At 43.0% G+C, this 144,179-nt stretch overlaps 3 protein-coding genes and 1 long non-coding RNA gene across 5 annotated transcripts; 3 read left to right on the forward strand and 1 right to left on the reverse strand.

The window, feature by feature from the left end:
* Positions 1-18,885: 18,885 nt before the first annotated feature.
* lnx1 (ligand of numb-protein X 1) lies at positions 18,886-53,768 on the reverse strand. Of its 2 annotated transcripts, none has more exons than XM_053431172.1 (11): positions 53,477-53,768; positions 48,662-49,166; positions 31,235-31,482; positions 28,928-29,086; positions 26,601-26,809; positions 26,032-26,454; positions 24,761-24,895; positions 22,568-22,745; positions 21,405-21,651; positions 20,607-20,765; positions 18,886-19,889 (listed from the first exon to the last, which is right to left on the reverse strand). In XM_053431172.1, exons 2-11 carry the CDS (start codon positions 49,069-49,071, stop codon positions 19,754-19,756), a joined length of 2,304 nt encoding a protein of 767 aa, XP_053287147.1. In that variant the 5' UTR covers positions 49,072-49,166; positions 53,477-53,768; the 3' UTR covers positions 18,886-19,753. The 2 variants fall into 2 exon arrangements, with proteins under 2 accessions (XP_053287147.1, XP_053287146.1); XM_053431171.1 differs by having other exon boundaries at positions 31,229-31,482.
* Positions 53,506-71,287, forward strand: LOC128448489 (uncharacterized). The gene is made up of 4 exons (XR_008339751.1): positions 53,506-53,904; positions 54,381-54,514; positions 65,574-65,787; positions 70,489-71,287. It is a non-coding gene; the product is annotated as an uncharacterized LOC128448489 (long non-coding RNA).
* Positions 71,288-85,269: 13,982 nt separating this feature from the next.
* On the forward strand, positions 85,270-88,229 carry LOC128448426 (golgin subfamily A member 6-like protein 22). Its single transcript, XM_053431073.1, has 2 exons — positions 85,270-85,572; positions 86,716-88,229. Exon 2 carries the CDS (start codon positions 86,819-86,821, stop codon positions 88,148-88,150), a length of 1,332 nt encoding a protein of 443 aa, XP_053287048.1. The 5' UTR covers positions 85,270-85,572; positions 86,716-86,818; the 3' UTR covers positions 88,151-88,229.
* A 50,602-nt stretch (positions 88,230-138,831) lies between these two features.
* gsx2 (GS homeobox 2) lies at positions 138,832-139,863 on the forward strand. Its single transcript, XM_053431218.1, has 2 exons — positions 138,832-139,207; positions 139,428-139,863. Exons 1-2 carry the CDS (start codon positions 138,832-138,834, stop codon positions 139,766-139,768), a joined length of 717 nt encoding a protein of 238 aa, XP_053287193.1. The 3' UTR covers positions 139,769-139,863.
* The last annotated feature ends 4,316 nt before the right edge of the window (positions 139,864-144,179 follow it).

Here is a 144,179-nt window from a genome sequence, read left to right on the forward strand (position 1 = left end):
TTAAGTGAAACACAGGTTTCATGGGAAAATAGTCCCCCCCCCCCCGCACACACACACCCCCCTGAGGGCCATATCACTCATTCATGCAGCTGCACAAATGACTAATGGCAATCTGAGTGTGTGTGTATGGAGAAGCTGCCACACGTGTTATAATAAATAATCCTGCAGAGTTGAAGGACTAAGGTGAGCATTGGTGAGCATGTGTGTGTATGTGTGTGTGTGTGTGTGTGTGTGTGTGTGTGTGTGTGTGTGTGTGTGTGTGTGTGTCTGCTTGCATGGGTTTGAATTCAAAGGAGGGATATGGGCCTTCCTGTTGTATAATCCAGGTGCGAGGAGTCCATCGGTGCATCCTGTTGATCTTTGAAGTGAATCAGACAGAAATCCAGGAAGTCTCCCTGGCTCAAGCACACAACTGAGCACATGTCATATCTTCATCTTCAAAGGGTCTAAAATAGAAGTGCAGGGTTAGTCCACCCGTCTTACCACCTCACACCCCCCCTGTGAGCCACACACTGCCCAGAGAACTCATGCCAGATCTGCTAATACAACCAAAATATCCAACGCCATGTTGTGTGCAGCTTTCAACAGAGGAGTCCAGCTTTGAAGTGTATTTGCTTAGCTTTTATCCAGGCCCCTCCCTCTTCTTTAAGTTATGGGGCCTGCCTCCTTTTGTGATGCAAATGTGTAACATGATAAAAATAGTCCGTGGTAAAGAAGAAAAAAAGAGAGAAAGTGCTGGGCCAGCAGATTGGGGCACAAGAAATGTGCTGAACAGACCGACCTCAGGGAATGGAGCAGAGGGAAAGACATGAGCTGCTTCCATTCCCTGGTTTGTTTTTCAGTGAGGTCAGATTAGATGCTAAGTGTGTTTGATTAGTGCCCAATTTGGTGTCCAAGTGCATCATTGCAAGGGTATACTGTCATCTTTTAGCGCAACACAGTGTACAGCCAAGGTGAGGCTGTCTGCGGCTGCAGCTTGGGCCTTCTGCAGCTGGTTAGTAGGTCAGTACGGTCAGTGTAGCAACACGGCTTGTACATGAGTGTCCTTTCATTTGGCATTGATACACTTACTGTAGATCGCGGCTGAGCAGATGTGCAGTCCTTGTTGAAATAACCATATGAACAGATGTCCTCTGATCATGGCTGTTGTTGAGAGCCACTGACCTCGACAGCTCTTATAAGTGTAAGCATCATTTAAATCAAAAGGGGGAAATCAGCACTTTGACATTTTAAAAACACCATTAAGTTAAAAAAAAAAACGGATTGGAAAATTGCTTTTAAGCTTAAGGCTTTTTCATCATTTCTAAAAACAGAATCTTAGAGCAGTAATTCTTATGTTTTGATCGTCAATGTGGAAAGTCGGCACCCTGTAGTGATTCTGCAGATTAGAGTTGAGAAAGCCAGCGTTTTTTCTTTTTCAGGGAGTGCATGACCAGCAGCTAATGACTATCCTTTTTAAGCAAATGAAACTCAGGCCTCTACTGTAGTGCAGAAGGGCAGCATGTGGTCCGATGGGAAATTTTATCAACTCCATCTAAACCCCTCCAGCCTGAAGCTCTGTGAAATATTAGCGCGAATCGAGAGAGAAAGCCACGCAAGCACAATCGGCAGCCATTAGCTCTCGGCCATTAGCTCTCTCATATGCTGCCAAGCATGGAGCTCCAGCCTTCATCAAACACTCACTCGAGATCGCCACAGGTAGAAACAATTATTCACTCACGCTAACATTGATGCGATGCGTGTGGACAAGCCGATGTTTATTGTGCGTGCATGTGTGTGTGCTTGTGTACACACAGTATAGGCCACTACAAAACAAGTCCTGAGCTCTGTCACAATGGGGAGTAGATGCTTGCGTTTTTTCACTCACTTTTCAATACAAATCTTAAATAAATGTCCTCATATTGTTATACATTCTATAAACTCTATGTTATCTTATGCAATGAATTAAAGTATTCCTCGTAATGAATCCTCGTCTTATTGTTTACTCCTCTTTCCTGATGAATCACTCCATTGTCTTTTAGTTTGTTTTCCTCCAAAAGGAATTGCCTGAAGGCCTTCAGCCCCAGGTTTTCCTTTCTCAAACTGTTGGAAGTCAGTGTGTGCATGTGTGTGCACGTGTCTTCCCTTGGGTGTCCAGGTGTCTGAGGTATCAAAGGCCTCTCTGGGTCAGTGCTCGGTGGTGAGCAGTTCAGGGCCTCTCAACTCTGTGGGACTCATATTTGAAAGGGAAGGAAGATGTTCTACATTTCAGTCACAGAGCAGGGGAGCCCGGTGCTCTTTTTTTCTTATTCACGTCTAAACTTCCAGCAGCTCTTATTATTCTTGCTCCAGTTTCAACCATTCTTTGTGTTCTTAATGTTGGTGAAAACTGCTCTGAGCCCATTCGCTTGTTGGGGGTCTTTGGGGAAAAAAGAAGGGGATGTTATCCAGATGTGACCGTGTGTTTGTGTGCTTGATTCCTCAAAGGGATGTGTGTGTGTGTGTGAGAGAGAGAGAGAGAGAGATAGAGAGAGAGAGAGAGAGTGTGTCCATGTGTGTCTGATTTAGAGCTGATTGTGTTGCTCTCTCATGTAAGATGTGAACATTATAACAAGTGGGACGATGAGCTCTACAGCCAAGTGTTTGACTCTTTCTGTTTTACTGATGGAGGAAAATACTGATTCTTCATGTTATTATGCAGAATTTGTGACGAAAGACAACGTTTTGGGGCTGGAAGCCATCTTGTTTGTATTTATTTTTACCAATCACATTTGAGCCAGCTTTTTCGACATATACAGTTTGTAGAGATAAGCCAAAATGTCGGCAATACCTACAAAAGTTATCACTTTTTGTGATTTGTGTGCAGCAACATTTGACTTGTGGTATCAAACAAGTTGGACTGTAAACAGTGAACAATGAACGGAAGATGGCGTCTTGGCCTGAATATCTGCTATCTACACCAGGAGCCACAAAATATTGTCTGTTGCACGAAGAGGCAAATTCCTTTTGGACATCTGATGGGCTCAGAGAATCTCTTGTTGGTAATGGGTGATGTTGTTGAATTTTGGGCTTGTGGCCTTGTTATGTGTTTCCCATATTAATGCTGCACTTTGATCTTCCAACAGTTAAAGTACATCTCTGATATTTCCACACCCATCCATCTCAAACATGAGATCCACCTGTCTAATGTCTAATGTTAGCTAGACTGCCATCCCTAATGCATGTAGCCTGGAATCCTTTAGATCTTCACAAGGTTAAGTTATGACTGAAACCATCTTGTATGAGTTAACTTGATTTCACAATTTTGCATTTAATATGCAACAAATGTTTTAAATGAGTTTGCCATTATGCAACACTAGTAATTTTGCTTGTATTTTCATGCATGAAAGTAGTTGTAACCAATATTGTTTTATTTGCTTTACACAATTTCAGCACACACCACACAACTCTAAGCATCTGGAACAAAATACTCCAATATAAATGATATTGCATATTGACTAAAGGTTATCCTTGAATATTTGTTCTTTAAAATATGGAGCAAACACATCTGGATTTCACAGTGAGTCTGTCTATTGTCACTACAGCAAGTGACCAATTTAAAGAAGTTTAAATTCCCTCCCTAATGGCTAGCTGTTGAGTTGGCAGCAGCGCACAGAGAACAAAGACATGTCAAACTGTGGAGAAAACAATGGACGAAAAAAAAGGAAAATAACGGGTTACAATGAGGCGTTCATTACTTTATTGTAATTTTGTACAAGCACATTTATAACAGGGGTATGCTGAGACCATGTCCTGAGATGTCCGATGATTGTGGGAGCGAGAAGAAGGGATTTGCCATTTTAGTTTCAGGATGAATTACCACAAAACTAGGCAAAGGGTGCAGTACGGGTTGAGAAAGAACCCATTGGAAATTGGTGCAGATGTGGATCATGGGGCAGATCCATATTTTTCTCCCACTTTCTTCAACATTGTCCAATAGGGCGTATATCGTGGATGTAAATGTGATTTCATAGGGGGATTAGTTGCTCATGAAAGGAAGTGATCCTGGTCACTGTCAAGAATGTCAAAAAAGTAACGCTCTATCTTCTCCATGCAGCTTTCCTTCGTGAACGTGAATCCCCTGCAGTCTTCTCCGAGGCTTCTTTGGACAGGTAAGCCTGGGTACTAGTGTGCAGTGTCTGAGGTGTAGGAGCAGGCAAAACTGCAGATGATATGGACATACTGTCTTATGAACAAACACCTGTCTTTTGAGGGAGGCTGTGGCTGAGGGGGTATAGTGGTTGTCCTCTAACCAGTAGGTCGGCAGTTCGATCCCCAGTGTGACCCATCTGCATGCCGAAGTGTCCCTGGGCAAGATGCTGAACCCTGAATGGCCCCTCATAGAATAACAAAGTGCTGCGAATAGATGCACCATATGAATATGTGTGTGAATGGGTGAATGTAAAACTGTACTGTAAAGCGCTTTGAGTGGTCATCAAGACTAGAAAAGCGCTATATAAATACAAAACCATTTACCATTTACCTAAAGACAGAAATTAATTCAGCAAACATTTTGGAAGAAAGGAAGAAACATCAGTTATCATAAAAAAAAATCAATATTAGTGCTGAAATAAAAAAAAATAAAGTATGCCGTTGAAATCAGTTGCCTTTTCTCTGAGGCAGACTCTCATTGGACATCAAAACACACCTGTAATTAGCTTTTTGGACAACTCTGCTTTTATCATGAGCTGGATCGGTTTTTATCCCTGCTCATTTTGCTCTGTGGCTGAGCTTGCAACTGAGACAATGTCCAAATAAGGTAGAAAGTAAGAGAGCAACCATGTTTGTGCCTCCAGTTTCCTGTTTATCAGTATCCAAGTCATCCCCCACCCCCCTCCTCTTATCTATGTCACAACCTGTCAGCAAACTCCCTCTTTTCTGCTCTAATTTACACCACCCAGATAACGAGAGGGCCACGTTGTACTCCAAGCTCTCCCGCATTTTCTGAATTTAGCTGCTCTCCTGTTTTGTTTGCTATGTAGCTTGTTTCCTCTGGATACTGTCTGTATCCAGCTCGTCTCAATCCATCTCTCTGTTTGTCTCTCCAGCTTCCTGCCCCTTCATCTTCTTTTCTCTTTTCTAAATCCCAGTCTTTTCCTTGCTCCTAATTTCTGTCCACGTGTGATTGAATTCACTCTCTGCTCTGTCCTAAAAGATGGGTTTTCTCACATCTCGGTCAATCTGCCAAATCCTCACATCCTTCAGGGACTTACTGTTCCTATGAACTCTGCCAGCCATCTCCCGTTCGCTTTATAAATCATTTCCTTTTTAACTTTTCACACACACACACACACATATGTGCAGTGTCTACAAAGACTGTCCCTGCCTTACTGTAGCTGCTCAGCCTTTGCCTCAGGGTAATTCTGGCATGATCTCAGCACTGGCCTTTCATGCTGTGTGGAGGGCCAAGGGTCCAATTGCGCTCCCAACATCCATATTTAGTATTTAATACAATAGTTGTGTTAATGTCTCAATGAGAGGCCTTTACGGAAGAGAAATAACTACATGTTTCCATGTTTCCATGTTCCACTGTTCAATCAAAACCAATTATTACTTGATTTTCATAGGAAAGACTCTTCCATGTGAAGGACAAAGATTCAGTCGATTGAGTATTATTTGTAGGGTCATATCTGCCTTACAGTTTAAATTGAGGGCGACCTAGATCTGAAATGAACACCCTCCCCGAATCAAAATGTAGGTGTTAACATATAGATAAATATGGATTTTGATCCTGCTAGCGTTGGTACCCAACAAACAGTAGCTGTAGGTTCGGTTCCGACTTGACTGACCTATATAAATATAAATATACATATGTATATATATATAATAATGCTCAGAAAAATCAATACATTTACCATATCACCTACCTCTGATTAAGCATTAATGAACTATGCTTGTTTTAACCTCTGGAGCAGCACTGAGACCGAGTCAACGTGTGAGCCCTGAGTAATACATAATACTTTGATGATGATCACAGTTATTATCCTTCTGTTAAGGCCTTGCCAGCAGCTGCATAATCACTCACCCACACTCACTCTTCAATTCACTAATTTAGTCTCCATTCACAAACAAGCGCCTCTGTGCAGCTCTGTGTCTGTGTTACACCAAAATAAAAATCTAAGGAGAGAGAACTGGCCCGGTTACTTCAGGATTTATGGTGTAGTGTGTTTGGACCCACATCTGGTGGGAAGCAGTTCCATTGGACAAGCTTCACACACAACCAGTGCACCTCCAGCCCACTCGGAAGTTTTCAACTGGAAGCGGGTGGATGAGCCACGTGGATGAGCAGAAGATCCAGATAGGATCAGTAATGTGCCCTCCATCCGTTCCTGGCTCCACCTTGACAATGAGCCAGTCACTTCAAACACTTGGAAAACGCAGATGTGCATTTGGAGAAGTGCTTTGATCATGCTGCAGAGCAGTCCACTTGTTTTTTATTCATTGATTCATCTGTAAATGTATCTGCTCATCAGGTTTTTGTTTCAGTTCCTTGAATGAATCAGAATCGGCACTACAGTTTGCCAGGAATAGATCATTCACAGGAGGGTTTATAAATGCTATGATATGATATTACAATACTTCCATACAAACTAGTTTTCAAATAAACTCTATGCCACAGAGAAAATATACTTAGTATGATCTTGTAATCTAGTTTACCACAAACAGATGCATAACACTGCTGTCCTCACATCATCAATCGTGTATAGATTGTTTTGGTGGTTTCACTTGTAATTAAATGCACTCCGTCTGTCATTTGCCATTATATAAACTCAAATTGAGGCAGGTTTTCAATATTATATATTTGCAGTTTAATTGTATGTATATGTGTAGGAGCTGACTTTGTATTCACACCATATGTTATTTTTATTTTCACATTTCAGAGGAGACTTCGAAGAGATATACAATCCCTCAACTTCACAATACCCGAGTTCATCAGGTAAAATCACTATTTCTATAAACAAACAAAGTTCCGCATTCACAATGTTCAGCGAAACAGCTTTATTGTACAGAATATGATGCCACCTGAATATTCTGGGATAGTTACTGTGTTTTAATGGATGGCCGTGAACCAGTATTTATTTTATTTTCAATAGAAAAACCTTTGTTTTTAACCTCCAGTGTGTGTGTACCTCCTAAATTTAGACATTCAAATGAACATAACAGTTGAAAGTAGAAAGAAAAAGTTCCATTACTCATACATTGGCATGTTTTGAAAGAAAAAACAAAGTCACAAATTGGTGGCAGGTGCTCATCTGAACACTCTGATGTGGTGAATGCTTATTTCATACATTGAATAAGTAGAATCGATGTCAGAACAGCTGCTGCTGTTTGTGGTCTTCTCCAGTCATGTGCCTGGCTTGAATGTTCTTTCTTTGGGGTGTCATCTTCAATCCCAGGGAGGATGGCCTCCAGCTCCAGAAAGATCCGTGTTGCCAACGCTGAGAAATGCTTCATGTGGCAGGAAAAGTGTGACAAAAGCAGAAAGAGATCCAGAGAGCGCGGCCACGATGAAGACTCTACAACAGACAGAGAGAGAGAGAGTGAGAGCTGGTCCTCTGCACACAAGAAGAAGAAGAGGAAGAATAATCATTTATTGTCCAAGTATGTTTTACACACACAGGAAATTGGACCTCCACATTGAGCACATCTGTTACTATTGACCACAAGCACATTGACAAAGCAGTGAGCACACACACCTGGAGAAGCGTGCCTGGGATGTTAGGGGAGGGGAAAGCACTGTTCTTTCACTCCCCCATCCTTCCTTTCTCTTGCCAGTTCTCTCTGCCAATCCAGCGATTCAAACTAGCGAACCTTTGGCCCAGTGCACGGTACTCTAGGCTCGAGCTCACAGCTTCCCTACAGGTGGGTCTCTGAGACTTGAGGTTATAAATACTCCTTATCAGTTCAGAGATCAGTTCATTTATTTAATACATGTAATTCTCAAGTCTGTTCCCCTTTTTCTATATCATGTTAAGGGATGGGTACTGAACTGTGTACTTCTGAAAGTATACAGACAGAGTTATGTCGGTACAGTCTAGCAATGATTGACGTTAAATCAATCTGTAAGAGAGCAAGTTAAATCATCTGGGTGAGAGCAAGTAGAATCTATGGAGAGCCTACGCAAGTGACTAACCCTAATAGGGAGCTAGTGTATCTGCGTAGCATGCAAACTGATGAGACACCTAGTCTAAAACAAAAAATATATCTAAAGGCTGATCAGTATACCATATTTGATAGTCTTAAGGCCAACTCACGAGCAGCAGCCGCAGCTAACGTTAGCAGCCAGCCTGCAGCCTTTGCTGATGAAGTTGAACCCTCCCATTGACGACATAAAAACATTGAATACTTCACCATTTGGACAAGCTATGGCAGGAGAAAATGTTCACTGTTTGTTTACCTGTACTTTGGTTAGCATTATCTCTTTCTTTCAATTTACTGGCGTATTGCAAACAACTTTACAGTGCATATCACCACCCGACGTATCTATTTTACTGCAGGAGGGGAAATAACATTTTCTGGCACTACAGAGAAAGCAAAGGACTGAAAAATAGTACTGTTTGGTTCTGATACTTTATTTAAAGTAGAGGAACTGGCACAAATCGATTCGAATGTGAATGGTACCAAACCATAATCACATATAAAATATCATGGTGCAACCTCTGCAGTCACACTTCCTGGCTGCAGTGGATACATGTAAATATCTGCTGAGCAGCTGTGGCCGCCTGGATTAGGCAACATGCTATGTGTTGGTTCTTTTCCAGATATCCACTTTTGCAATTTCAACTCTATCAATATGTGTGCACTCACAACCTGGCTCTCTCTATCTTTCTCTTTCTTCCTCACATACACATGCCTACATATACTGTATATGATTAAGAGCTTTAGAGGAAAGACAAAAAAAGAAGTGGAGGTTGTCAGGTGAGTTATGAGACGGGTGCTGTATATGGTGTTGGCACCAGTGCCTGGTAATATTTCATGTATGTGTGTGATGGCAGTTTCTGTAGGATCCTCTGAAATACTGGCCGCCTCAAGTGGCAGAGAACCAAAAACCCTGAGGACACGTGTAGAGGGAAATAATTCAGTTGGGAAATGATAGATTTTCAGTCACAGTGCACTTTTAGTTCTAAGAACAGATTAAAAGTGTTTTCGCCATCTAGAAGTTAGTAATTTTGGTGCTGTAAATACAAGTCCCCAACAAATGATATTAATTTGTTTTCATATCACATTGTGCTCTGAGTCTGTTGGTGGTGTCTCTCCCATATCTCCAGCCGATGGGTATAATATAAACTGCTATAACTGTTGTGAGAAAAAAATACAATTGGGAAGAAATGCACACTATTGCAAAAGTAACATTGGGCTATTGTGACAGAAATAAAGACTATTGCAAGGCCAGGAGAAATTATTGCCAGCATATGCAGAACTATTTTAGTTTTTGTGGTGCAGTGAGGGGGGGGGCGAAGGGTGCCGTGCACATGAGGGAACAAATCATTGTATTTGCCAACTACTACTAGGACATAATTGAGTGTCTACGCTTCTCTGCTTGGAGTTTCCTCCTGGTGGCTCACTGACAATAAGTACCACTTCAAATTTCACTTAATGCCCTACTACCCTACAGTCTGACAGAGGGCCGCCGTATGTGTACTGAAACACTCACATGCTTACATTCCTGCACAAGCCAAATCCTGCCCTAAGTTTCCTCCCTGCACACACTCTGTTGACTAGTAGCCAGTTTTCTTTTTAATTATTCAGTCAGGCAATTGCAAGCCATAGCTCCAGCATAGCCTACGTGCAGACGTGTACCCTATGCCGTACCCTGACCTGCACCTCCCCAAATATGTGACCAGGCAACGCAGACCACAAGAGCTATGTTGCGCTTGATAGCATCGAATTTACGGCAGACAGTATTTCCGGGATCTCTTGCTTTGCCTCACTGGGTTTACTGGTCATACAGACCATCTCATCTGAAGTCTTTCTTTTCTTCTTTGCAGCGCTTTAAGAAAATGTAAATGTAAATGCTCTTTACATTAACTCCAACTTGACAACTCTTGAAATTTAAGAAACTTAACATAGTAGCATAGAAACGCTACTACCATTTTGGCTCCAGGCCCACTAGAGTTTCGGAGGTGTAATTGCAGAGTGACCCTCACACACATACGCACAACTATGAATAATCACAAATGCATAGCTCTGTGCGTAGGCTCCGTGCCTAAACTCCGTGAGTAAGCTCTGTGAGTAGGCTCCGTGCATAAGTAACAGAACTATGAATGGCCTTAAGCGTGATATTTCACTTCGACAGAGGACCAGTGATGCCGGTAACGCGTTACTTAGTAACGCATTACTCTAATCTGACCACTTTTTTCAGTAACGAGTAATCTAACGCGTTACTATTTCCAAACCAGTAATCAGATTAAAGTTACTTGTCCAAGTCACTGTGCGTTACTATTTTGGTATTTGTGTTTAAACCGCTGGGTACGTGCCGCGGCTGGGGGAGCAGTCGCCCCGTCGCCCTCCTCTCCAAGCCAAGGCTTGATGTTCTTTGGGGGGGAAGGTCCTCGTCCACGGCGCCTTACTGCGTCACTGGTGCGGGGGCTTTCCTTGTCTTGGGCCGCGGGGCAGTGTCCGTCGGCGGTGCGGAAGGCGGGGACAGGTTGGAGGGGACCGGGTACGGCGGTCGGCGGCGGCGACTCTGGACGCGTGTCGGGCCCTTCTCGCAGATCACCTCAGCTACGGCGCCCGGTGGGGGAACCCTCCGTTCGCGGGGGGGGGGGGGGGGCTCCTCCTGCGGCTTGTAATAAAGTGAGTGTTGGCAAAACCAGTTGACATTTTTATGTTGAGGACGCGGGGGTGTTGTCAGCAGCTGCTGAATGTAACTAATAAAGTAACTTGTAATCTAACTTAGTTACTTTTCAAATCAAGCAATCTGTAAAGTAACTAAGTTACTTTTAAAATCAAGTAATCTTTAAAGTAACTAAGTTACTTTTCAAAGTAACTATGGCAACCCTGCAGAGGACTCACATGTTAGGTATCAGGGATACTCTTGCCCTAGCCTGGATGCCAGACTAACTTAGCCCCGCCCACAACATTTTGGTCGGGCAGTTCGGTCTGGAGTCGCTCCATTGGGAAAAAATTATGGGGCGTGTTTCAACTGACCAGGAAGTAAAATTCCTCTTCGCTCAATTGGATAGACCTACAACCAATCAGAGCAACGTAGTATGTGACGTATGCTAAGCGACTCATTGTGAGTTATTTACTGGGTTCACACCGGACGCTTCAGCGCAGCGCCAAGCCTTAAATAACAGCTGGCTCCCATCCACTCCCATGTTAAAACTTTGTGCCGGTCACACCGGAGGCTGAAGCACCGCGAGGCAGCCTTGGCGCAGCGCGGTGCTTCAGCCTCCGGTGTGACCGGCACAAAGCCGTGCAGCGATCTACTGGATCAACGGGTGATATTATTAGCGCTGCCCGGCGGTTCAGCGTCGCTTCAGTGTCCGTTGTGAACAGCCAAGCGCCGGGGCGATAGGGATTAGCGCGGTGCTTTGGCGTCGCCTCCACGTTCTGTGTTCCTCTTTCAAAATGAATGCGCTGTCGATGTCTTCTAAAACAGACTCACTGGCAGCATCTACACATCTCAGCTCGCCAGCGGCAGGCATGTTTGTTGAAAACGAATTCAACCCAGGGGCACTGTGATGACGTGCTTGATTACGTTACCGTTGATCATCTGTCAATCATCGTATAAAGCCCGCCCTGACAATCTGGTTGGCCCGGTCGGGCCATAATTTTTTCCCAATGGAGCGACTCCAGACCGAACTGCCCGACCAAATTGTTGTGGGCGGGGCTAAGTTCGTCTGGCATCCAGGCTACTCTTGCCCTTGACCAGGGGAACTTTCTTTAGACCAGGAATGGGATACGGACATTAGATATTCACTGCCTATTCACTGAGAGTAGATGCAGTACAACCGAAAGTTGAGCTAGTATAATTTCTCCATCTGCGTCTGTGGTTGCAGAAGCTGTAATACCTTTGATAACAATGAATCCCTCTGTCAGCGAGTGTAGGAGCTTCACTGTTAATTAACTTGCATGGAAATAAGTGCAAAATAGCAAAAACGACAAACTGAAATATCTCTTCCTGTACTCTGCTTGAAATACACTGTTATGCTTCTCAGCACTTCTCCTACTTACTGTGGTGAGCTTTTGCCCAGGAATCTGTACGCATTTAATGCCTGGATCCAGGTTTCTATACGGTGCTCAGAACAGTGTTGTGGGTCAGTGGAGGGAAGTGGGACATGGGGACAGCTGGGAAGCTGTAGGCTGCGGAGGATGGGAGGTATGGGACGCACATGTGCATGACAGACACAGGCAATACACAGGAGGATTGGTGATTCCTGCCATAGATTGGTTCCAATGTCACAGTCACAGCAGCTCACTCCTGTGCTGCTCACTCCTTCTGAGCTCTCATGTGTGTGCCCTGCATTCTGGTCACATGATCAGACTTCATATTGTGCATGTAACACACACACACACACACACACACACACACACACACACACACACACACACACACACACACAAACGCACACACTCACATGTGCAGGTTATATTTTCTCTGTTACATTGATTTATGACTGTGCTTGAGAGTATTTTTAGACTTGAGCTGGAGGAATTCATCTTTAGTGTGTGTGGATGGGGTTTGTGTGTTTGTGTGTGTGTGTGGGTGTGTGAGAGAGAGGGAGAAACAGATGGAGCCTTCCATAGCCACCGTTATTGTTCATCGATGAAGATGTGGGTGTTGCTTCTTGGTGAAGTGTTTCTACGCATTTGTGTAACTGATGTGGGAGCTGTGCTTGGTATAGCCCACATGTCCTGCGCTGAGTCACACACACACAGGCTGTTTATAAAAAGGTCAAACGCAGGCAGATTGTGGCAGGGAAACCCTCTGGGCATCAGCTACTGCTTATGTGGTTGTGACTACAGGCTTCAGATTAACCACCACTACTAATTGATTCCACAAGCTCAACACCAGCATTTCCTGCCTTGCACTTATCCAACGTGAGTGATATACACTGGGTCTGTTTCCGTCTCTTCTCCAAATGGGTGCAGGCTGATTAGCTGACTTGCCATTTGGTCGACACTTGCCCTCAAATTGTAAATCTTTAATGATAAATGTCATTCTTCTATTCTCTGTCATGTGCAAATATGAGCGCACAGACATTAAACAATGGTACTAAGCGATATCAATTTTTTGCCTGGGTCCATTTCTTCCACATGGCCTTGTTCACACGTTCAAAGAGACGTAATCTAATTGAGATATGCTTTGGCAGAAAAGCTTGCACACAGAGCCCAGTGTGTTCAGTGAAGTCTGAGTGTGATGAGGAAACTAAAACGACAATTGTCATCCAGCTTAAAGTTGCATTGAAAGCTTTAATAGAAATTGCTGTGAAGCAGGAGCATTTTGAGGTATTTTAGGAACCTGTGCAAAAGAGACCTTGCAGGACCCTACACCAAATCAAAAAATGTCAGACTGGAAACATAAATAAGAGTAGAGTAGTTACGTTTAAGTGTAAACTCCCTCCCAAAAACAAAGGTACAATGTTTTTCACAGTGAGCTAGAGGCACGATGATGGTGTCGTCGCCAATTATAGAATATACTCAAGGGGCCGCCCTCTCAGACAGGGGCCCCAGGTAAGTGGTTATTTTGTCTCTCCTGTGGTAACACTGCTGCTAAGAAGTTGGTTTCAGTGTTAACAAAGGTTTTGACTAATTCTAAATGTAGAAGAGAAACTGATAAATGAAACAGCTGCAATTCTCTGGAACCAAAATTAGGGCAAAGCTAATTCAGAACAGCACGGCGGTAACCATTTACAGAGTCAAACAAATTTGCACCAGTCAATAACAACAGCCTCTTTCAATTTGAATTAATTCAAACCTTAGTGATTTCCCTCCTTAGAAGAAAAGATTTGGAGAATAACATTTGCATAGGTTTAATATGTGTCTGTTGTTTGATGGCAGCCTTGTGATTTCTAGGAACAACTCTGTCTGTTTCCCAGGTCTGGCTTTAGATTTAGGAGGCAATTTGATCTTCTCCCACTGGCAGACAGGTCTAAAATAAAAGCCCAGATTTTTTCAGCTCCTATTGTGCCTGGTGCCACTTTTATCCTGGCCCCAGGCTCTGTCCTGGAGCCTGTATATTCGTCCTCCTACATCTGTTTTTATTTCCCCTCTGGCTAACTTGTGTTAGTGCTGAATGTGACATACTTTCTGCCTTAACTTCATGCATGGAACTAAGTTCTTTCCAGAGCCAGTGTCTTGGGATTTTTACCAAGTCAATTTTAATGTTCCTTCTAACAGTGCTTGCGTGTCGCTGCATTCAACACCACTTTGGGTCTTTAATGCTAAACATAGGTGGTGGGGATGTGGAAAGCAGCTGTTTCCCTCTGTTTCCAGTCTTTATGCTAAGCTAAGCTAACCAGCTGCTGGCTGCAGCTTTATTTTTTACAGAAGTTTACTGATCTTTTCAGCTTATGCAAATCAATTGATTTTAAAAACAGTGCCTGCTCTTAACTTGAATATTTGTTTTACTCTTACTTAATTAGTGTCATCAGCCTGTGTTTCATTTCCTACTTGTCATCTAATATGTTTTTATTTTAAATCTTTCCTCAGTGTTTTGCATTGTTCAGAGTCTCCGGATCCATCAGGTGACTCTAAAGCTCATCAGTGTTCGTTGTGTCACAACATGTTCAGCTCAGAATCAAGGTAAAATATATGATCAAATGGGATTTTATACACTGGCGCTGCAGAGCCTGCTTGACGGGGAACTTCTTGAACACACTGCTTCAGCCTGCCTTGACTTAACACACATATGTGTAGGAGCTGCCATAGATTCCTTTGCATAGCTTCTTCTTTTCCCTGCTGCAGCAGCATTTGCTCACTAACCTGCTTTGTATGGGTTAAATCAACCATCTCAACATACTGGTCATCCTTCACAAAACATGTTTGCTTCTCATAAATAGCTGCAGTTTCCACCTCTTTTATTTTGTAGGTTTGACCCAAGCCCCCAATTTTGTTCAATTTTACACCCACGCTCCAGCAGGAATAATGTCTGGTAAGTCTAGCTGAAGCAAGCTGATTTGCACCGGTGTCTTTACTTAATAATGGTTCTGTCAACCTAAGTCACTGAGACAAATCTCACCGTTCGGCCAAATCCAACAATGTGTTAAGAAAACAAGGGGAATATAATATTAAATAAAGAAAAATGGCTTATTTCTGACCCCAGAGTACTGCAGTATGTTACAGTTACATGTCGTTTGCCAACCAACGACATTACATTCTGTCCCTCAACCCACAGCTGTTATTTGTTTTTATGGATATTACTTTCAATTTAATTGTGTGAGTTATAAATCCATTTAATTTAGCTGACGCTTTTAACCAAAGCGACTTACAATAAGTGCCTTCAACCATGTAACCATGAAATGTAATAAATATATATCTGTAGTGAGAGTTCCTATCTCCTCTAGGTTTCTGAGTTAAATTACTGTAGGGATGGAGTGGACAGCATTACAACACGTTCGGCTCATGCATCTAATGAAATCTGCACCGCCCGGCCTTACAGGCCTAACCACTGCTAATGAATAGAATTATAAAACGAGAAAACAAAACCTGGGGCTTCCGTGCTATTATTTACTCTAAAACTAAAATGGTCTCCTTGGGAACTGTTTGACTGTCTCCCTGGTACTATGTGAGTTTGCTTTTTCTGTGTTAGAGCTTTGAGCAAGAACAAATGTGGGCCTTGGGTCCTAATCCCTGCTGCTAACAGAAGAGCTGTCTCCAAATATTGAATACATTAAGCTTTGTACTCGCAACAACTCTGCCCCTTGAGGCTCTCTGTCGCTCTCTCTGTCTTTTCTGTGTGGAGTAGTGAATGGTAATAATTACTCCAGCCATGTGTGAGCTGAGAGCATTAATGGGGCAGGATCTGTACTTTTCCAATGGACTTTTCTGAACAAGACGAAACCAGATGCGAAGCCTTTAGTGTGATGATTGTGAAAGGTCAGGTTGATCATTTTAAAACTAAAAGCCGGGATCTGGCATCTTGTGCAGTACAAACGGAGGCAATTTCAGAGAGAGTGAGTACTAATTAATTCGTACACGCTACACACACAAAAATGTATAAAACAAAACAAAAAGAAAACCAATATCTCCCAGTGAAAAAGCGGTGACACACATGTAGAAGACATTGACGAAGGAGTTTGTGGTGATAAGAGCTGACGACGGTGTCGGGGTGCTGATCACGTGATCTATGCAGCAGAGTTAATACGTCACTTCCACCTCTCGCCTGAATAATGCAGAGGATTTGTTGCTGCTGTGTTCGCGTCTGTGCAGAAAACCTCCTGCTGAGTTGTGCATGTGTGAAAGGCAAACTCGGTAAACTTTGGAAACCAATTCTTTTGATTATTCTACCCAGAGGTTGTGTCTGACAATGTCTCATATTTCTACACTGTCCCAGACTGGACAACCCAACTTGTTTCTAGAGAGGGCTTTTTGTGTCTTTATGTCACCTGAGGGCAGGCCATAAATTTCTACTACTCGCTTTGGAAGGGAAGGGGAGGGTGAGGTGAGGGGTACCCAGCTGGTCCCAATCTGCACCCACACTGCACCGTTTTATCTATCGTGTTGTTTTATGACACTTGGACTGAAAACCAGCTATTATCAAAGCAATCTGTGTGCGTGTCTGTGAACTGCAAACACACAGATCAGGGATGAAATCCACCACCTGGAGTCAGATCTCCAAAACAATGGATAAGCTGCTCGACGGCTTTGTCGTCATTGCTGCTGCACATTTCCCCATATACGTCGCCGTTGGTTTCTCAGCTGCAGCCTCGATCAATCCCATTAAAAATGTCACGAGGTGGAGATGTCAGCTGCTCCTGCTCTTTCTCCTGGTTATCCACTCACCATATTCCGTTATTGCTCCACCAGGCCATATCACCCACCTCTGAGATGTCCCAGATGGTGTCAGATTCTGAGGCCACACACACTCCCCTGGCTAGCCCCATCATACATTGACACTGTACTGGTCAGCCTGAAGGGTCTAGCACCCGAGGAGCGTGAGCTGGAGCCAGGGGTCGCAGGCTCCATGACAGTTACCCCAACGCTGTCAGATGATCCAAAGGACCAGCCCTCTAGGTTTCAGTGTGGAGCTCTACCCCAAATCCAGTTTTAAGATTTTTATATGGAATTTGACCATCTGCTCTTCTCATTTCTGCCCTGACTGACCGTCGTCATGTGATTTTCACCAAGCTACAGTTGTCGTAACCTGCGTTTTTTCCTGGCTGTGCATCACTCAGACATCAATCAATCAAAGAGTGTTATAAAGCTATAGAGCTCCAGAGAGAAACATGATCGAAACTTCAAATATAACAAGTGTGAACAATGGACTTGAACTTTTTTTTTTACGTTGCATTTTAACTTTGGTTACATCACCTAAAAAAGGCGATTGACACCCTTCCTGTTGCCTGTTGGCTGTTTAGCCAAATTAGACATGATCGGAGCTGGAGTTGATAAAAACCCTGGTCTACTGCAGAGTCACAATGATATGTATCTATTTCCCATTGCAGACAAAACCCAAATGTTAGTGGGTGTCAGTGAGTTTTTGACAAATGGAAAAGGGGTTAAAGGGATTTCAGTGGTGGTTGCTTATTAATCTTAGGGCACATTATCTTGTTGGCACTTCAGGGTGCTGCAGCACTCATTTTGGGAAGCACTGCAATTTACAGTGGTTATTTTGAACCATCAGTGTTTGGAGACATTCACTCCAACCATCATTACATTATTGGAGGTGTGAAATCTCCATTTCTCCCCCCTCTTTGCATGCATATGTTTTGATTCATGTGTGAATCGTGTGTGCGTCATTTGAGGTGGTAAAGGTGTGAATTAATGTAAAAGGTCAGTCTCACAGGTCAGCAGTGAGGATACAGCAGCATGCCTGTAAGGACATGCTGTGATATTAGTGCTGTATTCTTTGTCACGGCCGGGGGGAGGCTACAAAATCTCAGACACGCATTGGCAGGGACGGTGGTTAAGGTTTTGGTCCCTTTAGTTCTGACTTATCTCTGTCCCAGTGGAGAAGGAGGAAAAAAATCGGCCAGAAGTCTCATTCCTGCGGGCAATGAGCTATTTTTCCTTTTTTGTTATTTCCCGATGAAATGCCTGGAGTTTTATCAATAGCAAATGTAAGAAATTCACTGCATGTGTGTCTGGTATTTTTCGGTAGAGAGAGGCGAGCGAGGCACAGGGACACTACGGAGCGAGGGCACAAATGCCACAGTTTTGAAAGATTCAGTGGCGAAGAAGAAGAAGAGGAAGAAGAAGAAGTAGGCAAAGCACCAGGGAGAAAGCGTTAAAGCCCGAAATAGAAAGAAATCCCCATGCAGGTCTGTAACTAAAACAAACTCATGAGAAAAATAAGGAAAGACAACAGAAGTGATTATGTGATTCTTTGTCATCTATGTCCTCAACAGCAGCAGCAGATGTAGGAGGGATGATGGCGAGGGCCAATAGAAAGAGACCAGCAAAATGTTCTCTATGCACAGAGAGGAAATTAAAATCCGACCGACTTTTAGTCTAGACTTTCAATCTGTGTGACGAGAGAAACTGTCCTGAGGCAATTTTTTAGAATGTAAGAAAATAGCGCTGTCTCTAGCTGAATTACATAATTTCCTTTATCAGAGAAAGTAAAGAGAACTGTACATTGTATAAAATATGAATGTGATGTAATAGCTTTTAATGTATTGAGGTTTTTAAGATTTCTAAATGTTTTATTGCTTGTCGACTAGCTCTGGAGGAGGCTATGTGAACAGTGCTTCAAACTGGTTTTCTTTTACAATGACTTTATTGATCATTTAACCAAATATACCATCAGATATATTACACAGGCCGAAGCGTGACACATAGAACCACAGTAGACGGACCTCAGACCATCCACTGATACACAGAAACCAAGTCAGCTCTTTTTCTTAAAAGTAAGAAAATAAGTAAGGCCTCCACAATGTCAATTATTTTTTTTAACATGTTATGAACACATTGATCTTTTTTTTTTTTTTAATTTTCTTTGCAAGTGGTTTGATAAATTAGCCATAGCTTTTGAAATAAAATAAAAAATAAACTCAACACTGACGACAACTTGGTAACGTGTCCTCAGGTCAACAGATGATGACAACCACTGTCCGGAAAAACAGAATGGAGCCTGTATTTAAAGGCCATACCACAAACAAACAAAAAGAAACGTATTACAAGTGCTTGGATCAGTACTTTTATAGACACCCAACATTTACAGTCAAGAAATGTGAGTCCAACTTAACGCATACCCTAATATATAACTACTGGAATTGGCAATGTGTTGTGTCTTCTCTTGATCCACCCACACTCGCTGGATGATGTGCCAGAGAATGTCAAATGTCCCCTAAACAGATACCACCCCACATCCTTGTTAGAGGCGCCTCCGGCCTGGATTCTCCCGGCCCTGCGTTCTCCGAGGGACAAGTTAACCTCTGGTAACAATCCAGTCTTTTTGTTTTGTCCCCCTGCAAACTCCTGGCAAAGTCTCAGCTGTCCGTTCAGATTGTGAGATATCCGTAGAGCTACAGCACTATTCTAAGCTTCTCCCACACAGCAGGCTTATGGTGGTCGACCAGTCTAAAGCTCTGCCTTCCACGTTCCTTGGTCAGTGCTCGGAGTGCCGCTACAGCAGGCTGCCTGGCCAGGAGACGATGGTCAGGGTGATCCTGCCCCGCAGCTCCTTCAGAAGGCGCACCAACGCTGTGTGGGTCATCCCCCACGTGCTCTTCCCGTTCACCTCGAGTAGGATGTCCCCGCACCTACACAGAGGAAGATCCCCATTGAAACAATGAGCTTAATATAGGGTTATGTAAATGTACACAGGTCCGCTAAATACACAAACTGATTTCAGACATACACTGAGCTCCATATAATTTAATTAAATTATCTGGAGAGGACCTATTCCTGATAGGTCAGTGTCTGATTCCGTTGCAGTGGACATTCTCAGGATCCTTTCCTTTCATCGCCTGGTAAAAACTCTGGATTATGTCCGAATCAGCCTATGTAAGAATACAGCATATAGAGATTTATCGGAGGATTCACGTGAGCAAATGGGGCACATCAATCACGTTTCTAACACACAGAATGTATACACGTAGAAGCCATCGACAAATGTCAACTTGGAAAGACCAGAAGATTAGAGATTTTCTGTCAATAGGAGCCGATGCTGGTGTTGATAGAAACAAAAACAAGTGACCCTGCGTCCTGCATGCTGCACCCCCCCCGCCCCCCCCCCCCGTGTGAAAGCATCTGACCAGAGAATCTCCTGCTGCGTTCTCCATATACATGAAAGATAAACTTCGGAAAGGAAAATGTTTCAAGTATGTGTCTGAAATCAGCTTTAGAGTACAAAGAAATAATCTGATCCATATACACTATATTTTTTTTAATGATACCGTTATTTAGCAATTCAATTTTTTGAAGCTGGTCAATATAATTTTGCTCATGGGCAATAAGAGGTGATATAGGCTGAATACCTTATCCTGCCGTCATTGTAGGCTGGCGTCCCCTCCACGATGGAGCGGATAAAAAAGGATTGATTGCAGTTGACCTCCTCCTGACCTCCAACGATACTAAAGCCCAGGCTGCCCGAAGTGCTCCGCCGCAGGATGATGTCTTTGCAGCAGTAGAGATGCCTGCGTGAGCCAAGAGGGAGCTTTAAAACACTAATCTCTCAACTCCACCTTTAACGTACATGACATATACATATATAAATATATATATACACTGTGTATCCATACTGAGTGTGAACTGTAGCTAGGCTGATGAAACCAGCTCTGCTCAGGAGATAAAGGCCTGGTAGCTCTCATGAGCTGAATGATAAGGCTTTTCCTCTCAGAAGACGTGATCCAATGAGACTGATGGGACTTCTATGTCACCCTCATACAAAGAGCCCAGGGCTGAATGAAAATTTAATTCAAATCCTTTTAGTCGCTCCACTGGTCTAGACCACGTTCCCGTGGTCGTTTTCGTACTTAGTTGTAACTCAGAATCAATTGGAGGATGGAATTCCAGGATGAGCACATTTTTATTTCACTGTGAAGATAAATTCATATGCTAAAATCTGAGTGAAAGTTCTGAAAGAAAGTTGAGCTGATATAAGAGCAGTGAAAGTATAATGAGTATTCTCTCCCAGCTGGCTCTGTCAAAATGTTACCTGGCACCATCTGGCAGAGGTCAGAGGAACCAGTCTGGGGGTGTCAATTATACTGGGCACAAAAGTAGTAGGAGATAAGGTAGAAAAATGAATATGAAGTGGATTCAGGAATGCTCACCTGGGTAGCTGCAGCCATGACACCCACAGTGGGGAGTAGTCGTCATTGGGCAGCATACTCTTGGTGCTATCTGTGGGTGAGGGTGTGAGGCAAGGCGGCAACGTGCACTCCTGCAGGCTTTCCTCAGGGGGACGCATCTCTAAGACCTTGAGCACGACAGGAGAGGTGGTGTTTTTCAAGTTGGCCACGGCCTCGCCTCGCGTCACCCCCGTCAAATCCAGCCCGTTCACGTTTAGCAGGATGTCACCTGTGGGGTGAGAGAGTGGACAGCACAGCTCATCATCCACCCGGGTTGGCTGCCTCGATAATAAGCTTTTTTTTTTAAACTCACAGGACAGGGACTCATCATCTGCCTATTTAATATTCAACAGCTTCCCTGCTGGAACACAAAAGGGATAGAAACCAAGCGCCACCTGTGCATTAAAAAGGCTCCCGGTCATGAAAGTGGTGCACGAAAAACAGACAGCTCGGTCCAACACGCTAGTAAACAACTCGAAGGACACTGCATGGATTTGCAAATGCAAAATAATAGTTTTTAACAAACCACAACCAGATTTCATAACCAGACAAACAGAGACATCCTCTGCAGCTGGGCAGGGAGGGTAATGACAGGCTTAATATGGGGATATTTTAAGATGGATATGTGGGAGTTAGCAAATCTCTCACTCCCCTGCATGGAAAATGCATTATCGGATATAAAGATTGCTGCAATCACATCCAGTTATGTGTGATTTTGCTCCGATCAAGTACTCTACACAAATTCACAGTCGGCCCTGAGCACTGCGATGCTAATGTGTGTTTGTGTTTTTTGTTTAGGCGTGTTAGAGCCAATTTGTGGAGCGCTGAACCGCAGCAGCTCCTCCGAGTTTTCTGCTGGATGAATAACCTTCATAATGAAACACGAGTCAAGAGTGTTCATCAATCAGCATTTCTGTTATATACACAGTATTCATCACCAAATTGAAATCCATGACACCCCTGTGTTATGTGACAATCACACAGAACAAATACTACCTTCCACAGTGAGTAAATGTTTTCACAAAAATAATTTTTCATGGAACAAAACACTTCTTACAGTAAAAAAACGAGTCTGATAATTCCAGGATTAAGTGGAAAGGTTTTTAATAAAATGAAACAAGACATTCATTAGTGATTGACTTTACCTTTTCGAATGGAGCCCTCCTGTCCCACCACTCCATCCGAGTCCACGTTTGTGACGTAGATGGGGAGGTCCCACCCTCGGCTGGACATGCCCCCTGCCACCGTCATCCCCAGGGAGTCGTACGGCTCCTTCGTCAGAGTAACTGTCTTCTCGTAGCACGCGGGCTTCTGGCAAGAGTCCTTCACACAGGAAAGGTGGCAAATTAATAATGGCTGTTATCTCCAGTTTTGTAAGGCCGTGACCTTTCTCTGTAAAGTACATTGAGATAATGGACATTATGATTTGACATTATTTGAATATCACTGAACTGAAATGTCACTGAACTGAAATGTAAACAATTTTAAAGTCACATAGCACTTTTTTCTTTATGTCCCAATCTCTCCCTCTCTCTCTCTCTATATATATATATATATATATATTTATATACTCTATGGTCCAAATGTGTTGGTAAATGTACATATTTTGTCTTTCTATATGTATTCATATTCATATAAACACTACAACGCAAGACCAAAACATGACATGAACTCAACTGTTACACCAAGGGCACCTTCAGACTATATAAACTGATTAGATTTTACAGCAGCACATTTGCATATTAATAAGGACTGTTTTCTCTGGGACCTGCGATAGCCCCTTAATGTTTGGAGAATTCATATGAAAACCACCCGTGATGAGTGCTATAGGGAGTCCAATGACAGAGAGGTGATTGCTAATTAATGATTTACCTCATTAGCATAAGTGGTAATGTATATATATGGTGGTTATTAGAGTGGAACATCAGGCGGCTCAAGAGCCGTTTCATAATGTCTCCGCGTTTTATATAGAGAAACTGATTAATTCAGAGACGTCATGGTTTGGAGAACGAGGCTGTGAGTTAGATATTCCGGGTGAGTGTGTGTTGGATGGGGGAGGGCGAGGGAGCGCAATGAAAACACACGGACACATTGAGGTTGATGGGACGTAGTGTGCGCTGCTTTGTTAATGTGCTGCATTCACACGTTTCTGCAGCGCTCGCAGGGGGAGAGCACTTGTGGTCACGTGGTTCCGAATGTGGTGTCGCTGGGTAAACACCATCCACACGTAACTGCCTTCCAACGCAATATGAAGTAGGTTGTAGTGCAGTGTATTTAACATGTAATGGGGGCTACGATAGTGTCAGAGACTCATCTTATGTAACATTTGCCTCCAGCAATAAGTTTAGAGGTAAACTACCTAAGTAGTGGTGACATTAAACGGAGTCCTCTGACATGTACATATGTGTCAATACAGAAAACATCACCTGGGTGGCTTAGCCCTGCATTGCACTCCCGAGGTACAGAGAAACAGCTCCAGTAAAACTTAGTAATTGCAGTGATTCATTACATCGCATTTGTTTAAACATAAATAAGCCAAAGGTTATACCACAAGGTTTTGTTGGGGTTTATATGCTGGGCACAGTGACCTTTAATTAGGTGTTTTTTAAGCTGTTTTCAGGCATGTACTGAGGGACTGGATGTGCAAATATGCAAATGTCAGAGTAAGTTGCTGCCACCATTTCCCAAATTCCTCTGCAAGACCCCTTGTCGTGTTGTACACAAAAATGGGGCTTTGCAGCAGAAGTAATGTCCTGCCTCCTGCATGCGTTACCCAGACACCTCCACTCGCCTGAATGTTCAGGACATTTTCCTGTTGCTGTGAACATGTCTGACCCAAACAATCTCCTGTTTGGACCCAACGTTTGTAAGTTATTTTTATCTTTGGACGCAGCAACGCTAGCTGTTTCTGGTTCCTTGCTCTGGCATCGTGTTAACCCATCAGTTGTGAGAGCAGTGTCAATCAATCAAAGATATTTTTGTCACAACATTGAACTCTGTGAAGCCCGTAGTGTTTTGACTGGAGATACATTTTCTGGACAGTAATGTACAGAAGCTGACTTCGCCCGAGAAAAGCTGTTGCTGGAGGATGGCAGACGATACCCTTAATCCTGCAGGGTGACGGGATGTTCTTTCTTTGTGGTGAAAGATGGCTGATATGAATGCAACAGCTCTGTGCTAGCAGAAGACAGTCTGCTGTACTGCCTGAATGACATGCTTTGATGGGAGAATAATAGTCTACCTCCATGGATCATTTGCACCTGAAAGGGAATATTTATCAGGAGAAGGGGAGACGGGGGAACAAAGCTTTTCTCTGTGTATCTGTATGCGCTGCTCACCAGTAGTGTTTGCTCGATATCCACGGGGGAATATGGGGGGGGACCATCCATGCCCCACGGAGCTTCTTGTAAGATGTCTGGTGTTGGCAGGCAGATCTGACGAGACACTATGAAGTGGACGCCCTCCTCGCTTGCCTGGAGACCGTTCAGAGACAACAGAGATCAGACATGAGTGCCAAATGATACTGAGACAATAAGCATTCTTTCAAGTTCACCAATCTTATGTCTGCCTGGTATTTTAAGGCTACAGCCTTTCCAGTCTTAATATTAAGCTACACATAACTGGATAATGGATAAAGTCACAGTGAACGGAGTGGCATCAGTCTTCTCATCAAACTCTCTGCCAGAAAGCAAATACAAGCAAGTACGTTTACCAGAAATATTTAATTTAAAGTGGTCATTGCAGCATTACAGATACAAAATTATTCACGTATATCATTAGACATAAAGTCTCAGTATGAAAGTATGATATTTTCAGTTTGGGTGACTCAGCCCTTCAACAAAAATATCAAGGAAAATTTAAATTCACTGCCACCAATTAGTGGCCTATTTTGCAATTCAAAGACCCACCGCTGAACTTGCCAGTCCCACTTTCATTCACACATTTAAATCAAAGTGCTCCAGCAGACCCACAGATGAGTTGGCTGCCCCCCCTCCCCTCCCCTTTCTCATTTCTCTGAGGTTTCCCCTGGTCTCGGCTGCACAGAGCTGACTCCTGAATTAGCCAGCTACAGCCCATTATTGCCCTAGTTGGACTAATTTAATTTCTTCCCTGCCAGTTCTTAATCTCTGACAGAGCGTGCCGTCTCTGAGAGGCCATCTTGGCTCCTCAGAGATTCACAAGAGCCAGTCAGACTGCTCAGACAGGAACTGCGGGCCGAGAGACTCGGCACAGTCGGCCACAAACATTCTGCAATTAACCATGATTAGCAACAAACACACCACCATTGACTGGCATCAACCAGGAACCAGAGGCAGCTGCATGGTCCACTCCATGAGGGAATCGCCACAATTAAATACCATTAACTGCAGTGAGTGCAGACACAACAGCACAGTACAACACAATTAGCCCAAATCATCACAATTATCTGTAATACCTCCGAGACCCCGGGTAAGAACAGAGCCCAGTGTTGTTTGTAGTCTGTAACAACATGCAGACTTATTTGAGTGTCACAACTATGAACTTTCCATAAAATGCTCAGACCTGCTGTCTTAGTTAAATCGATTCATTTAAAGGAGGACCGACTTTCCCTTGACCTCTGCTGACCGACCTGGATAAGCAGAGCAGCGTGTTCTGGTGCTCCATAGCGTAGATCGTGCCCGTTGATGGCCAGCACGCGGTCACCAACACACAACTGTCCGTCACGAGCTGCCAGGCCGCCCTCCAGCAGGTGAAAGATGAAGACTCCGTGCTCCTCTGGCCGCCTCACTAGCTTAATGCCCAGCTGCTCCTCTGGTGTGCTTTTATTCAGGACCACATGGATGCTGTCATCCCTCAAGGGATGCTGGGGTATTCCATGAGATGGGTGACCCCCGGCGCCATCGTGGCCGTGCCCATGCAGGTGGCTGTGTGAGTGCGAGCGGTAGCGGTGGCGCTGCTCTCGGAGCACGGTTAGGCGGAGGAGCTGGCACGGCTGCTTGAGGGTCGCCACGGCGTAGCAGTGGGGTACATTGCTGATGTCGATGCCATTCACCTGAGAGAGGAGGAAATAAATGACCACATTGATTCCTTCTTATTGAAATGGGATACAACTGTAATTACATCTGCCAAGGAGGTTTTGTTGTTATTGGTGTTTGTTTGTTTATTTATTAGCGTGATAACTCATAAATGTATCAATACCTTCAGGATCATGTCCCCGGGCAGCAGACGTCCGTCCCGTGCAATGACACCTTCTCTGTAGATGTCCTGGATGAGGACGCGGACCAAGGGGGTCTCATTGCCGCCGACAGTGCTGATAGCCAGCGGATCTGAGGGATCCATCCGCGTGATCTTAATACTGGTAAGTTCTCCATCAGGGATCAGGTGATGGAGCTGAGGAAGAGCCAGCACTAAACAAGAAGATACGAGAGAAAGGAAAAAGCTGATCATTATCTCACCGCATAATGACAAGAGAAACTACATTTGAAGAACCGCCAAGTAAAACAGGAGAGGAAGTAGGAGATGAAGTGAGTGTTGCAGAGTGAGAGAGGGACACATAGAGGGGGAGAGATTGTGTTGGAGAGGATCAGCGCTGAAACCAGCTGTCCCTACTCCCTCAGGTTAGTTAAACAAACTTGTACAAGCCAAAAGGGAATATTTACTTGGCTGATTATACCGGTTGATGTTTTAGTGATTAGTCATATACATCTGTATCAAGTATGCTTGGGAAAACCCGCAATTTCACATTTCCACAGTTATTACTTGGGTGGGGATGCAACTAAAGCCATAATACACACAAGCTTTTTTTTTTTATAGTTCAACCAGTGCACTACAACAATGTTAAATAGAAATGTGTTTTCTAGTTTTTCTTATTACAATATATCTATCCGAGGTTTTGAACTGCTGTCACAGCATGATATAAACAATTTTAAATGGCATTTGCAGCTAATTCTTTAAACTAAACGCAATCAATAGACCAGATTTTTCTTCTACAATCAATACAGGATTTAATTAGAAGAATATTTCTCTAAGCATACGGCCCTCATGTTTCTGAGAAACGTTTACTTGTCTGCCAGTTCTATCACCTTCTCGTGCACGCGCCCCCGTCACGCTCAGTGGTGAATTCCGCTTACCACTGGAATGACACATCCTGGACTGGCCTATGTGGAAGTGGGTGGGGATCTTTCTGACGGTTTTGGCCAACAGCCTTTGCCAATAAATTATAGAGAAGGTTTTTATTGCATTTCTTTTTCTTTGGTTATGAGAAATCTCTCCCTTTCCCTGATCCTCAGTGGTCTCCCTCCCCCTGAGTCTCTCACTCCGTAGCCTCAGTCGTCGTTTCTACTCACGCTGCACTTTCTCCATTCCAAAGTCAATATTTTGTCTTTATCACAGCAGATTGCTCCAAGGGTGGAGAGCACATTACCACAGAGATCTGCAGCTATTATGTAACCCCTCCATCTCTCCATCCCACAGCCTTTCAACCTCTGTCTCATCCTGTCATTTCTCTTTATTGTCCACCCTCCTTCGTCCACGAGGACATTACTCTGCCTTTATTTTTTTCCTCAATTAATTTTTAATGTATCTGCTAACCCTTCCCTCCATTTTTTCCTGTATGGATCAGTCCACACATTGAAGACCATTTAATATAGCAGCTGATCAGAGTGTACCTCACTCTCCATCCTCTCTGCCTATCTTGGTGTCTTCGGCAGCAGGCAACGCAATGAATATTTAATCTATCCTCTCAGCCTCCACAGTGATGGCCACAGAGAATAATCTAGTCCCTGATCGTTCGTCATCCTTCATTCTTACGCAATACCACATTCCTTCTCCTCTTCTCATCATGCTGCACTTGTACTTCCAACATTAAGCGCTTGGATACTTGGCTGTATTCCCGAATACTTTACCATACCATGAGGGTCCTGCTGTGGATATTACATTAAATATCTCTCAAGCATATTTTCTCTTCCACATAAAATCCTATGGATCTAACATGTCAAGAACACGGCTCCCTCCGTGGACTACTCCATCTACTTGGTGCACACCTGTTGACCCCAACTGGAGGGAGAAGGGGAGGAGATAGAAGGGAGGATGAGGTGGAGAAGAAGAGATTGGAGAGAGAATGGAGAGGATGAAAACGAGGGATGGAGGATGTCATCAGCCATCTCCAGTGACCCGCCCTGTCCAGAGTGCCTGAGGCTACCACTCTCCCTCCTGACCCGTCTGTAGTGATGCACCAGTGGACTTACGCAATCTGCCACTGAATTATTAAAGAAACATATGCTACTGTTACGCTGTGGGCTCCAAGCTGTGTCCCCATCCTTGTACAGCCAAGGTAACATTGCACATACACACATTTAGAAGGACGCACGCATGTTCAGCACTCTCTCTCTCTCTCTGTCTCTCTCTCTTTGTGTCTCTCTCGTATCCTCTTCTAAGACTGTAAAGTGCAGACTCAGCAGTGACATCCCCTAATCAAGAAACATCACAAAAAGTAAGAGAACAGATGTGTAGAGCTCGATCCATACCTTCCTGTGGAATTCCAGTGGAATTCCTGGCATTGTCTCTCTCCTCGGACGTCTCATTGCTCACTGCGTTGCCACTCTTGGTCCTCCGCAGGACACTGAATGCCCGGTTCAACCTCCTGAAGGAGCGGCTCCTCACAGAAGATCGGTCAAAATTTCTGACTGCAATGGAGACATGGGAGAGAGAGAAAGGCACTTTATAGATTACCTCAGCCTCAACATGCCCGGACATGTCTGGATCTGCCTCCTCACAGCCAATGACATGCCTGTTCAGGCTTTAAAGACCATTAGGACTGAAAAACTCCTGAATGGAAAAACCTCATAAGATCTGTTCAGGTAAGGATATTAAATACCTGTATGATCCCGTCTGAATAATATAACCATGAGTTTTAAGGTTTACTTGATGCCAAAACATTGTGTTTTTGAAATATGATTTTGCTACTTTGGTCAATTTTCAGCTGTCTGTTGATGTAATGATATGAAGCACTGTTTTTACAAGTGGGTCTTTTGTCTCTTTATATTCTGTCAGTTTAATGCTCTTCTCCTGATTGGCAGTTGGTAGTGCGATATAATAGCAACGCACCCACATAGGCTGTGAATAATATAACTTGTAGTAAGTAAATATCATGGATGTACTGAGTTGGCTATAACTCAAGTGACATTAATTCCTCATACCTACATACCCAGCATATTTGTCAATAAAAATTATCAATCCATCCATCCATCCATCCATCCAGCCATCCATAAATCCAGTATCTATGATGCTTGTCCTTTAAGGGTCACAGGGTAGCTGTGGCCGATAATAACACGTATAGCTCCACGAGCAACCCTCCTATGCAAAGGAACGTGACTCATTAGCCTGAATAAATATAACTGATAAAAAAGCAGTGATATTTGTCGTAGATGGCAGTAATGCATCTTGACATTGGTTGCCACCTGCCAATACACCGATCAAAGAAGAAGGAGAAGTAAAAGCGATGATATTCGTAAAGACAGAACTAAAGAAATTGGGCTGTATGTAAAGTAACTTTTTTAAAGAAGGCACCACACGGTAAAAGCTGAGCCTGCTTTTTTGGTCAGAAAGTTCTTTTGTGTCTTTTCCTGGAGCACGTCGTAGCAGGATCTGATGTGTCATCGCAATGGTCTCACTGAAACGAAGGAGGAGTTTTTGGCCTCGACTCAGCCTTTTGTTCAGAGGTTTATTTGTTGAGCAGCTTTCAGCTAGACCGAATAGAGCATCCTCTTTGTGGAGAGTGGAGCTGTTTTTAACCAGTGGCTGTTTGATTAATAAATCCAGTCTTTGCTGAGTTTAGTTACATGCTTGCATAACCACAGCAGTGATGTAACAAGCGGTGGACTCTAATGACCATGTCTAAAAAAGACCCTCCTAGAGAGACTCTCGTCTGGTACTTTGCATTTCTCAGAAAAAGACAGACGGGCAACAGGAGGCTGCAGTGGAGAGGCAGCCGCCGTGGCCCTGCTGCACTGAGCACAGGGCAGCGAGCCTCTGCAGCACCCCTCCCTCTCTTTGTGGGCTCGGGGAGATGCAAGGGCTCCTGACAGCCACATTACTCTTTAAAAGCCCCAGCCGCTTCTGGAGCTGACAGCTTGTTCAGCAGTAGTGGTGCTCGTGGTGGTGGTGGTGGGCACTCGGCCGGCCGAGCCTAATGTGCTGGCGCAGCGTCATTTGGTGTCCCCACTTCTCACGTTAGGGCGTGGGGGAAGCGATGGAGGGCCAGCGTAGAACACCCGTGACCGTTTCCTGGTTTCACAGGTGGGAGAGATCGAGGGAAAGCTGCGACCACGTCATCCGGTATTAACATACCTCTCCTTCCTTTTTTTCTTTTCTTGAGTACATAATGTACCTGCCCTCTCCGTGACTTTCTCTCTCTCTGCTTCTCTTCTGTTTTCCACAGAGAGACTTTATGGATTGGTGGAAAAAACAAGGCAGTATAGCTAATTGGCTGATAGGATTTCTATCAGAGATCATTAGGGGAAAACAAAGACTGTGTTCGAGGGTGAACAAGTGGCTGGGCTGTATGTGGAGAGTCTGCGGGCGTTAATGTACGTTTGGACATAGATCACTTGTATCAGGTTTTGACCGGGAGACTATGTAACTGTGACTAGAAAGCTCTCCACTCTCTATTGATTTTCAATCTGTCATTCTGGCTTAACACACACTCCCTCTAGCTGTCTCCCTCTCTCTCTCTCACTCGACAGATAACTTCAGGGTTACATCATGCAAGACCGAACTAACCACACACACAAACACACACAAGTACAAACATCCATTCGCCCACTCACACTCACTCTTCTTGGAGCTGCTGCGGGCGGCCAGGCTGGTCGTGCTGCCTGACTGGCTGTTCTCCTCCATGCTGGGGTCGAAGGCAGGGTTAACCAGACCCGGGTCATCAGACAGGAGGGCCACAGCGGCGGAGGTGGGGCCATCGTTGGGCAGCGTGGCGATGGTGAGCTCCGATGTGCTGTCGGTGCATTCGCCCTCCTGCGAGCGTCGCTTCCTGTCGGCGGAGAGCCCATAGTGAGAGGCCCCTTTACACCTGCGCACAGAGGTCAGAAGGTCACTCTCAAACTCATATTACACAGTTGGCATGGTGCAATTAATACCCGACATGTTGATGAAATGGCGACGTTGACGATGTGACATAGCATGCTGACATCCTGTAATGAACTACATGTCGAAAAGGCCAAAAAACAAAAAGCTGCACCGCTTACCGCAGTAGAGTGACAGTCAACAAATTCATGTTAACATCGAAGGAAAAGGTCGTGTTCTTGAGAAATAATGTGAGCAGATTTCAGCATGTCCTCCAGCCTGAGGCTTCCTGCACGCCGACCTCTGTCTTCTACTGTGAGTCTGCCTCCACACAAAGGCTGCTTCTCTGACCTTAACACTCACACAGAACCTCTGCACCATACCATGCAACCGCAACAGCAAATGTTGGCGTATTATGTTTCCCACACAGCAGCTCGCTGAGAACGTAAGAGGATTGTCATATTTACACTCAAAAAGAAAAAGTGGCAGTTTCTGTTGCTTGAGCACCTTCTTCGTAAAAAAACTATATCTGGATCACGTTTAGGATGGCTGTTCTCTGCGGCATCGCCTGTGAGCGTCTGCGACAGATGATTGAACACCAATGTAAGAAAACACTCATTACTGGGCGGAGAGGGTTGGAAACTGACACAACATTTGAATATAAAACTGAGATCGTCTGAAACAAATTCCCAAGATGTAGGTGTCTTCTTGCTGTCAACATCACCACAACATTGACAAGGTCTCTCTCTCTTTCGTCTTTCTCTCTCTCTCCAGTATTTTGATTCACGCCATAAAAGGCTTTTCACACTGACAATATTAAGTCGGGAATGTTTCTTTGTGAATTAAAGATATCCCTAAAGAGCAGGGTATTGTACTGTTGGAGAATATTTTTCCTCCATCTGTAAGCCATAAAGGCTTTGAGCTGACGCTTCATCCGAGTCAGGAATAACACTGGCTTGTCTCTCCGGCTGTCTCTGCGGGGCCATCAGCACAAACATTAACTGGGTTTTAATGAGCTGGATCAAACCCAGGCTCTGCTTCAACAGTAGCCCAGAAAAAACAAGAGGGAGCAGCATCCTTTCTCCTGTGCTGTGAGATGGGCCGGGTACCACTGACTCTTATATAAGCGGTGGCCATGATTGCTGAGCCACAAAGGAAACAAGACTACAAGCTGGTGAGAGTCAGTGAGCTTCACACATCATCACATCACAAGATGGAGCCTCTTCAAAAACAGAGCTGTCCTGGTGGGTCCTACATTCTGTCCATATATATTTCACAGGGAGAATCTTCTCATCCTGAACTAGGCTTCACATCTCACAAGTCAGGCTCTCCTTTAGGTTCAGCTTTACCCAAAGCTGAAGAACCCGTTGATCCCACTGTGAGCTCTGTAACATAACACTGCCATACAGTGCATGTGTCTCTGCGTGTGTGTACCTGTGTGTGGGCAGTGCCCCTTCTGAGTTATTGTAGTTCATCGATTCAGTTAGCAAATTGAATGCTATCAAGCATGTCCGTGCACCAACACACCACTTAACTGAGTGAAGTGGTTGAATAGAGCAATATTTCAATCATCAGCAGAGGCGAGGGCAGCGCTGCAGCGTGGAAGGGGCAGAATCTTTCCTCGTGTCACTCAGCATCAATTAGAGGAATTGGAGCTGAATGCAGCATGAAGGCTGGTGCCCACACAACTGTCTTCAAGTGGCTGCAGAGATTATTAGCGGGAAAGGACGAGACACCTAGCCTGACGTTGTCAGACTCACAATTCTAGTCAGAATGTGAGTCTGAGACCGCTCCATTGGGCTGTGATTATGGGGCGTGTTTCAACTGACCAGGAAGTAAAATTCTTCTTCGCTCAATTGGATAGACCTACAACCAATCAGAGCAACGTAGTATGTGACGTATGCTAAGCAACGCATTGTGAGTTATTTACTGGGTTCACACCGGACGCTTCAGCGCAGCGCCAAGCCTTAAATAACAGCTGGCTCCCATCCACTCCCATGTTAAAACTTTGTGCCGGTCACACCGGAGGCTGAAGCACCGCGAGGCAGCCTTGGCGCAGCGCGGTGCTTCAGCCTCCGGTGTGACTGGCACAAAGCCGTGCAGCGATCTACTGGATCAACGGGTGATATTATTAGCGCTGCCCGTCGGTTCAGCGTCGCCTCAGTGTCCGTTGTGAACAGCCAAGCGCCGGGGCGATAGGTATTAGCGCGGTGCTTTGGCGTCTCCTCCACGTTCTGTGTTCGTCTTTCAAAATGAATGCGCTGTCGATGTCTTCTAAAACAGACTCAATGGCAGCATCTACACATCTCAGCTCGCCAGCGGCAGGCATGTTTGTTGAAAACGAATTCAACCCAAGGGCACTTTGATGACGTGGTTGATTACGTTACCGTTGATCATCTGTCAATCATCGTATAAAGCCCGCCCTGACAATCTGATTGGCCCGGTCGGGCATAATTTTTTCCCAACGGAGCGACTCCAGACCGAACCGCCCGACCTAAAATGTTGTGGGCGGGGCTAAGTTCGTCTGGCATCCAGGCTACGAGACACCCCAAACAGATGCATGTGCATACACACACGTTTGCTAAGCTGTCTTTATCAGGACTTAACATTCACTTTCATTTATTGTGGTGAGCACAAGCAAAATGTATTCCTAACCTTTACCTTTAATGGTTAACCCTAACCCTACCCTAACCACTATTCACATCTTAGCCCCGACCTTAACCAGGAGCTCCGACATGGTGTTTTACCTCATTAAGACTGAGCTTTGGTCCTATTAAGGTCTACTGGTCCTAAGAAGGTCAGTGTTTATACAGGAAAAGGTCCTTAACATGGAACAAAACTGACTCTTACCTAAAGCTTATCCTAACCAACTTTAAGACCAAGCCTAAACCCTCAGAAGGGCCAAATTGTCCTCACTTTCCCATAAATGTCCTCACTTCATAATGTCAACAAAATGGTCCTCAAAAAGTACACACACAAACACACACACACACACCTTTGATAGGTTCTCAGACGGCACTACTGGTCTACTGACTACATGGAGTTGAAAACTTAAGACAACATTCCCCTGTTTCGTCGAGAGTAGTGGAAAATGAGAAACCACAGTCAGTTAGTGGAGATGGGAAAACACTGTTGAATACAGATTCGTTCAGTTAAATAAATCTTACAGACCACCCAACATTTTTGGTTTCCAGGTATTAATTAATGCACACTGCTCAAATAATTTGAGTCAGAGTTGCTCTCTGACTCTGCAGGGTCTTACAGTCTTTATTTCTCTGAGTGAAAATTATTTAAAAAATGAATTAAATGTATATTTGGAGCTGTCCCACCTATAGGGATAAGTCATAGAAAAGCATAAAGGCCATCGCAGCGCAGAGTCTGTGATGCAGCAGCAGCACAGCCATTGTTTATTGTGGTACTGGTTTATTAGAAGGTTTGTCTCCCTGTAATTAAAATCTCCTTCCTCTGGGGGAATAGGAGATGCCTTAAAGACATATTTCAGCTGCTTAGACTTTTAATGTTTAAGGGCATAGTGTGTGCTGGCTGAGGTTACAGGCAGGCAAGCATGACAGAAAGCCCTTGTCTTCCTCACCAGGGTGGTCTTGGAGCTTTGAGAGCAGAGGTAAGCGAGCCAATTAAGTCTGCACGCAGCGGAGGTGAAGCGCTCGCAAAGACTTCCACTTCTGCTCACTTTCCCTTCTTATTTTCATCCTCCCTCTCTTTCTCTCTCGCAAAACAAACATTATTTTTTGTGTGCAAAGATGGACGTCTGAGTGCTTATGAAAAGCTGTCCTTTGCATAAGCATCGAAGCATCGTTTTTTTCAGGGGATGATCACTGAGCTTAGAGGATGCTCATTAGCGCTGCAGTATCCTTGTCTTGGTCAGCACAGCCTCGGTTATCACATCATCTCTCTAAACCCCGGGATCTGTGGCGCGATAAGGAGCAAAGACACCAAAACATGCTTAGCACTCCTCCATGTCCTCCTCCTCCTCCTCCTCTCCTGCACGTTCTCTCCAGCTCAATAACGATATACCCATGGTGCTCGCAGTGACACGGTGGTCGTGCGGAGGCCACCCTGGCTGTGACACAAACAGCCTTGTTCTTGCGATGTGAAATAAACACCAGCTCACGACTCATCAAAGCCTGTGAGATTCTCCAATCCTCTTTAGGGGTGAGTGGATTATCCTTACTAACCCAAATACCCTCTCCGCTCCCTGACTGCCACCAACATTGTGTTGGGCCACACTCTGCACACAGTCCAAATTACCTCCAATTCCAGGTCAGACAGTCAGATCCAGAACCTGTGCTCTGTCTGGGTGCACATATTCAGGTGCTGCGGACGTGTTGCACACTGTAATCTTCTAACTGGCTTGGAATCTGAAGTGTCTCTGTGGGGTGTAGCTGGCTGACCTCTGCATGATCCGCAGCTTGAGTCGACAGATCTTTTACTCTCCACTGTCAGATAATGAATGTTGTGATTTGGAACTACACAAATAAAATGAAATCTCCTATACTGACTTATTCATTTGAAAGCATCACCACACATTAGATTCAGACTCTGGCAGACAATATTCAGATTTTCTTAAAGAATACACCAGAAACCCCAGACAGTGTCTTCACAGTGTACCTGGTGGTAGCCGGCAGGTTTTCTTTCTCATGGACTAATGTTTAGAAAGTGTGTGTGACATGTGGGAGGTTTCCTCGTGTGAAAAAAGAACGTGGGAAGATCTTAAAAGTGAGAGAATGTGTGTGAAAGTTTATTCTTCGAGGAGCAATGAACATGGGAATTCACAGACACAGTTGCTGCAATATTCAATGACTTATTAGTCATCTGTTAGATTAAGCACAAAATATCCTAACCCCAACTCCGTCTTCATTTGAGAAAACTTTTTTCAATTATTCCCACCTCTAACAAATTTCCCAGGTCTCTCGAATAATGCAAGAAAAACAATCTTGCCCGGCTTTACTCATCATCTAATCCAGCTGATACTGGAATGGAGTTCATGAGAGAAGATTGTCTGTCCAGAATAGCCTTTGGCTAAGTCCCATTAAGGAGTAACTTGCTCTACACCAGTCTGAGCAGGGGAAACAACAACCAAAGGAAGCACCTGTGGCCCCTAAAGGCCAATGTATGCTTCTGCGTTTTGACGGACACGGACAGATAGGACCGCCCTCTCCAACGTGGAACGCCCTCTCCGTGCCTCTCCGAGGCTCCTCGGAGAGCTTTTCGTGCCGCGCTCATTTTTCTAACTATACGTCGAAATGACGGACAGCCCACGGATACCACTTGGCTGTGATTGGTCCGCTAACGCCAGCATTTCGGAATGGAAACTTCCTGTTCCATTCCCTACATCACAATAAACCAAAATCACAACTACGACTCTATGATTAATGTGACAAGTGTGTCCGACTGACGGTGGCTGGTTAGAGCACTTACAGCATGTGTGTACGGTCACATACGGTTATAACGAACTTTGATAACGGGGGTAGCGGGCTAGCCACCATGCTAACTGCGGTGGGAACAGCGCAAAAACCCGCTGACTTTAATCCCACGGCTCTCATGACACTGTTTCTCAAACACCGTCAGGTTAGAAGCAAACACTTGGTAGTAGCTAGTATCGGGTGTCCGTGCTGACTGTGTGTGGAAGCTGAGGGGGGGGAGCTAGCTGCCTCCGTGTAGCTTCAAGCTGTTGCAGCTGTTGAATTAGCAACGCAGTTTGGAAACAAGACCGGGGAACCGCTGCGCTAAGACACGATAACAAAAGCATTTTGACCCGCTGGCTGTCACTTTATTCAGCAAAAACTGTCGCGTCATCAACATCCTTTTTCTGTTACCATCGTTCACTGTGTGTGAGGAGCCGGGAGGACGTAAATAAACCAGCGTGGACTTCTTCTATATACCTCATGAGGTAGGCTTGTCTAAGCTCGACTTCCGTTTCGCCATCTACTGTTCTGGCGGGGAATTGTTTTCACAACAAAAAGGCTCGTAGAACTATAAATCAAAAAGGGTCCGTCCGCTCTGTCCGTCCGTCATTCCGCAACGGACTCGGAGAAGCATACTGAGGCCTTAACATGCACAAACACAATGCAGCCAAACAACTGCCGGTGCTGCGTGCAATCCTTTAATTTACCTTGATTAAGGACTGAATTTACTCCTTGATTAGATTAATGGATCAATTATTACTTTGTCAAACACTTTGCGCTGTGGCTCAGGAGGCAGAGAGGATCATCTAACCACAAGGTGGGCGGTTTGATTCCTCGCTACTCCATTCTGCATTCCAAAACCTCAATTTACCTTCTGACGGCTGTGTCGGCAGGGTATGAATGTAGTGTGTATATAAGCAGTGTATAGGTGAATGTGACTGTAATGTGAAGCTCTCTGAGATATTCATAAGTCTGTATACATGCCATTTTCAATTCCATTTACTTAGGTCACATGTACTGTACATCACATACATAGAGAGGGCGAGACAGAGAGAGGGGAGTGAGCGACATAAAGACAGACAGAGTAATCCAGTTAATGATGAACTAGAGGAGTGTGAATCAAGGGATGTGGTGGTGTGTGGATTGTATGCCCCTGCTGTGCGGTGTAATCCAATGAGGAGCTGGAGGAGACACTCTCTGTCGGTCCTGAGAGGAAATTTCCGCTAAGCTTGTTTGCAAAGACAGATCTGCTAAATTGAAGTAAGAGGCGAGGCTTAGTTGGGTGTGACTTCTTACAGCCTGATGGAAAAAAAAACACGATGCAAACACAAACCAAAAGCGAATGTGTGCTGGAGACTCATAACACACAAATCCTGTCTTTGTGTCTGAACTTTCCTTTGTGCTCCACCAGCAACGGCAGGCTCGGCAGGTTTGGCATGCTTCCTGCGTCAGTGCGTCACGACAAACGAGGCTTCCCAGCCACCACAGTCTCAGCCGAGTCAGCCCGTTAGAAAGAGCCCCAACACTGAGTCATGACTTTTCGGCCAATCAATATGTACAATCATCAGTTGAGTCCTGACCCCATGATCAGGCAGGAAGCTCGTTTATGCAGCATTTATTGTGTCAGTGTCCGGTTTCATCCAAGAGAGGAATCTCACACTACGTCTGTCAACAGAGAAGAGCACAGGAGATACTCCAGCAGATTTAATCACTGCGCTCTGGCTGAGCTGGATCTCAGCTTACTAATGCACCTTACATATGTCCACCTCAACTGTGGCAGCTTTCCATCCTGCTGTGAAGTACTTTGTGTACAGTCCTCTCACTGAAGTGCAGACGACTCTGACTGTAAATCCCTGTACACTACACTACATGATCATAGAGAATCCCCACGAGGCTGCTGTCACACATTGCTCTTGGCACCCTTTAGCCTATATTTCTCACTTTATGCCACACCAGCCCTTGGCACTGTCCCGATTTCTCTACCTCCACGTGCCATGGTACTACAGCCTGAAACGCGGCCCAACCCAAAGCCCTGGCACTCAGCAGGGCATCGCTCACGTGAGAGATTAACTCCACACTGCTCTCCTCTCTGCTGTCAGTTACACCCCACTGGCTCGTTGCTCTGCAGGCCGCTCAAACGGAACCCCTCCTGCAGATTAGCCCGCTGCAGACAGGAGGAGGCAGTAAATATTCCATGTTTAACATGTCATGCCTCAAAAACCCTCAACAGCAGACAGAGTCTGAGGCAGCCAGAGGCAGCAAGGTGACAAAACCCTTTTTTCCCAAAATAAGAATTGTCAAAGAAAAAGGGGCTGATTAACAAATACAATATATCCAAGCTTAGTAAACTGACTGATAAAAAACAACATGCAGTGCTCAGGCCCATCTTTAAAGCCTCTCTGGATGCTGGCACCTGTTCTCCTGGCTTGTGCTGCCGTATCTGGGCTTGAACAGAAACACATCTGAGAGGACGGCTCTGCTCAAGTGAACACATTGACCTGCTGCTCACTTCTCTCATGAATAAATGAATAAATGCATAATTCATCCGCGTTCATGTGAATGTGTATTTACACATGCGTCGTGCACACTGCAATTATGCATGTAAAACATGTTGTACCGTGTCATTTGTTCTATGGAAAGTGTATTGTATTAATTGATTAATACATTGGTTCTGATTGTTTGTAAACACATCGCCGTGTCCTCTACATGTGTCCTTGCCCCATGTTTCCTTTCCCGCTTTATTAAGCGTGCAGTGCTGACTGTTTCACACTGTTGTTTCTTGTTGACTCCGTGTACTGTGCACATAAATACTCCCACGACGGAGCAGCCGAATGTGCTCCGTAGTGTAAATCGCATAATCAAATAATTAAGCTGATTTAAATATTATCTCCTTCCAGAGCTGTGCGGGTTGTTGATGAGGGTAGGAAGTAGCCTGTCGATTTTGATCTCTCAGCCACTTCCAGCCTGGCAGGCCTGTATTTCTGGCCTGCCAGCTACAATAAGACGGGGGGGGGGGGCTGCCTCACCACAGAGCACGGATTAATATTTAATCCAAACAAAAGTCTAATTAGTGAAGCCTTCCCCACACTCAGAGCGGCTACGTGGGCCGAAGAGGTCACGGAGAGGTTCTCTGCCTCAGACTAACAGAGGAAACTGGAATAAACCAATAACTGGTGTTGTTCAGACCCGGCGAATGCGTGGCAGGCGGGTGGCTAATCTTGTTAGGATGCGTCCATGCTGAAGATGTCCGGGGTGCCGGGGCTGCGCTCGGCTCTCTGTGATCAAACACCTCAGAGATGAGGGCTGAAGGGACGGAAGCTAAGCTAATCATAGTGCTTAAGACATGTTAGCTGGGGCCCAGAAATGAACGTGGATTAATCATTAATGCTCTATGGCACTGTGCTTTAATTATCAGGAAGAGGGTGTGTGGGCTGGGGGAGGGAATAGTGTATATGAGTCTCAGGAAGAAACAAATATCACCATCTAGGTGCTGTCCTCTGAGCCGCTGCAACGTTTGTATTGGTTGGTGCTGACAGAGTAAAATGTCAGTAACCATATTAAGCATTTCATCACAGAGCAGTGTTTACTCTCCTCTTTCATTGTTAGTCCCATCTAAACCCTGTGTACAGCCAATATATGGTCTGTGTGAGCCAGCCACACTGCAGCCGCTCTCACTTTTACCACTGTGGTTATCCTGCATTGAAAGGCATCAGAAAAGGGAAGAGCTGAGGGAGAAAGATGAGTGGAAAGAGGGAGCAGGGAAAACCTGGAGGCTTTTCCTGTCAACAGCAGTGTGGATAAAGATGAATGGTGTGCCACGGCTCTCCAGCCAGGCAGAAAAACACCACGTCCGCGTTTGTCTGCTCCTGGCTTCTCTCTGTGTCATGTCATAATCAGCAAAAAAAGAGACAGAAACACACTTCTACACACACACACCGACACACACTGTCTGACCATCAGGCATTTCTCCCACACTGTGTTTAAGTTAATGTCAAATAGAAAGTCCAAGGAACCCCTCGCTGCGAGGGGTGCCGTCAGCATGGCAGCCGTATGTATGGCCAGATGGAAGACAGGCACAGGAAGTGACCTTATACCCTCTTGTCTCTTCTCCGCTATACTTCTCATCCACTTTACTTCCACTCTCACTGCAGCCTTCTCTTCCCTCTCTTCCTCTGTTCTTTCTTGCTTTCAGATGGTAGTATTCCGACTCGTCGAACCTTTTCAGTTGCCAACATTGGCTTTTCTCCGCCATTCTCTTCTCTCGTCTTTGGCATCCATGGCCGTCCAATGTTGGCTCTTGGTGTCCGCTTGGGCCAAAAGCCCCACTCGGAAGAAAGAGCATACAATGAAATGAGGGGATTTGCGGAGGCTCTCCATTGTTCCCTGTATTCATGCGGTATAATGGGACATCTCCGCCAGGGCTGGAGATACAAGCGGCAGCCCAGCTTAGGGATCAGAGAAGCCCGGCTTCACATGGAGCTGCTGGTTATAGTCAATATTAACACCAAAAGAGTCTGGGGGCCAATACAGAGCAGACGTTCAGAGGACAGGGAGTCAGGAGCAAAGATGCATAGATGTAACAACGTTTGTCTATCCTTTCGTTGGTTTCTACTGAAACTATTCATCAAATACTCAAGAAGTCGACATCTATTTTGATAACTGATTATTCATCAAGGTGATTTCCAAGATAAAATGTGAGGCTACTTTTTGTAGCTTACTTTTTCATATCATCGTAACTGTAATACCGACTGTTAGTCAGACAAAACATCACTGGGAGCTCACTGAACATGTTGTGTCAGATTCCATCTGATTCCCTCATATTGTAAAGTACAAGATTAATGCTCATTGTGAACACATTTCACAGAGCAGTCAGTGATGTCATCAATCCTTGGTTGCAGCTCCAATGTTGACACACAGACAAGAGGCTTGTTTCCATGGTGTCAAAACATTTGACACGCTGCCCATCTTTTCGTGTACACTGATTAAATATTCATTGACATTTTCAGCGACCAGCTTCAACTAGAACTGCTTGTTATGTGTTGTTTCATGCTTTATTGATATTACAAATTATACAAATTATGAGTATATGATAATATGAAAAGCAAGTTTGAATATCTAGCGCTGAGGTGAAAGTCTTTTCCAAACACACACACACACTGTACCTACAACTGTCCATATGCTCAGCGAAACACACAGACACACACACACATGCACACACACATGCACACACACAGACACACACAGACACACACACACACACACACACACACACACACACACACACACACACACACACACACACACACACACACACACACACACACACAGATGCCATGCTGCAGCACTGCTCGGTAACATCCCAACTGTCCTGAACAGAATAAAGCTCTATGGACCTGCTGCCTCTACCGCATCTGCATCTCACTGACCACAGCATCGGGACGCAGACCCTGTGGCAATGCTCACAACTAAAGAGGCATATTTTAAGTAAGTGATGGAAATGTAAACAAAGGAAGTTGCACGCTGATTGTGCATGAAGGTCTAGTCCATGAGCACACACACAAACGGCTGATCTCAGTGAAAGACGCGCAACAACAACACATTCAAAAGCTGCATGGACTGTGGATGGAGGGGAGGGATGGAGGGGAGAGGTGGATGTACATGGTGCTGGTGGGAGGATGAAGGTGGAGGCTGAGTGCCGTACTCACAGCTCAGAGTAGAGGATGTGCAGGTTGCCCAAATTGTCTGTGTAGTTGGCCGGGCTGAGCCAGGGCAGGACCAGCAACAACAGAGCCTTCATGGTCACCGCTGGGCTCCTCTCCACCTCCTCTCTCCCCCCCTCTTTATCTGCTCTCTGCACTGAAGCCCTTTCCTCGTCTATTCCCCCCCCCTCCTCCTCCTCCCCCCCTCTTCCTCCAACACCTCCAATTCCCCGAACCTGGCCGTGCTGTTCCCCCCCTTCCTCTTCTCCTCGCCTGCTTTCCTTCTCCAGAAATCAGAAATAATTCTTCACTTCTTACCTTTCCACCCTCTTCCCTGCCTTCCTTCCCCTGTCCTCACCCCCTTTTCTCACCCTTTCTATACCTCAGTCTGTGCGAGTTTCTTCCTGTGCCTCAGGCTGGCCGCCTGGTCATCTCAGCTGCAGAGGCAAGTGGGCCAGTTGCCAGAGGTTGCAGACGGAAGAGGAGCAGGAGGAAGCGGCAGAAGCAGGTGCAGAGGAGAGATGTCCCGTTGGTGCACAGGAGGAAGAGGAGAAAGTGCAAGAAGAAGAGGAAGGAGACCCATGCAAAGGTGGCACATTTGGAATACAATTTGAGATGTGCAGCCCCTTAATCTGCTCTGGGCACTGGCGAGTTGTAAGAGGATTTGCGCTCGTATGCGTGTGTGTGCATGTCTGTTTTCCCTCGGTGTGTGTGCGTGTGTGTGTGCGCGCGTGTATATGTCAGAGAGAACAGCGCAGGCTGTGACTTATACTGCAGCAGAAACCACTGAGGGGGGGTGTGGAGCAGACCAAACAAAGACATGGGGGGAGGTAACTGGTGCTGCTCTGATTGGCTCTGGCCTCTTCACACGCGTGTACTCACACACACACACACACAGGCTCAGACACACACTGTCATACACACACAAACAACCTCTGCATTCACCTCCCACTGCCTACACCCATCACGGGAGGATGAGGGGGGAGGGAGCGAATATGTTGCCTCCAAACCTTCACCCCCTCATCTCCAGCAATGGACTCCTCCCTGTGCTGCAGATTGGTCTGATCGCTCAAAAGAATCTGCCTACATGTGTGGAAAGAAAAAAAACATAAGACCAAAACACACCGGCAAATCAATATTCTCTGCAAAGATGAAGCTTGTTATTCTGAGTCACACGAAAGAGAAGGCCGGGTAAAGAACTAATGGAGATGTGGAAGATGTGTCTGTCATTTACAAATTCATTCTATTTCAGAACATATAAACATAAAGCGAAAGATAAAGGGAGAACGGTTAAACCCTCCTGTCATCACCACCAGGAAGCTGGGAAGTGACTGTGGGAGAGGTGTGTGTTGACGGACTGTGTTAGGTGGCTATAGGTGACTGGTGATTGAAGGTTTGATTTGACTCTGAAGACTGAAGAAATCAGCAATGAGCTTGTGTGAGGTGTGCACAGGATTCTTTCCCGGCCTTTTCTGTCTCTTTACTCTGTCCTCACACTGCCGACCCCTACCTCTGTAGTCGACACGAGGTGGGAGCTGGTCGATAAACACCTTTAAATATGAAACACTGCAGCACCTCGGATCTATTTTAATTCCCTCCTGTCAAATCTCAACCTCGATCCATTATCCTTGTATTATGTATTTTAGTTAATTTTATTTATACCCATGTCACAAATTTGTCTCATCGTTGTACAACATTTTCCTTTTCCGGACCTTTATTTCCATATTTTTTCGCTCACTTTCCTTTTCCTTCTACTGGATTTCCCTCTTCTTACCTTTTTTCACCGCTCTTATCATATTTCATAGCACTGAGCCATCTGAAACCCCCGAGAAAGACATCAAACTGGTGTAAATACCCCATCTGAATGAATATTTCATAGATGGAGTTTGTGTGGTTACAGGCTGAATTTGTCTGTGTGTGTGTGCCTGTGTGTGCACGCGTTTCGATGTGTGTTTGTATTAGCGCTTGCATGTGTGCATACTGAGGCATGAGTTGTCCTGCGGTATTTGAACAGTACGCACAGCAACAAGACCACAGGGCACGCAGGAAATGGAAATGTAATTGGATTGTGACAGGATGCAGTTTGTGAACAGAAACCAGTCTGCCCCACAGGAGCCGCTTCATACACTGGCACATTAACTCACACTCACAGAAAACACCATCATAACTCACTGTGCGCACGTCTACAGATACACTCGACCCCATTGGTCACAACCGATGTGCGGAACATCGGCAGGAGGAGACGAATGGAGAAAGGCAGGTTTGTAGGTGCAGTGAAGACACTCCAATGAAAAACATGAAGAACAACACAAAATACTACAATCAGGTGGATCATGGGAAAACTGGAAACACGAGTGTGACTGGGTAGGGATAGGGAAGTGACTGAGACAGGTAAAGTGGGAATGACGGTTGGGATGGAGGGAGTGGGACTGCGGCTCATTTGGAGAGAGGAGCAGAATTCATGAAAACACTTAAAAGTTTTCCCCATTCACAGAACTGCACTAAATATACCTGTCTCCTTGCACTGTGTACCTTGTACAACACTCCGCTCCATATACTGGAACACTTACTTCACATCATATGTGATATGTGTTAATTCAAACCATATTGATACTATATATCATTTTATACAATAATATTGTCTTTTGCACACTCTGTCTACATATTCTCACACTCATAGTATATTATACTATATATATTGTACAGTCAAATACTTATATTTATACCTCTACTATACATCATATCATATTATATCATACTCTTTGTATATTATTTGTATATATTAGTCTATATACACATATTTATACATGTGTAGATGTTATTATTATTATTATATTTACTATATTTACTATTATTATTATATATACTGTTGCTGCCATTATTACTATATACTGCTATTATATTGGTATAATTACTATCTATAAATATATATTATGTTATATTATATACTATATATACTGTACTATTTTTATATACTGTCTAACAATAACATTACCAGCATATCATCAGTACTATTACCACCATCTTGCCACTGCACCTTATCTACCTATTTATCTTGTGTTTCTGTTTTTATTCTTTCTACCTCAATATTTGTATTTTATTGTATTGTATTGTATTTTATTGTATTCAAATGTACCGGCTGCTATGACGACTTCATTTCCCTTTGGGGATGAATAAAGTAATCTATCCATCTATCTATCTATCTATCTATCTATTGTTTAAACAAGAAGTCCAACCTAAATGATCATATACATTTCTTGTCCCTACAATTAAACTCAACCCATGTGTGTCTACCAGGGGCAAGTGTACCAGAACTCCATTGAGCTCCTCTCAACACAGACCTTGGGGCTCTGCACTCAGATTTCAGTTCATTGGGGAAACCTAGCTAAAACTAGTGGAAGCTAATACAACATCCTGCAGTAAGATTTCCTTTATAGAGCTTATAGAGATAGAGAGATTGTTGAGTGTTTAACTGTGTATAATAGTGCAGTGCAGATATTTAAACTATAATATTGCAGAAAAACAGGTTACCATAACTGCACTGGTTAATGTGGTTTCAACCCTGTCACACTCTCTGTCACAAACATACACACAAAGATTACAGACAAAAGTAACAAGAACAAAATTATGGTAACTGCTAGGAATTGTATTTTTTTGCTTGAAAACATTCATTCTTAACAAAAAATAATGAATAAGAAACAACTTCACGCTCAAGGCAGAGCAAAACCTGTTATAGGGACTAACTGCATTACACGAACATGTAGCGACACAGAAACTAGAGAACACCTGAAGTTTGAGGAGGCTTGATTCTGTGCAAGCCCTTACAGGATGAACGAACAAGGCCAACACAGAAATACCACTGATCAGATTTGATCTTGATCACAGCAGATGTGTCCCGAATAACAATTTCTCCATCCAGAAGCCGATAAAGGTCACGGGTGATTGGATGAGTATGAAATCAGCTCTGACCAGATGGTCAGCTGTCTCAGCCACTACAACTCCAGAGCCAGTGCCAGATTCCGGGGCACAGCAAGAGACACTACTGGCACAACAGACACCCCAAAAAGATATGGTCACAGACGTCAATCTGGGGTTCAGTGTCGACAATATGTCCCTAAATATTTAGCTCTACCACCTGGTCCACAGGCCCCCTTGACATATACTTTACTGAGAGATGTGTAACAAGTAGGACAGGAGCATTCTCCTCTACAGTTGTGTCACAAAATGGTTCAATAAGCCCATCATTAGAGATTTAACGATTCTGAAACAGAGATGAAAAAAACAACACAAATGTCCACGATCTTGTGTCATGACACCGGACAATGGAACTGAGGGCAAGATGTATATTTTCCTGACTACATGTAGCACAAAACTATTCTGGTGAAGTCATGACGAAGTGCCAAGCCTGTGATCAAGAGACTAGGGCAAGTTTAGTGAGCTCTAGATTGATAATAACCCTGAGATGGCAGACGCCCCAGAGCAGTGTGAGAACACATTGGTTTTTCCTCTTCTTCTTCTTCTTCTTCTTCTTCTTCTTCTTCTTCTTCTTCTTCTTCTTCTTCTTCTTCTTCTTCTTCTTCTTCTTCTTCTTCTTCTTCTTCTTCTTCTTCAATAAACGCTAAATAATATATTATATATTATATGTTGTTTAAAGTTAAAAGAAACCAACATTGTCATAGATAATGGTCCCTCATATTAAAGTCTGCTTTCCCATCCAACCATCCTGACCTCCCTCCTCTGCAGACTTTTGTCTTTCCACAGCCACTAGAGAGCTTTGGCCCTTGAAACCACATGAATGTCATTTAGGCCATTTGTTCTTTGGAGAACACCTATGAGAGATTGTTGTTGTTTCACAGCTCTAATTAATTCCATTATTGATAATAGTATTCCATCTATCCTTTATGGTTGGAATTTATATAGACAAATTTAACGTGTATGACTTGTACTTCTATTCCAAAGTGTATTTAGGTGACATGTGGTAGCTCTACCAATACCTTAGCATAAACCTAAGTGTAAGGTATATACTGGTTAAGTGTAGGTATGTTTTCTCTCAAATCTAAAAACTCAACAAGTAGGCCGACAACCATTTCCAGAATTCTCAAACAAAACGATTCAACCACAGATACAGTTACATTATCAATAAACAGCCACAATCACTAGGCCATGGTTAAAAACGTCAAAGGAAAAGACATGTCGAAATGGGTGATTCACTGAAACTTTTTCACATCCTTGCACACAATGTGTAGAGCTGTCTCTTTGGACGTGGCCTCTGACCTTCACTTCTAACCACTTCTAACTATGGGAGAGCAGCTGAATCCTTATGGGAGTCGGCCTCGGAGCTGCACACCTCATTATACCATTCACACTACATGAAGGGACAGACAGGGAAACTGTGGAGCCATGCAGAGAAAAAAGATGGAGGTTGAATAAGTGTCTGTGTGTTAGTGTGTGTGTTAGTGTGTGTGTGTGTGTGTGTGTGTGTGTGTGTGTGTGTGTGTGTGTGTGTGTGTGTGTGTGTGTGTGTGTGTGTAGGTGAGGGGAAATGAGACAGACGAAAGGGGCAGAAAACAACTTCTTATGTTGGAGGAGTTTTATGCACCTTGAGTTTCAGTAAAGTGCAAATTAGAAGGAAACCCTCTGCTGCCTGTGTGGGATGTGTGGCGAGGTGGACTAATTATCCCAGCGGCCTGTGGGCTGGGGGAGTGTTAATGAGCATTAATGAAAATGTACCCAGACTGAGAGAAACCAAAGTACTGTCTTTTGATGATATATAGTGTAAACAGAGGAGCTGTGCCTAGTTTAGATGAAAGCCTGGTTAGAGGAAGACATTTCCCATTTGGGGCTGGAGTTAAATAACAGTGGGGCAGGGCACTAAGAGTGTGTGATTACTGCAGGTCAGGTTTATTTCAGATTGCAACAGTAAATAGGAGAGAAACACTTGAAACAGAGTAGCTTAAGTTATTGCTTACTTACATATAAGAGCAACGATTGTATCTTAGTTTCTTTAAAGGAAAATTATAGAAGTGTTTGGATGAACTAAATCGTGCTTCTACCATCCTACCTGCTCTTGATGTGGGCTTCCAGTTCACATCGGGCCACTACTTCAGTGCAATGCTCAGTGAATGGACAAGCCACCATCAGCTTGTCCAGCAGTTTGTGCACCAGCAGGCTGGGCTTCCTGCAGCTCTGCAGCATGAGCGCCGCGCGGCACACAGGGCAGAAGTCGCTCTCCAGCAGGAAGCTGGTGAGACACTCCTGGCAGTAGGTGTGGCCGCAGGGCGTGTCCAGGGGCCGGATGAGCGGCTGCAGGCAGATGTGACAAACAAGGTCATCGTCCACCTCGTCTTTGTAGAGGTACTCGTGGTTCTCCTCCAGCTGGTGACTGTGGCCACATGCCGCACAGAGGTCAGGGGGCGGGGACAACAGCCCATAGTCAGAGGGAGAAAGAGGCAGCGCCGGGGCTTCGGCCATTGCAGCAGTACCTCCAGGCTGTACGCTCGCCTCCTAGTTACTCACATGGATTCAGGATGTCTTGGAGGATCCAGTGAGGAGGTTATTGGCAGCATCTGTGGGATAGCATGGGAGAAAAATAAATAATGTGCAAGAGAGACAGTTATAGTAGAAATACTCAGATTATCTTTCTGCCAAAAGAGGGAAGCAAATGGTGAAATAATTGTATTTCATGTAGAATCTTCTACAATCTTCTAAAGTGCGTTAAAATCCTTCTGGTGAGTTGTGGTGGTATCACCAACGCCTCAGCATCAGATATTATACACTTAGATGTTATATACTATAAAGGACTCTCTTTGTCATTGAATATGAATAAATAATAATTGGCCAATATTCATTATTCTCAAACAAAAACAGTTCAGCCAAACCCAAACTCACAGCACATCACTGGACCATGGTTAAATAAGTGAAGGGAATAGACATGTCGAAGCAGGTGTTTCACTGAAAGCTTTTCACGTCCTTGCACACAATGTGTAGAGCTGTCTCTCTGGACGTGGCCTCTGATGCATCAAAGTGTGATCAGCACTTTACTGTCTGCTGGAGCTTCCATACTGTAGATGGGATGTGGGGGGTCTGGGGGGGGGGGGGGGGGGGGGGGTCTGATGATGATTTATGGGGAAGGAGAGAAGAAGTTCTGATACATAGTTTTGTAAATGGTCTGTTTATATATCCATTTTCTAAGGTTTTGTAAGGTTTGAGCCAATTTTAATATCTTGATTACAAGTGAATTAAAAAAGTAAGTGAAGCTGTCAGATAATTGTAATGGAGTTAAAAGTGCAATGGGTCTCTCAGTGAAATGCAAGTACCTCAAAACTGTACTCAACAACAGTACTTGAACAAATTGACTATGTTGCTTCCCCTCACAGCAGAAACATGCAGTATTCAGCAGGGTGTGGAAATATTCATAAGATGTTTGGGATTTTCTTGTTCCCTTTTAGACACACGTGAACAACGGCCGCACAGAATTTGTGCAGCTCTACAAAATGTATTTTGTCGCTGAGTTTTTTCCACTTTTTAGATTTTTTTCTCCTCTGGCACTGAGAGGAGATATCGAAGCACTGAGTTTTCTTCTGTGGATGCAGGGACATCAATAGCACCGATCTCAGCAGCAGGTTTGAGACAGATATGCACAGACGAGTCCTCACTCAGCCTGACATAGGACGAACACACATGGGGATGTGACATGATTTCCAACATGCCAAGTGTTCCTTTTGTTCCTGTCACCCAGATTTCACTTTGTGCTCCGAGCTGTGAGCGTGCCAGTGGTCACGTCATATCCAAAACAGGATCCTCGAGCACATGGCCACGAACAGATGGGCTCAGTCACACACGTCACCTTGGCAACAGCCATCTTGTTGGCTCCGCACTGGACCCACCATTGTGTCCTGGCTGCTTAATGAGACACTAGATCTGATTAAAATTATTAAAAAATACCAACGACAACAGAACACAAATGTTCTCGCCACTAATCAACTGGACACGTTCCCATTCTCTAAATACAATCATAGCAAACAATAGAGTGTGATGTGCATTCCAATATGCTAATGCTGACAAATACAGCACGTGTATACAAATCCACAGAGGAACCACCAAGTTGTCAAAACAAACAGGCTCTCTTCCTTTCTGTACACACACAGTGTGTAGACAGCACACAGCGAGTTGTGTCAGTGTCAGTCAGAGCTCAGCGTGTTTGGTGAGTCGGGGAGGGGAAGGCTAATAAGAGGAGGCTGAGCAGTCTTAGCATGGATGAACTTTCCCACTGAGAGCTTGCGGTAACACGGCTGATTCATCGCACACTGTGGCACCTGCTGCATCCTCTGCTCTGATCTGTGGAGCAGGGCGCTTTCATCACCACGCAGGAGGAGATGTGCGCAGAGACATTAAGGGAGAGAGAAAGGAAGAGAAAGTGTCTGCCTGCAGGATCCGAACATTACAAAAATAAATCAATTCAAAGTTAAAGAAAATGACAAATGAGGGTGCTTTGATGTTTTTCTCTCCAGCTCCAGATCTGAGCAGGATAACAGCAGAGCAGTCTCCTGTAGGTTTACCTGTTTATTCTGCTGTGGAGCTTAGAATATATCAGCACAACAAAAACAAAAACAAAAAGGATCAGAATGTGCTCTTGTTTAGTCTGAGACACAAAAATGGATGACACATCCATCACTTGACTGGAACCTACATTACAAATACTGTGTGTTTGGAATGGAAATGGCACATTCCTGCTCACAAATACAGCCAGCTGCATGCTGAGACATGCCCTGAAACAAACACACACTACACACACACACACACACACACAAACACCTACACTTTACAGGCAGGCCACACCCGTGCCTGAGGAACAGCAGTTGCCTCATTCCCAATCCCTGAAGTAACAGGAAGACCCTGCCGCCACAGTCCTGCTGCATTTCAGTGAAAATAACAGAGAACGGATTGGCTGAACTTTAACCACAAATTGCTGATGTTTTATTAATAACTACACTTGCAAATCCAATATCCAAGCAAGCAAGAGAAACACGAGGGGTTCAGTTTTGCTGCAGAATAACGACATCTATTTCAGGTTTGATCAGAAAGCGAAAAATGAAATTGTTTCCTTTGTCTTTGAAGCAAAGTCATGTCCTGCCTCGGCCCAACAGGCGGTCCCCATGCTTCTTCACCTATTAGAAGAAATGCCAGTTGTTTGTTTAGACCCTCTTCCCCACACATAGCGGATGTTATGCAAACATGGAATCACTCTGGGGTTACTCTCCTATGAACTGCGACGACTTGAGTTAATAATGATACAAGGCTGTGCCAACTCAGCCCCTTTTAATGACTGAGGGTGAAAAACAACCCAGTGACAGTTAACTGTGTCTGCGTCAGCACTCCTGCTCTCGGCTAGCATGTCGCTATGTGCTGAACGTAGCCTTACATTCCGCAGGAGAAATCAAATCACATCCGTATCAATCAAACACACACTCACACACACTCAGAGCAAAAGGCACACTCAATCAGACAGTTTGTGTGTTTGTGTGTGAAACGCATGACGGCTGACATGTAACACAGCCTTCTTTTGCTCAACTGCTTTGTTAATGATTGATGATTTTCTTTTATGTGCTGCAAGAAACGTCTCCATAGTCCCAGAGTGGACCTGCTCATTGTGGTTTTAGCAGGTGTGGCCTCAAAAGATTATAACGATTATAAGTCCACGGACTGCTCTGTGATTCACATCAAGAACAAAACTCCTTCACAGACTGACACACAGGGCCAACACTCACGCCTACACAAGTACAGCACAAAGCAAGTCGCTCATGAACGTCACGAGCAACTGTGAGGTCGTCATCCGAACATAAATAAAAGAAGGCTGAAAATACTCCCAGCTAAAGTCTGATTTCAGAACAGCCCCGCTGCTCCGTGCAGCTAAATACAAACCCTGAACACAAACTGAATTAACAGGATGCGTCAAATCCAACACACAGAGAATCCAGGAAAGTCTGTTGTGTTCAGACATGTCCGTAAAACGCAGACAATTCAGGAAAGGAATTCTTTCGTTTCTTCTCTCCTTGAGCTGACAGCGAAGTATCAAAACATAACACATCGTATATATAATATATAATTCATTATAACTCACTATAATTAAGTAATAAGACGTGTGCTATTCCTTATTAGGACCTAAACTATAAGTGATATGCAATACACACCCTGTCGAGAAAGTTGTCATCTCATGTTAAAGCCACACTCATTAAGACCTGGACACTATCATAACTGTAATATTAACACAACATACAGTCATTTGAAGTCCAGCGCTCCTTGTTCCATCTCCAGTGAGTATATGTGACGCAGAGAAACAGGGTAACGTAATTCCTACCCTCTCAATAACCTCCACATAAAGCTTGTGTGTGTGTTTGTGTGTGTGTGTGTGTGTGTGTGTGTGTGTGTGTGTGTGTGTGTGTGTGTGTGTGTGTGTGTGTATTTTTGTATAGCAGTCCCTCTCTGTAGTTCATAGCAAGCTCTACAATGAGTCTGAGCCAGACCTGAAACCCCAGTCTGGGATAGCAGCTGCAGGCAGATGTGAAGCTCTGTGAAGTGTCTCTAATATTAGAATGGCTGACTGGATCAGCACAGATTGTACTGAACACCAACACACACGCACAGGTAACAGAAAATCCACACACACAATGTAATTGTAGTCGTCATCCATCTCTCACTCACATGTAAAGTGACAGTGAAACTCTGCTCATACAGGGAGTCTGTGCAAATGAAAAAGACCAGCAGAACCAGTTCTATGACTTCACATGAAGTCGAGGCTCAACTATTACAAATTTAAGACAATTAAAGATCCCATTTCAGATAACAAAGCCAACTTGGAGTGGGAAAGTGTACTTACATGTGCGACGTTCACTTTCAGCAGTGCAGTTCACCTGGACAGGTAAGACCTGGCAGAGGGTGTAACGTTAAACCATTCAGAGACGAGGTGGAGGGGAGGGAGCGGAGAGGTAAATGACTCAGTAAAGAGGACTTTGTCCCAGTCACCGAGCCCGCCGATTGGCCGCTGGCCTTCAAGTGGAGAAACTGTATCTGGTTGCCGGTCTCGGGGGAATTCTCAAACCAAAAGTGAGGAAGGCTGCTCCGGTGTGAGTTCAGAGCCAGCTCACCTCTAATAGGCCAAGGTGATCAGGAAGTGGCAGAGCAGAGGGGCGGGGGCCGCAGAAAAGGTAAACAAGAGAGCTGCCCAAACCTGCTCCGGGAGTTCAGAAGAAGCTGGAATTCCCTATTAAAAGGAGTGGACATAGAGCTGGAAACAAAGTGTGACAGGTATATGACGAGCAATTGAGACATTTCTATTTTCAAAAGTGCACCAGTAGCACAAGCAGACAAAGGCTTTTTTCCTTCTGAAATATTGAAATGTCTCGCAAAAGGGCACCAACTTCTTGAGACACAAGTTCTGACAGGGCCGCTGCTGTGACACAGTAAAAATGTAATCAACCACAAAACAGTTGAAATACCTACATGATAGATTTCCAGCAGACGATTTGTATAAACACGGGCACTGTGCTCTGCTCTTTGAAGAGGAAGCCCATAATCTGAGTAAATGACAACATGTCTCAGCCTCGGATAATAGTACTATGTACGGCAAGCATTTTAAACCTGTGTACAATACAGACCTGTTGCTTGTGTAGGGCCCTTTTTTGTTGTGCATGGCTTAGCTTCTCTTTGACAATAGCTGCCATTGTAAAGCTGTGCGTGTGACTCTGGCTTTGTACAAAAACAGTTGTTATCCTGTTTTTCAGATGTGGTTTTCCTCTTGACTTTTCCTGCCACACACAGCTCCTTAAACTCCGACGCTGAGCCTCAGGTGCTGCAGGCAAACGCGACTGCAGACACAAAATGACGGCTCTTCACATGAGTCACTCAGAAAGCAGAGGTGAGTCATTGCTCACCACATAAATGAAGAATAGGCTCAAACAACTTGCAGCCACATGCCCACATTTCTAATAATGCAGGATGATACACTTGCTTCTTAACTTTCAGGTGTTATCATCATCGACGTGTTTTGGCAGACGACAGTGTAGGCAGATCGTAGATGGGTTAGTTGGGAAATTAGGGAAACAAGTGATGGTAACAATCCTGTATCAGAAGTCTGGGAATAAACTGTAGCAGGTACCTTTTTTTACCCCCCCCCACCCCCCCTCTCCCCGATCATTATATGACCCCTGTCTCAAAAATGCCTTGAAATGTCCCGACCAATCAGAATGAGCAGGACACTTGTAGGCACTTATCATTCAGGCAAAAGGCCTAGAAATGTCCAACACTTGTAGTTAGGGATGTACAATATGTGGGACACTTGTAGGCTCTTAACATTATAGCAAAAATGCCTAGAAATGTCCCGACCAATTAGAATGAGCCGGACCCTTTTAGGCATTTATCATTGAGGCAAAATGCCTAGAAATGTCCCACTCTTGGTGTGAGGGAAGTACAATACGTGGGACACTTGTAGGCACTTTATATTAAAGCAAAATGCCTAGAAATGTCCCACTCTTGGTGTGAGGGAAGTACAATACGTGGGACACTTGTAGGCACTTTATATTAAAGCAAAATGCCTAGAAATGTCCCACACTAGTGGTTAAGGAAGTGCAATACTTGGGACACTTCTAGGCACACATTGAACATGACTAAGACTACTAGAAGCCATCCTGTTCAAAGCTAAATAACTGAATTAGGGCCCCTTGATCTCATTGCCACGATTAAGGCAGAGTATAACACAAAGTATAACAAAAACTTGTGCTAATAAGTGAACAGGTTCTGGTTATAATTGATGAAGTCGACATAATGCCACATGAATGAATGTGGTAGGCAGTCTTTTTGCCTCATCATTCTCATGAGAGCATCATCATTTGAAAATTACAGCAATGTTATGGTTGTGTAAATGATCAAAATACAGGCACTCTAAAAAGGTGAGGGGACCTGTGAAGTAACTTGACGGATTGAGGCGCTATTTAAAGCTGTTTCTGACGTTCATAATAAAACAGATAAACCCATAAGGCGGTGCTCCGTTTAGAACACTTTTATTTTTCGGTGGATTACACTTCTAGCAGCCAATGTGCTTTCGACACAAATACAAACTATTTGATAGAAGATATATTTTTGGCGTTGGACATTTAAAGGTTTTGTCATGTAACTTCACACTCACTGAACAATCAGGCTGAGTGTAGCCCCTTCACCAGACGAGTGATGGTTGATTCACAAGAGACTGTGGAGTAGTTCACTGTGACCTTTACTGCTGTCGTATCAATACAACATCCTTTTCACATGACTTCTCTTCTCATCTCTTCTCTTCTCTTCTCTTCTCTTCTCTTCTCTTCTCTTCTCTTCCCTTCTCTTCTCTTCTCTTCCCGTCTGCACACCATGGCAGGATATGCTTACTGGTGAGAACTGCCCATGAAACGGGCCGAGTTCTTTCGCTAAATGAAACAGTGTCTATTTCTTCAGTGGTTTAAATAGGTTGAGTTTCTTGAACTCTTGAGTTTTCTTTGAAGTGCTGAGTCGAACCTGCATCCTGTTCCATTTCTGCTGAGTCCTCTGCTCCCTGCTGCTGGAGTTTATCTAAACACTGTGGTGCAGGTGAAACCAATCTCCCCTCGGTTCTCTAGGACACTTTCTCTTTCTCTCTCCCTCTCTCTCACACACACACACACACACGACACACGCACACATGCACACACTCTTCCCTCTATCTCGTCTTGGCTTAGCTGGCTTTACATTCCTCTGACACACTTTCCCCTCAGTCCCAAGCAATGATTTGAATTCAGATGGCAGATGAGAATGTGCTGATACAAAGGGAAGGACTACATCTGTGTTTTCTGAAACACCCTTCGTCTCTTTCTTTTTTTCTATTCTTTCTAATGTGCCAGTGAAAGGTCAGTTGTCCCTCTTCCTTCCATGCCCCGTCTTTATTTCGTGGTTCCAAAGCTAATCCTCTTCATAGCATGAATATTAAAGAGGGAAAACAGAAGCAGAAGGAAGGTCGTCAAATAGACACAGCCACGGCGGCTCCACTGTAACCAGGGAGATGGCCTTCTTCTTTTCCTTCTGATGTGATCATTCAAAACACGGTGTCTGCTTAGGGGGCAGGTGTCGAGTCAAGGGAGACATTTGTGTGTGCTTGTCGAGAAAGTGCATTTGGGGTCGATACAGCAGAAAAGCTACTTTCAGCTTTCTGCTTCCGAAAGGTTAATAATTTTAAGTCAACACACCGTCAACAACTGCATAAAAGAAAATCCTATTTTGAGACCTAGCCCTGTTGTTCTCTTGTTTTTGTTATTGGAAATCATTCTGAATGGAGCATTACCAAGAAATGGCTGCAAGAGTTGCACGAATGCAACATAACACCTTTATCACCAGAGGTTAAAGTGGGTTGGAACAAAGCTGTGTTCTGACACTTTTGATTAATGAGTATATAATTGTGATAGGCAGTTTCATGCATAATAATGTGGAGCAGTAGACCATCAAAAATCCATTACCTTTCTTTTCCATCTCTGTCTGTATCTTGATAAGATGATAATTCCCTCATCACTTCTTCAGTAGAAATCTGAAGAATAAAAACTTTGGCACAAATATTAATCTTGGTGTTTTCAAAAATAAACTATATTTACTTAAACAGAAACCCTCTAAAAAAAGAGAGACTTTGGGTCCCTTTCAGTTTTGCTTTGCCAAAGCAAATAAAACAAATGCTGCAACTTTCAGTACACATACAGTTACATTATCTACAATTTGCAGCCTTAGCCATGAAAGTAGCATTGGACTGGCAACACCAGCCAGTCAACTGGTCCAAACATCTCAACAAATACTGGATTTGAACGGATTTTGTGAAAATTTGCACAGATGTATCCATTATGCCCAGAAAATGAATCCTCACTCTTATCCCCCGCAATTTCCTTTGTGGGATTTGTAGTTAAGAGTGAATGTTGATAATAACACGTAGTCAGCACAAGACCAGTCCAAATCTGTTCAATACTCTGATGTGGGATATTCTCATCACACTTGTCTACTTTGTGTTTACTGCTAATTACATGTTAAACCAACCATGTTAATGAGCATGTTAGCAAGGATGAGAAGGTGCTCGTTAGTTCAACTTCACAGAGCCGTGAACACCTCCCCACTCCCAGGTTAGCGAGCAGCTTATAAGCAACACTCAGGATATAAGCAGCCGGCTCTTCCTCCCTCAACGTATCAGGTGCAAAACAGTGGTGACATGGCACCAAGAGATGACATTTAATGACCCATCACCACTTGCTTTCAGTTTTTGGGTTAAATACTGCATCGGGACTTGTCATGTGGGCTACCTATAGACGGCTGTGACTCAGGAGGTACAGAGGATCATCCACTACCCAGGGGATTGGTGGATCCATCCCAGGCTCCATTCCGAAGTGTCCTTGGGCAAGATACTGAACCCCAAAATGACCCCTGACGGCTGTGACAAAAGCATAGGAATGGTGTTTGACAAGAAAGCATTGCGTGTGGAAGCAATTTATGAACACGTGTGTGAACGGGTGAATGTGACTCATCATGTAAAGAGCCTTCATTGGTCGAAAAGACTGGAAACATTTTATTTAAATACAATCCATTTACTTACATTGTCAACGTGCAAGACCCTCCCTCTGTTTGAATCACTGCTGAATTCCCATAGAAGAAGAACAGGGGTTGAACTTGCGTCACCAGAAACAGTTTTTAGTGGGTTATAAAAATAAGTCTTCTAACTGTATTCGCTGACACAATATGAAAGACAGAGACTCTAGTTGAGGCCTGTTGCTTTACAGCTACTGCAGTTTGCTGGGACAGAATCTTTTTATGTCCTTTTTTTTTGTTTTGGGTTAATGCAAAGGTCAGGACAAGCGTTACAGGATGATTTCTCCTAAGTTTCCGTTTTTTGTAAAGCTCCTGCAGGGCCAAGTTGCTTGACCCGATCAATATCATTTTTCGAGAGTCAGAGTTTCACAAATCTTTATTGTGTGGTGAAATGTTTCATCACAAATATCCACATGAGCAAAATAATACATCTACTCGCAGGTTGACTAGAATCTCCCTTTAATTTCTCATGTTAGACCAGACTCACAGTGACATAACTATACAGGCCAAACATGATTCATTATTAATCATTATGTCGTAGTGGAGAACTGTTGTATCTGTGTGACAACATGAGGCTATTTGGGGATTTACTTTGCTGGAGAGGTTTATCTCAGCTGGTTCGGTACAGTGGGAAAGCACAAGTAATGGTTTTAGACTTGGCCCCTGTGTCATATTCTGTGTAATTATTCAACAACCTGAATGAAAAACATTCTGGGCTGCGGGCGAATGACGCACATTCATACATGGCTGAAAAATGAAACACTCCTCTCTCCTCTCCTTCCCACTTTGGCATCTATCTGGTAGTTTGCCCTCAGACCACTTTCTGAACCCACTTTTAGTTCTGTCTGTTGTGCCGCCTCTCATTTCACTCAACCTCAGAAAAAACTGTCTCTGCTGTGTTCTTTTTCAAACGTATTTATTTTACTGAGTCAAACGCATTCCACTCCTTACCTTAATCTTCAGGTACCTAATATAAGGTGGCATCTGAAATATAAAGGGCCCCTGTCTCATATATTCTTACCATTCCACTCACAGCAGTAACAGAATGTGGCGTCCCATCATTCACCGAGCCGCAAATAAGAATAAATGCGTTACACTTTCACTTAAATACACAGAAAAACAGCACAAGAGATCGTCCATTAGACTCTGCCTTTACACGCCTGGCCCACTGCCACCCAACCATACCCCATCCTCCTCTATCACACCTCTATCTGGAGCCACACACTGACACCAGAAGACAACAGAAAGCAGGGGTTCTGGGGTATTTTTATGAAAGTGTTACTGCCGGTCTCATTCGAACAAAAAAGCACGGTGATAAAGTAGGGCAGTCGATTTTAATTTTCTCAGCTCTGACAAAATAATATGTGGAAATAATGAAGTGTTCAATAAGCCATTAGTCTGGTGTCAAAAGGGGCTCCACATTTGATACAGGGGAAAGTGCCATGTAAGTGTGTGGGTGCAGAACACGCACTCGGGTGTCGGTCTGACAGCTGCTCCATAAGCAGTAATCACTGGCGTGAATGTCATCATTCAAAGTGCAAGGGACGGATAGGGTTATTTGTTTAGCTATTTGTCAAATGTCACAGCGACACCGAGCCAGATTGTAACAAAAGAGGGAGACATTTGTACAAGTGGGACGAGAGGGACGTACGCTGAGCAGAATACAGAATCAGACGGCACCAGGAGACACATGAAAGAGAACGAGGAGGAGAGAGACAGACGGGGAGAGATGAAGCGGGTGGTGTGTCTGGATGTTGAATCGCTGGTCCGAGTCTCAGGGGGAAACAGAGCGTTTCTGTTCCGGCAGGTAACACAGCTAACGCCAGTCAGCAAATGAAGATGAATGGAACCTAATCTCTCTGCTGCCAAAACTACACCTCAGCATTGAGACACACACACACACACACACACACACACACACACACACACACACACACACACACACACACACACACACACACACACACACACACACACACACATTAGCCATCAATCTAATACAGAATGTTTGGATGTTTATATCCTGGCTCATTAAAAAATGTCTGTCTCTAAGTGAATGAAATTTTGTTTGTGACTCCATATAAAAGTCTCGATGTGTGTGTCTGTGTATGTGTGTGTTTGTGTGTGTGTGTCTGTGTGTGTGTACTGAGTTTATTGAAGGAAAACTAGACCGAGGCCACAGATGCTTGACAGCGGGATAGTCTCATTATCCTGCTCCGGTGTGAGAGGCCACCGGCGCCCTTGCCAGCCCCGTATGTCACTCAGAAGTTTCCCTAGGTTGGCAGCAGATTAGCCTGATTGGCTGAGAGTACTGTAGCAGCAGAGGGAAGATTTAAATGTGGTGCTAAAAATAACAGAATAGAACACAAATGGTTTGGATTATATGTAGAAGCAACAAGACACAAATGGCTGAAGTAGAATGGTCTCCAGCGAGGCCCAACAGTTCCCTTAAATTCAGCACCAAATCTGTCATGTTCGTTTGGACTTAGTTATAAAAGTATTAAAGATACAAATGAACTGTTGATTCTTTACTGAATCCGAACTATCACAAATACACTTTGGTGGTAGTTTATGGTTTGAAGCCAGCTGAAAAAATGCTACCCCCTTTTTATTTGGATCTGCTACAAATTGCACGCACTCTTCCTTAAAATGCCATGTTTTCATCAAGATTCATGAATTCTTCACTGGGAAATTGGTTAAAATGTCCTAAAAAAAGGGTTAGGGTTAGGGTTAAGTGATTCATGGATTGTGCAGATCCTTGCCAAAATATGATTCACGGAAATCCATTGAGTAGTGTTTGCGTGATCCTGCTAAAAAAATACAAACAAGCAAGCAAATCAACCAACGAACAAATGGACAAGGGGGAAAACATGACTTCCCCTGGTGGAAATAATGATGTATGGGTGAATAAACCAGCAGGGGAATCTGCAAAGATCAGTCTCCTCTTTTGTTCGATCCTGCATATCCCTGTCCCTGGCGAGCCCTCCGTATCCCAGCAGGACCCTCTTGTCACTTAAGCACTGGAAAAACACTCATCCCACTGAGAATAGACGGCAAACAGAGCGCGTCCACGTCCTAACACACTGTGACATTCACCTCGGTCTCTGTGGAGACAGACTCACTGTATCACCTCAATGTATTCTTGTAACGAAGAGGACTTCGTTCCCTGGAGCTTGAGATGGGGTTGGGGGAATATTGCACCATGCACTTTTACCAGGTACATGCACTTTAATAATTGCACAGGCGTTTGTAAGCAGTTGCACTTTATTGGATTTGCAGAGTTTGCACATGGCATATATGCACACTTAAAGACAGTTCATCTTTATTGATGGGTGATACATGTATTGTCCTTTTTAAATCTGTGCTGGTAGGTTCTGTGATGGCCACATGGTTCCACCTGCAAAAGAGGGACATGAGAGTTAATGTGCATTTGTGGTAACTGAACGCTAAGATGAGATGTGACTAATATCATATGTTGTGCAATAGTGTGTGTTAGTATATTGGGAAGGGTAAAGTGTGTGTTTGTGTGTGTAATGGTACTCACCAGTCTCTTTTGTCTCCAGGGTGTTCGGGCAAAAGGCCTCCCCAGGAAACAAGCACCATATTTATAGTTCCGGGGGCATCCAAGTGGTGATTAGTGTGGGTGTGGGAAGATTAGTGTATGTGATTATTGTAATGTGCTGGAATTGGGGATGAGGGGGTGTTTGTAAATTAATGTGTGTGGGGTTGTGTATATAGGAGAATGGTGGGTATAATGATAAAATAAAAGTGTTGTCAAAAGGAGAGCATGTCAGCATGGGGAATGGTTTCTCCCTCCTTAACTAGGCACCCTATATAAGGGGCCATTTTGTTATCAGTGGGAGAGTTGTTTTCCGTGTGGGTGCTGTATGAGTTGGAGGACGTGTGCCATGTTGCCTGAGAGACCACAATAAACCCATCTGTGACACGCAAACTATCCTGCCTTGGTCTTCTTTTGCTGTACGGTCCAGCCGTAAGTGTGGTCGTCCTAACAATTCTTCTCTCAGGAAAAGCCTCACCTATGAAATGACAGCCCCTCCCCTCTCATTCCCATCCTGCCCATCTCTCATAATGTTGTTAATGGTTATGCAAAAGTCAAGTTAGGTCGCAGCACAAAATAAAAAGCAGGCTGTTCATTTGATAGTATTTTTGAGTGATTAAATTGGGCTTATGATGCAACCGTCCAGATGACCAGGACTTACAAGAAGGTGGACAGACGGAGTCATTCATCACTGCTGTAATCCTCTCGTCCTTTTATTAGACAGTCACTCTGCTCCACTGCTGTGCAACTTTGCATCCTCATGCATGAAATCAACACACACGGCCAGCTACGATTTAAAAAAGAATTCAGAAACGCACAAAAGCAGAAGCGTATTAGAGGAGATCCGAGGCTGTTTCTGTTACTGTTCCTGAAAGCCAACGTCATTCGGGGAAGAGCTGCCGAGCGCTGAATGAATTAAGCTTTTTAAATATTCAAACATCTCTCCTCCTCTCGCTGCCCTACTGCGAGCGCTTAGCTGCACGTCCAGAAAGCTTCAGATCTTTGCAGGCATTCACTTTCAAAGAGGCCCACTAAAAAAACATATTAACATAGTGCAACACAACATGTTTATTTGTTAAGAGAGACATGACACGTTGCCGGGGACTTGCTGCACCCAGACCCATGAATTGATAATCGTAGTTGGTAGACCAGTGTCATTGTTCTAGTCTGTTTGTTCTGACATCAAGTTGTGACGGTCATTATTTCTGTCTGTCTGTTGCCATGGAGACAGTTGTTTCATTTCATTAATTTTTACATGCTTGCTGTTGACACGTTGACACCTTTTGCAGGCTGGTCTCCTGCTCTTTTGTTATCTGACCTGTGCACATTACAACTGCTGGAGTATTTCTGTGTTGTATCGATTTTCAGTGTACACTGCTTGTCTCTCTGTGTTGCTACAGCGGAGTGTGATGTGCTCCTCTGCCCATTATCGGTGCTGCTCCAGTCACAGCAGCTGCTCGGCTCTGTAATGCCGGCCACTGGTCGGGTATCACAGTGTTTGATGTGGAGCATCTTGATGGCTCTCATTCAGCCTCCGGGTTCTCTTTACAGCCTCACTCTGACCCCCACAACAGCCATATCAAAGATATAATACAGACATAATGATATCAACTGTGTGTGAGGCCGCACACTGTGGCATGTGTTCCTGTTTTACTACTGATTTTAATGTACTTAAATGTACGCTGCAATAACATATGTGGTGACATTAGAATTCCTTTTTAACATTACTGAAGGAAACGAGTAACAGAAGGTTTAGCTAGTGTTACGTTTATTGTATTGGTGAGCTTGTGGGGAAGAAGGTAAAGGTGATAAAGATTTTGATTGAGATTCACAACCTACTGGACGACAACATGTAATATGTTTTATTCTCTTTCCCATGGACCTCAACCAGACCGGATCAAACACACCATACAAAGGTCACGGTGGCTACGTTTCCAGTTAACATGAAACTTCAAACTATCCGGAAAACATACACATAAAAAACACAGACTTTCTATTAAGTCAGAAAATTGACATAACATTAGTAAACATTTATTAGTAAACGGATAAAACATCTATATTTATATTGGTATTTTAAAATTTATATTATATATTGTTATATGGATGGATGGATGGAAAAACTGAAAACATTTTTAAACAAGACCCAAAACTCATTCAAAGCACATTTCCTGGTTTTCTAGTGAACACTTAATGCTCACATGAGGACAACACATTGTATGATTGGTTTTAGTATTTGGCTCTTAGCACCACTTGGTTCATCAGCTACTTAGTCACTGTCTATCAAATGTTAAGTGCTGTGCAGGCACGAGGATTTCAAGGGCCTTTGGGGTCCTCAGGCAAAAAGGGACCATGCAGGGAGGCCCTACATTCAACTAAAGTGACCCAGACCCTCTCTCAAAAAAGAAACACATAGAACCAGGTTCCAAACCGATTCTTTAAGTATCACAGTTGCAAACAAAGTGAATATTGTGCACATACATATAAATAAAATAATAAAGTTTAATTGCGGTCCTCCACCACCATCCCAGGTACATCATAGACACACATTTAGACATAGTCTTCAGAAAGCTAGTGGTATTGGGTCTTGTTAGGGGGTTCCTGCCTTGGTGTCGTTGGAGTCTCCTGCACACAGCCAATCATAGACATTAATGGGGTTCTCACAAAAGTCTGCCTGGGGTCCCTCAGTTCACTGCCCCAGGTAATTGCTTGCTTTTCCCAGCCTGATGCAGTGCCCCTGTGTGCCGGCTGCATATGGTCGGTTTGAAGCATTTTCTTTTATGTCACAATCATACGAGTGGCAAGAGTCATCTAAATCTTAGACAGCCATTAGTTTCTCAACTGTCTAACATATCCTCAATGTAGGCTTGGAGGCTGCAAATGACTTTCATCTGAAAAACCTTTACAACTTTCTCTTTAGTGTCTTTGTCTTCCCTTTCAATACAATGTGTGCAGTGTTACCAGCATCTGCAAGACACACTTTGTGTAAGTGGCTGTCTTAACCTAAGGGGGACACAGATGTTCAGGCAGGGCAAGCTTAGCTTCTGAGAAAAAGCTTAGAGGGAATAGTCAGAGTCGAATGAATTACAGTATTTTGAACCTTAAATCACTACAACGTCGGAGAGACTGAAGAACAGAGAAGCTGTGTAAAATTAAAAGAGAGCTTTCACATCATAAAGCAGAGAGAAGCAGAGAGAAGCAGAGAGAAGCACGACGCGGCTAATAAAGACCTGCGGAGGGACAAGGGAGAGCAGAGGGAGACTGAAAGCTTTTAAGTCAAACGACTGGTTGACGGAACAGCAGAAGGAGAAAAGAGATGGCGAGGTGATTGTAAAACGAGAGTCGACCAGCAGGAGAAGGCCAGGAGTGACTCTTAGGTCACACTTGGAGCCGTGCCCCTCTCTCTGTCCCTTCCTCCCTCTTTCTGCCTCCTCCCTCTCCCGTGCTCTCTCCACCATCCTCTCCTCTCATCCCTCCACTGCTCATCCATTCCTCCTGGTCCCCTTTCCCTCCCTCCCTCCATCCCCCGACCTCCCCTACGGCTGTGCTGTGACGTCGAGCCGACGAGGAGGTTAGCATCACGGAAAGGATGGAGGCGAAGGCACAAAGGGGGGGCTGATGGTGGGAGTGGGCTCGGACGTAAATAGAAACTGACCTATCATGAGCACACACACTCACATTTACCAAGCATTAAAGCACAGACGGTTGGCGGTTCACCCACCAACCCAAACGAGCACATTTCTGTATTTAGCAAAGGTTACAGGCTGCATTAACATAATCTCTTTTCTGTGTATTTTTGCAGGAGGATTAAAATTGAAGTGCCAACTACTGTAAGCTTCACAAAGTACGACGTCCCGCATGATTCGGGGAACTGATGCTCTTTCCTCAGACTGTCCCTCTCTCGCCAGCATCTCCCTGACAAGTAGAAGTGTAATCAGACATCTCAGGTCCGTCTGGCACGGCTGGTGCTCCGCCCCATCTGCCGGCAGTGCCGTGCCGCACAGTGACAGGACAAGGTTGGTACAGAACAAAACCATTCAGCCAAACCACAGAATGGAGAGAGGACACACAAGTTGCATGAGAAGGATGAAGAGGGGAAGGGAATTATATTTTCATCTATTTCGTGTGTTTAAAGCAACCCCACACTGAATTGGAATATAAAGTGGTCTATTAATCTCAGAGTGGGTGAAAGAGCGAATAACAAAGGGTCCCTGCACTGGTGGTAATCCCATTTATTTGCTCCCTAATCCTGTGGTATAGATGGCCTGAGCTGGGTGGACTGTACTAGATGCTAATTATGAAGCGTATTGACTGTGGCAGAGGCCTATTTTTAAACTGAAATTGTTACATAATTAAGAAAGGATCGATAAATCAATTGAAGGAGAAAGAAGAAACGGTGACACAGCCCACATATAAACATGTTGACAACCCCCAAGGGAGCCGTGTGCATGTGCTCCCTTTTTATTGCCACGCTCCTCCTCCCTCTCTCTTTCACACGTTCGCACACACATGAAAACAAACATCATCTAGCAACCACCATGTATGATACACTCACAAACCAGAAAATGAAGGATAGCATTTACTGGTTGCTCGTACAACAACACAAGAAGCACCAGTGAAGTGGCCTCGGACCATTAAAAAGGAGAGCGGTGAACCGTTGGCGTAAGAAATTAGGAACAGATGGAATTAATTGAATTCTCTTTTGTCATTTTTATTAGAAGAGAAAGGCATCTGTGTTTACTCATTATGCACATTATGTAAAATTATTCAAATGAAAGCGACAAGCGGCTCCAGTTTTGAGCTCGTGTAGTTTCACGCATTCTCAAAATGAAGTGTTTTTTTCGACAATGTTATTCCAGTCAAACTGTACTGGGGCTGAGGTGGAAAGGGAACACAGTTGTAATACAGTGTGTGGTTAGTTAAGTCGTGTGCAGTCTCCTCTCTTCATATTGATCTGGATTGCTCAGCTGTAAGTAAAGCTTCAGCGAGGTCTCTGCTGCACCGTGCTTTATGCGTGCAGTAAAAATGGATTGGAGTTTATGTGAGTCAAATGATGCAGCCTGGGTGTCGCTGGGGCTGGTTAGCTAATACACTGCATTGGGGTTTACATGTATTTACATTTAGTGCAAAGGAGCTACGCATATTAATGTATTTAGTTCAAAGCTGGCAGTTAGTTTAATGTAGCACAACAACTGGACACAGGATAAGGACTAGCTAAAGGCTAATGCAGACATGACCTTCCAGCGTTATGGTTGTGAGCATGACCTTGGGCTTTGAGTCTCCATGGGTTACTGGGCAACTGCTCAGGCCAAGGACATGGTCCAACACCCGGTCTGAAACGGAGGGATATGCTGTTTACACTCTGTGGTGGATCCAGGATTTTTCTAAACCAGTGACTATAGAGGAGCCTAAATTTACAGAGGAGCCAATTATGCAATCATACACAATTCCGGATTCAGTGAGGTGCACATTCAAGTCATTTCTTGTTTACTGTTACCTCTATAGTGTTGACACATCATTGAATACATTGTGGAAATTGTGCTTTGTCCAAGCACATTCTGTTCTTTAAAAAAAATTATATATAAAGCCTCAATATTATCATATTTTTGTTAGTTTTCCTGGTAAGTGACTTGTTAATTTAAAACAAACAAATACACAAAAAAAGGGAGTGGAGCTCTTCAAGGGACACAAAAAGGATATAACATCTTAATTGGAGGTGCTGATGGGCATATTTATTAGTTTCCTTCTGTTTCCTTTCTTCACACTCTACTGCGGCCTTTTATTTGATGGACAGTCATGAGTATTGTCCCCAAAATTGCCCCCAATCTCAAACTACTCCTTGAAGATACATAAATAAAATGTCGACACAAATAGGAGGATATCATGCACATTGTTACACATTCATTTACTGCTTCCATGGGGTGAACCGTGCAGTACATCTGAGACATCTGTACAATCTGTACAAACTAGCAAAGGCTGCGCACTAAAGGACACCTTATAAGTGGGATCTGAACACGGCAACATTAACAGCTGCATCAGGCACTTAATGGATAGAGCTGGGGTTGGCTTGTAGACAGCATGCTGTGTGTCTGCTGCTGGCTCTACACATTTAGTATCTCAAACTTAGGCACATATAGCACACGTCCAATGAGCCGGCTAGAGAATTTTTCACAACAACTGCAGGAGATATGCAGATAGCTTGATAAATCTCTCTGAAAATGTTATGCCTCTGAAAAGTGCCCGTGTCTGTCAGGCAGTGTTGTCGCTCCAGACTTGTGGAGTTAGGAGGGAGTTGTTGTGCGCTGCTGCCGGAGTCATCAAGATGCAGCCACAGCCACAACACAGTATTTAGCTCTAATGAGCCTCTGACTTTGAGGCACATCAATGAGGCGCCTCATTCATAATAAAGAGTCTCAGTCCCGCGGGCGGCAACTAAATGAACTGGGACCGAATGCAGGCAAACAGTTTAGCCTGCTCCCTCAGCTCGGTGACAATTAAGCACGCAGCTAAAATCCAGAGAGGTCTAATTATACAGATGCCGGAGATACACGTGCGAACATCTAACGCGGGACTATCAGGGGAGGAAACAACAATCTTGTCACATGTCGCAGGATGACAAGCTGATGAGTCACTGCGATCGACAGAGTTACAGACAAACAAATAAACAAATCCCCCATTCCCATAATGTCTGTGAGTAAGAGGCGAGTGATTACATCTCCCCCCCACCCTCAGGATTCAACCCTCAAGACCCAAGAAATAATAATGCAATAGAAGACTTGTACGACGCAAAGGATTAAGGTCAGGAATAATTAAACTTGTAGCAATTACAAAAATTAACTTACACAACAGACAATTAATATACGATGCCCTGTGGATCCCAAAAATAAATTCGGTGTTTTGTCGCACACACGCTCCAAATCCCCCGAGAAATGATCAATGGATCAACTCCGCAATTCTAATACCCAGAACACAGCACACAGGGGATTAGCAGTGTTTATCATCATTATCTTAATAGTCCCTATCCAAATGAAATGAATTTCAGGAAATGGTTCATGCTTCTCGGTGTTTGAGTGTGGGCACACGCAACTGAAGAGGCCACCACGAAGCCCTCCGAAGGAACTGTGTCCGCAAAGGTCAGTGGTGACGGTGATTGAGTCACAGCCAGTGGGACAGAGATGAGGGGAGGAGCCAGAGAGGTGCACAATAGAGCATTCATCTTATGGAACTGCAAGGATTGCAATGTCAGGTTGATTCCTCTATGTGTGCAACATAATCATGATGTAAATGTGGCTCGGACAGTGACTGAAAACTATAAAGGGGGAATTCAAAGAGGGCCAAATAAGATAAAATTGAATAAATGCCTTTTCTAGCACATAGACAAGATGGTGAATATCCCATGTACATTTGAAGGTCAGCATAAGTGAAGATGCCAACTGTCAGAATATGTTAGTGGATGTTATCGACCACCAGCAGATGCTTTGTACACTTTGGTACACATGTAATTTGGTGTTTCACCTTTTTCATCACAAGACACCCTCTTGTTAGTTAGGCCAACCACAGGCTGATCAGACCTGGGTGTTTGTCCTTAACATCTTGGAGCCCAGTTGGGATCTTTCCTCCTGATGCAGAGCCATTGGCTGCAGCGTACTGTTTCTATAATGGTCCATGGACGAACCATTGCCTTCCAACCACTTTGTTCTGCCTCATATCTGCATATACCACAGCCTCTTCCTCTCATTCACTTCATCAGCAGCATCCTCCCAGGGTACTGTCAAATCTACGAAGTAGACAACACACAGGGTGCTGGGTCAGATCTGGTTTTAAGGTGGTGGTAACAATGTGTGATGGGAATATAAGGTGCTGGCCTACATCCACCAGCCTTTCCCAGTCTGTGGCTTGCACCAACTGAACCCTCCCAGTCAGAGGAATAGTTGGGTCCTTGGAACTGTGCTCAATGTTTTGGAGGACAAGGCATTGGCAGCAGTTCTCTGAGTTTCAGTTGTTGCTGTCAGGCATTTCAGTACTTGGTCGTGTTTCCTTGTGAACCTACCAGAGAGATTCACTTTACTACCAGTGAGGATGCGTCTGACGGTAGCTGGAATTGAGAATAATATTAAAAGCATGTTAGATTGCTCTTCTTGTACACAACGTACACAACGTCTCCAATAGTAACGACTTCTATCTTTTAGTATATGAAGTATACTTCAATGCAAAGACATTAGTTACCTCGATTGTACGTTGAGGCATTTGCAGGCTCCATGATTGTCCAGCACATATCGTGTTGCTCCAGGCACTGCTGCTGGTTCAACTGATGCCAAATGTTACCGTGTCAAAGTTACAAAGTTGCAGAAGCAGACACATTCTATGAATGTGGGTCCTTAGTGACGTGTTAACCTTTGACTAGCAGGGAAACAGGGAAACACATTGTCTCGGTCTCTGTTTTCATCAAAGAGAAATTATTCACAGAGACATTATCTTATGGGATTACTCCACATATGTATTCATGCATAATGGACACTTTCTTTAATTATAAGTAAAAATTGTTTATCAAATTAAATCCTGTTTGAAAGCTACATAATGAAAACAAATTCATATTGAATAGCTATTTAATGTTGAAATTGCAATTATTTTTCATCAGTTCTTTTCTTAATGCATTATATGCTTTCATTGACGTCTCTGTGAGCAGATTCTCATGCTGAGCTGTTTTTGTATTTCAGCTGCTAAAGGAACATTTGCTGTTGTCAGAATTCCTGGACCTGTCATATAACACTCCTGGTGATCCGTCAGTACCATGGCACTGTGCCGGGCTTTGCAACTAAACAGACCATGGACTCACAGAGAGGAGGTTCCTGTCAATCATCACAGATAAATACATCACAGAGGATTTTGCTGAATTGACCTCTGCTTGTTACCTTCATTGATGTTTTCATTGCTGTTTGTCTGACTGTAAGCTGGATCACACAAAAACTACTGAACCGATTTTCTTGAAACTTGGTGGGAGGTAGGGGTATGGGCCAAGGAAGAATCTCATAACCTAAGGAGTGGATTCCATCAAGAGGATCCAGGAATCTCTGTGACATTTTAGTGATTTTTTTTGTGTGAAATAATGTATAGATTTTAATGTGGAAAAAGGCAGGTATATGTAAAATACAAATACCCATGAAAAGGTGCAATTTAAATAATAGTGTGTTTTTTCCTGTGTGAACTCTGAACGTCTTTTATGGCCTTTCCTTTGCCAAACCGTCTGGTTTATTTGGAATGCTCCACTTTCCCTTCCTATGTAGCAAACTCTTTTGCTCTAGTTGAAACTTTCTTGAACCCAGGTTTTATGACTGAGTCAGGCTTTGGAGTCTGTGCCTTGTGGTTTTCAGCTGTGTGAACTCACTGATTGACCACTTTGTGTTGTTCATGGAAGTGAGGTAAAATTGCTCCATTAGCAGTTCTGGAAATGGTGACCCTGCTGTGGTTACTTTTATTTCTGCTTTAGAAATGCTTGCAATTCAATAAAAGTAGAGACTTCTAACATTGTGTTTGTGGGAAAGTGTGAGTAATTCATGAATCAGAGTTCAAACAAGTTTTAACTTTGGTACGAGTTGGACCTCACGGTGACACCTTATGATATATTAACAGATGAATATATATGCATGCTCAAATAGTACCTCCTGCCGATGCATGAATGGATAAATAATAATGAGCTGGTTGAGAATTTTAGATGTTGGACTTATTTCTGGTCTACATATACATGAGCACATATAAAACAAAAATATATAACTATAATCTCACTATTCTACCATCTGACAATTCTATAACCATAGAATCAGCAATCAAGTTGAAATTGACACTAGTTCTCGACAATTTGAAAATGCCTCTTCACAGGTAAATTTCACATTTAAAAGATTAATAGGAACTAAAGGACACATATAGATAGGGTGTTCAAAGCTTGGTCTTGGATTGCACTGAACCTCGATGGGGGGGCTGCTGAGTGAATATGTACTTGGCCCCAATTCAAAGTCCATCACCTTCTGACCCAGAATTAGTTTAAGCTTCAATGATAAAGACAATAAAAATGAATTGCAGAATTGGAGCTTTCTATTGGGTCTAAAAACATTTGTTGATGGAGGCCAGGCTGGGCCATAGATTTAGAGAAGGGTGGCACATTTAAATGTACAAAGTAAAAGGTTAAAAATGATCGCCCTTGACTCTAGGTAATAATACACTGTACATCATTAATAACCACTATTTTAACAAAACTAAAAAGAAGGCAAATTAAACAATTAGCATAGACACAGCTTCATCGTATGAATAGCATGTCCTCAAGATTAGGCAATGTTATGTTAATACCTATAACTTAATTTTGGAGGCTAAAACTGTCACACTCACAAAACCAGTTGTTGAGAGTGAATGTTATAACTTTAAGAATAACTATACAAGATTACATTTCATCGTATTTAGTTTTGAGGGAGCAGATTTGTCAGAAAAATAACCTTCACTTTTTTCTGAACATTTGGGCATGAAACATTCATACTATGCATGGTGAAGATAGTCATTTCTGCAGAGTTGGCATTAGTTTATTAACATCAGTGTTCAACCCTCTTACCTCATTAGTTTAATGTGTTAGCAGCACTAATTAAATTTTTCTCTAATTGGCAGAAAGCACAGCGGAGGGTGCAGGGAATATCACTGTACGTGTTATTTAGTCTCGACCAAAGTACTTGACGGCACATTGACAGATCGGCTTAATCCCTGGGAGCATGGTCCCAGTTCAAAATGACTTTCAAACTGAATTTTACAGGTGCTTTAGAGGAACATATTACGAACAAAATTACAATTAATAAAACGCCTCTTAACATAATCACATTTTTACAGGTAATGAAAGTAAATAATAAATAACAGAGTTTAACATATTACTGTGAAAACTCAATGTGCGAATCAGATGAATCTCCTTCACCCTCTCTCTCTCTCTCTCTCTCTCTCCGTCTTCCACACATACACTCGCAGATTTTGATTCACTTGATTAACCCTGAGTGGAGGACGCTGTGCCTTCATGGGGGAGTGGATCAAATAAATATAGACCCGTAGAAAGAGAAACACACAATTAGGGTCTCTCTCTGTGGCCACTTAGGCCGGAAATAGCGTGAACTAGGCAGCGGTGGTAGATTATTGGAGCCTTCCTCCAGGCTGTGAACAAAGATTGAGTCCAAGTCAGAGGGCTCATCCCTGGGATGCTGCTCAGAGCCCAAGGGACCATCAACAGGGATAACAGATGCAGTTTTTATCCAATATATATTTAGAAGTGTATCTAATCTAAAGATCATCCCTGCGTCAGCCAGGAGCTCACATGGAAGCGGAACCAACGGGTGTAGGCCCAGTTGTCGCAAAAGCTGCATTTGCTCAATGTGCATGCTACTGTCTTCTGAAAATAAAGTTTGTGCTACCCCTCTCGACGCCACAGTATGAATAATTCTATTTATATTTATTCATCTTGCTTTTATCTCAGAGAGACATATGAATCACCCTTGGCTCGTGTCCCCGAACAGGTGTGTTTTTATCTGCCTGTTGTTCTTATCCCCTGAACATTTTCTCCGCTCTCCACTGGTCTGTAATCTCTCTCATCGGCGTTTCCTGTGCGCTCTCTCTCTTACTCCCAGTCAGGGCCAGTCCCCCTTAAATCTAAGCACCTCCGGTAGCAATAGGTGTTTCAGGGTCGTCCCTCCCTTCCCTCCCTCCTTAAAACGTCTTCTTCTCATGTTGTCACGTGGCATTTGAAGCAAGTCCTCTTGGGCCGGAGCCGTTTGAAGTATTGATTGAAGTGCCCTCGTCCCCGTGCACAGTTATGTAACAGAGATGCAAAAATCCACAAAGTAACTGGGAGGGAGGGCAGAGAGAGTGGGAAGTGAGACAGAGGAAAGAGGAGTTAAGGATAAAACATAAAAAGGCACAAAAGAGATGGACGGAGGAGAAGGAGACTGGAGGGTTGAGAGGAGGAGGGGGAGAGAAGTGTCAACTGTGGGTGACGGGGAGGCAGTCATGAGTCGGTGGATCATCCATCAGGACACGGTGGAAACCTGGACACCTGCAAATGAGTGTCATAGATCAAGCAGCTGAAAATAGGCCAGAGAAGGAAGAAGCTATCTTTACTCCATCATTATTGTTGTGTCTCATCATGGGATCAGAGAGATTCTTATGTTGCTCAGAGACACAGAGGAAAAGCACATTTCCTTTCAGAAAGAAGATAAGAAAAAAGAAAGTGGGCTAAAGCTCTCGGAGGGAACAGAGAACAACAGAAAGAATCGCTTATTGTTTAAAAAAAATACTTTATGGCCTCGCCAGCTTCAGCATCACAGAGTTACTTTGTTACGGGAAAGTAAAGCAGCTCTGACATGGATAAAGACTGATGCTGTGTAAGATATAAGTGGCATCTTACACAACATGGTCGAGTATTTCACCTCTAGTGTCAGCTGCGTCACAGAACTGGTGGCTACAATGTGATGTTAAGGTGCAATTGTGAAATATCCCCTTAAAGTTATATTTTTGTAAATAAAAGGTTAAAATTGTTAGTCGAGTTTTGAGTCTGGCAACATTACACAAACAAGATGTTTCACTAGGACTTGAGTGTTTAGCAACAGGACACCTGAAAGTCTAAAATTAAATAATGCAATGTCGAGATGGTAATTGCAGATCTGTGAGCAAAAAAAGCAACTTTAAATGAAACAGTTGAACTTTTCTAACCCTAACCCTCACTCCAAAACCCTAAATGGACTAATTGTCAATGCTTTAAAAATCTGTACTTCTTTGCAATTTGTAAATGGCAGTTGCAGTGTGGTTATAGTGTGTGGTCACAGAGGGCACATTTGTATAAAGGCAAATGTTATCAGTAATTTAGTCTTTCTATTTTCTGATAAAGCAATAGAAACTTTTTTCTTTAGTAACGTCTGCGTGGAGCAGCTGAATGGTGCCTCTGGAATCAGGTGGTATAAAGAAGAGTAAGATCTTAGTGGAGGGCCGAAAGATTTCACTCATGGTCTTTAATGATAACAGTTAATCCCAACACATGAATATTCACAGTCAATCTATCTATAGCTTTATACAGAAGGCGAGTGAGTGAATCTTTAAAGTTGAAAAGCTTTGACATTCTGAAATAATCCAGGATGTAGGAAGGACCACAGACTGATGATAGGGACGGCCACCCCTGCATGCCCTCAGTTCACACACACACACACACACACACACACACACACACACACACACACACACACACACACACACACAGATACACACACACACAGGATGGTCCATGTTACACAAGGTCTTTGTTTGACACGCAGGACTCCCCACCTTGATGTACGACCCTCTTCAAAGCTGTCGGAGATGAACGTCGCCGCGAGGACAGACTCAATATGTGACCTTTGATCCAAATCAGACCCTTGAACCGCATGTTATTCTCCTGTTCCTTCAGGAGGGGCATCTATGTGTGTGTGTGTGAGAGAGAGAGTGTGCTGATGCCTGTCTCTGCCTCTGCACCTTTTTTCCCCCCAAAAGACTCTAGTTCCATTGGCCATTTTTGGATTTGTCGAGGAGAATTCTTCAGGATCCTAAAAAAAAGACTAAATCTAGTCAACATTGAACCATAATACCTCTCCGACTTTGTTTCCATCACTACTGAGTTTGGCTTTTGTCTAATGAAAAATTTATTCTAGGAAAGATTTTTGTTTTTTAGAATGTGCTTTCTCTCATGCTGGCTCCCAGCTTGTCCTGCAGACAGTTTTTGAATATAAAATCTGAGCTATAAGTTTCGACTCTTGCAGTAATGATTAGTCATTCTTTCATCAATCCAAGCCCCAGTTTTGAAACTTTAATGGTCTGCTTCTTTCCTCAGCAGCCATCCTGTAAACCAATTTGCATTCAAGTTGATATCGTAGTTTCTATTGGCAGTATAGTGGTTGTGTGCTAGATTCAGATTGCTGGAAGTATGCTCTTTCATGAGTGTAGTTACAAATGCATCTACAAAACAAGATTCTAACAAATTACCTGCGCCATTAATCTCTGCTATTGTCTTAAGGCGTGTGTTTATCTTGCATTAATTTAATAAAAGTGCTGCACCCAGCCCCTTTTTTCAAAACACCATTTCGGTTTGACAACGCAACACATGTACACAACCCCTAAGCTGCTCCATGGCTGTCAGATAGGTTGTCAAAATAGCGTTGTCTTCGAAACAAATCCCACGCGTAGCACCTTTCTGATGAAGCCCTGGGATGAAGAGCCCACCAGCAACCTGTCAGCGCATTTCTGCTGGAAAAAAAAAATACCACATGGACACACACCCTTAAAGTGCACTTTTTGTTACCAGGTAACCATGAGTGTCACCTGACTGCTAGCTGTCCCTCGATCAAAGAACCCCCAGCGAGGTCTTTTCATTGATCTTCAGACGCTCTAATCGGTGAGAAATTAAATTTTCTCCCTCCTGTCTTTTCACTCTGTCCTCACAGCTCTACACTTAAACTACTTCATTTCTTCTTCTTTTGTCTCAGTCCCAGCTCTATCTTTCAATCCTGTCTCCATTTACTGCAGCCTGAAGAGAAGAAACATCTCTCTCTGCTTGTCTCTCGTTTTTTTCCCTTCTGGTCTTTCCCCACGCTTTTATCTTAACAACGTCTTGTTGGCCTGCTGGCTCTCCTCCCCACTGACAACAGAGCTTTCTCATCCTTAACTCAAGTTACTTTCTTCTCTTCAGAGCCACACGCCAGCACAGGAGGACCAGGGCAACTCGTCTTTCCACTTTATGAACCCGAATGCTGGCAGAAAGGCCACTTCATTCTAAGATGAGATAAAACCAGATCCCACCAGCAGTCCACAGCAAACTTAAGATCAGGGGGGTACATATCCTCTGAGTGAGCTGTGTCTGACAGGAAACCATCAATGCAGTTGGTTAAAGGGCCGTGTAAGAGCATGGCCACAGTAAAAAGATCCATCTGCCTCCCTGTGTGACTCTCTGAGGAAGAACAAAAGGACTGCTTCTATTTATAGGGCTTTTAGGCTGCGGTCTAATTTTACCTCTGGAAATATCAGCAATCACCTAGATGCCCTTCATGATGAAAGGTGGACTCTCTGTTTCTGAGTTTTCAGCAAAGTTGCAGTGAAGCCGTCCTGTGACAGCTGCAGCCGCTGGCAGCGGCGGCGTTGGTGACAGATTTGAAAAGGGCAGCTCATATCAATGCCACACATGTCTTCCTTGCCGCCTCTTCAAGACTGTGTTATTTACAAAGATACTGCACACTTTTATGTGTTTTTGAGTTTTTTAGCAAAATCAAATCACTGTTCTTTGATGAAATACATTAATGCTGGGTTTGATGTTACATTTATTGCCAAATTTATTTTAAAAAAGTCTACATATATGAGTCAAACATGACTCATCGCCATCCAGTGTTTCAAAACCACCTTAGACCTTGCAGGGCCAATGTTTACATCCTTCCCCTGGGATGTCTCTACGTCACGCCATAAATGTGAGTGTGAATCTGGAAAACTGCACTCATTTTAAATTCTATGCTGAAGCTTATCCCTAAACATCCACATCGCCTACCATTCAGAGACATCGTCCATCCTCTCCTGTCCCTCGTCTGTCTCACACACACCGCGGTTACAACCTGGTAGATGGGGGCATCTTGGCCTTTCCTCCTTGAAATTTCCAGATTCACTTCAGCCAATACGTAAGGTACACTTCATTGATCCATGTCTGTAAGTATCACACCTCTATCAAATGAGGACACTTCTGCCCAAGCAGCAGAAATAAGCATACTTCTCCAGGTAGCTGCAGTGTTTGAAACCACAGACTAGATCTGTATTAGGGCAGCAGCTTCCAGAAAATGTAATTTACAAAGTGGTCTGCCCATAATGTAATGTTCACCGGTTATTACCCAGGATTGAGCTTCTCTCTTTGAACCCCTCGTCATTAACGTCTCATATCAACGTGTCTTTAAGCCTCCAGCACCAGATCCCAGAGATTGGACGTGCTAGTCAGCTAACACTCTCATCTATCATGGAACACTTATGTAACATCCCCATCTCCCTTATGTATATATGCATGTGTGTGATGGGGAAGGGTGGATATGGGAGTGTGGGGATGGGAGGGATGAGATGGGAGGGTGGAGATGGGAGGATGTTGGGGCTGACGTTCACGAGTGTCAGGACTCACTTTGAAGATTAAGACGGGAGATATCATCATTGGGCTGTGCACACAGGAGAATGGAGGCACCGCAGTGCGGCGCCGCAGGCAGGACTTACGGCCATCAGCTGAATATTCAGTTCACACTGAGACACACAAGGGAGGAATATTAACAAGTTTTGCCAAAACTTAAAAATTTCAAAATCCACACTGTGATCTCATCAGGAAATGATCCTTCAAACGCATCAATAGATGTGTGCAACCGCTGCTTGTTGCCAAGCAATACCCACCTGACACCTGCGCATGAATCTGGGAGTTTTCAATCGAGTTGTAGACGTGTTTGCTTTGTTAAAAATGTCAGATGTTTAATCATTTTACAGAACACTGTGTTACTTTATTGATGAAGGTTTTCATACAAAAATACGTGATCTTGTCTGGATGATAATGGAGTAATAGTTCCATGATACTGTATTTAAGATTAACTTACCTAAGACAAAAAAAATGCAGCTGTTATGCTTTTGACTATACAATATATATTTATATATACATTCGGTACATTTGGTTTTCCCCTTTGGAGCCCCCTTCGGGAATAGCTCTCGAGATATTTCTTTGTTATCGTCCCCAGTAACAGTAAGATGAAAGATCTGCCCCTGCCGCCAAGGACATTATATTTTCGTCTGCAATTGTTTGCTTTTCTATTTATTATCAGGGTTAAGCCAAAAGTTCTATCACAATTGTGATGAAAATCTGTGGCTTGGTTAGAGGATATTTATGAGTTATTGCAGTTTGGTGAATTTGCAAATAAAAATCAGGAGGTGGTTTCAACAGGAGACCGGTGGCCCTTGATGGAGCTATGTGCTCTGGTGAGTGACATTCTAGGTCCAACTTTCATTTCATGTAACCCAAACAGAGCTCCGGGCAAGAACATGAGGAATTACTGAATGCTTTAGATGCAGATGCACGTCCACATAAACACACGTACGCGAGGTCAGCTGCTTGTCTCTGTGTGGGGCTGACTCGGCTGACCTCACGGCTCACAGGTTACCATCCATCACAGTCTATCATGCCCAAGGTGAGTGTTTGTGATGGGGCGGCCTGCAGAGCCAGAGAGACAGCCAACCATGGAGAAGCTCAGCGCTGAGGTCAGGGGGCAGAGGTTGCGCCTGTTCCCACAGTAGCAGAGGGGGCTTGTCTCTGTTCACTGTCACCTCATCAACACAGTCATGACGTCTGACCCCCCCGGAGTTGTTGAGTAATCCCGGTGTCACTAAAAAACAAATGGAAGAAAACCTTGTAAACACAATTTTCTAAGGACATTAATTCCAGTTGGAGAATTGAGACGGTGCTGTGTGGTTCTGTGAACCCACACGAATTACTGAATTCATCCAAAGTGCAAAGATAATTTTTATTGTGAGGATTGCACTGTTTCAATCTCTGACACCATTCAATTTAATAAGTCAATGTAATGAATCAATGGCTAGTTAGGCCTCTAATTGACTGTTTAAATCACCAAACTTTGTTGTGCTGAGCTGAGAAGATGGCGTCACTCCAGCAAAGCTGCAGGCTGAACTGTCTTTCTACTCAGACTCTACTACAACATGGGAATTGTGATGTGAGCGTGATAGAGTCTGACTGATGTTTGCAGTGAGCTGCTCCAGAGGAAGGTTAGTTGTCTGGGGAGAGCAGCAGCAGTCGTCCTCTCACGGGAGAGTGTGGAGAGCTAAGCTATAGAAAGTGTCACCGTCAATGTTGAAGGAAACCACTGTAAAAGACAGAGGAGGGGACACGCAGAGGTGTTCTTCAGAGAAGTGCTCTGTCTTCTTCACCTCCAGCTCCCCTCCTCTTCCTCGAAACTTCATGATGGAAGATGATGATACGCCACATTATTTTGTGTTGTGCACTTTATGCGTCTACAAAAGGGTGGTGCCTTTTAACGAGACAAATTGGCATCATTGTTTATTCAAGGTTCAAGAACTTATCGTCATTGTGCAGGCACAAGGAATTTACTCAGTGTTGTACTGAAAACAACTTGTGCTTGTTATGAAGATTTACAAGGGAAATGTTGAAATGGAAAAATGAGCAACTATAACAAATATGAATACAAGCAACAGAAGGATAAAATAAAGTATTTGAATAAAATATAAGTCAACAAAAGTCGAGGTAACGAGAGCATAATATAGTGACTGATGTTGTAAAAGCCTGAAAAAGTACTATATCCTATTAATCTTACTGTTGTTCTGTGAAGTAAATTTTGGAGACAGGGGAATGTTTATACAAATGGAAACAGCATGGGCAGCTCAAGTTCACTCAGAGACGCTTCCACGCAAGATAAACATGTGTTCTTCACTTCTCGCCTGATCTCATCTTTAAACTCTGGCAGGTTAAATGTCACAGAGAGGGAGAGTCAAAGGGTCGCGGGGGCTTCAACAATAGGAAAGAGAGGACTGAACGTTGTAGCTAAAGCAGATTCATATGTCTCCTTGAAACATATCAGACAGAATAAAATGTGGGAGCCCAACAGTTATTATCTGATGATGAATTAGCTTCTGGGGGCAATGGCCAATATTTTTTGGCTCCCGGTGCAGACTGTGGATATCTGAGCTCCTATCTCCTCCAGCCGGTCACAAACAATGATACTTCAGGTCCAGGTGACATTAGGCTCTTCTCTATTAACAGCTTTCTCCATATGAATGTATAAACATAAAAAGCCTACAGCAAATGCATTTGGGTTAATGTGTTAATGTTTTCTAAACTCTCCTCAGACACCGTTTACCTGCATGCTCAAAGGTGATTGGTCAAACTAGAAAGCAGCAGACTTCCATCCCCAAAATCAGGTTCCTCATCTACAGATTCAACTTGTTCACATGCACAGTGTCTCTGAGTTCTAATGGATTATTAGTTGTTTAACATTGATAAAAGTCATTGCGTTTCAAACTAATATCAAATAATTAAATAGATGGATACTTTATTAATCCCGAGGGAAATTCAGATCATCCATGGATCTTATATCCCCATTTTTCAGACAGACCAATGCTCAATGAGAGATTGCACTGGGTTGCACAGGCTAGTGAAATGGCTGTTGGCCTGGAAATCACATCAGGACTTTTAATTACTTCAGCATCTTCACTGCAAATCGAAAGTGTGAAACCTGTTTAAATTAACATTACGATTCTGTATTGAGTTGCAGAGAAGTGATAATCCTTTCCTAATTCACCTTAAAGGCTGAAGAGACAGTAGATGTAACAAAGAGTAGAAATCTGTGATAAAGACTTAGCAATGGCTCTACAGAGCAGATAAGAACATTGTGTACAGAGGTGTCAGCTGCCGCACCCACGAGCTCGACTCTGTTTCATTGAGGACAGATCATCAGGATGAGTGACGGGTGTTGGGGCTGCAACCCTGATCCCCACGGTCAGAGGGGGCATGGCTAACAATACACTCCCTGGCTCCGGGAAAATAAAAAGTTTCCTTTTGATCATTTAATTGTTTCTTTGAGGTGCATATTTGTGTTTTTTCTCAGTCCTGGTCTCGCCCTCGCTCGTCCACACACAAACTCTCTCTGGTCGCAGACTCATAGGTGCAGCCGAGGGGAGAGAATATATCATTCCCATCAGTTGAGAGAACTCCAAGAGTGTTATTACTTTGAGCCAAGCCATTAGGCTTTTACCTCGGAGCGATCGATGGCAGATGCTGGAGGGGTTGTTTATCTTTTGTCTTCTTATCAGAGCGGCAAGGAGTGGTGGTGGTGGGGGGGGGGGGGGGGTGGGGGGGCACAGAGGGAAGGAGGGGAGGGAGGGAGAGAGGGGCTAAGGGAGAGATACCAGAGTAAAAGGAGGTAGAGTGACGGAAAGGAAAAGAAAGGGAAGAAGACGTTGTTCCTGTAGAAGCACAAACCTTTACTTGATATTCAGGGCACAGTCCGTATTTGAGGAGCCTGGCACTTGTGATGTGGTGGATGAGACGAGGTTATGTGAAAGGCTGCCAGCCTACAGGGGGATGACTCAGTATGTTAATCAGGTGATCTGAAACTCTTGCTTCATATCATGGAGCTCACCCACGTAACAGGTGTTCTGCATTATGCAACTCTCTGAGTCTACCTGTGTGTTTTGGGGTTAATATTTTTATTTCACCTCTACTTTTGCTGCTTTCAGCTTTGAATCAGTCAACTCAAAGTGAGTGACACACACACTCACACATTTGTAAATTTATGTTAGCGAGAACATTGGCATTATAGATTAACTAGCCCTTAACTCTAACCTAAACCATACCTACCCCTAAACAAAGCCCTCACCTAAACCTCATTCTATCCCTAACCCTACAAGTACAAGTATACAAAAACACACTCACACACACACACTTTAGCCGCTAACCCTAACCATGACATACGAATGCCTAACCCTAACCCTTAACCTAAATCTAACCCTAACCCCCAGGTCTTTATCCCCATATTATGACTGTGTGAACTATTTTAGGTCCCCACAACATGAGTAACACTTGTAGCACATGCACACACACACACACACACACACACACACACACACACACACAAACACACGCACACACACACACACACACATTCTCATGTCCAAACTGTGAGTTGGGTGAGAAATCCTGATGAAAGCCGTGCGAGTCTCCACTAATGAGGAAGATGGACCAAGCATGAAGCAGAACGATGAGAAACAGCTGTCTGGAGGAGACCCCCCCCCCCCCCCCCCCCCGCTTCTCTCTCTATCTCTTTCTGTGTCTCGTCTCTGTCTTGTAAACACACCCAGACACACACACATACACAAACCTTTTCATGCTCTTTACCCCTGTGTTTCAACTTCGAAGCCCTCCCCCCCAAAAAATGTGACACTCTATCCTCAAAAGTCTCTCCTCATAAATAAAGTAAAAACACAGGAGTGACAGAATTAGTCTTCATGATTTTGAGATGTGATTTTCTTTCTTCTTGATTTTCTTAATCCGTTTCTTCACCTACGTTGATCCCGATTAGTCCAGGTCCTCAGTATATTCATTCTTTCTTCCTCTCACACTTATGAGACAAATGAGTCCCTTGCCTCGTTTAATGCAGCACTGACTTCATTCTAATTATCCACTCGATTCTGCCTACAGATGTGAGCGAAAATGACTTTTAAACCAAATATGTCAAGTGAGTGTGTTTTCCTTAGTGTCTGGAAAAGCTCTTTTTTATCCCACACAGTAAATTGTCATGCCTCATTCATGTACCATGCATTCATGTGCTCCTGAGAAGCTCCTCTTCCCCGATCTGTGATTCAACTTTACTCTGTTCAGGGACAAAAGCGAAGTCCCGTCTCTTGGCCCATCTTTATGTGTTCTGTTTACAAGCAGCTCGTTCTCATGTTTTGTCCCCTTGTGCAGAACGTATCTGGAGGGCGGAGTCCTGTTGATAACCCTGGTTGGAAACATCTGGGCCTGGTGCTCCTACCATATGAGAAATGGCCAGGGGCGGACTGGGACAAAAATTCAGCTCTGGCATTGTCTGTCCAGACCAGCCCACTACATTATCAGCGGACACCACATAGAAGTCCACAAATCTCGCGGCGTCTTCTCTCATGCATACTACTGTTACCACCTAGCTCAAAGATGGCAACAAAAAGGGAGGCCACACACAAACCTCTCAAGCCAAAAGTAAATTTATTTAACTCCAAATCAAGATAGCTCTTACTACATAGTGGGATGTGTAAAATAAGTTACGTGTCAGTGGTGTTAACAGTGTTTGGATGTGTGAAAATAAGGTGTGATGTATGTTGTAAGGTGCAGAAGCAAAGAAAAACAAAGGCTGAGGGCCCCATGCCCCTGGAAGCAGCCTTTAGATCTGCAGCTGAAGCCCAGCCCAAAAGGGCAGGCCCAGGGTGACGCCCCTGTTAGCTCTACCTGTGTCTGGAAAACAACTCCTCAGGCTCTCACATGTCCAGTGGTCAACCTGAGAAGGACATGGATACATTATAATGTCTCTAATCATCACAAATTAAGTATGATTTCATAAAACATAAAAAATGATAAACTCACCAGACTAGAGGAGACTCAACAGACATGGTACAGTGAAGGCAGAGAGTGGAGGCAGACAGAGAGCAAGTCATCGAACATGGACAGAGGGGGAACAACTCCTCAGGCTCTCACATGTCAAGTGGTCAACCGGAGAAGGACATGATACATTATAATGTCTGAAAAATTAAGAAAAAAATTTCCTCTGTCCTGAACCTAGAGTTGAGAACTTTTTGGATGTGTGTTTCTTTTAAAACCTTTTGAAAATTATTATAATTATGAAGTATGAATTTATACATTAAAAAATACATGATAAACTTACCAAATTCTAACAGTGGTCCCAAATGTCCACATATAAAACAGAGGGAGAATGACTCCTCAAATATATCACTACAACCTGTAATGGAGAATAATTTATCATTTAGTGTACATGATCACATCATTAAGGATAAACACATAAGCACAATAAAACTTCTGAAAAGAATTAGCTTGATTCTGCATCTCTATTTACAGCTCAGAAAGTTTACTGTTGCTATGGCAACAGTCAACGACGTTAGCAGCTCTTAGCTAGCTTAGCTAAATCATCTGAACAATAATAACCCATAATATCACAAATCGGCATATTAAAACAAAATCAAAAACGTTTTCTACTTTGTTTTGGACATGTCTCAAAAATGTAGCCTAGCCAGCCCCAGGCCACCGTTACTTACCATGTCTGCCTCCACTCGCTCATCATTGTCGAGTCCTCCTCGCTCGTCTCCCGGCGCACCTGCTGCTGCTGGGCTGGTGAACCCGGCACCAAATAGGTCCGTCAGTTTGGCACATGTAGCAGCCTCCACCTCCAGAGACTTCAGCTTTTTTTCCCGATGCTTCTCAGCGCCACCCGGGCGTTTTTAACTCTTTTTATCCATTTTAAGTTTCTGTCTCAGCAGCAGCCCGTCCCGCGACTCCCCCCGCCAATGCCATGAGGTCCCGCCCCACCCTGGTTTGTGTTGTGATTGACAGCACTGTCAGGGCTCTCTGAGCCTGTCATCCCATGATTGATTTACAATGACAAACAATAGACCAATAATATGTGTCGATGCTGGCAACACACTGCTAGCCCTCTGTAGCCAATTGGCCGGCCCAATTGGAGGGAATTTAGAGAGGAAGAAGAGAAGAAAAAAAAAAAAAAAAAGAAACATAGCGGACCAGACCGGCCCACATTGGGTCAACGGCCCACCGGGACGATGCCCGGTATGCCAGATGGCCAGTCCACCCCTGTTTATATATATAAATATATTAATACTAAGACAAGAAGGTGATAAGACAGGAGCCATTACAAAATTAAAGATCAGATGCTGCAAGAATGACGCAATTAAAAATCCACCGAAATGAAACGTCCTGTTTTTATTTATCGAAATAAATGATCGCAAAACTTCATCATCAGTAGGTTGTTTTATCACCATAACAACCAGATGCTAAGATTTGAAATATTATTTTGATTGACAGGGACACTCTCCCAATACCTCCTTTGATGCTTTGATGAACAGCATCAAAGTTGTTATTTGGATTGGAGACCTCTGATTGGCTGTTGATTGCTTTAAATACTGTTCAAGTTTAAGACAGTTGCTGTTGCACTCTGACCTTGACTGAGGTAAGTCATGTCTCACTCTCTCTCTCTGTATTTACCCAGCATGCTAACCAATACAATGCAGGCTCATTATTCAAGTTTGAAATGAAACCACTGTGTAATATGAAGCTGCTGCTGTTACATGTTGATAATGTGCTGTTTGCTGTTGCTTTTATGACAAATGTGAAAATATTGTTGCTGGCTTCTTTTGTGTTTTCTGCTGCTTATCTTAATGGGTGATATGTGTTAACGTGATGCTAAGTAGCGTTAGCTCGCCGAGGCCAGGCAGAGCGAGGCATTGTGGACAAAACACCTGTAGCACCAGGACATTTCCACATTTCACAGTTTATTCTACCAAACGATGTGTTTTTGTAACATTGGGAAGATTAACCTTGGTGTTTAACTTTAGTATTTAAGATAAAGTAAAAAAAACAACAACTGCCATCACTGCCAATCCAATTCAGATTCAAATTCAAATCAAAGGGGCTGGGTGTCATGGTGATTGATTTAAAAAAAAACATTTACTGGTTATTTTTTGGTTAATGTGTAGTTTGAATGTGTTGAAGGTCAAGTTGACGGGAGCGTAAGTTAATGCTAGGAGCACATGACATGAGGTGTGTAGCTCCTTTAAGGAAAAAAACAATCCCTCTCCATTGGGTCTAATGTTATTTCAGAGAAAACTTTTCTGCATCACCTCGCATAACTTGCTCCCACGGTCCCATTTTTTTACTCTCACAAATTTTAAATATATCGGTGTGTCCGGCAAAGTCTTGGAATTCTCCCGATGTCTTTGTTTCACAGATAGGACTTATAGTTTTTGAATTATAGTTGTTTGAGTGGTGCACTCAGAGTTTAGATTTCTCTCTTGTCCCAGTGAGGAGAGAACAGGTGCATTCAGTTGAGTTTCCATGGCAACCAGATACACACACATAGCAGGAGGGGAGTCTCTCTCTCTCTCTCTCTCTCTCTCTCTCTCTCTCTCTCTCTCTCTCTCCCTCTCTCTCTCTCTCTCTCGCTCTCTCTCACGCTTAAACCAGCCAGTCTGTCTCTCTCCCTCTCTCTCCTTCTCTCTGTGTCTCTCTATCTGTGTCATTTGTTTTATATTGAATGTTTGATGGATAAAATTCACCCTAAATCTTACACACTATTTCATCCTGTCACCTGCAGACATAAAGCCTTTTGACTTCAAGTTCCAGACAAGAAAGGAAAATAGTGCATCAACTGTTCAAACAGCTTCTTCAAAAGATCGATCTACTCTCTGTGGTGAACCATGCAGAAACCAGACGTTGTGACGGCCCTCAATGCCGAACTCCTCACAGCCTACAGGAGGATTCTGGCTCTTAAGGAGGAGGTGTGGCAGCTGAAAAACCAGCTTCAAGACAGTGATGTCATAAAGATGGTTTTGGAGAAGGAGAAGGAGGAGGAGAAGGAGAAGGAGAAGGAGCAGGAGAAAGAGAAAGAGAAAGAGAAGGAGAAGGAGCAGGAGAAAGAGAAAGAGAAGGAGCAGGAGAAGGAGAAGGAGAAGGAGAAGGAGAAGGAGACCCAGGCCTTGAAGGAGAAGGTGGAGCAGCAGGAAAACCAGCTGAAAGAAAAAGATTGTGTCATAAAGAAGGAGGTGAAGAAACGGCGCGCTCGCCTCAGGGCCTACCTTGACTGCCTTGCTGAGCTGACTGTCTCTCAGGCCAAGAATAAGATGATGGAAGCAAGTCTGCTCCAGGAGCCACCCCAGGAGGAGAAGGAGAAGGAGAAGGAGAAGGAGAAGGAGAAGGAGAAAGAGAAAGAGAAAGAGAAAGAGAAGGAGAAGGAGAAGGAGAAGGAGAAAGAGAAAGAGAAGGAGAAAGAGAAGGAGAAAGAGAAGGAGAAGGAGCAGGAGAAAGAGAAAGAGAAGGAGCAGGAGAAGGAGAAGGAGAAGGAGAAGGAGAAGGAGACCCAGGCCTTGAAGGAGAAGGTGGAGCAGCAGGAAAACCAGCTGAAAGAAAAAGATTGTGTCATAAAGAAGGAGGTGAAGAAACGGCGCGCTCGCCTCAGGGCCTACCTTGACTGCCTTGCTGAGCTGACTGTCTCTCAGGCCAAGAATAAGATGATGGAAGCAAGTCTGCTCCAGGAGCCACCCCAGGAGGAGAAGGAGAAGGAGAAGGAGAAGGAGAAGGAGAAGGAGAAAGAGAAAGAGAAAGAGAAAGAGAAGGAGAAGGAGAAGGAGAAGGAGAAAGAGAAAGAGAAGGAGAAAGAGAAGGAGAAAGAGAAGGAGAAAGAGAAGGAGAAGGAGAAGGAGAAGGAGATCCAGGCCTTGAAGGAGCAGGTTGATCAACTGCACCTTCAGCTGAAAGACAAAGACTGTGTCATAAAGAAGGAGGTGAAGAAACGGCGTGCTCGCCTCAGGGCATATCTTGACTGCCTTGCTGAGCTGACTGTCTGTCAGGCCAATAATGAGATGATGGAAGCAAGTTGGCACCAGGAGCCTGCGACAACAAGGAGCAGTGAGGTGGAGGTCAAAAAGGAGATGGAGAACGAGAAGGTGCTCGCTTCAAGGCCTAAAGGAGACGAAACTGCAGCAGGAGACAACACCAACTATGGGACTGAGCTGCAGAAAGGAGGAGGCTGAGCTGAGCTGGAGGAGAGAGAAGAGGTGGAGAAGCCCCCGCCCTCACCCTTTTCCTACTCTTAAAACAAACCCCTCCCCTGTCCCCCTTTCTATATATTTGAAATAATCTATTGATGTGTTGTAAATATGTTAAACTTTTTGAATAAATATAACTAGTACAGTAACATCTTCCTCTGTCTTTCTGAATATAGATACAGGATTCATTGATCAATTAACACAGTGTTGGAGTGAAACAAATCAGTGTGATTCATTTAGTTTGCTACTATTCACACAAACACAACACAGCAACAGAAGACAAACAATGTGTCTTAACTTTATTACATTTGGTCAAATCTATATATTAATTATGACAGCAATACAATAATAATACTATCATCTCATCTGAGGGCCCACCCATCACACTGACCACGCCCATCTGACACGCACACACACTCATGCACACACACACTTGCACACGCACACGCACACACACACGCGCACGCACAAACACACACACACACGTCATTATCATTTATATATTTAGTGTATATATATACATTTATTTCAATTAATTTATGGTTGAGGTCAATATCAGATTAGAAGACGTGTTCATGGCACTGAAGTCAATGTAAAATGATTTAATTTATATAATCAATTTGTAAATTAATTATGTAAATTATATTACAGTATGGATGTGGTGGTCTAACTATAAATACATTTTATTTTCATTAAATCATATATATTTGTTGTAATTAGTGATTTTATTTTCAAATTGTTGATTTAACGATTAAGTCGTTTTCCCAATTGCACCTAAAGACTTTTTAGTTTTTCTGGTCATGATGAACCTGTGTATTGATTTTTGTGGAGATGGGTCAATGTGAACACGTTCCGGGGGTCTCGGGGGGGAACCATTGAGACATTTTGCAACGCCCATTATAAAATCCTCCAGAATTCCTAAATTTACACCACTTTCTAACTTTCTGCAAATTTTGGTAAGAATTTGAGCGTGTTAAAGCCCTCAAAAAGCCAATTCATTTGCCTGAATAATAATAATAATAATAATCCTTACAATTTCAATAGGGTCTCACCTGACCTCTGATCAGTGCTCGGGCCCTAACTAGAATGGCCACCAGTAGAGTCCATAAACCCAAACCTAACAGTTAAAGAACATGTTTGGTTTTCCAAAAACATTGAAACCACATTTAGATTCTTTAGACTTTTAATTGGATCTGCACCAAATTCTGAAGTGACATGTTTTTACTGGGATGAAATGTAAAAATCTGAGCTGAAAACAACAACAGTTACAAGTACAGTGTTTCTTCTATTCTGATTGAAGATTGAGGATCAACTCTTTACGTGGGGGGTGATTAATACAGTCTGGTGTTTACACGGGCTGACACATTTAATCAGAACAGCAGCTGCATGTCGCCATCAGAAGTGATGAACATGTCATCCACTCGTCTTCTTTAATGGCGATCTCATCTCTCATCTGTATCTCATCCCTTTGTCACGTGTTTGATCAGCTCCCAGAAGACGGATCTATTTTCTGGCGTTACCATCCAGTACTTCAGTACTCTTCAGTTCCAGTGTGTACTAAAAAACAAACTCTCTGCAGAGAAACCAATTCATCTTTAAATAGGAGGAATGTTGATTAACTTGAATATTTATGGATGCACAAACACTAAATGAGACAAAGATGTAGAGTTAAATCTCAATTACAGTTCAGGAAGGAATTTTCATTGGGGGAACAAATGCCCAAATATAATTTTTTTTGAAACAGATGAATATTTAGGTGTTTAATCAGAAGAAGGACGTTTCCCTCTGCAGCTAATGGATCTGTTTCAATCTTTTATGGCCTGTTTATTGTAACTGAGGTGTTAAAGCATTTAAAATTGTACTTGCTCTTTTATAATCAGAATATTAGGCTCCATTTAAAGATACCTTAAGTCCAGGGGTGGACTGGGACAAAAATTCAGCCCTGGCATTGTCTGTCCAGACCAGCCCACTACATTATCAGCGGACACCACATAGAAGTCCACAAATCTCGCGGCGTCTTCTCTCATGCATACTACTGTTACCACCTAGCTCAAAGATGGCAACAAGAAGGGAGGCCAAACACAAACCTCTCAAGCCAAAAGTAAATTTATTTAACTCCAAATCAAGATAGCTCTAACTAATTAGTGGGATGTGTAAAATATGTTACACGTCAGTGGTGTTAACAGTGTTTGGATGTGTGAAAATAAGGTGTGATGTATGTTGTAAGGTGCAGAATCAAAGAAAAACAAAGGCTGAGGGCCCCATGCCCCTGGAAGCAGCCTTTAGATCTGCAGCTGAAGCCCAGCCCAAAAGGGCAGGCCCAGGGTGACGCCCCTGTTAGCTCTACCTGTGTCTGGAAAACAACTCCTCAGGCTCTCACATGTCAAGTGGTCAACCTGAGAAGGACATGGATACATTATAATGTCTCTAATCATCACAAATTAAGTATGATTTCATAAAACATAAAAAATGATAAACTCACCAGACTAGAGGAGACTCAACAGACATGGTACAGTGAAGGCAGAGAGTGGAGGCAGACAGAGAGCAAGTCATCGAACATGGACAGAGGGGGAACAACTCCTCAGGCTCTCACATGTGAAGTGGTCAACCTGAGAAGGACATGATACATTATAATGTCTGAAAAATAAAGAAAATGTTTTCCTCTGTCCTGCACCTAGAGTTGAGAACTTTTTGGATGTGTGTTTCTTTTAAAACCTTTTGAAAATTATTATAAGTATGAATTTATACATTAAAAAATACATGATAAACTTACCAAATTCTAACAGTGGTCCCAAATGTCCACATATAAAACAGAGGGAGAACGACTCCTCAAATATATCACTACAACCTGTAATGGAGAATAATTGATCATTTAGTGTACATGATCACACCATTAAGGATAAACACATAAGCACAATAAAACTTCTGAAAAGAATTATTAAAATGACAAATCATGAATTACTACATCCATAATGATTATAAATGATTAACAATGACAATGTGTGATAATAACTGGCAAATTTTTCAAATTAAACTAATTATTCCATATAGGTTTACTTGTATTCTGTTTTCAATACGGCTAAGAAAGTTTACTGTTGCTATGGCAACAGTAAACGATGTTAGCAGCTCTTAGCTAGCTTAGCTAAATCATCTGAACAATAAAAGCCCATAATATCACAATTCGGCATATTAAAACAAAATCAAAAAATGTTCTACTTTGTTTTGGACATGTCTCAAAAATGTAGCCTAGCCAGCCCCAGGTCAACGTTACTTACCATGTCTGCCTCCACTCGCTCATCATTGTCGAGTCCTCCTCGCTCGTCTCCCGGCGCACCTGCTGCTGCTGGGCTGGTGAACCCGGCACCAAACAGGTCCGTCAGTTTGGCACATGTAGCAGCCTCCATCTCCAGAGACTTCAGCTTTTTTTCCCGATGCTTCTCAGCGCCACCCGGGCGCTTTTTACTCTTATTATCCATTTTAAGTTTCTGTCTCAGCAGCAGCCCGACCCGCGACTCGTCCCCGCGGCCAATGCCATGAGGTCCCGCCCCACCCTGGTTTGTGTTGTGATTGACAGCACTGTCAGGGCTCTCTGAGCCTGTCAGCCCATGATTGATTGACAATGACAAACAATAGACCTCTGTAGCCAATTGGCCGGCCCAATTGGAGGGAATTTAGAGAGGAAGAAGAGAAAAAAAAACAAAAAAAAAAACATAGCGGACCAGACCGGCCCACATTGGGTCAACGGCCCACCGGGACGATGCCCGGTATGCCAGATGGCCAGTCCACCCCTGGAAATGGCCTTTTGTGGCCCAGGCACACAATAGTAATTTCATGTACATGCCTCAAACATCTCTTTCATTCTACACATTGTACGTATGCATAAACACACCCCCACCTCTGGGGTAAGGGTTAGAGTTAGGGTTCAAAAATACTGTTTACAGAAGACATTATCTAAACAGTATGTAGTAAACAGTATACAAATTATGGTAATTGTTGTGATGTAAAGTGATGAATCATGTAACAAAACTTCTGCCGACTTTTTTGTTTGTTCCAAGTTGGGGATCTGAGTTGAGGTTCTGCATTCACGTGAACCCTCCCAGTCGGGATATTATTTTACCGACACCCTGGTAAAGGACTAATAAACCTTATCAATTATGCAGTGTCACTGTTGTCATTTTGTTTACTGCAGCTGTAGCTTCCAGTGCGATGGTTGTGGACATGTATGCTGTTTTGGAGTCTCAGTAACTGGATGGGTTGTTGCATGGGAGCATGGGAGGTGTGAGTCACATTGTGTTGACCTGGCCTGCACGAGGCTGGTGTGTTCCTGTTGAAAGGGCCCATTGATAGGCCTGAAGCCTGGGTGTTTCCTGCTGAGCAGCCGCTGACAGCTCTAACTGTGCTCTGGGGAGCTCTCTGTCAGCATCTGCCCCTCTCCATAAAGCAGCAGCTCCGAGCAGCGCAGCTATCAACAGCGTGAGGAGGGGGTCAGGGGTCAGTGTCCTTCCACTGGAGCTCACATCTTTCTAAAGTATTTTTTTCCACTCTGCTGTTTGTGTATGAGTCAGTTTGCTTGCCATCAATGACAGCCTTCACAATACACACTGGTATTAGGTTAAGCTGCACACATCAGAGGAGATGTTGCCATGGTTACTTGTATTTTCACACTTGTTGTACAGTGGTTTGGTTGTGTAGTTTACCTGTTTACCTAAAACATGTTTGGGTGTCCTGTAAGTTTATTAATGGACTTCTGCCAGACAATCAAATACATATTACACATAAGGCTATATATAAATGTGGGGCATTGAACAGGGTTTTTAAATATGATTAACACTCTTTGCATTTTAAATGAACTCAGATCATTGCAAGGGGGCAGAATTATATGTACCTGTATTCAACAATAATTTGATTGTTTTAGAATTAGACTGTGAAAATGTATGTGAAAATGTATACTCTTTTCTGGAAATGGGAGCATGTGACTGCACAGTGACTGTTCTAAATGCTACATACTTACCAAGCGAGTCTTCACAACTCAGGCTGCCTCTCTTTTGTAAAGGCTCAGCCACAAAGCTTCTGGTCAAACCTTCAGAGGATTCAGCTCGTGAAGTGTGACAGAGCCACTGTGTGTTTTATCTTTCAGTCAGACCCAGTCATGCCATTCCTTCCCAGTAGGCATCCTCCGAACTTCCCCGCCTCTCTCAGATCACCTGACTCTTCTTGTGATCAACCACCTGCCTGCACAGCTGCTGCTCCTTCGCTCGCGTGCTCCCCAGGACATACAGGCGGCGGTTAGCCATGTATTTTGCCAGATTGTTTTTGTTGCTTAGCCGCTGTGCAGTTTGACCCGTTCCTCCGTCGCCGCAACCCCCCCCCCCCCCCGCCTGCTATGAAAGCCTGTTGCAGATGTTCGTCCAGTTCGTCTGAGCTGTTCTCCTGATCCTGTCTGATGGGCTCTGACTAGCTGTAAGCCGAGCATTATGGGAAATAAAAAGCCTCACACACACCTGCACCTTACCCTTTCTGCCTTTGGGTTTAAAGGGATAATTCACTAAAAAATTTAAATTCACTCATTATCCATGCCACTATGCCAATGACCGGGTGGGTGAAGTGTTTGTCTTCTTCCAAATCCAATTTAATTAAAGTAAATAGTGGCCGAGACTTCAGACCTAATAAAACAACGGAAAAAACATAATATGCCTCGTTACTGCTCGTGTGGTGTCATCCAAGTGTCCGCAAGCACCGACTTTCATATTGGAATCGAAACAAGGTCATTTACATCCTGTCCTCTGAAGAGGCTAAGCTAGCAGACGTGTGAACGCACCTTGTAGAAAGATATCAGAGGGCATTTAGGCTTAAAACTTTGCGTAAATGATGCAGTTTCAAGTATATATTGTTGTTCTATATTGTTGTTTTTATATTGTTGCTTTATGTACAGTGCACCAACCACACCAAGGCAAATATACGTGGCAAATAAAATAATTCTGATTCTGATTCTGATTGTGAATATGAATGTCGGGACTTGCTGACACTTGGATGACACCACATGAGCAGTAACGGGGCATATTATGTTTTTTCCGTTGTCTGAAGTCTCGGTCAATATTTACTTCGATTATATCTGATTCAGCTGCAACGCTGTTTACCCCTAAAACTCCAGAAGTGTCAGAGCATAAAAAGGAAAATCACATTAAAACACAAAAAGGAAAAAATATCTAAGACGAAGGATCAGGAAGTTCATGTTCTGTTTCTGGGGGTTACAGATTTTTCCTTCAGAGCTGTTTGTGCATAGTTCAAAATCTCTCCCTCTCATCTAAAGAGACAAAAAAAGCAGAGGAAGAAGAATGAAGCAGAATAACAGTATTTTGACAGAGGTGGAGCACAATGTGAGTTTGTTACTGGAGAAATGAAACTTGCATACCGACATAAAGCGAGAGAGTGACGAGAAGCAAAGTGGACTAAAGGTCTCCAGCTGTCGGTGCAGGGGAAGGAGGAGGAGAGGTCATTGTGTAGCTGAGCCTTGTCCACATAATAACCTACAGTATAGGACTGGTGCTATGATCTCTGTGTGTTTAGATGATTACATCCAGGTTAAAGTGCTGAGCCTTTACAGAGTGAGCTAAATATAGTACGGACACACACATACACACACACACGCACACACACACACATTTTTATTTTTTACCTTTAAACCATAGCATGCAGATTGAATTAAAACTCATCCTCCTTCTTTGGGTTATAAATGAGGCTAATCTGAACTCACAGGAGTTATACACATTTTTAGAATTGAGTGTGATAAACATATCCTGAGGACATGATTCTAACTAATGTGCATCATGAATAAATATCCACTTTTAGGAAGGAAAAAAATGCTCTTTGTAATTCCAGAGGAATCAGTGATCATTGGCTGTACGTTCATTAGTGCACAGTATACACGATCTGCTTTTAGCCAATTTGCCATAGTTTCAATTATGACAAAGCAAGTTGACTATAGCGTTATGCACCTACTCAACAGCAACAAGGAAGAGGGAAGAAACTGAGTGTGTTTCTCAGTTTTGTCTAAGAGGCTCACACGTTCAGACTTTGCAAAAATATTGTTATTGCTTACAGAAACAGAGATGTGACTCCAATGGGTGTTAGGGGACTTATTTGCTGTATAGTTCTTGGCCAGGTGCAGTGACTGGAGACTATGCTTGTTGATTTTCCAGAATAGCTCGTCTCCTTGCCTCAACAGTGAGTTAGAATATATCCTGAAATGTCAAATTATATAGTGAATAGCTCATAATGACTTTACCTGAGTGTATAAACTTTCAGTCCCTGTATAAGCCAGATATTTTCCCTCAATGAACAGATGACAAACTATAGCACTTGTAGAGCAGCTGTGTGTGTGTGTGTGTAGATCTGTGGTCTAAGTAGAACCACAGTAGAGATGTCTACAACAGTTGTCAGGGTGTGCTGCCATGGCCTGCTGCCGTGTTGTCGCTCCCTCAGAAAAAGTTGTATCCCGAGTGCCAGCTGAAATCGCCCCCCCCCCCCCCCGCCGTCAGATAACCCAGAGTTCAACTCTCCTGACCACTGACACACTCCTGCTGACTGTCCACGCCGTCACTCTCCATGAGCTCAGTCACTGATCACCCACGTGGTCCAGGCATACACACATGGACACACATAAACACACAGATGGCTTCTCAGAAGACCGCACAGGCACACCACACTCACACACAAACACACACACACACGCACACACGCACACACACACACAGTTGCTCCCACTAATACTTCATACTGAATGACGCTCTTTCATCACACTGGTGTTTACTGATCTCTACTCAGAATGTGCAGGTGAATACATTGAGGCGATTAACGTTAATACTCGGCAGTCCAATAATGGGAGACCTGCATGCAGATCATCTCATCCCTAAAAGGATCGAGACTGTCTCTGATCCACCACAGAGCCACGGTGGGTCTCTGTGTGCTCATTTGCTCCTTGCACCATGCAGGGTGATAGAGGGATATTTGTAGATGTGGGTATGTGTGTATGTATGTGTGTGTATGTATGCTGTGTCTTCAGCATAGTAATTATTAATGCACTTCTGTAGCCAGCAGCTTCCTAATTACTAAAATCCATAGACCTGAGAGGAGCACTGCACACACATGCACCCAACAAAGCTGCAGGCTCGTCTCAGCGCTAAAAGAGCCTGTTACAAAAGGGATGAAAGTTAGAGGATGTTAAATATGTAGACAGAAAGATAACAGGAAGTCCAACACTGGGACCAAGGTAAAGGGGCGGGGTCTATACAAAGGGGCGGTAAATTCACTTGGGTCACCTGAGGGAGAGACCATGAGGCTAACTTATGTTTGGAGTTTGATTTGGTAAGATCCCTTCTCTGTAAGTAAATATTGCTAGAGAGCATGAATTAAATGGTGAAACTGCCGAACATGAAACATATCTTAAGCTCATTGTATGAAAGATTTGTTGTGTGGTTATTAAAATGTTTTGTAAGATTCTTTGTGTTTGGTTAGGGACTTAAACTTGGAGGGATGTCTTCGCAGCCAATTAACAAGGTATGCTCGAGAACAATGGAGATGCCTTTAAACAGATTTTTAGTCCAGAATTTTCTGTCAGCAATCTGACACAAAGGTGATCCTGAATGTATCAGTAACATGTTAAATAATCAAGGTCTTGGTTAAATAGTAAAAGTCCAAAGTGACTTGAAGAAAAAGAGAGGACATGTTTTTTTTGTTAACTTTTAACCACCTTGTTTTCCAGGTTAAATTACAATTTCCCACCGGAAAGACATTGAGTTTTTTGTCCTTATGCGACATCACATCTCTACAGGAAATTCACTTGTCTGTACCTTTAATAACATTTACTGACCTGTCCCCCCCCCCCCCTCCTCCCTGTGTTCATTCCCAACATTTATTGAAACATTACTTTACCTACCTCATTGTTGCCGTCATACTAGATTTATAACTTACAAGGATAGTTTCCATTTACCATGAAGACAGTGGTTTATCGCTAACTTCTATGCAAAATTCTGTTACTGCCTAAACCTCCCCAGAATCAGGGTTTGAGTTCCGGTCATTGGTGTCACAAATCAAGCTTTGTACGACAATCATCGACCAGCATGTCCTCGGTATAACGTGTGTCTAAAATAGGACACATTACCCCGGAGACAGCTGTTTCATTTCCTGCAAATTATCTCAGTATAAACACAATTTATATAAGTAATGGTTCATTTTGACAAGTGTGTGTGTGCAGATTTTTACTCTGACTGGCTGCACCAGATAACCATTAGGCCTCCTCTCTAAACGATGATGATGAATATTTGTGAAAGGATCCTGCTAACTACAAACAGTAGTTTGGTTTGTTTTGCTATTGTACTGATATTTAATTCTACAGTACACAACACACCCAGAGCAAAGCAGACACGTTATGATGAGATGTGCACTGTACATGTTGTAGCTTTGAGAGTAAACTCAAGTAAATCAGCTTCACGTCCCTCTCAGATGACACGACCCAAAAAATGATGATAAACACGCCTGTGTAAATAAACATCACACATACTGCATGCATATACACACAGATAACAGTGGGTTCACACTCCTCCAAGAGCACACTAGTCCTGTGTGAGTAGTGCTGTGCTTTAGATAAGAATATCGGTAATCTCCGCTCTTCTTATCATGCTGCTACAACAACATGACCCTAATCCTACACTGCGGTAAATGCATTCTTGAAAACCTGTATTTGTACAGCAGAGTTCCTTCTTCTTGTGACAAGAAGTTGTAGACCATGTGATGAGTGTTTGATCCTCTATCCTCTGCCTGTAGGTGTTGTTGCAGTCACGGCAGTCTTATCTGATAGTTCATCATCGTGTCTGATTGTTCCAGCCACGTTTATCAGTCAGAAGACAATCTCATAGAAGCTGTGCTCTGCAGGCACATGTGTCTCTTTTATTTAAAAGATGGGTGACAAATACTGACATTATCATACCCCTCTTTAACATCACAATTAGTTGGTATACCACATTGTGAGTAGAGGAGTCGTATTCCACATCAATGACGAAAACAGATGTTTTTCAGATGTTGGTGGTTATTTGGACCAGTGCAGAAGAGGCTAGTTGGGCCACCACAAGCTGCTGGAACAGCCTCAATGCCCACTAGCATTGATTTGACAAGTTTCTGGACTCTATTGGAGAGTTGGACACTTTCTCGAAAAAGATATTCCCTCATGTAGTGTGTTGATGTTGGCAGACGTGTCATCAGTCCATAATCTCCCATAGGTGTTCACTTGGGTTGAGATCCGGGGATTGTGAAGGTCACAACATATGATGCACATCATGTTCATGCTCATCAAACTATTCAGTGAGCCACCGTGGGAGCATTTTCCTTTCCTTTTTTTTCAGGTCTTTCCTTTAATGTGTGTTTGATGCCGAAAGGGTTCCTGGCAGCAGGTAAAGTCCTCAGAGTTGAGCTGCTCTGCATTTGAAAGTGGACCTGGTGCCTGGTCAATCTGCTCTATAAGGACTTGAAAACAGCTCCCTCCCACTCACTCCCAGCCCTTCTCCTCTTGCTCTTTTCCCCTCTCCTTACTCCTCCTCTCTCTCAGATGTGCGCTTCAAAGTGCGTCACAGATCCCGCTGTTTATTCCCAGCCTTCCTCCAGGCGTCTCTCCTCCTGAGCATCACTTTCATTTGCCACAGCGGCTCTGACGGCCTGTCAGCTCTGCCACACATGCCCTGGCACATGCTGCATTTTGCAGAGTAACGCACATGCACGGAAAAACCGAGAGGAAGGGATGTGTGACTTTGTGTACTCACCTTGCGTATTTATTTCAGTAATGCACACACATGCAGAATCAGCCAGGCAGGGGAAGAGAAAGTAGGTGTGACAGAGACTAACTGCACACACAATAAAATGTGCTCACATCCGCAGCTGGACTTATCCCAGCTCTAAAGCAGCCTTTGCATCTCGCTTGTTCTGCCCCGGGCACAGCTGAATGCATTAATTACATATGCACCGCTATAGATCCACTGTCCCACCCTGCTGATTGCCTTCACCCACCGCATGTCACACCTAATTGCAATTGTTAACCTTAAAGTTGCTCCCATAAATGAAATTGACAATCTGTCAGCTTCGATTAACTCGGGTAACAGAATGGATTGTGTAATTTCCCTTCTACCTTAACACACCTTCCACTTTTCATATAGCGTGCGACCAGCTGTGTTCTCAAGTTCAGCTCGAAGGCGAAGCTGAGGCAGCAGAGTGTAGAGGTCCTGCTCTTAAACTCATGTCAAATATTCATTAGTCTTATTTTTTTTTTTTTCTCTCTCTTCCTGAGTGGTGTGGAGTCTTGTGACCAGCAGCTCTGAGCATCTGAAGATAGCACCGAGGATCTTGGGATTCCGCGTTGTGTAACAGCGTCCAGAGTGTAATCACACGTGTAATCAATATTTTATGAAGAAATGTTACACAACATGCAGAACGTCTCATGTGATGAATTCATATTCGTTTCATTGTAGGGTCACGGAGGAGTGCTGAGATGAAATAGTTTGGTCGCTGCTTTTAAACTTTCACACACATTTTTTCACTAAATGAAGAAAAACAGGTTTTAAACGCAGCTTTATACAGGAGGAGGGTTATGTTGCTCTCACAACTTGATCAAGTGAATCATAGAGAGGCTGGATTGATGGAGTCTCACACGTCCTCGCTCTCTGCAATATATGAATAATGTAAGAACTAATGCAACAACACAGTTCAATATGCAGATCAATTATAGCGTAACTCGGAGGCAAATCATTTTAATCAGCGGAGGAAAAAGGGGAATATAGCTCCGGTTATGCCGATGATTTGTCACAAAAATGGTCTCCTCGCATCTCCGGGCTCTCTGTCTGATCCTAATTTCAGTCTGAGTCTGGGCTCAAACATGGAGATTGAGATATTGAGGCGTGTGGGTATAAAAGGCTTAGTGTTAAAAAATGTAATAAAGGGGAAGGAACCCCCTCAGGGTGCTGGAGACAGACATGGGCAGCCATCTTGGTAATAATCCTGGACAGACCTGACAGAATATGAGAGCAGCACACAGACAAAAAGGGGACATGGTGAAGTGAAATATGGCGGTGGTGGGTGGCGTGCCTGAAGTTACTGCTGCACTTCTACACGTACCAACGACTGATTTGTCTGTGTTTGACAAACATCTTTTACAGACACAGGGAGGTGATAATAATTCCTTAAAGACCAGGTGATACCAGCAGAAACCATTTTAAGTTTAAGTTCTTTTTCGGGGGCTCTGTTCTTCATTTCTCCCCCACAACTATAAGGCGTTCCAAAAGTAATTAGATTTGTGGACATATTTTTTGTCATTTGTAAGGCCAAACATTTATGGTGGTAAACCAAGCTTGAAATTAACCACTGTTCTGCGCACACAACCCACAAAATATAAAGACAAGATAGTGATAATAAAGTTGTACGGCAACACATTTTTTGGATGGATTATTTCCTGCCAGAACTTTTACTTCTTCGTGAGAGTGTCAGGTAGCTGACAGTAATAAGTGTGATATAATGAGCAGATGACTCCAACTAATAAGACCAAATTTATAACTCCGTAGTGACGGTGAAGGATTACCCTGCTCAGGCTGTTTTCGGGGCTTTGGAATTTGATTTTCATATAAATGATGAAAGAAAATTGCCTCTTCTTTGGGTAGAAAATGTATCTAAATATCATTTGAATAATATTATTGGCATGATCTGTGCTAGCCGGTTTTCATGACTTTTCTGGTCAAATGTTGAGTCTCATTTCATTAAATACAAGTCATTCAAATCTGTGAACGATGATTAAGATGACACAGCATTCAGACATTTTCTTCAATTATATATTTATAACTTTATTATATTTCTTTCATATCTACAGGTGGTGTGGTGGTCAGCACTGCCTTGCAGCAAGAAGCTTCCTGGTTCGGGGTCTTTGTGTGTGGAGTTTGTTCTACCTGTGTTTACATGAGTTTTCTCTGGCTTCCTCCCACAGTACAATCACATGCAGATTGGTGATTAGGTAAAATGGAGACTCTAAATTGACCCAAGGTGTGAATGTGAGAGTGAATGGTTGTTTGTCTCTATTTGTCCATCTTGTGATACCCCGCCTTTTGCCCAATGTCAGCTGTGATTGGCTCCAGCTCCCACCACGTCTCTCAAAGGATTATTAGTTTATATAATAGATGATTGGCACGGATATACAATACATACAGGACCGGTCAAAAAGAACATCTCAAATTTGTTCGTTTTTACTGAACTCTGCATAGTCTCACATGTCATAGAAATAATAAATAATGAAGCTCTTTTAAATCCTGAGCTTAATTATTTTTGACACATTCAGCAGCTGAAATCCACATGTGATGTTCTTCTTACAATGGAAATAAATCATTGTTCTAGTTTGCTCAAACCCTGGAGGGTGAAGCTTTGATTTGGAAAGTGGTGGAGAAGGAACATTGACAGGAAGTCCTCCCAAAGGAAATTTAGGAACTTTTCATGATTGCCTCTCTCGCAATTCTACTCAATCTAACATAACCAATTAATATTAATTTTAATGTAAATTTCCTTAACTAAAGCTGCAATTATTTATAGTATACGTATTGCATTACAAGTGGTAAATTATAGGTGTGATCTCTGAGTGTGTTTTGACACTAACCCTAAAAAGCTATAATGATTAATGAATCATATTAATAATGTTTTATTAATCTCTCTCTCTCTCTCTCTCTCTCTCTCTCTCTCTCTCTCTCTCTCTCTCTCTCTCTGTCTGCAAAACCCCTGTAAAACAACCATATTAACCTGGTTTGGAATAAATATTTTTTTCTAACTATTAAATCAGCAGGATGTGCTTATTAATGTCATGACTATGTGATAAGTGTCCACTCTGCTTTTGCACCTACAATGAACAGTGGGAGGAAATGTTCAAATAAGAAATATGAGCTTGTTGAGGTAACATGACAGGTCTTTTACTCCTGGGCTTTCTCTCTTTCTTTCTCTGTCTCTATGATGTCTGTATGAACATTAAACCTTGATGAGAACGAATGGAACTCTGAATTTTCTGTACAACGTATGAGGGAAGATCTGATTTGTAACACAACACTGGACAATAAATTAACTCACCAACCCTGTACTTACTGATGAATGTTATTTGTTGATGCATGAAGAACAAGGGATATAATTCAGGCTTTTCCTACTTACAGAGAGAAATAATCTTGAAAATGTTAAGTGGAGAGAAAAAATGCTGTAGCCAGACCAGAAGTTAATGTATTAGTCCTTGTTCCACATTCCAACCTTCCACTACGCTTCAATGAAATAAGTTCTGTAGTTCTTTCTTAATCCTGCTAAAGAAAGACAAACAGAAAAACAATCGAAGGTCATAAAAAACATAACCTCCTTTGTGGAGGTACATTTTGCAGGAGGTTCACTACTAGTAGTTATATGACTGCCTATTCTTGACTCTATGGTGCTAAGGTTAGCGAGACTCTTACTATTCTGGGTCATAACTGAGTTAACTAGCCTAGGACAGATGACGCTAGAATCTGTCATATCACTGAACATGCAGCAACAATTTGCATTAATCAAAAAACTATTAGAGACATATCCCGGTACTATATATTATGCCCTTGCTAACAATGTTTCAGAAATTCCAACAAACATGTTTCAATTTAATCTTCTGTTCAATTCATGCCGTGAGCTCAGTGAGGTTTAAGTCTGGAGATTGAGCTGCTCTTCGGCCCTGAAGCCTCCATCTGGTTCTTTTCCTCTACTATCTTTGATCTTTATATGACAAACCTCTGACCAAGTCTGTCCTCCTTTGTTCCTTGTCCCTTTCTCAGCAGTCTGACAGTAATACACAGAACCACTTCCTGCTGAACAGTACTGAACTGCCTCTGCACAGACAGGTTAGGTAACTTATCAGTAGGAAGTGTTGACTCTCAGGCTGCAGGAAAGCTGTTGTTCACTGGTTTCTTAAACCCTGAAAGATGTACCATGATCGATCATGTTGATGACTTAACCCTCTTGGGTTATTTAACTTTGCACCATTAAAATTTGGAACAAAACAACTGGGAATTTGATAAAAACTGAAAAACTGTGGTGGTTTAACAGGCAATGTATTTATTGACTATATAAACAACAAGCTTAATGTTAGCCCCAGTCACAGTGAAGTTGGTTCTCCAAATCCACGTCTGAACAAACATTTTGAATGGAAGATGTTAGCAATCCAACTCTCTTCCATGTGCTTTGAAGTTTGAGCATTAGAGCTGATTGTAAAAATGTGTTAATTGGTTTGTAAGTGATGTTATGAAAGTTTGCCGACTTTCCAAATCGTTCTTCAAACTTGTGTTGGCCTTCATGTAAATCCTCCCAGTCTGATTTTTTTTTTCCATATATTCCAACACCTGGTCAATCCATTCAATGCAACAGAGACCAAGATAATGTAAGCTCCATCATCCATTAGTAACTTTAATATAAAGACTGAACTCCGACTTGTAATCTGTTGCAGTGCTTACTACCATAACTGAAAGAGGGTTATCGCACTGTAACTGGCCCACACCAGTGTTTATTTACAGGAAACTAAAAGATCTGCTGATGGACAAACAGCATCAACCAACATATGTGATGACAGTCAACAGACATGTCGACCTGAACATCTACTGTCTCAAACTGGGAGAATCACTGATTATCACTCTTGTGCTTTTGAGTATTGCATTGTTACAACCAGGGAACAGATTTACATCTCACTCCCTTGGATCTATGCATGAAGGACATCAGACATATGTTTAATACTCATGTAGACTTACTGCATTGGTCAGGTGAGTGCACAAATCCACCTGTGATAAATATTCACTGGATTGATGTTCAGTCAATCCCGCTGTTATTGGAAACACATCGAAGAGAACATTGATATTAATGAGCCAGCCGTCCCAGTTAGCCCCTAATGCATATCACATGGACCATACTGCAGCACGCTTCCTGCTCTAATGGCTCACAGGGCTCTTTTATCTCAGCTGTGGCCATGATCCAGATGATGTAACGGCTCAATTGAAATATCATCATATGAGAAGGCCGACATCAAGAAAACAAGGCGCGCCATCCCCAAAACAAAGCTTAAATATTAATTCAGTGATGCAACTTACGTAAGACGCACCAGAGGGATGGAGCCAGACACGCGTGCATGAGCGGAGCAGGAAACATTGGATTTTACAACTTCTGTGATATATTCTCCGCTGGTTTGAAACATCCGCCACATGCTGATCTGAAGACAGAAAACAGACAGCCAGATCTCATCCTCCCATTTGACTGGTTTACTGTCTCTGACGTGCATTTTGTAATTCCTTCAACAGTCCGAAAGAATAAAAAGTAAAAAATAAAATCATTATAGTATTTGGGGTGTGATACACAGTAAATAGATAATGATAGCAAATATTATACTGTTTTTTAGAGAGTTAATGCAGAGCATGCATCACAGGAAACTGTTAATCTTTCTCAAGACAGAAAAGGTTACTCCGAATCTGCAGATGTCCCAAATATTTAGAAAAGGTGTACATAGTCATTCAATCTCTCTTTACGCCTTGCTTCCTCTCTGGCCTTGCGCTGGGAAACAGTTAACGTCCTTCCTCTGAGGTGAAGCGCGGAGCGAACCTTCTAAACTCTTTCATTAGATATATCAGGGGAACCTAAATATTTTTGTAAGGGGAAGGGCGAGAGGCTGAGGTATCATTTGTCGAAGAAGCATGCAGAGGGCACAAAAATGGAATTTGCTACACCAACATTTTGCTTTGACTCTTTCCTGACAGATATATTTTGCTAACTGAAACAGATGTAATAACAATATGTTTAGCTATGCTAGCAGCCTGGCACGTGACTTTGTTCCATATAGAGGTATCTCATCAACAAGACAAAGCAAAAAACATAAAGGGAAACAGCCATCAAATACTATACGTAGGTTTTGTAATTGATTTACTTTATTTCATGACATAACATCTGCCAAACCAATCACTTTCAATCAGCCTCAGCCTTCACAATGATTAGCATTTGTCAAGATGAAAAACTAAAATGGTGAAAATTTATGTTTTTCTCCCTTCTTTATCCAAAAGATGCTCTTTCCATTGAAGAGCAGGACTTATCAATTTCACCTTCAGATTTTGCAATGCTTCAACTCAAAACCCCCCACTCTCCATTAGCCCCTGCTGGTGCTTAGATTTGCTCAAACGGCGGTGTGCTTACACTCAGATGTTTTGTTCATTTTCTGCGTTGCAGCTCCAGCTCCTCGCTTCTTCTCTGTGCGCAACTTCTGCGCAAGGCTAAGAAGTTAAACATGGTTATGCCCTTTGAACAACAGCATGCTAACATTCTGAGCATTTCAGCGGACTGGAATTAGCATTTAGTTTAAAGTGCAAATATTTAAAGAATCAGTTAAAAACCGTTCAAGAAAGTTAAAATATAGATTAAATTCTAACCATTGCAAAACCTTGGAAATCAATGAATCATGAAAATATGTCATTTCTATTTGTTTCACTGTTTGATCTGTGTTCCCCACACAGACCACACAGACCTGCAGCACATTGGGTGCTTCAGTTGAAGTTTAGGTCAAATTCTTCATGTACATCATGATTTGTCTGCTCCCAATGTACTTTAGTTTTTATCAACTTTTTCCAACTCATCAGTTCGAAAAAAAATATGTTTTGTTTGTTTATATCGGATATTCTGAACCACTCAGGTTTACTCAAGTACAAACTGAAACTGTGCACAAATGTCGATGAAACACACACACAAACACACACACACACACACACACACAGTTATGCAAGCATGGCTGCAGACACTTGTTTCTCTGATTCCTAGAAACACAGAACAATGCAGAAACTCTGTCTCGCCTTCGTTCAATGTCTTTAATATCTTATCGTGGGAGTTGTGTTTCATCAGTCAGTGATTGTTATATCACCAGTGTCTAACATGCTGCCTCCTACACGAAGCAAAGAGAAGGAGACTGGCATACTAACGATAACAGCAGCCTGCGCCTCACCAGTTCAGCTGTAGTAATGGATACACTGCCATCTGCACCTCAGGGATAATTTGATTTGCCCTGACGTGGCAAATTACCCTGCTACAGCCTGTCCATTTTATTTGCTAATTCAATCCAGTGTCACTTAACACCCAGAGCCCCGGTATCGACGGGGCCCCAGAGGCACAGAGCGACTGGTTTAGGTGGTCCGCTGGGTCGGCGTGCAATGGTGAGCGGAGAAGACCAGAGTGTTTTTTTTTTAGGTGGCCTCCAAACTTCAAAACTCTCTGACCAGCGTGACCTTGACATGGAAGGAAAAAATCTCGGCAGCAGAAATCATATGCTGATTTCATATGTGGTGTCAAGGGCTGCTGAACTGGGCCGACCACAGATCTCAACCTCACACCAGGACACATGAATTTCCATGTAGATGAACACATACACACATGCATATACATATGTCCCATGGGTTAAAGAGAGAAATGTTCTTTCGCTGCCACACCCTCATTTTTCATTTGACGACTTTAGACTCTAAAGGAAAGGTTCATGGTCCATATTCCCGGCAGACCTCTATAATTCCTCCTTTTGACATATCCTCAGGGAAGTGATTTGAGACATTTATTTTTTCCATGAGGTTGATTAAAATAAAGATGTTCTCTCAGCGTCTGACCTTGTTTTTCCCAGCACTAATTATACTTTATAAACAGGCTACGTCATTTGTAGTCCGTCTGCATAAATAGACAAAAGATTTTTGCTAAGAAGCATTTTTCTTTTTTTCTCTGTATAAACCCATGTTTTTTGTTACAGTTTGAACAAGTAATCAACAGGTGACTAAGATGCTCGAAAAGTTTCTTTTTCAATCACTTTCTTCTCCCCTTTCACCAAATTATTTGTGTTCTGTCTATTCCTTGCTGATGTTTTTGAACCCAAAGCCCGATCCTCTGAGCTTTCCATTAGACTAATATTTGTCTTTCCACCTCCTCCCTCTCTGTGAACATCTGGACTGGAGCTTTGCAGCAACACAAAGTTCCCCTGGCGAGCCTTGGTATCTTTTTGATGCTTGCATACATGACCATCAACAGTTTACCATGACCATAAACATTCCCGTCTGGCCACCAGCACATTGCTGTGCAGCTGACTGGTGACTTTTGTCAATGAGGATTATTTATCAAAGGGAGGGTTGGCCTTTGTAAGCAGTCCTTAAGTTGTGGTAGAGCAGTGGTCCATGTATTTATAGTGGAACGTTTCACAGGTTGAAACAAAGTTAAATAATCTGAAGCCAAAATTCTGGAATAAACTCTTTTATCCATTTGAGCCGTGAAGGGTCTGATCGCTTTCACTCACTCTAATTATCAGGTCATTGAGTGGCTCCACTGAATGGCTCTGTTGAAAGTGCAACTTTAAAATGTTTTTTTTCTTGCTGATGGAAGCTTGATCCCTTCATTTTGAGGATGTTCTGCAGGGGGTTGATGTGTCTGTATCCCGCAGGAATAATTGGATTGGTCTGAGCGCTGCGGAGGAAATGAAAAACACAACCGAGCCTTTACTTTGTAGCATCTCTTTCTTGCCATGCTGCTTCTATGGCTGAGTGGATAAGAGAAATGAAGAGGCAGAGCAGAGCGAACGTGAGCTGCCTGCAAACGGGGCTTGAACGATAGTCCATGCATATCTGCCTGAATGTCTGTGCCACCTTGTGTATTTCCACATGTCACAGAGTCAAACACACCTCGGGTTTGGTCCAATTTCTTCCGTGTGATGGAAGTCATTACAGCTCTGGCTCACCGCCTCTGATTGAAGTCCTTCAGTCACAATGGGCCTGCATGACTTTGGTCAGCTCAGTAATCAGGGATTCAGGAGGGAAGATGTGTCCAATCAGGCGCATTCCAGCTCCACTCTGCAGGTCATGAGACCGGGAATGTTATGAGCGGTTCCATCTATGAATGCTTGTGTCAATCATATCCAATAAACTATACATTGTGCATGCACATATACACACTGAGGCGATCCAAATATTCAGACACTGCTGACCTGAATATCTTAGGGGGGGGTTGCAATCTCATGCATCTCCAAGCTTAAACTTCTGCAGCAGATCAACCGATTACAATTGGACCAGAGCAGTCACATGTCCTTAAGAGGCTATTATAGGTATACTATTTATAAATGAATAAGACTGCTCAAACTTTTCAATAGAGTAAAAATTGTTATAGTGTTAATTGTGAAATAAAAACATGTTCTGGTGCATTAGTTAAAGGGTCAGTTTGTAAATTTAGGTGAAAGGGATCTATTGGCAGAAATTGAATATAAAATAAGGCTAGTGAATCATTACAGCCCTAATACATGTACCTAAATATTGATTGGGTCTGACAGAGTACACACACTCTCATGGCGGAGGTAACTATTAAACTGATGAGCTTCATTAATTAATGGGATATGGAACACCAGAAATAAACATGACACATCACCATGTTTAATTTGTTAAATACATCTAAACTTTGAATCCCTTCACAGTTGTCCAGCACTGTTACAGAGTGATGCTTTTTTTACCTCAACATTTAATTTGACACCAATATTAAAGACACCTGCTGCATACATCACGCAAACCTGACAACAGGCAAGTGTCAGTTATTTCCTTGAGTTCAGTCAATGGGCCGATAAACTTTTCATTTATTTAAGTTTAAGTAAGTCTTAATTACTTGGGAGCCTGCCTGAGCTGAACTGGTGTTACATGTTTTACAATGTACACAGGCATGAAGTGTGATGCTGGAAACAGCTGTTTGTCTCCATAGATGGCAGTGTTGCACAGATTTCCTGCAGCTCTCTCTCTCTCCCTCTCTCTCTCTCTCTCTCTCTTCCGTGTGCATATGAGTGTCCTTATTCAATCCCCTGATTATCAAGATAAATCCCTTGTAATGGAAAAATTCCATGTATTCCTGGAATGGCAGCAGTCTATCTAACAATATATAACTCACTTTTACATAAATATACAAATGCAGGATGCTCATACAAATAAATCACTTCGCCTGATTAGATTTCTGGCCGTTCAAACTGAATTAGTGGAGAGCTCTGACACAAACACAGCAGAAATACGGGATCATTTGTACGTGTGTTTTAGGAGACGACTGATGGAAACCGCAGATTCCTCCTCATCTGCTTCATGAGGCTGACAGGAAAACAAGCCAGCTCTTTGAGCAAGAATAAACTGAGTCCTGCATTCATTTGCATTCATGTTTCCAGTAAATATATTCCTCTGTGATGCACAGACAGAGAGATCAGTGTGAAGAAGTAGGCTATGTTCAAGAGTGGCCACAAACAGAGAGGGGGGGTTCAGGAAGATATGCCACATGGGATAAAGGAGCAGATTAGGACCGAATTGGCAACGGAAACAGTAAATTTAGCAGATATTGATAAGGGAGAGGGGGTTAGATGTCAGGAGTGCTGCCAGGAAGGACGTTGACATATTCCATAGTGTTGCGAAGGGAGAGGAGGAAAGAGAGGAATGAGTCTATGTTGAAAGAAGGAGACGGATGTGACCCAGTGGTTAGTCAGGTCCCCTGTGGGGTCCTCGGGGGCAAGCCGCGTCTCTTGCTTTCGTTCTCGGTCTCTCTCTCTCTCTCTCTGTCAGGCCTCTTGCACTCTCGTCCTCTGCTCTCCTTCCACATCTGGAGTCTGTTTAGCATCATGACCACCGGAGCCCCCGCCATGACACCCCTCGCAAAAATGCCTATAAGACCAGGTCTTCTCCGGAGGCTGAGGGGAATCAACAGTCCGACGAGAATAAGCGAGTGCAACTGTTTGGATGCAGCGGTGTGTTGCTTTTAAAGCTGCTCTATTCCTGTGGTTTCACACTGCATTCATCTTCATTTGTCCTCATTGGGATTTCTCTATTGCTCATTACTGATCACATTCCTGCACGTCAGCGGTCCCCTCAGCTCCAACCTCAAACTGCTACATCGTGTTTGACTAAATGCTTTGGCATTTACATAGGAAGGGAATCTGTTGTGCTAATGAAAAACACTGCCAGTCAGGTATGCATCACTGTCAGATGCTTTGATAACGGCTGGTCAATTAAGTGTGTTGGTTTGTTTCTGGTCTCCTTTGCTGGCTGTCAACATTATGCAAGAGTCGTGTCTACTTTGAAGCTTTTACACAGACCACACAGTGTTTGTAGGTATACATGCAGATGTATGTGTTCAATGTTTACTCACTATGTCAGTTTGGTCACACACCCCCCCTCCTACCATTTTTCCTCCTGTGGCTGAAGGATTACAAATGAGCAAACACCTCTGTAAAAGGCCGCATGACGGATTTTCACGCTGGTCAGTGAGCGGATGAGCACACCATTCATTTTCTCTTGTCAGGGGGATGACCTCTGTGTCCACCAGCCCACCCCATTCTGGCTCTTGGGAAACAGCGAGGTAGACCAGGGGTCTGGGCTTCGTGTTCTGGTCAACAGCTCATGCTGTAAAAACCAGGGGGCGACAGGGCTTTTGGATTGTGGGGCGCTGACAACTGTAAAATGTATTATTGCGATCATATGAGGCATACGTGTGCCATGTGTGTGTGCCGAGATGCCTGATGCGTTATGGTTCAAGTCGAGGTGCGTACTGTGTCAGCTTATGCAATGTGAAGAATGGGTGTAGAGTGTGTTAGATTAGAGTTTTTGTCCGTGCAGCTGCAGTGTAAGTGTGTGTATGTGCGTGTGTGTGCACACTTTGTTTGAGTTCTGGCTGCGGGGGGCCACATGGGAGAGGGCGGGAGTTCCTGAGCACCAGGCCTTCAACAGTAAAACATTTCAGAGGCTGTCCATCAAAAAAACCTAATGACTTCAGCAGACAGAGCCTGGATTTGGGGCTTTTTCCCACCACCAACACCAACAGTCGTAAAACACTGCATGTTTGGAATGCAGAACATGAATCCTGCGGACACGAGCGGCAACATGGAGCGCACACACAAAAACCAGAAACCACTGCGGCTAACACAACAAAGTGCTCAGAGCTATTTTAATATAAGAATCGTTCGTATTTTGAGCACCAGACTGTGATATTTGTTTGCATGTACCCACATTATATAGGTTGTGTCAGGATGAATCCGGCAGATGGTCAGGGTACTGAATGATTCATAGAGTGTTTACAGGAGGTCATACCAACAGACCAGTGCCCCTGACCTTTAACCCCTAACTTAGAGAGGCTAAAGAACCGGTTTGTTTACTAAATCGGGAGACAGAGAACGAGGCATGGACTGAGCATCAGCGACACCAAATTGATCGAAGATGATGTTGAGGAGTTTGGGTGAAAAGAAGAGGCTGAAAAAATGATATATTTAGCATATATTAAGGAAATCTGGAAAGGAAGCGATGGTTAAAAGAATATGAAAACAAGAGGATCAAAAAGATTAGGTTTCTATGAATTAAGAGCGGCTGAGCGCAGGCAGGAAATGCAATGTTTGGGAATCATGTCAGCCCTTCAACAAACCATGTCAAATTCCCCAGCATGTGTCCATTAAAGTCCCTTATCAACCTCCACCCTGCACACAGGGTGGAGGTGGAGTCATGTTACTGCGCTGACCTCCCACACGGCTCTAGCACACAGAGGAGCTGGTGACGCGGATGTGTTTCACTGTAAGAGACGTTACATGTTAATCCCTGGATCTTCACCTACAGAGCTTGAGGTTACATTTTAGAATCGGAAAAACTCTACTGACAGAAAAGGTCTCACGCTTCTCTAGCAAAGTCATCAGCAGCCGGAGAGGAGTTCCTCTGTGAGAGTGATGGTTTTAATCTCACAGCAGCGAGTGACAGGTCCGGCCGATCAAATTCCCACAGTGGTCCCTGTTATTTGTACCTGGTCCCCATCCACTGGAATAGTCACCTAGCCAACACAGCTGCACTGTGTTACTATAGAAACCAGGGAGCCTGAAGTGGGATCTGTGACATGATGTGCTGTCAAGTCTGAAATGAATACAGTGTTATGTAGAGTTTGACTCATTAGAAACCAGTCGTGGGAGAATCTGTCTAGAGAACCAGTGCCACAATGTAAAAGTACTTGATGACAAGTCTTAGTCCTTCATTTAAAATATTCAGGAAAAGGACCAAAGTAGGCTATTATAATCTAAATGTACTTTCAAGTATTAAAACTAAAGGGGCTTTTGCTCTGTGAATGATCATTTAATAGATTGATAATACTGGTGAATCAGCGTGTAATTAGCTGAAGTGCCACTTATGCGATAAAGTTCAGTAACTAACCAGCAGGGTCATCGCAAAGGTTATGAGATGATTTATACTGAAGTACTGTCCACACTCAAGAGGCAAAAAGAGACACAGCCACAAAAGTTTGAAGTTTAAAAGCTAATTTGTTACAAATAAAATCAAAAGAGTTCCGGTCCAAACAAGATTTGTTCCAATACTCAGAGACAGACAGAGAGTTCAGGGTGTCTGAGTGGGGCAAACCAACTGAGAAGTAGCAGGTAAATCGGTTTATTAGGTAGATGACATGTAGGTAGAGAATGAACCTTTCCAGCAGAACAGAGCTCTAACAAAGTGACCACATTGTATGTTATGATCAGGAAGCAACAGAAAACCAGCTTGAGCGTGAATAGTCATAACAGTCAGAAGCAAGTAAAGACAAAGTTCTGTCACACACTTATATTCTTATTGATAGTTTCTACTTATAGAGAATTTACATAGTTCGTGACAACTTATTTAATACAAGAGTCTCAAGAGTTTAGAGATAAAATGTCTCATCAGGAACTAATTTACAACAATTTACAGCCCTAAAACAATTGAAGGCACAGGGTATTATATTTTACAAATTAATAACATGACGTTTATCTAAACATTTAGCCTGTCAAATAATGTGTTAACAAGCAGTCACATTAATGCAGTGGAGTAGAAAGTAAAATATTTCTCTGTAATAATTCAGTAAAGTGTTGAAAGAGGTAGAAAATGGCAAAGTGGAATACAGCAAAACTCCTGTTGGATGTTACCACAAGGTTTTATACAGTGAACTGAATATGTGGAATTTAATTATTGTTTTAAAAATATTATGATCCATAAACATGCTCATGTCAAATAATCCATAAATGTCTTATTAAAGTGTCACTGATCACGGTTTCTGGCTCATAACTGTATATTGGTATAAGGTTTGAATCCTTCTTTATATCATAAGACCTTTGCTTGAACATAATGTTATAATTCATACTTCGTCTAGGAAGATGTTTCTTAATTATCATTAACAGGGGAAAAACTATTACTTACTTTATTCTATCTTTATTTTTAACTTTAAGCAACATAACTACATCCTCAGTCATATCCTGGCTCTAATACCCTTCCTCTCATTTGCCTCGTGGGCATGTCAAATGTTTTGTTTCCAGAAGAACTCGGTTTGTTTTGCTAACAAAAACCTCACTATTAAATCAGAGTGAGAAAAAGCAATACTGTGCTGACTTGCAGATCGGCCTGATAGTGTCACAATGGCTGTTTTCTCAGCGGGACTCTGTGAATGAAGGGCCCCCAAGGTACACCCCAGGTTAAAAAAAGACATTACATTGTCATTGGCCTGGTAGATGAAATTCTATTGGTTCCCTCAAAAAACAATTTACCGACTCAGTGACCTCACTCCTCACTGAATCAACCAAAGTGCAGCAGCCCGAGTTTCTCAGCTGTAAACAAGTGAGGGGGACATGCCATGCTAAACTCTTTTACAACACAAATATACTATGATCCAAGGCCAAACGCGTGATTGCTGCTCTTCTCAGGCCACAGGCAACAGTTTGGCAGGAACACATCGTTTTTAGATCCAGCAAATGAAGATGCTTCTTGTTCCTGTGTTTCCACATGAAGGAGATAGAGGGCAGTGTTTGCCTTTTCATGTGGAGCAGAGTATCATGGGAGCAAAGATGAGCTCCTAACAGATAAACAGGGATACGGATGAGTGATTTTAACAGCATCAGATGAATAAAAAGTTCATATTAAAAAATTCCAGAAATTGCACCTGCTTTCACAAAGAAGGGCCGAAAAAAGGAGAAACTAAAAACGATGATATGGTCCAAACCTACCCCTCTTCTCCTCTCCCTCCTGCCCACTGCTGGGTGGTGTATCTAATTATCCTCTTACTGTGAGTTGTATTGCTACAGTACTTTGTTGATCCTGAGAATGATTACTTAGCATAATGACCGCTCTCGTACTTTTGTCTCTTTTGAAGAGACACATCTCGAACGTCTTAAGAACAGTCTCGAGTGCATCTGCCTCTCGAGGAGTTAAGAGTGTTGTGGTCTTTGAATGCTGCCTCATTTGCCCTGAGACTGTGTGTGTGAATGTTTGTGTGTGTGTGTGTGTGTGTGTGTGTGTGTGTGTGTGTGTGTGTGTGTGTGTGTGTTTGAGTGTGTTTGTGTGTGGTCCAGGTATTACTCATGTTGTAGGGACCTAAAACACAGACACATTAAATTCCCATAATGTAAATCATTGAACTTTAAGGGGACGACAGGTTAAAGTTAGGTTTGGGTTCAATTCCGATTCAGGTCAAGGTTATGTTAAGTTAGGGAAAGGGTTTGGGTTCAGCAAGTAGTGGCGATTGATATAGTTAGCCTCCAGGAAACTAATGCAAGTCAATGTATTGTCCTGAAGTCATGATGATGTGTGTGTGTGTGTGTCTGTGTATATACACACACACACACACACACACACAAACAAACACAGACAGAATGCTGTTTGGTGGGACTATCACTGTCAACATGTTCTGTATCTTGTGTGGCTCTGAGCTGACAACACTGCTGTTTGTCATTTTTCTCTGACATTATGCGTTGTTCAAACAGGGACAATTAAAACCGTATGTCATATATTTGTAATGGATGAGTTTACACCATTGTTGTCCTGTTCTAAATCCATCTTCTGACTTCAATAAAGTGTAACGATAGTTCAGTCAACACACAATGACTTTCACCTCAATGTGACCTTAACTGACATCCAAATCCTCTCACTGCATCCCTATGAACAGATTAGCAATCGAATCCCCCTCTGTGTGTCATCCTGCCTCTTTCTCTGACAAGACAAATGTGTGACCGTGACGGCCATTGACATAATAGGGATTACGTCAGTGTGTGTGTGTGTGTGTGTGTGTGTGGTGTTTGTGCGCACGCCTGCTTTCCTGCTGTAGGTGGATAAGCTTGCGTCTTGATTGGATATCCAGCCTTTTGATGTGTCAGCCAGACGTCCAGAGGAGCTCCGCTGTGTGATTTATGAAGGTGCTGAGACACACTTACACACTTTAAAGCACATACAGTATACACACACACTGATTGCCTCCCCACACAGAGGCACAGCAGTAGACAGGACACAGGCCCGGCCCTGCGTTGCCGAATGGCGCAGACTAAACAGTAAACAGACACATCACAGGGCAGCGTTTACAGAGTGGCTCTGATGATTTGCCCGAGACTCACAGAAAACAGCTGAAACAAACAAAATCTCACATTTTCCACATGCAACATGATCACAATCCTTCATATTCTTCAAGAAACATGGAAAATCCCCTCTGAAACGTTTTCTCAATGTTATTTATGAGCCTTGTGTGTTTGGATTGTATCTGCAATTACACAGAAATGTGTTATACAAGAGTGAAATCGTAAAGCGAGTGGCGCACTGACAGAATCTCACAGTATTCTGCGTATCTGTGGGATTCTTGGGTCGCAGTCTTTGTCGTGCAGTCTGCGTAATAGTAGGATCTGGCTTTATAATGGGACCCCTCTCTATGGGCCCTGGCCCACTGCCAGCAACCCCAAATGCCTCTCACTGGCTGTTGGTTTAGCCGTTGATCCCTGGAAGTGGCAGTGGAAGATCATGACTGTATCTATGCTTTTATAAATCACAGGATATGGTTGGGTTTCACTGTGGTTGATTTCTTCTTTTTTTTTTTACGTCTCCATAATTGGCTCCGTCGCCCTAACAAAGCTGAGATGCTGTTTCTACCCATGCTTAAAATAGTCCTCTGTCTTCAGTAGAGCCTCTAAACCAGCAGGCCGCGACATAGATCTACATCTTCAATGTTTCTTTAGCCTCTTTAATGTTCGTTATAGTCTCAGTCTCACTGCAGATATACAACGGCGGCTCCCTAAACAAAGTCCCCGCTAGTATCCCTCTTATCCATTCATGTGCTAACCTCCTCCACACAGTCTCAGGCAGACAGACAGGCGGGCACAGACACAGAGGAGCTGAGATTATAGCTGCCGGGCCTCATGCTCTCTAATCAGAAGCAGAAGTAAAGACGTCTGCTGCAGCTTTAAGGAACGCTGTATGTCACACTGGCTGGTACATAAATCACAGTAAAGGATTTTTGGTAATAGATTGTTTTATAGACTTTGTTTCTGGGTTGTACAATGTTGACATGCAACATGTAGAGAGATCCTATTCTTGAGATAAATTAGTTCTCACGGCCAAACTCTCTGAGGCATGTATGGTGGAAGAGTCTCATGTAACCACTGAAAGGATTATACCAAGGTCAGGTTTGACCTCTGACCTTTGACTCTTTAACAATAATTGCCCTGCCTATACCATCTCTTTCATAGAGCTAAGACTTGGGCTTCATCCATACGACTATGTTTAGTTAGAAAAGTGCATTTTCTGACCAAATCGTCCATACAAACACGCCTGATAACTTATATCATGAAAAAAAACAAGTGTACACTGGGCATGCACGTGCGAGAGCCATTGCTCGAATAATAGCTTGTCTCTACACATATTAACAGTTGTGTCATTGTAAATTGTTTAACTGCACAAAAGCTGTAAGCATAGGCAACAAAACACTTGTAATTGATTATATATGTTGTATTCTACACACACAGGATATTCAGAAGGCTATACATTGTGACAGAAAAGACGTCCCAATCAGCAAGAGGTTGAGTGTCTATGTGTCTGTTTCCAAACAGCTCTGTTTCTGAACATCCAAACATAATTATAATTATGCAGAAAACTACAGCGAGACAACAGCTGATTTGACAGATTTGCGGAAATCTGTCAAATCATCAAGCATGTGAGAGCTCTGAACACCACTTTTTTTTATTTTAATCACGTGTGTGTTTATTTTCTTTCTTGCTGTAACAAAGCAAAAGTGCTTTTACCTCACAGACAAACTTCCAAAGAGGAAGCGATTCTGTGAATGTTGATGACATGACGGAGATAAGCAGCTGAAACACCTTTGAATATCAGTCACTCACATATGGTGAAGAAAAAAAGAAAACATATACGTAGAAGTTCAACTTGGGCCATTGACTGAAGATAGGCGGCTCCGCCCCCACTGCCTGGTACAGAGTTCCTGTTTATTCAATCTCTATTGATTGTAAAATCCTTAATTGAACATATCTCACCAAATATGAAGCCGCACTTCAACAGGTAATTTACATGTAATATGTGTGAAACCCATAAGATCAACGGTTACAGAGATGTGAGTCCCACTTACAGAGAGGCATTTGTGGTATTAGGTATATTAGTTAATAACAGAATTGTAAGTGCACCTAATGGTTTTACTGGGCTACTCAGGGATAAATTAATAGGGGCCTACTTAGTAAGGGAAGGCAGTAAGATTTTTATTATAAATTGGTGGGGATGTGAATTTCATTTAATATTCATCTATACATTATCATTTTGTCATGACCAGAGACAACAGGTTGGACCGTCACAAGGTTTGGGACAGCAGGTATGAATGTGTGTGTGTGTGTGTGTGTTTGTGTATACGTGTTTTATTATGTGTGGAATAAATAAAAAGTAGAACGAAAAACACAAACACCCAATCTGAGACGTCCTTCCTTTTAAATAAGTATATGTATATATTTGTGTTAATATATTTTAAAAAGACTTCCAATGTTTGCACTCTGAGTCCTCAATTCCTAAATTTCCTGGGAAAAAAACATTTAATAGATCTCAAACGAACGTTCAACAATGTTGTTGAATGTCCCAAGATGAAACAGGAGCTATCCTCCCATCTCCTCTCATCAGGCCCACAGCTTATCCTGCGTGCAGAGCTGTTTCGCTGTGTGGGGGCGGCAGATACGCCACCCACGCCCCCCCGCCCCCTGCTGTAATGAAAAGTGTTATGAATGTATGTGTCTTAATTCTCTTCTAGTAATGTCTGTGGGTGGCAAAATTAGGGTGGGCTGTGCCGGGGCCACTTAAATAGAAAACCGTGTCCAGTTTAACCGAGCTGCTCTAAGCCGATTTTTTAAGGTCACATTGGCACCAATGGGGGATTAGTTTGGTTCAGATCAATGTCTGATTGGGATCTTTCTCTCCACCATTGCCTCCCTCTGTCCTGTGAGAATGCAGCCAAAGTCTTGCGATTTGTACTTGGGGAGAAGAAAGCCTCTCCCCTCCCATGGAGGACAAAGACACACATTAGCTCAGTTTTGCTGTTTTTTTCTCCACCAGCGGTAAAGCTAGCAGCCTAAAGGATCAAACGTATGAAGACATGACCAGTGATGGCACCCCACTGCAGCTGCTCAAGCTACTGTTGCAAACACGACATGTCAAACGTGTGTGTGTGTGTGTTTGTGTGTGTGTATGTGTGAGTGTGTCTGTGTGTGTTCTGAGGACAAACAGGTGGCGTCAACAGCAAGTGTTCTCATATGTTGCCTGTAAACATTTTTGGTTTGTAAAGTTTGTCTCCTGAACAAGTGGCGTCCACATTAGTGGAATGTTTGTTGTGTTTCCCACAGGACTTTAACTAAACTAATATCTATTCATCTATTATCTATAATTTAACAGATAGATTCATACGGATAAGGAGGGGACTCCTGACATTTGAGAAAGGGGGTTCTGCTAAAAAAAAAGTAATTATGGACAATTATAATAGATTTTTATATTTATTTACTTTAGGGTGATTATTTACAATTAGCTCCACTTATAACACAGTTATATAGATTTTACAGAATGTACTATCACAAAGATATAATGTAAGGGTTTTAGCTGATGGTACAAATACAGCCGAGGTGAATAGAATAAACGAACATCCAAGGGTTCTTTATGAAAATAAAACTTCAAGAAGAAATACAAATCCCATGAGTAAGAGCATTAATCTATACAGGAAACTATTCAGATTCTTTCTAATTTCAATGCATAATCACAAGTATTGTCTCTGTACTCTGATTTGGCCGTGAAATCAGTAAATTGAATAAGCCTGGACATATATTTTCTACAGCTTCTATTTCATGCTTTTTCCTTTACTTTATTGTCTTAATTTGTGCTTCTGAAGGCTTTCTCCACACAAAATGTTGAACTTATACTCAAAGTAAAGTCAGGATATAGAAGAGCCTCTTTCAAGTTTGTGAACGAAAGAACAGATCTTTGAAAGAATACAAAATAGATGAATAACAAATGAATAGTATCATCTATCCAAGTTCATCAGAGCAATGTGTCTCTTCTCATTAAATATACTCCAGTGAGAATATAAATATTTTCTGCCTCTTTATAACAACTTAAAAAAGTACAATTTACTCACAAACGAACTGACACAACAGTTTTCTTTGTTTTGCTTTTCTTACTTATAATTGCTTCCACATTTGTTTGAGCTGAAGCACAGGTAAAGAATACTGAATAGGTTCTTCTCTCTTTCTAAGGATTCAAGTAGGTTGTATGTTGGTAATGAGGATACCGAGCTCCCAGGAAAGGTCGTGCTTGGGAAAAAAAAAAAGGAAAGATGGAACATGTTGAAACTCATAATGTGTGATTGGAGCTGAGCGACCATCACTATGTTTTTCTCAAAGGTCTCTGAACCCACATTTGTTCAGAAGAAAGGTTACATATCATCCGGGCACATAAAGCAAGGAGAGATAATTGCTGGTGTATGTGAGGAGTGAAATGTTTCTTTGTTCATCTGTATCTCTGGTCACAGCTCAGCGTGTCATTATCCAATCAAAGAGGAGACCAACTATACAAATAAGCCAGACCAAAATGACAGCAGAGCAGCACAGTAATCTACAATTCCATCCCACATCATTATTATTATTTAAATTAAAAAAGTACAAATCATAAATGTGTCAGGTGATTTGTCTTTGCCTTCTCACTGTTCACACAATATATGATTTATACCGGCACATCAGGCCGGGCATAAATAAGTTTACAGAGAGAAGTTCCCAGCAAAGACTAAATAAACACAGGAGGACGTGCAAACACAGACACTGAGTAAATTCTATAAAACAACAACAATGTTCTTCTTGACATCGCAATCATCCTCAAATTATGGTTTCATCAAAACAACATTACCAGTCGTCACTTGAAACTCTGTGAAACTCTGTTGTCGATGCTGTATTATTATTATCGGCTGATGCACCAGACTCAAGAGACTTCCTACAAGTGTCCTAAAGAGTCTTGAGCATACTTCCACTTCAATAATGGACTCTCCTCCCCTTTAGTCAAAGGCCATTGAGAGCCTCAGCTACTGGGAGTGTTTGTCTCCCGGTAGTTGCGGTGAGGGTTAGTTAAATTAGGGTCACAGGTCAGAGGTCAACCTCAGGCCTGATGAAGAATGGGTTTAATTCTCACCAAGCCAGGGAACACAGGCAGGCACCTGTAACATTAGTCTTATGAAGGCCAAAGAATACATGACAAACACTTTCTTCTCACGTTATTTTCTGCTGAATCCAAAGCTAACAGTCAGCCTTTTGTTGTGATACTTTTAACTATCTGATAGCTGATTACCTGGTGACTTTGGGGGGCAGTCAGTAGGGGATTTGTGTCGGGGATGGGGGGGGGATATGGTCCTCTTAAAACCAAAAGAACCAAAAATTCAGTTTAGCTACGCTTCTCAGCCAACCCCCTCCTTTGAGTATTCTCTAACTCAAACGAGTCTTAGTTTATTGTGGCTGAGTTTCGGTGGAGGTTTTTCAGGTGTTTCGTCTTTACCTGCTCGCTCTGATTGAATCAATTGATCAATTCCCCTCTTGTTAGTGATTACTTAAAAAAATCTAAAAAACAACAATGTAGTGGAGTAGAAAGTGGAAAGTACATAAATTGAATCAATTTCAGTGAAGTGCAGACACATGAAAAATGTAAAAGTACATTAAAGAAGTAAATATACTTTATTACTAGGGCTGTGAAATGATTACAATTTTTAATCAAATTAATCACAGGTTTCTATGGATTAATCATGATTAATCACATTACCGATTTTCTCGGAATATTTTTGTGAAAACAAGATTTATGACATTTAACTTTTCTTTTGTGCTGCAACTCAGCAGTTCTTCAGCAGTTATCATTGCTTTTCCATATGGAACATTAATATAATATTCATCCTAAACAGAATTCGGGCTCCTTAGCCATTGTGTGGTTGAATAAAACTTTTTTTTTTTTTTTTTAAATCAAACAGAAATTATTTGAGCTTCTTAGCCATAGGATGGTTGACATTTTTTATATTTTTTGTCACACAACCATTAACCACACCATGATACAATCTAATGCCTCTAAAGGCCCTCTTAGCTACTCGTTCTTTAGCCAGTTGGTGAGGCAAACTAACTTGTTCAAATTCTCTGACAGTAAAGCTGACCGCTTCTTTTGCACAATGTGTCCTGCGAGTGAGTCTGGTTTGGCGCATTCCACTTGAACGCCCCTCGCCGACCAACACATGCTTCGCGTTGCGGTGGTTAGGCGGGTATTGCTACGGTGAAACGATAACGTCTTCTCGCAGAGTGTGCATATCACCTTGGTTTTCCTGAATGTTCGATCTTTGTTTTTTTGGAACACGATCTTCCCGTCCAGAAGGTCCTCAGGTTCATCAGAATTATCCATGTTGTTTGTTTGTTTGAATGGCAGCTGCCGTCTGACTGCATTAGAGCGGCGACTAGTGCAGAGGCGGCGGAATTGGAAGGTCCTTCTGCGCATGCGTTAAATGCGTTAAAAAAAAACAGCGAATTAATCCTGTAATTTAATCATAACGCGTTAACGCGTTATTTTTCTAAGCTCTATTTATTACTTTCACTACATTGTGGGGAAGGTAGAAAACAAACCCAAATGACTCAAGGCTAAACATTATAACATGAAATATTGTTTTCGTGCCTTAAACTGCACAAATTATAAAATGATGGTTTGGAAAATGTTCATTATCTCAAGTCACTTAGCTGAGACAGCATGGCTAATTCTGGCAATTTAGTCGGATACATCCATAAGATGTAGTCGTGTAAGATGGTCGACATTTTTCTCACAGAAATTGGTGAGAAGGAAACATTTGTTTTACAGTCACCTCAGTGTTTTATCTGTGCTCCTGTTCTGTGCCGCTGCTGTAGTCAATTCACTGTTCTGTCCAGTCTGGCCACTGACCCCTGCTAATTGGTCATTGCTCAGTTGCTCAGTGGTCCATCGTGTGGTCTTGTGGTCCACTGAATTATCTTCAAACACCACCACCTGATGAATCTAAGACTTACCTTCACTCCTCTCGTGGGTCTCTTCTCCAGAATAAAAAGGCTGCAGTGTTTTATCTTTGTCTACTGGCCATCTGTTGCTGGACAGGTAACGCAGGAAAGTCTTAGAAAGGGGGTGATAGTCAACGGAAACATTAAAGATGGGAGCTGGAAAACCAAAAGAACTAGTTCAGCTAGAATAGCAGTAAGTTTGGAGCATATTTCAGCCAAGGCCCAGCAGCCCCCTTAAATTCAATCAAGCTGCACCGAATTGCACACACTCACAGATGTCAGTTCCTTAAATATGCCAGAACGTTTTTTTATCTAGATCCATGAATTATTCTCAGAAATTGTGTTGTAAAAACATTTAAAGAAAGTGAAAAAAACATTACTGATACTGAAACATTAATGTTAAAGTTTAGGCTCTTCCTTGTCCCATACCTCACCCTTCAACCATGTTTCAATAAAACTGGTACCATTGTTGTGTCATCATTTTGCTCACAATGCTTGCTGGAGGTAAAGATGCTTTAAAGCCTTGTCGAGCTGAAAGAAACCGCAGAGTCACTATAAGCGACCCCTTTTCAAATACAAGTGGTAATTTGGTCCATTCATAATATTGCTTATATTTCCACTGGTCTACATTATTTTTTTTAATTTACATAAACTCTAACAGAGATTTTAATATAAGAACTTTGTATGACAGGTCCTTTTTCAAATATGCTTAAAAGAAAAAAGCCCAACAGGACAGATATAGATGGGATGTGATTGGGGTTAAATGTTGTAGTTTCCTCCAGTAACCGGGTGTTTGCCCCCGTAATGTTGCACTGAGCCTGAGCAAATGAAACAGCTGCGAGAGGTCAGAGCTTTTCCTAGAAATGCTCTGCTAGAGGCACATCTCTGATTGACTAATTATGTCAAGCCCCAGTGTAGATGAAATGGTCGGAGAGGTTATTTTGCAGCGATTTTTCCCCCCGAGCCGCGGGGCAGAGGCAGATGTGTTTGTGCTTCTGTGGGTGAAGGTGAGAGAAAGTTGCAGAGGGAGAGATGAGAGCAAACAAATTATACGCTAGATTGAAAATCCAAGAGCCCAAAGGTGTGATGCTATCACAAGAGCTACTAGTCCTGTTTTACATGTGGTGCAGTATATGCCCTTTGAACCAAACAATTACAGTCTATGTCTAAATCCAACTTCCACCTGGAATGTTCCATCAGTATTAGTTCTCTATTTCTGTGATGCTGTGAGTACAGATGCTCAACCAAAGCTTTTTTTGCTACTATGACCACACTGCATAAAGAGCAGATCCAACAACGTTGTGTTTAGCTGAAGTCAGTTAAAAGTCCCATACTGTAAAAAGTAAGATGTATTATTTGATTATGGAGCCAGTCCAGGATTTTTCAGTCCATGGAGAAATGCACACAGTCTATATTCAGAAACTGAGCCTTAAAATGAGCTGTCAGGACTTTCTGATGCACAGTTACCACCAGTCAAACTGTGTTTTCTTTGAATCTGCAATATTTTATGTGATATAGAGCATATACATTTCAGGAGAAGCAACATGGCCCTGAGCATGAGAGAAGTATGATAGAAGATAAATGACTTCAAGGCGACTGAGAAGCGTAATGTATGTAACCACTGAGGTTGTATGACGACCTGTCAGAGTCTTGCTGCTTATATATACAGTTGAAGCTGAGGTGTTGATGGATGAGTGCAGTACAGGTGGACAGGTGGCCACGCCCCCACCGGCTGGACATGGAGACAAAACCGGAGACGAACAAGGCAAAGGAGGAGAAAACACACAGCAGCAGATCTAATCCTGACATCCAGGACAAATCACGAAAGCGTTTTCTGATCTGAGAACATAAATCATGAAGAGTTTTATCATTATCAAATATGGAAATGATTTCTAGGGTTTAATATGGGGCGTGGATATTAGCATCATTCAACTTTTTATAAAAAAATGTAAAAGAAATTTAATCCTTTTCTTGATTGATCAAAAATCTAATGAACCATGCCCCTTAACCCAGATTTGTACTGAACCTTACGTATGACAATTTTTTTTACAGCTAATTTACTGTGCATGCTGCTCGACACCTTTCTTCTCACTGAGGGAAAACTGTGTTTGTTTTACTCATGGCTGAGTTTTTTAGCCATGAATAGAAAAGACTGACAGTGCACCTGTGGGCTGCCAATGAAGGACTGACCCTGATAAAGAGGCGATGAGGGGGGGGGCAAGAGGTTCCTCAGCTCCGCAAACCACTTCAGCTCTCACTTGAGTGCCTCTCTTTGGGCCTTCACCCACACGCACCCCCACCTTACCGCTTCAGATTGAAATTCCTCCACTCTGCAAGACCCTGCGCTCCCCTCCTCCCCCAGCGCTCGGCACACACCAAGGGGCTTTCAAGACGCATTAATGGGAAACAGTGAAAAAAAACACACAAAAAAGAGAAAAAAAATCTCCTTAGCAACATAATCTAGACGGCCTGACGAGCGGAGTGAAAAGAAAAGGAAAAAGAGAGGGGTGGCGGTGCCGTTTAGAGAGGGAAGAAGAATTGGACACAAAGGCCGGGTGCAGAGACAGCAACAAAATTGAAAATTAACACAGAAGAAACTGTTCCTTTTTTTCATGGCAGCACAATCAGCTACATTAAACCAGAGCCAGGCCCCGCCTCCTCGTCAGGGCCCTCCCTCGCCTCTGTGGGCGGAGGCTCCAGCAGGATTCTGCCCTGTTTCAGAGAACTGTGGAAGGTAGTAACAACAAAAAAAGAAAGCTCAAGGTTTTCTTCAAAGTTTCAGATGCAGAGTAGTGAACTTATTGCATTTAAAACTGTTTAAGATTGAACTCAATTTCTCCAAAAGACATTTGCATGAATTTCGTTTCCTCCTTTGCATTTCGCCTTCGGCCCAGAAGGGGATGTTTGCAGCAGTCTCTGTTTGTTTGTTAATTTCTTGGTTAGCATCTTTACACAAAAACTAGTGGACAGATTATTACCGAACTTGGTGGAAGGATGTGCTTTGGGTCACAAAAGAAGAATTAGGGGGCGGATGCAGTAGGTTCTCCTTTTCACCTTCTTTAACATTGAGAGATACAGTTTGTTTATATGCATTTTCACAGATTTCCCAGTAATAATTTATGGATCTTGATGAATAGAATAAAAAATCATATTTATCTGTGTGTGCAATTTGGTGTAGGTTGATTAATCTAACGAGGACTGTTGTGTGTATTCCATCACAGCTATTCCATCAAGTGGCTCCTGCATCAAGCCTTCTTACAACTACTACAAAATAAAGCTTGTTGCCTGTGAAGCCTCCTGCAGGTGCTGTGTGTTTGCAGACCTTATCTGCTTGTCCACAAACACTTGTTGGGGATTAAGGTTGTCTTGTCTGGCCTTTAGACAAACACTCCGTCTGGCTTAATGAACTCAGGCTCTGTGTCTGCAGCAGGACAATGCAAAAGTCCCAGAGAGAGGCCGACAGTCTCAAGTGAAAAAACTCCCTCTCGTGCTCATTCAACGAGGAAGCACGTATACCACTGAGTTTACCTGGCAGAAATATCACGTCGTGTTAACTTGTGTATATTGGAGAGCAATTAGCATGGAGCAGGAACTCTGGCCACCAGCAGCCCTGTAAATGACCTCTGACCCCCGCTACATGATCAGCCCATTGAGAGGAGGGCCTGCTTTAATTAGGAGGTCATTAAGAGCCAACCTTAACACACCATGGGAGCACATAAAGCCAGCGCTCACTCCCACCTGCAGTCATGAGATCTGCAGTCCACTTCTCATTCAAAACGCTGACAGCTCCAGAAAACTACTCACAGTGCGCCTGCTGCTTTTAGAAGTACTGGATTCAAGTTCATCTTAGGCATGTGATCACCGGAGTTTAATTAGTCTGTGATGAATTCAAAATAACATGGCTGACTTGATCAGAAGGAAATCTATTTTTCAGTCCAAAGATCTATATGTGACATTTCAGCAAGATTGGAAAAGTAAACAGAAGTGAACAGTTTCCTGCCTTCGCTACAGTTCCTCACTACGGGGACTGTGATTGGCTGAAAGGTAAGAAGAAAGTCACAATCATTGGATGAGAAATCAAGGAAATGAATTTTTTCAAAAACAGCTATTGAATGTTGGTGAGTCTAAAGCGGTGAAACGACGACGTCAGATTGAGTATAAAGGTGGAGAAAATAGATGACAAGGGAAAGAGAGATTCCAGGGACCTTTTATTCAGGCCTCTGATTTCACACTTGCACAAAGAGCTTTGGGGACGTTTCATCCTTTTCACATTTCTTCTGCATTTACTCAGTGTTATTCTGCAGTGCAGTGTCTCCTATATGGGAGAGGGAGCGCTGCCCGGTGAGGAGTCAGCTCCATTCACAGCTTTATAAATCACCTCAGCATGTGCAGACCGTGGCCAATCGGCCAATTACGCCCCCCTGACACACCGGGCCTGATAAAGAAGGCCCCGGACAATGGGATCACAGGCCAGATAAACGACCCTTTAATGAAGTCGCCCACAAAACAGGCCAAAACCGCGCGCCCCACTTACGTATTCCATCATGCCGTTGCCCTCACATTTCCTCTTGCTCAGCCGCCACGGCAGGCACAGCTGGGGAGAGGGAGATGCAGAGAAAGAGAGGCAGAGTGGGAGAAAAAGGAGAGAAAAATGACTCTGCGCTCTGACACTGCTAAGCCCCCCACCCAAGGCCCCTTTCAGACTTTTGGCCGAACAAAAGCATCTGTTGCCATACTGTGCCGCTCAGACCCCCCTTCACACACACATACTCCAGTCGGGTAAGGAGCCTCGCAGGAGCTAAAAAAGGCAGCACTGGGCCGTATGCAGCTGAGGCTGCTCACCTTGTGGCACAAGCTATTGTGCGCCCCATTCCAGGAGCTTCTCCATCCATCTTTGTGTCTCAGGGACAAATAGAGAAAGAGGGAGAGAGACAGAGACCGAGAGAGAAACTTTGTGAGTAAGAGTGAGAGAGAGAGGGGCACAGGACTGCAGCTGCAGGATGAATAGGAGTGGGAATGAAGGGATGAGGTGGGAGTGAGCGAGAAACAGAGAGAGAGAGAGAGAGAGAGAGAGAGAGGGAGAGAGAGAAGCAGAAAGAGAGAGAGAGAGCGAGAGAGAGAGAGAGAGAGAGAGAGAGAGAGAGAGAGAGAGAGAGAGAAAAGGGGGTAGCTGCAGGGTGGTCCCACCCCTCCATCCGTCCACCTCCACAGTTGTTTGGCTTCTCTCAGGATTCAGAACACAAACATCTTAGTCGTCGAGATTTGAGCTGCAAGATCTGACTGTAGAAAAACACAGAGCACAGAGAGGGTGAGATGTGTAAATAATCTATGATGGAGAGATATTCTCAGTTATTAATCCCATGACAACCCTTCAATTCCTCTTTCCCTGCACAGAATCATACAGCACACTGTGTGATCTCTATCAGCTTTTTGAACAGCTCTCCGATGCAGCTACGTGCTGTTTACACTCCGTGAAATATTCAAACCACTGAGTGTTCAGAGCCACTCCACCAAGTGGAAATGTTCTGGATGTCATGTGCATCCTTTCACAAACATTTCCCCCTAATTCTGTGTTTTGTTTGGTGTCTTTGGAGATTTGAGGAAAAATATATTGTGTGAATCTGAACAGTATTTGGCTGCCCAGCTTGTGTTTGTAAGGACCGACCTGCTGGAGGCTGCTGCTTGTTTCAGTCGGAACATGAATGTGCTGGAAAAAAACATAAAAACAAAGGCTGCACCTCACAAACAAAAGAAAAGAAATGATGCAATGTTAATTCAACATTCGGAGCTACAGTAAAGTATTAGAGCCACTCATACAGTCAAGAAAATTTTGTAAGGAATTCAGATTTTGTGGTATTTCATTTGCTATGGATGCTGATCTTTAAGTGCAGAATGTTTGGTTGGGTCTAATGATGAGAGGAGTGACTTCTGACTCCTTACTGCTTATAATGAAAATGTTATTTTTGGATCGTGGAGCTCCCAGTGGCCTGCTTCATGTCCTTATCATTGTTTAATGTGTTTATTACCTTTTTTATATTTGTATTTTAAAGAAATTTTTTCAGGATCTTTAAAAAAAAACTAAAGATTCCTGCTCTTTACCTTGCTCAACTTATACAATCTATATATCTAAATCTATATATACAATTTATATGGATACTATTTTCAGTTGCCAGTGTATTGGCTACCCTTTGATCAAGCCTATTTTTTTTTGGTATGTCTGTTTGTTTGGGAGCAGAATTACACAAAAACACCTCTACAGATGTTCACACAACTTGCTGGAAGGACGCAGTATGGGTCAACATTTTCACTTTTCACAGTTTCTGTATATATATATATATATATATATATATGACTCAATTTCAACAAATATTGAGCGTAATAAGATAAAATAAAATATAATATTGCAGCACTGTGGATTTTTTGACTAATACAAATGAGTTTATGCAGTTGTTAGCTCATTATTTTAGATGTGAACATGCCCAGACATTTAAGAAGGGACTTAACCTAGTAAATATTAGTGTATTTTGCAATCATACTTTTCACTTTCACTCAATAAACATCTTCTGTGTTTTTCTAAATTAACACAATTATTATATGGGAAGTCTGAGAGAGGTTCTTGTAAGAAAAATAAACAAATGTCTCCCAATGTCTCAAACCCAAATACAACTGGGTCAAATGGAACATGTTTGCTTCAACATTCAGAGGAGAGGGGGGGAAAAAGAACACTCAGGATTTAGAACAAAAGAAAAATACAAAAGCACATAATACATTATCTCATTGTTACAGAAAAACAGAGCGGAAGTCGTTTTTTCTCAAGTGGATGTAATATCTCTCCTCAAAATGTTGTTGTACTTCTATTGCTAAAAAGCTGAAAATAAGGAGATACATGCTTGTCACGACACTGAAAAAAAAGATCACTACATCCAGCATATTAGGGCTGTTATTGAACTAGTTCAGGGCTCCTTTGAAAAAAAAATAGACACCATAAAAAGAGAGTTATGGAGGTGTGGTGGGATAATTAGCTGGTGGTTTGCAGAGCTGCAGGTGCAGAGAGGGTGTCACCAAGTTCAAATCCTTCCTCCCATCCTCCCCCCCACTCTCAGCGGTCGCCTCCCGGAGCAGAGCTGTGGTGTCCAGCGCTCGTCAGCTCTGTTATTGGACAAAGCAGGCCGAACCTACAGCTTCCTCACCTAGACCCACTTCTTTGTACTTTGTATATGTAACCTTGCTCCTGAGGAAAACTTACTATGGATAACATGTTAAATAGAACCTCTTATTGCAAGATACTTCTTTCGGGATAAAGCACCTTTGTCTTAAATCCTCTCCCATATAATGAGGCTTAAAGGTTTTTGTTAGAAAGATCTTCCATTGGGGTTTGTGTGTTTTTCTGATTTATATGTAGATCAGGTCCCATCCACAGATGCTCCTACAGTGCTCATCACTGTAGAGATATCTTTTCTCCATCCACACAAACATTTCTCACCCACACTTAAAACAAATTTACTCTCTCGAGCATTGTCGTGCTTTCAGAATGAGACTTTTAAGAGTGTATTTAGCATTCAGGTTTGGTCATTCATTCCCCCTGTCCCAGCCAAGAAATCTTTGTGTGGCTGCTCCTCTTCAAACCGTGGAGGCGCAGGAGGGGCGGGGGGATCGATTTGATTCTAATCGGACCATGAAAAGAACATGATCTAACTACTTTCAGACCGGAGTATATTTAGGCGCACTCCTCTTTACACTCTCCCGCTCTCCGTCCCCCCCACTTTAGTGTGGGCACAATGAAGCTGGCCAATTTAAAAAGCTTTGAATGTGTCTTCAATGACTTTGTGAATGCAGGGGAGAGAGATCTCGAGAGGAAAAGAGGGAGAGAGGGAGTGAAAAAGTGGGGAAAAAAGGGGGAAACGGGGAAAAAAAAGGGCCAGGGAGCAGGCATAAAAATTCCAAGAGTTGTTTAAGCGTGGGTGGGTTCATTTGCATGACAGCGCCATGTGAATAAGACTGACCTCTTGGACCGCCCCAGTGCTAGGCCGAGCTGCAGCCTGACGTGCAGGCTTTGACCCAGCTCATTGACTCTGAATGGATACTCTGTCAAAGGGAGGGACCTTCAAGCTCTCAGCCGGACAGGCATCTGCAGACCTCCTGTTTGACACCCAGCTACCTCTATTTCTATCCCTACTGTGAACACAGAGAGGCGTGCACACACATACACACATACAGACACAGCTAAACACGCATACACGGACAGACACATTTACCAAACCATTAGGCAGATCTCCAAAACTCTCTTATCGCCGACCCCCAGGCCTGCATGAAGAATCACACCGGCAGAAGAATAAATATCCATAGAAACAGATACATTTCCAAAGACTTATTCATTACACACACACACACACACACACACACACACACACACACACACACACACACACACACACACACACGCACACACACACAGAGTCATGACAGGTGCAGTAAAGCTCTTGCACGTGCAGCCCCATCAACACGCTTCACTTGATAGGTCTATGATTTACTGCAGCAGGCAGGTGAGAGGACATAGAGTGGACCAGGGGGGCGGCAGAGCGATGTAGTCTGCATACAAATCTCACTAGCTGCCCCGAGCTCCCCCTCGACCCCATACAAAGTTGTGACTCTGTGCAAACACAAAGCTCAGACAGCTCACAAACACTCTCTCCATTTATCTGGCTGGCACAGAGCTGGGACGATGCAGACAGGAGCTCTTGGCCCTGACCTCCACTGTCTCGATGCGCTGAAAAGGAAGCCTACTGCACTTGGAAATGCAAACAGTGTGAAGCAAAACACTCATCAAGTTTCTATGAAATTAATTTACTTACAGGGAAAAAGAGACAAGTATGCTGCAGATAATGATACAGTGAGTCCTTTAACAGAACTCCGAGGGTAACATACAAAGTACACAACTCTAAATCACAACCTTGGTTCTTCTCAAAGCAACGACACCCTAATCCAGCACCTTTATATACAAGTCTTATTCCAAGTAAAAATCAAACTCCTCAGCATGTATTTCTAATCACACCGATCATGATTTTGTGGATTCAGCACTACAGCACAGCTGCTTGTGACTTCAGTACATAATAGTTAAAAAGCCTGTGTGGCTGTTAAACTGCTGTGCAGGTGGCTGAGGTGGTGAGCAAGGTCACACTGTAGAAATCTGGCCCTGGTAAATAATTTAGGATTGATTTCTTATTATTCGATGTCATAATATACGTCATCATCATCTTTTAAACCCATTTTGTTAAATAATGTTTTGCTTTGTCCTGTTAATTCATATTCACTAAATGTTTTACATGGTAAACCTGAAGGTACAGTTACAGGTCCTCATGTAAAGTAGTTGAAATGTATAACCTGTATATTTTCTGAAATCCCAACACTGTTCTTAATATTAACTGAAGCATGTTGAAGCCATAGTTTATATTAAAAATGTACATTATATAGAAAATAAAATTAAACTAAAGCAAATTGTTTTATTCAGAATATATAAAAAAAATGCTTGTTGTTCACCTCTTGCAAACTATTTTTTTATTACCTTGCTCGACTTCTGCTTGAACCATTTTGGATATTTTTTTCCAATCTACAGTTAAACTGCACTGATAACATGATGTAATAGATGATATTAGAATTTATTTAAATTGTTATTGTATTAGAAACAATAAATCTGTCCAGATCGGTCACACAAGCAAATAATATTTATTTTAGACAGTAAGAAGTGACAAGCTGTTAAAAACTAAAAAACTTTAACTTCAGAGAGATAACCTGCATCTTTACTCTGATATAACCGGAGAACTGTTTTACCTGTTTTGGCCAAAGCAAGCGGAAGCTTCTTTTTAGATTTGATTAATATTCATTTGTCTAATATTTCATTTGATTTCATGTATTTACAGATTGATCATTAATTTACATATTTCCTCTTCTTGAAAGAGAAAACTGAAATCTGCTGACATGCAGCTGCCCATTCATTCAGAAACAGTTTGAAGTGAAGGATTCTGTGAAAATCATTGTAACAGTTGATGATTATCAATTGATGATACATTTTTAAGATTTAATATAACTGGTGTTCTATGAGTCAATTTGGCAGTACTACTCGGCGTCACATGATAGTTTTATTTTGCAGGTTCAACAAAAATAAGTAAATATTTGAAATACTTTGAAAGCGGGCTGTCACTACCAAAACCTGTAAATATCAGAAAACGCCGAGCAGACCTCTGGGCTCATGTTCCTGTGGAGGGCGCCTGATGATGACTCACAGAGCTGCAGCTGCCGCCCACCAGAGTCCAGCCAGTTCATGTGATGCCCCAAACTACCCACCACACAATTAGCTGCCTGTTGTGTAACAAGCTCTGCAGGGCTTCAAACACTCCTGCAGTTTCTCTCTCTACTGTCAAACCTTGTGATGCCCTCGATAAATTCAAACTGGATGCTAAACATAAAAAAACCAGATGTAATAATATTGCCTTTGTGTAAAGTTGTCTTGCCTCTGCTAGTCTGAATTGTTGACAATATTGACCGTATATAGGTCTGATAAAGATTGGACAACACTTGTGGCTTTTACAGACAGATTGATATTTTTCTATAAAATCACATCTTCATTGAGAAATTTTTTTTTATCATGCATTATCTTATGTAAATCACTTAATTGTGATCAGAACATTCAATTTCCTTTTATTTTCAACTGATTCCATCTGAAATGATCGTAACTTTAACAGGATCTTTGACACGGTAGCAAACTTTCCCTGCATGTTTTCTAAAGCTTAAGTCCGAACTTGATATCTTAGATTCATACAAAGTGTAGTTTTCCTTTGTGTAAATACAGTTAATGACTGTCTCTGGCTTCCTACTGCCTGTTGACATACAGTATATAATAATTATATTACTATAGATATAGATATAGTAGATAATTCTCTGTAAGGAACCAAAAAAGGAGTCATATGCCCTGACAAGAGAGGACTGTGTAAAATATCCGGATTTCAGTAATATTGGCCTGTGTTTGCAGAACAGAGGAATGATTATAAATGAAAACTGAAATGCCAGCAGCTGCAACAATGATGGATGAAAATCAGATCGATGTGTTCTTCATTGTCCAAATGAGCAGAACGAGGCTCGGAGTGCAGCTTGGTTTGACACAGTCCCCACCTTCTTTTAAACTTCTCCACATCTTCCAATGTTCGCATAATAGACGGGAAAATGTGGACATCATCTCAATTAAGAAGTGAACTCGCCTATTTGTGTGAAAACGCCTCCGTTTGTCCTCGGATGCAGGGAGAAGCTGGGACATGGCCGGAGCTGCCTGAGAGAGACACTAACAGGCTGCAATGAAAATCAACATAATGACAGAGACGACTCAGTCTGACACTTTTCTGAATCAATATTTAATCTCTGGACAGAACAGAAAAATAATTCGGATATATGATCCGTTTTAAAAATCAAGTCCCTCTTTATTCAGTGTGCATCTAAATCCTTGATTTGTCCTCTGCTGCTAAATTTAGCTAGAATTTAAGAGCAGCACTGAACACGATGCTGATTCGACCTGAGAAGATGCAGGTTCTTTGATGGAAAACAGTTTCATTTGAAGGAAGTTACTATCAGGCAAGTTCAAAAATCCAATCAGAAGAGAAGAAGAGTGATATAGGTGCAAGGTGCAACGAACATGTCCATGAAACGTTTTTTGGTTTGTTTGCTTCTTCACAGTCTGGTAAACAGAGGACAGAGAGATCGCGGCCCAAGTCTATTCACGGCCCCGGTTGGCGACAAAAGACACGGCCCGGACACACATTCCAGTCTGCTTCCGCTCCAGCACACAATCTCAATCCCAGGGATCCCACCCCCCCTTTTCAGAAAGGAAAGAAAAAGAGGCTACAATATCACCTCTTTTAGATTGAGGGATAGAGCAGTCAGGGTAACCAGGGTGGAGGGACTCCTGTCATTCACTCTTTGAAACATTTCCTGATTTCAGGTTTCACACGAGGTCCGGAGCTGTGTGTTGTGAGCACAGGAGGCCTTGCAGGAGAACCTCTCAGGAACCTCTCTGGAACCTTAGGAGTTGCCAACCAAAACTCCAGCTGTTTTTAATCCCGAGTAGGAACTTTTGAAATTTCCTGTTTTCCTCTGAGCTGCGTGGTTTCCAGACAGAGCCTAAAGGCATCAGGGTGAACCCAGATAATTTTGCTAAAAGGCCACTCATCAATGGAGATAAAACAGCATCTTGAACTCTCTGGAAACCAGTGAGGAGAACAGTAATGAGTCCTTACAGCTGATCACTCCTGCAGCGTGGCCATGCACTACAAAGTGACCAACAATGGAGCTGCTCCCTATTACAATAAGGCCTGCAATTCAGGACTATTTGGGAACTCAAGCAAGAAAAGATTGAAATAAGGACTGTTCTGTTGCTGCCTCTGTAATGGCATCTGCTTAGTCTGTTGGAAACAACCGAGGAGGCAGAGGGACCAATCAGAGCCGGGACAATGAGCTCCGATAAAGACATTTCTCTGGGAAGTTAACCGTGATCAGCGTCACTATCAGTCGGTGTTTATCTCATTTTCGAGACTCGTTAATTGTGTGCGCCACAGAATGCAGACACATACACACATGCTGCGTTGAGTGTGGACATGCAGACGCACTCATTGGCGCAGGGGCACACTTCAGTCTGGAGTGTCTGGTCTGAGCGGCTCTGTGAGACCGAGAAGCGTCTCCCTAATTAGAGGGAGCCTGGTGCAGGACAACTCTATAGGCCATCAACAGGGCCCTCGCTGGCTTTGTTCAGCAGCCTCTTCTTACACTGAGCCTGTCACTTTACTTTTCTATAGCACTGAGGGCCGTGCTCCTTCACAGTGTTGTCTGTTCCCAAATCACAGAAACAGATATATTCAGGGATCTACAGTAGGTGCAACACAACGCGTCTCTTTTGCTGAAAGAGGAGTCGTACTAAAACTTAACGTGGTTTATTGATCATAACCGTTGGATTGGAAAAAGCTGCCCAAACTCCTGGTGAGACATGAAAGAGGGCTGCTTCCCTTTGTTTTTGTGGCTAAGTTGTCACGCTGCTTTAAGATGTAATTATTTCCAACTCATTTTTGCATAGAAACCTAATTATTTACTGAGATATAAATTAGATTCCACATTCATGGGGACCATGGAACCCCCTAAACTCCTGCAGGATACCATTCACTGGCAAAAGCCTCTTTCTCTCCCCCGGCTCCCCTTTTTCTCTGCAAACCCATGAGATGGAGAGTAGCCACTGCAGCTGCTATTCACATCAAGCAGATAATTGTTAATGAAAAGTCATTGCGTGGCATTATGTTGTTCACAGCATCATTGTTCATTTTCCCCCCATCGCCATTGAGATCTATATGGAGGACCAGAGTGTTTCCTTTGAGTTTTGGTATTCAGGATCTGTTGCCTGGTAACTAATAAAGGGGCAAATCATCCACTGTATTGGCCAAGATGGGCCGCAGACTGGGCCCAGCACAACAATGCAAGGTTTGTAAAAAGGCGTTGATACAAGTTAATGACGCTTGTTCAACAAAACATTAATGGACTTCTTCACGGTATAATATGGCATGGGATGCGCTGTGAATGAGAGGGGGAAACTTCAGCAGTGCACTTTAACAAGTGTGTGTGTGTTTTACTACTGGGAGGAGCTGGGGTGCACACACACACACACACACACACAGACACACACACACACACAAACACACACACACATGCAAGCGTGCACGCACACGCACGCATACACACACACTACATTTTGCTTTCCTCTGAAGAGAATAATCTTCTATTGACCAATCTCTGCCGATATTTAACCTTTTTTTAAATCCCTATATGAATATAATTTTCATGTTATTGAATAGACCAATGATTAATTGCCACTCAACATGATTTGAAAAGGGTTTGAATAGTGGAGGGTAACTGCTGCACTATAAAGTGGAGAAAGAAGAAGAGGCATGTGAGAGGTGCAGGGGCCCTGGAGGGATTTTAACATTTCTCAGATTCTTTTATGTAAACATATATAGATACACACACACACGCATACATACACACACAAACACGCACACACACACACACACACACACACACACACACACACACACACACACACATTTGAACGTTTTAACTGGGAGTGATAATGCACCAGGCTCCATTTGTTGCACCGGCTTCTTAAGCGAAGCGGACAAAAAAACTGCAGCCCTGTCACCTCGAGCAGAATAAATGGAATCAAAAGGATTTTTTCCCTTAAATGGACTAATTTTCTCCTTGAATTATGAAAGTAATGGCTAGGTAACAGCCTGTGCTCAGTACCCGACCGCTTAATGCTTCCTAAATCCTTCCACGTGGCTCCACTAGTCCCGGCAATTAGGCCTCATTATAGCCTCATAAAGGATCTCATTTGTGGGATTACTTAATAGACAATGAATTTTTATCGTGCAGAATTATGGAAAAATAATGTTGGAGCTCGCATGGTGTGATGAGGGCGCGCGCCACGCATCATTCCGCTTGGTTAGCTGTCTCTCTCTCTCTCTCTCTCTCTCTCTCTCTCTCTCTCTCTCTCTGTACCATAACAGATCTCTGTGCGTAAAACGCTGAATTCATGTTGTTATAGCAATTACTGTCTGCGTGACAGACAAGTTTGTTTCTATCTTTATCATGGTTGGATTTTAAAGACCTTCTAATTCCTCCAGAGTCGCATTTGATCTTCAATTAGTCCAGTAAGAGAGTTACTGGCTATGGTTTCACTTGTGTATCAGTTCAAGGATCATAAAGGTTTTATTTTAAATTTTTAAGAGTAAACGAGTCAAAAGACCTGGATCCACAGCAGTCCAGTTGCGCTTGTGTTTGTGCGCTTACATGTGATTCCTCTGAGGTCAGAGGAGAAACTAACACATGTTGTGTTGGACCCGAACCGTCTGCGCCATAAACCCACTGCCGGCTCGCCTCTGTCTCAAGGTCCGAGGCGTTACTTGGCAGATGAAAGCAGCAGCTAAACCTGCCGGTGACCCGGCCGGGGATCAAACTCGCTAATTATCGTCACAAGATGAGGGATTAACGCATTTCTGAAATAGCTGCCTGTTTACCCCCGCACAGACCCGCCATTATAAACACTTTCTAATTGAATCCTAATCGCCATCGAATAACCGCGGCCAAGACTCGTCATCAGTTCATAATTCTTTAATTGCTGGAAGTGAAACCCGGACCAACCGGATTCACATCTGATCAGAGGCTGCGCAGCAATTAGTGCTCACAGTCGCGTGCACAATTCCTCAAATCGCATTTGCAAAAAGTAAATCGACCGTTGAATAAAAGAAGGTCTGGATAAAATCCATCATATAGCTCTGATTTACATGCCAGACTTATATGCAATCGTTTGAAGGAATAACCCAATTCAGTTGGAAACTTGGAAAAGAGCAAACAAGTCCAACAGTTTGATTCTATTTCAGTTTCCACTGCGGCTCCACTACAAGATTTTCTTATAGCTGATTATGAGAAGTATTGAATGCATGTCAAATCAATAGTCACATGGGGATCGTAATAGCAAAAAAAAACAAAAACACTAACAACTCTTTGAAACTAACACTTTCAGTAGCACTTAAATGGCACTTACTTATAGCACTTTGTTGTTTTATTTTGAAGAAATTGTACTTTCTTGATTCTTGTTGTTCTGGGTCTGTACCCTCGGGGTTGATGCACTTATTGTAAGTCGCTTTGGATAAAAGCGTCAGCTAAATTAAATGTAATGTAATGTAAAGCAGCGATTTGCAAATCACATTTTTTCATAATTTCAGATGGACATAAAAACACTTAAATATATATATATATATATATATATAAAAAATATCCGAATTAACATCATATTTTGCAGCATCATAATTACATAATTACTAAGTGCATGAACTTAAAGCGTTCTAAAAGATGAGATGAGTGAATAGATACTGGAATAAAAACAGTGGCTGTTTTTATTTCTCTAGAGTCCAAGACTTTTTCCAAATTCGGGGATAAAAAGAGTAAATGTGCACGCTGTGATTGGAGGCCCTTGGAGACGTCACGTGGTTTGGGTCGCTGACAGTATAAACCCTTACCGCCGGGTGCGCACGTGGGTGACGCTGCAGGGCCAACCCTCCTCGGGGTCCCTTTTGTTGAACCATCAAACATAAGCACCTTTGGAGATCCCGAGGGGCTCAGATGAGAAAGTGCTATCATCCCGCGCACGAATCGGTCACTTCTCAGCTGCGCAGTCATGTCGAGGTCTTTTTACGTCGATTCTTTAATCATCAAGGATACGGTGCGGCCGGGACCTGCTGAGCACCCGGGACAGGACTTCTACATCCCCATCAGCATGCACTCACCGGGCGTCATGGCGGTCACGGCTCCGGTGTGTCCATCCAGGAAGAACGGGACTTTCTGTGTTTGTCCGATGTGTGTCACGTCCCACATCCACTCGTCCCGCAGCGGCATTCCCATGCTGAAGAGTCATTTCTCAGGAGCGGAGGCGCAGTACTGTCACAGGATAGCGCATCAGCAGTCGCAGGCACTCGCGCACCCGGGACACACACCTGTCTGCACGCCCACATTCAGCGTCACAGACCCCAGAAGATACCACTGTCTTTCTATTGGTAAGCACCTGTTGGCTGCACTCTCGGCACCTGTTTGATTGCTCTGTACATTTCATCCTGCACTTTAAAGGATATCACAGGAGTGCCAACGCTCGACTTTTACGCACAGTGATTTTACGCACAACGCTCTCTGTCATTTGCATCTTTGATTGGGTTTAGACTTCCAGTGATGATAGGAAATGTCATGTCTGACGTGAAGTATGTTTGTCTCTCCCCACAGGCGCCTCTGAGAGCAGCCACATACAGAATGGCAAGAGGATGCGCACGGCGTTCACGAGCACGCAACTCCTGGAGCTCGAACGGGAGTTTTCCACGAACATGTATCTGTCGAGACTCAGAAGAATCGAAATCGCCACGTATTTGAACCTGTCGGAGAAACAGGTGAAAATCTGGTTTCAGAACCGCAGGGTGAAGCACAAGAAGGAGGGCAAAGCCACTCAGAGGAGCGCGCACAGCGGTTGCAAGTGCACAAGCGGCCACACAGACTATTCGAGGTCAGAGGACGAGGAGTCCCTGTCTCCTGCCTCTGCCACGGAAGAGAAAGAGGTGTCAACCATCTGAGTGAACTCGACTCCCCAACTCCCCACTGCCGGCACTTGCTCTGGCCGCTACACACATGGGTTATTGTGGCATCACGCAACATCTGAGCCGAAAAAAATCTCCTGCATGACGTCTGACAAGAGTTAAAAATGACACTTCACGTTCATCCCGCTGTTCAAATGAAAGTTAGTTATGTGAATTTATGTTTTTGAAATATTTGGAAACCTGCTGTACAGACTGATCCCCGCAGGGTTCTCACCATGTATCCCAGTCTAGTCAAATGTCCCCAGTGAAAGTTTTCAATTACCGTCCGATATCCCATAATACTCTCAGTGAGGTTGTAAAGACAGCCCGAGAAAAAGTCTAATCCTAACCTGTGTGGAACCTGTAAGCAACTATTTGTACACTATGTATATCTGTATTTATTGTAATAAACATGACGAGTTGACCTAAATTTGTTTTTGACTATGATCAATGATGTGTTGAGTTGCAACAGTAAGCCGCCAAATACTGAAAACGTTTAACAACTGAAAAAAAAGAAAATGAATACATAAATAAGAAAATAACAGCAAAAATAATAGAATAAATAGTACAAAAAATAACAAGTTGAGACAACTGTGCCTCAATTTAAACTAATCCAGATAAATACACTCTCTTCATTTTTGAATTTCCAAAAGCTGACAAAGACTTATTTACATACCATTTCAGTTTATATATTTTAAAGGATGCAGTTATCTTATAGTTGGAGTAATTAGAGGGAAATAGTTTTCTTGGGGGAAAATGCTTAAATACAATATTTTCCAAACCAGAGACTTCCATATGTAATGTCACCTACTATATTACCAACATTGATTACATTTTTTTAAGATGACATTGTTGGATGGATTTTTTTCAATAAAAATTTAAATTATATTGGATTTGATAATTTTAGTTTGTGTCCATGAGTTACTTTGGCCACTGCTTAAAACCTTCAGGCTTTACGCAGAGTTGTTAAGTGCATTTAACCGTTTTTAGCCGTTCCATGTATTTCATATAATTTGAAAACTATTATCATTATTACTGCGATGATTATTGAGCTGACATCACTACACTCTTTTTTTTAAACTATAATGTATCAGAGCTCCATTTACATGCTACAAGCTGTGTAATTCTAAATGGATGGAGTGAGTTTATATATAAAAGTGTAGCTGTAATTTCTTCTTAGATCTGGCCACAAAAGGGTACCCGATAACGCCCCCGGGGAGCAGCCAATAGTCCATTAATGGTCGCTTTTGAAAAGATTTTTGTCTTGTCCAAAGCGAGTTTAATTGCGTTTTCGGTCTCACGTCAGTTGATTATGCTGCCATTGCTCGAAAGCTCAGAACAAGGATATATAGAAGTGGGCAAAGGCTTTGACAGGTTAGATTGTCCTGCCTTGGGACTCGCATTTAGCCCGAGACCCCCGACGGCTGTGCGCTCATAGAGCTTTGAGAGACAGCTACAGGGTTCCTCCGAGGGAGCGAGGACGATTTAGTCACTGTTTCATTAGGCACTATTTGAACCTTTCAACTTATGGTGAATTAAAGGGGGCATGCTCAATTGGAGAAAGACTCTAAGGAGGGATTACGTAGGAGGGGCCACTGGAAATTAGGTGACGCCTAATTTAACTCGTTTCTGTCAGAGTTTGGGATACATTCCTAATTGAGAGGGGAAGCAGGTGAAGTCTCGGTCCCACACAGGCCCATTCAGAGCGCGAATAAATGATTCCCTTTCACATCCCGCTGGTGATCATATATTATTGGGGGAAAGCCATCTAATGAATATATATTGAAGTTCCTATTAATCGAATTAGAGTTCCCTCGCAGGTGTGAGAGACAAATGCAGCATTTAAAGCGATTAATAACAGAACAAACCGCAGTTTTGAGAAGGACCCCCACCCTGATCCCCCTCAGACTTTTAGGTCATGTTGAGAGTAGATGTGTTTGTTCAGGTAGATTGCCTATCTCTTCCAAAAACCATTACCCCCATTAAAGTATATTATCACATTGCTTAACCCCAAAAAGCCATAAAAAACAAACAAAAATGCAAAATGCACAGAGAGGGTTGTAAATATGAGAAGAAAAGCAATGGATCTACGAATGTAGAGGATAAAAAGAAGAGCACTCCAACGACGTCAGGCCTCGGCCACTATTGAAAACGAAGCAATTACGCATGACAAAAGACAATTAATAAGAGGGCTTTTCAGCCGGCTGCAGCTGCTGTCTCATGCGGAGAGATAGAGAGTAGGAGAAGCTGAAGTGCCCGTGTGGAAAAGAGGGGAGCAGCGCTGTCTTCTCCTGAACAGACGCGCACTTATGAATCCGCTGTGCGATATTCATCCTCCACACATGTGCCCTATAGGGTCTCATCTATATCTGAGTGTGGGGAGTCGTGGAGGAGGAAGGTGACTTCTTTTTGTACAGTTACAGGAGCATCTTAAACTGATGATGACCTCCTACAATTTAAACACTGGTTTCTCTGAGGGGAACATTTCTCTCCCTCTCTCTCTCTCTCCCGCCCTCTCTGTGTGCGTGAGTAAGGGAAAGGGGGACATTTCAGGAAATGCAAAGTCAAGTGGGTTAATCTATCTGTGCATTAACAGGGTCAGGAACATTCTCACACAGAAGGAGTCAGGGCCACAGGAACTCAAGAGAATTGGTGTATTTGTGTTATTATTGAAAATCAATTAACATTTGTTTTGCTTTGATGAGCCAAGTAATCGCCCTAGGCAGTAAAATGTCTTCGATATTACAGCGGTGAATTGATTTGTGGAAGCTTAAAATATGTTGTTAAAATGTTAGTATTTTACAGTTGTTTTTGTTCTATTTAAAAAAAATGTATGTTGTTCGGCAAAGTAAAATGACTGCCTCAAAGATAGATAGATAGATAGATAGATAGATAGATAGATAGATAGATAGATAGATAGACGGACAGTGGGTCTTGGCAGTGGGGAGATTTCAGCACGCTGGACAGCTCCCTCCGCCCGAAGGCCACCGTCAATGTGAAGTCATCTTCAAACACTTCTCACGTCACACGACACACAACACGTGACATGTCTTTACATCAGCTGTGTTGTAGATGGTCTCAGTCATAGAGGAGGGACCTGAGCTTACTGACAACGTATTGAAACCACCAACTTGATCAGAAACAGACAACAGTCAGTTTATTATTGCATAAAGTATTACTTCATATTTGTGCATATAGTAAATAACGTGTCCGGTTTTACACGTTATACTTGTCAGGGTGTTGTCACTTTCGGGCTCTAGGCCACTAGTGTCTTATGGGCACATGGAGGAAGGATGGAATATGTCAAAATTATATGCTACATTCGTGTGTTTGTATTTCCAAGGAAACGTATCACAATTCCAATTTGTTGTGTTTCATTTCCATTGATGCTATAGCCTTATACTTTTGTTGTTTTATAACGGTTTCCATTTTTTTCACAGCCCCCTGGTGGACAGTTGAAGTCGTGACAGGAAAGGTTCATCCGAAAGAAGATAGCTGGCAGAGGCAACGTCCATTGAACAGAGGATCTGCAAACATCCTCCATGTGCTATTCATTTCATAAGGCCGCTGCAAAGATATTCACATCATCCTGCTCCGTCTGGAGCCCAGTTGTGTGCATCTGTATTCTATAGGTATAATATCACAGAGGAGCTTCAGCCTCTTATATTGTCACTAAAACACATTTTGGACTCAAGAACTAATGACATTTAGATGCCATGGAAAACGGTAATATTGACAGAGAAAAGTTTAATTAATTACTTATCACTTTTTTTTTCAAAAATTACTTTTTAATTAGCATTTCAAGTTTTGGTGAAATGTAATGATTCCTTTATAGAAGTTGTATGTCAAGTTTATTAAACACTACACCTACAGAAGTCAATGACACACACACAAAAAAAATTACCATAACTGTGTCTTGTCAGGGCCTGTAGCTACATTTTATAGGTGAATATAAGAAAATCCCATAACATGGAGAAGCTCAACCCGCTCTGAGGTATAAACTCGATCTTACGGGGTTGAGACCCTTTGTTTGGAGAACAAGGAAACTGTTCTTTTCGGCAACATGTGGAAGTAATTGCACCAAGCTACTGCACTGAGCTGAGAGAGGGGGGGAGGGGGTCTGTGTGCATCAGGCCCCCGGGGCTCTGCTCCTTCCATGAGGAGACACCGGTCTGATGCCCCTCTTCAGTGCGCAGAGGTAGTTGATTTGTAGGCACCCATTATTCTCCTGATGCCCGCCAGGAGGGCCCCGGGGTAAACGGGGGCTGATGGGGTGCATCAGGAGCCGCTGAACAGCTGACGCATGTGCGGGACGAAACAGGGATCGTTTTCTTTCTATGTGACAGCAAATAAGAAGCTCTGTCCTGATGGTGTGTGTGAGTGTGTGTGTGTGTGTGTATGTGTGTGT

The sequence above is a fragment of the Pleuronectes platessa genome, chromosome 9, assembly GCF_947347685.1.
Source record: "Pleuronectes platessa chromosome 9, fPlePla1.1, whole genome shotgun sequence".
Classification (NCBI taxonomy): Eukaryota; Metazoa; Chordata; class Actinopteri; order Pleuronectiformes; family Pleuronectidae; genus Pleuronectes; species Pleuronectes platessa.

Bases quoted from the DNA above. Each gene is read 5' to 3' on its own strand.
- lnx1 (XM_053431171.1), bottom strand. From the start codon at position 49,071: ATGGCCGAAGCCCCGGCGCTGCCTCTTTCTCCCTCTGACTATGGGCTG. The intron at 31,483-48,661 runs GTAGGATGGTAG...CTCTGTGCGCAG, and splicing joins GAAGCCCACATCAAGAGCAG to GTGTAAAGGGGCCTCTCACT. The intron at 29,087-31,228 runs GTGAGTGGGCGA...TCTCCATTGCAG, and splicing joins CAGCTCCAAGAAGAGTGAGT to TCAGAAATTTTGACCGATCT.
- gsx2 (XM_053431218.1), top strand. From the start codon at position 138,832: ATGTCGAGGTCTTTTTACGTCGATTCTTTAATCATCAAGGATACGGTG. The intron at 139,208-139,427 runs GTAAGCACCTGT...CTCTCCCCACAG, and splicing joins ATACCACTGTCTTTCTATTG to GCGCCTCTGAGAGCAGCCAC.
- LOC128448426 (XM_053431073.1), top strand. From the start codon at position 86,819: ATGCAGAAACCAGACGTTGTGACGGCCCTCAATGCCGAACTCCTCACA.